Here is a 144,179-nt window from a genome sequence, read left to right on the forward strand (position 1 = left end):
ACAGACGTCACGGCGAAAGTAATCAAAATGGATTCAGGGATGGTTCAAAATGGTTATTTCCGTTAACCTGAAAAACGAAATTTTTCGCGATCACCATTCTTCCTTTATTTTGTAGAAGGAAGTAAAAACGATGAAGTTCTATCTTGAATTAATATACTGTTTAATTATTATATTTTTTTTGTACAGAGACTAACTCAGTTTCTTTTTCTATTACTTTCTACTTTCTCTGATGTTGGGCTATTGTAAACAGTCAGAAAAATTAATTAGGGGAATTATAGTTAAACCCTTGAGAATATAATTATTTTCATCTTTTTTTTGTAGGTAAGATACTTCCATTAATAAAATTATTCGCTTTGAATTTTTTAAATTATTATTTTTGCTATGCGAATGGGCGGTTAGGCCACCGTAGGCGAAGAAGGTGAGGCCTTCGTTGCAGAATTGTAAAATTTAATCTACTTCCCTGTTAATTAAATTTTATTTCTAATTAAATTTTTTAATAGAAATTTTTAAATTATTGGTTTTTAATTAAAAGTATTTTCAAGTGATTTCAAAAATATAAGAATGGACTTAATATCCATATACCCGTTTGTTTTAATGTACATCAGAATCAAATACAGTTATTTTAATGGTTTAATTTTATTTTACAGACGATTTCTGTAGCGGTTTCGTTGTAAGTTTTTCTCTTAATTACATGGAAAAAAAGATAAATATTAAAAAAACACGTAAAAAACATTGCTTTTTTTGTTCTGGTTTGGTTCCATCGTGATTTTGTATTATTATACTGGAAAATACCCCGTTTGAATTTTGAAAATCGGAAGATCGGTTGCGAACATATAATAACTTTTATAGTATAATAACTTTTATAGTAATAATTTTTGAAAGTGTATGTTTGGAGTGTCGCTTTATATGGAAGTGAAACTTGGACAATCGGAATATCTGAGAAGAAAAGATTAGAAGCTTTTGAAATGCGGTGCTATAGGAGAATGTTAAAAGTCAGATGGGTGGATAAAGTGACAAATGAAGAGGTATTGCGGCAAATAGATGAAGAAAGAAGCATTTGGATAAATATAGTTAAAAGAAGAGACAGACTTATAGGCCACATACACTAAGGCATCCTGGAATAGTCGCTTTAATATTGGAAGGACAGGTAGAAGGGAAAAATTGTGTAGGCAGGCCACGTTTGGAGTATGTAAAACAAATTGTTGGGGATGTAGGATGTAGAGGGTATATTGAAATGAAACGACTAGCACTAGATAGGGAATCTTGGAGAGCTGCATCAAACCAGTCAAATGACTGAAGACAAAAAAAAAAAAAAATAACATTTCCAAATTACCGTAATGTGTTAGATCGAGAGTGTACCTGATAAAAAAAGTTAACCTTTAACCTACCAAGAAATACCCATTTTGAAATTTGAAAATCGAACGATTTTTTGTAGAGATATTATAAGAGCATCCCATTGCACTTTCTAAAACAGCGCCCCAGGGGCACCCGTTTGTTACTAGTTGATGGTGATGACTGGTCTAGCCTCGCATCATCTCACCAGTCTAGCCTCACACGCAATAGAAGCCCCCATTATTATTAAAAAAGATATTTTTTAAATTTGTTTTATTTAATGTAAATTTAAATTATTATTTTTGTAATATTATTCGTCCGAATCATTCAGTTCAAACCCAACTCCCTCAGTGATAGAAGCTCACAGTTCATTAATTCATTTTATTAAAGTTTCAGTTCAACCGGCTAATATCCACTACTAAATATATATATATATAGAGAGAGAGAGATAGCTTATGCCTTTTGACGAGGGCAGTTTTTGAATGAGCAAGTATCACTGTCGGCGGTATGGCGACTGCACTGGCGAGGGCATGGATTCCCATGCAGCCGCGAGGTGTAGCGGCATTTCGACGATAGTAGTAAGTGAAATAAATGTCACTCGGGACTCTGCGATGGAGCTGAATGGGAGTAGGAGGTCGGTCCTCCTCTCCCTGGTAGACTAGACGGGAGTCCATAATGAAACCAAGTCAGGGGTATGAACTGAACTTCGCTAAGAGAACTAGGAATAAATTTCGTTGTTGAGAACAACATTTTGGTGGTATGTTATTTATTATTCAATTGCTTAGAATTTATGAGACCTTTACACACGAATTAGCTCTATAAAATGTAGAACTAGGCGCGGGGTCCGTGCTTCCGCGAACTCGATTAGATAGTTCAGAGGGAAACGATGTAGAACATTCAAGATGTCCGGATGAGGCCTGCAACGAAGGCAAAGTTTAAAAACAATCGATATAAATGTCTACCGAGGCATTTACATCAGTGGCATCCGTACGAGGCCTGGATTATTACTATGAGATGTAAAAAGCTAGAGGACGAAAGATGACTCCTGTTAAAGCCCATGAGGGCTACGAACGGAAGAGGGGTGGTGTGGTGACCTGAAGCGTCACAGGACGGGTGTCTTCCTCTACAGGGTTGGGATAGCCTATGCCACTCCCGGTAATCTAAGGATTCCAACGCGGGTTATACATCTAAATCGGTTCAGTGTGGTTATTTGAAACCGAAATGCCCAAGTAAACTGGTTTTCATTGTCTAGTATTCAAATTCATTTAAAATGCAAATAACGTTTACTAGGATTTGAACGCAGAACCTTCAATTAAGAAAATCAGCTGTTGAAACAGCTGACAGTTAACCGTTAGACTAGATCGGTGGGCTTACTTATTTAGATGAAAATTGTATAGTTTTTCCAAAATAACCTTTATTTCTCATAAGATAAAATGTCATATTAATTTGTAAATTTAAGAGTTGATCTTATCTAAGTCGGTAGTATCGACATTGTCATTTTAACAGCAAAGGGGAATTTTTTGTAGTATTTTTATATTTTCTACTGCATTACATTACATTATTTATCTACTTATATAGTTTCTCTTAGTCTTTTATGTTATCTTATATTTGTTACTTTCAAGAAAATTAGCCTAAAATTTATGTTAATGAAGAATCCATCTAGATTAGGCTATTGTTTTTATTTTTATTTAAGGTTCTAAAGCATAAATAATGATTTACAAAAACAAAACAAAAAAAAAGACTTAAGATTCGAAATAACTTTCTTTATGTTTGTTATTTATAATTAATTTAAATACAACATACAACATACGTAATGTAAAATATAAAGTGAAATTTATAATTTTACTAAACGTCGGCGTGATGATGTGATATTTTTTGAAATTGCGTTAAGCGTTACAAAATCCTTCTTCGCTGGCTGTTCAATATATATATATATATATGAGAGAGAGAGAAAGACAAAAAAAAAACGTGTTTCTATTTTAAGATCAATGCGTAGCTGACAGCCAACGTTTCATCATAAAATTTGAAATCTTCACACTTCTTGTCGCTTTCACTAACTTAATAGAAATCAAACAGTTATTTATGTTGCTTTTATTTATTATTATTACTGATATTTTTAAATGCATTTTATGTTTAACGTAATGTTTGAAAAATAAATTCGCTAACGTATAAATACGATTTGAACTAATTTTTTTTTTAAAGCACCAAAAAAATCGCAAATTTTATTATTAAAAATTTTGAATTTTCACGTGAAAGGTATGAAACGTTTGGACGACATTCTACAGGGTGTCCCATATAAAACGAAACCCAACCTTATATTGGTAGGTATTGAAAAATAAAAAGGCATGTGTAAATGTAAATGTAATTTTTATTATTACCATCCATTACCTTACATTTAGAGTAAATGTTGGAAGTGGCCGCCGTCTTCTTGAATACAAGCTTCAATTCTTTTTACAGCGTTTCTTGCAACTTTTTTCAAAGTTTTTGGCCGGATATTTAATACAGCTTGTTCAATATTGACTTTCAATCGTTCATGTGTTCGTGGTTTGTCGCCGTAGGCTTTTTGTTTGAGGTAACCCCGTAAAAAAAATTCGCAGCAGTCAAATCTGGAGATCTTGGTGGCCACAAGCCTCGACCGATAACACGATTACCAAAGAATTCCTCCACGAAATCAGAAGTTGAACCTGCGTAGTGCGACGCACCGTCATGTTGTAACCGGCAGTGTCTGTCTTCCTCTTCCAAGAGTTCGATGAACCGAAATAAAATCTCCTGATATCGTTCTGCATTAATGGTGTACTCGAAAAAAATAGGACCGATTATTTTCTTCCGCGATATCGCGCACCACACGCCCGACTTCTGCGGGTGTAATTGTTTTTCGTGATAAACGTGGGAATTTTCAGCGCTCCAAATTCTACTGTTTTGGCTGTTTACGTAGGCGTCCAAATGAAACCGTGCTTCATCTGTGAAAAATAACGAATCCATTACGTTAATTCCCTCACGCAGAAATCGACCGATTTTCTTTGTCCGGCTCAAGAAATCGATGAACCGTTTGAATGCGATAAGGTCGTAATTGTAATCGTTTGGTCGCCCGATGAACAGTCGATTTAGACAAATTAATTTCAGCAGAAATACGTCTGATCGATTTATTTGGCGAGGCGAGTAATCGGTCTTTGATTCCAGCGACTGTATCTGTATTCGATGCTGACGCAGATTTTTTGTGTTCCTTGTTATTAACAGAACCGGTCTCTCTAAATTTTACGACTAACCTTAATACTGATGTTTTGTTAGGAGCCGGTTTATCTGGGTACTTATGGTGAAACAAATCTTGCACTGCGACCGCCGATTTCGTACTGAAGTACGATTCAACAATGAAAACACATTCATCTAGCGAAAACACCATCTTGTCTCTAGCGATACAATGAACGTTATGATTGCATTGTTGTTACTATCGGTAGTGTTCTACTGCGTCGCCGCGATGTTCAGATGTTGGATGAGTCCATTTCAGTAACGAGTAAGGGAGTAAGCTTGACTTTTGAAATTTCATGGATGAGTGATTGATGGGTTCCGTTTTATATGGGGTACTCTGTATAAGAATTATCAATAGATGTCTTGACATAATTTAGTTAAAATTTATTATAAACGGGGGGGGGGGTGTAATATTTAACATTCTATTTGTATTATTTTTTGTTTATGAATTTAAAAAAATACTATTTCGTAATTTTTTTTGTAATTTTGTTTACAGATTCTAACCGTGATGATTATTTGCTCAATGAAAATGAATCGAACAGGCAAAGGTTAAAAAGAGATACAACAACAACTGGAGGTATGATTGATTACCTTTAAAAATAATTAGAATAAATTAATTAATAAAAAATTATTTATCCTAAAAATTGATTATAATTTTACGAAAATATTGGAGATAATTATACATTAATATATCATTCTAATTTAATCGTCGTGGGTCATTTTATTAGTTTATTAATTTCGTTTTTAATAATCCTGTATAAAATAATTTAATTAAATTTACTCCATCATTTAGTTCAAAATGAAAAGTGAAAAAGAAGAAAAAGTTATGTTTAAAATTTAACAGCGTAACTTCATTCTTTTTCATATCTGATTTCGTACTGAAAATGTTGCTTTTTCTAGTGCTAAAAATAAAATGCTAGTTTTTTGGAAAGAATTATAGATAATATTAACTTAAACAGTTCAATAGCCAGGAAAAAATCACTGTTTTCTTTTTTTTTTTATTATTTTAATTTGGTTAAAAAACTGTTTTAGATTATTAATTTAGATAAAATAAATGTATTAAATTAAAAATATTGTTGATATCTCGTATAGTTTTTGTTTTATTGTTATTTGAGTATAACTTGTTTAAGTATTGATATCGATTTTTATTAAATGCTATATTAGGGAACAACGATACAACGAAATATTTTGCGTGAAACTGGAGAAAACCTTCACAGAAACGTTTCAACTTTTGAAACTAGCTTACGGAGATGATTCTGTGGGTCGTACGCATTGTTACGAATGGTTTTCACGAATTAAAAGTAATCGTCAGTCGATCGAAGATGACCCTCGACCGGGAAGGACTTCAAATTCAGCTGATGACACCCGCGTTCAGAAACTCGACCAATCGATGAGTGCAAATCACCGATTGACTGTCAGAGAACTTGCAGAAAAGATTAGCATCTCGATTGGATCAAACTGTGACATTTTGACTGAAAAATTGAACACGCATCGAGTCGCAGCAAAGTTTGTTTTCCCGGTTTGACGACCGAGCAGCAGAAAGAACATCGAGAATTCGTTGGTCGGCAACTTCATGAACAAGCCGACGACGATGAAACAATCGTACAAAGAATCATAGCGGAAGATGAAAGCCGAGTTTATGGCTACGACGGTGAGACAAAATTTCAGTCATAAAAAAACCGTACATTACAAAAATCACTACTAATACTTAATAACGGTATACTCAAATAACAATAACACGAAAATTAAACGAGATATCAACAATCCAAGAACATGTGGTTACAGAGAAGGTTATGGGGAACACAATGTTGCCAACCGCACGTCACTAAATATCTTCGTTGGCGCGTAATTAAAAATGTTCTGTTATTTTCTAAACAGACCTCGTATGTAAACTAATTATATATTTTAATTTGCTTAAAAGTCACTAATTATACGAGGCGTGTGAGAAAAGTAATGAGACTAACTTTTCACTTACCAAAGTTTTTATTTTTTTCAAACAACAATATTATCCCCTTCAAAGTAGTTCCCATGGGCAGCTATTCACCGACAGACTCGTTGTTCTCACTTCTGGTAGCAGCGCTGGAAGGCTTCAACTAGTAGAGGATTTAACTGGTCGGTCACAGTCTTTTGAATGTTCTCCAGAGTTCCAAAATGACGTCTTTTTAAGACACGTTTCAATTTCGGGAAAAGGAAACAGTCACAAGGACTCAAATCAGGTGAATGATGGGGTTGAGGAACCGTAGGAATGCGTTTTGAGGTCAAAAGTTTCGTAATGGATATGGCCGTGTGACACGGAGCATTGTCATGATGAAGCATCCACTTCTCTGCAATGTCTGGTCTCATGGGAATCACTATTTTCCTGAGCCATTCAAGGACACCTTTATAAAACACTTGGTTGACACTTTGTCCTGGAGGAAAAAATTCTTTATGCACGATACCCCTTCTGTCTGAAAACCAAATTAGCATGGTTTTAATCTTTGATTTGCTGATTCGACATTTTTTCGGTCGAGGAGATGACGGAGTATGCCACTCTTCGCTTTGCCGCTTTGTTTCAGGATCGAACTCAAACATCCAGGATTCATAACCTGTGATCACAGGATTGAAGAATTCTTGGTCGTTGTCAATCCTCTCAAGAAGATCAAAGCACACGTTTCTTCGATTGCTCTTCTGTTCCGTTGTGAGGTTTTTCGGCACCTATTTCGCGCAAACCTTTCGCATGTCCAAATCGTCTGTCAAAATTTGATGTACGGTGAAAGCGTTTAAATTTAACCGTTCACTCATCATCCTTATTGTTAAACGACGGTCTGATCTCACAAGAACCCTCACAACCACAACGTTTTCGTCAGATTTTATTATGCTATTTTATATGCTTATCAAGAACTTGTGATCTTGATAAGCAATGTTCCCCATAGGCCTGTTTCAACTTTACAAACGTCACATTCGCGGATTCCCCAAGTTTAATACAAAACTTGATCGCACAACGTCGCTCTAAATTCCGATGCTCCATTTTCGTAACGCACAACAAAAACTCAACTTCACTGATGGCGTTGTCAAAAATAATGTGTTGGCTGAACGGAGTTGAAATTCGTACTGAGTATGTGGAAAGGATGAACAAACCGGTCTAGCACAGACCGGTAGACACAACGTTTCCACATCGCTCGCACTGTTACCAATCTCATTACTTTTCTCACACATCTCGTACAACATAATATTGTTCTTACTACATTATATTTTTTTAAAACGAGCATCGTATTGTTGTTGCTAAATAAATTTAATCGGGTAGGAATGATACCGTTTTATAACGCGGACTCCATTGCCCTCCACTACATATTTATTTTATTAAATAATATTGTCAATGTAGATTAAAAAAAAAAAATAATAATCTGTGTAGGACGCACTTCCCGTTATTGTAGTTTAAAAACCCTGCCGTTGTCAGAAAAATTTATTCAAATTTAATGACTGTGAATTGTCCGATGTAATTTTTTTAAAAAGCTTTTGCAATACTTTTAGATTCAGGTTAAAAGAAAACTCCTTTAGTAAATCCGAAACGGCATCAGATTAATTCGTTAATAATAAGCAACGATAAAAGTATAGCAGTAATTTCATATTTTAATAAAAAGGATCTCCTATATTTTCGTAAAATTTTACACTAGTATAGCAGGCGACAGAAGGCATGAGTGTGAGGACTGTGCAAGCGTAATAGCACTGCATATGTAATATCTAACCGTTGTTTATAACTAACCCTTCAGTACCAATATTCGTTCACATCATTGTTCATGTCTCGTGTTGCCTGTTGTATGCTTTTTGATTGTTAAAAAAGACACAGAAAATAGATTTTTTTTTTTACGTAATCGTAATGTATTTATTGAATTACTTTAAATAAAATTCACCTGATTATATTTTTATTGTAATTTATTTTATTGGGACTATTATCTTCTATAAACTATCTGCCATTATTTTATTTTTTCCGGGATTAAATTTGGATTTATTTATTTAACTTTTCGTACTATTTGTTTGTTGTAATTAAAATTGTAAGTGTTCTTATTCTTTTAATCTGTCATTGTTGTAAAAAAATTATAAACTCTGATTTGAAGTAAGAAAGTGATTTTATTTTTTACGTTCCGTAGTAGATACTAGTCTTATATTCATCGAAAATAACTGGAAATTTTGTTTATACAATAGTAATTTAAAATCGATTTATAACAAATGTAATACTGAAGCCCATGTATTTTCATAATTTATATAAATAAATTAATAGTAGGCCCTATCATACTTATATCTAATTGTTGTGCCAGATTTTTTTCTTTACTTTTCATTCTGGAGAGTTGAATACCCTGCAATACGCCTACGTATTGCAGGATGTTTTGCAATCGGTGGGAGACCCGAGAAACCACTTATGACTTATTACATTATCAGTTAAATTCAAATATCCATAATATTAAAATGGAAGAAATGAGAAACATTAATTAAGTACGTTGAAATTTTGTATTTCTTCGATCAGGTTTTCTTTACAGATTCATTTAAATAAAAATAAAGTAATATTAGAGTAAAAAAAAGTATTTAGAAACAAATAAAATTAATAATTATAATAAATAATACTGTTAAATTATTTTTTTTAAATTTCTACTTTTTAAAAACCGTGCAAAATTTATTGGCGATAACTCTGTGTATTAGAGCAACACATCTAACCGCCCGACCGAATTTGATGAAATTCATAAGATGATTCTACCTTGATTTACCCTGGTTGGGCTAAACCATTCAGAATTTCTAAAATTTTCCTTGGGCCTAAAAAAAAAATAGAAAATTATAAATTTTAAAACCGCTGGACCGATTGGTTTTACTTTTTATACGCACATAAAAATACAATCTAAATTGTCGATTCCTACTTTTCAAATCCATCAAACCCTCTGGCCCAACAGATTAGCGAGGGAGTCTTTTAATGTATAAAATACCTTCTTATATTTATTGTAATTAAGCAGTGAATTAGTCTTCTCATTCGAGGCTGGTAACGGTTTCAGTTCACATTTTGGTATGAATTAGACAACTGAATTCTGTTTTCAGGTCATCTATGTATATTTAATAAAAGAAATTTTGACTTTTTTACAAATCATAATTTTCAGGTAGATATATGCTATTGAACTTTTTTGCGTGCGAAGGAGAAAGAGAGATTGTTGTCGATTGTTGACGAGAGCAGTTTTGAATGAGTAAACATCACTGTCGGCGGGATAGCGACTGCACTGCCGAGGGCATGGATCCCATGCAGCCTGAGGTGTAGCGGTATTTCGACGATGGTAGTAAGTGAAAGTAAATGTCACGCGGGACTCTGCGATGGAATGGAGTGGGAATAGGAGGTTTGTCCGCCTCTTCCTTGTAGACTAGACCGGAGTTCGTAAATTAACCAGGTCAGGGGTATGAACTGAATTTGTGTTCACTAAGGGAACTAGAAATAAATTTTCGTTGTTGCGAAAAACATTTTTCGGTAGTATGTTGTTTTTCAATTTTCCTCGAAATCTATGAGACATTTACAAGAAAGTGGCTCGGTTAAAGTAGAACAAGGCGCGGGGTTCGTGCTTCCGCGAACTCGATTAGCTAGTTCAGAGGGTAACGAAGTAGGACATTCGAGATATCCGGACGAGGCCTACAGCGAAGGTAAACGCTGAGTTTGAAAATCACCGATGTAAATGTTTACCGAGGCATTTACATCGGTGACATCCCAACGAGGTCTAGCTTATTACAGTGAGATTTAAAAAGTTAGAGGGTGAAAGACGACTCCCGTTAAAGCTCGGATATTAACGAGGGGGGGGGGCGACCAGAAGCCTTACAAGACGAGTGTCTTCTTCCACGGGGTTGGGATGTTGTCAGTTGTTATTTGACTGAACGCGATAGCACATCAAATTTGCTCTTACTTTCCCGTCTAGATAGTGCTACAGCAGAATTATAACTATAAAAGGGAAAGTTGCTGTAATCGGTTCACTTTCGGCATACGCGTTTTTCACCGGATCTTAGCGTTTTGACACCTAAGAAACCCAAAAAAACCTAATGGAAAGTTTCTTAATGTTAATGTTCGTATGTCGGTGTATGTACGGTTTTGGCCTCTAAATCACCTTAAACTCCAGAACTACTGGACTGATTTTGACCAAACCCGGTCAGATTACTTCATGTATGGGGTACTGATGCCGTTAAATTTTCAACTTATAAGGTCAAAGGGGTGAATCTGTAGAACAAAATTATCCTCAGTATCTCGAGTTTTCGCCTAATTAAGGTCATATTTTTCTTAGACACATTCATTAACAATTAAATAAAAATAATATATCCAAAACGACTTTTCCGAAATCACACACCCACGCCGTCTTCTTTGTTGTGACATCACAGGTGAGCGGTAGAATTAGAGATAAATAAATAGTATTTTAAATGTAAAAAAAGTAAATCGGTGTGGCGGTGTTTCTATCGCAGGGAAATGATGAAAACGAAGATTTGATCAAATCACTAGGGTACATGATCAATTCACGGAAGATGTTGAAATTACAACTCTGCGGGGTGATTTCTCTAAAGAAAGTAAATGATTTGATCAAATCCCGCAATTGTTTTAGTGAAAAGATGAAATAATACAGTTAATTTTGTTTAAAGTTAAGTTTAGTTTTGTTTATAGTTAATTTTGATTTTTTTCTATATCTGAACCCATTTTTCTACGGTAGGTACTTAATAAAACTCGAAATATAGAAAACAATAATAAAAATGTGCGCAACCTTCCACGTGTAATGTTTTGGCGCTACTGTGTGTGTCACGTCAGAAGCGCGGCGCTGGCGGAGCGGTGACGTAAAAGGGAGTGGTAACAAGCGAAACATAGAACTGTGCGAGTCCTGACTTTTTCATTTCATCTTTTCACTAAAACAGTTAAGGGATTTAATCAAATCACCTACTTTAGGAAAATCACCCCACAGAGTTGTAATTTTAACATCTTCCGTGAATTGATCATCTATCTTAGGGATTTGATCAAATCTCCGTTTTTATCATCTCCCTGCGACATCTCCAACTCGATCGCCCGGTTGACTCTGTACCTGGTAACTTAAACCTCGCGGCTACACCAGTCTGCCGACCTTACAAGCGAAATTTGTTTTATATAAGTTGTGAAATTACATTAGTTTAGTTGGTTCCGAACGTCGCCGCTAGTACCGCCACATTAAATACGGTATGCGCGTACGCTTTAGTTAGAATCTTTGAAGTAAATAAACGAGAAAATATTTTATTTAAATAGATGATAAATATTTTAAATTTAGTTGTGTGTATCTATGTGTAAGACGTGCTCAGAAATAACCACAATTGTCAGTTTTTTTTTAATGCAATTAACTACCTTAAATGAGGTTACTATGACAGGCATAAATCTTCATCTCAGTTTAACGAGAACATGTTTATTAATTCATCGCAATATTTGGAGTACAGGGAAGGAACAACCCGGTGGAAACAGGGTACGAAGCTATTATTTTAATAAGAAACACGATTACTTTATTTATTACAAAGAATTTTTTAATGTATTTATCTTTTTTTAACATGAAATTTTAAAAATTGAATAAAATATAAAAAGTAAAGTAAAAGGAAACGTTTATTTTTTTTTGTAATCATTTAAATAAATAGTATTTTTTTCAAATTTAAATCATTGTTATTTCTTTTTTTGAGGTAAACATTCTTGTTGTTTTTTTCCTTTTTTTCAGTATAATACAATACGATTCATGGCAGTTACAAGTATCACAACTTCAAATTAGTCTTTTTTCTTTTTTTTATGAATAGATTGGAATTTACGCTGATGATGTAGATTTTAGGTATTGTAAATAACTAAAAATTATCTATTGTAATTGGTACCATGATTAAACTTTCGGAAAATTTCTACATTTCGCGTTTCACATCCCCCAGACCCCAAAACCACCGTCAGCTCAAACGTTTATATATACATTTATGTATATATATGTTTCACTTCTTTGTGGACACGATAACTGCCGTAATTATGGGCCAATCACTTTCAACTTGATACACAAAATATAACGACCCAAAATCTCGGTCGAGTTCGTTAATGGGCAAAATCGGACCATGGCGATGGAAATGCGGGGGTTTATTCGAAAAAAATATATATTGCTATAACGTTTTTATTAAGAAAAATATCGAATCGTTTAAAATTTCTACTATTCTTCGGATAAGGGCCTAAAACTTATCTTAAAGTTTTTTTTATATCACCAACTCAGGGGGTGGAAAAAATTGAATTTTAAAGACAAAAAAGATCATATCTGAAACAACACAACACCTTTCGACAGCAGTCTTCGGCGTTTGCTTCGGATTGCAGGCTTCAGCTTGGCATCTCACTGTAACACGCACTGTTTATTATCGCACCCCTTTCCTCATAATGTTCCAGTACCGGGCCTTGTGAGTCCCAAAAAACCGTAAACATCAGTTTTCCTGCGGACTGTTGGGTCTTGAACTTTTTTATGCAGGGCGAATTTGGACGTTTCCATTCCATACTCTGCCGTTTACTCTCCGGCTCGTAACGATGGACCCGTGTTTCGTCACCGGTGATGATTCTGTCTAAGAAGACGTCCCGTTTGTTACCGTAGCGATCCAAATGTTTTTAGCAGATGTCCAAGCGCGTTGTTTATGCGACTGTGTGTGTTGTTTTACGACCCGTCTTGCACAGACTTTATGAAACCCAAATCTGTTGTGGATTATTTCCTAGACAGAACCGTGACTAATTTGTAGAGGATGTGCCACATCATCGATAGTTACTCGTCCGTCTGAAAAATCCATGTCACGTGCACGCCGTATGTTTTCCTCATTTGTGGCGGTAAACGGTCGTCCTACTCCTTCGTCGTGCGTAACACTTGTGCGACCGTTTTTGAATTTTTCAATTCGTTCGTAGACACTCCGTTGCGGCAACACACTGTTCCCGTACTGTACCGAAAGTCTTCGACGAATTTCGGCCCCTGATACACCTTCCGACCACAAAAAACGGATCGCTAAACGTTGCTCTTCTTTGGTGCGAACAGAAAGCGGAGCGGCCATGGTTAACGGCAGGGCAGCGATAATGGAAGCTAACCTAGCGGCATCAAACCTGCACAGACATAACAATTAAACCACGCGTGCGTCATCTACGCAACACGACAGTACTACCAACATAAACAAAAATATAATTAAATTGCGGGTAATAATTGACTTACCCTCGTGTATATCAATATATACAAAAATCCAATATTAAACAAAGAGATAAGATAAACAAGAAGAAAAAATCAAATCAATATTTAAAAAACCCACTTTCCAACTATTCGTTTATATATTTGTTCAAGCGCTTTCAGAATAAAATTCCATCGTCAGGAACTAAAAACGTTTTTATGTTATAATCTTTTTAAAACTAAAACTTATTTGTCGTGTGAATTTGTTTATGTAAAGTAATGCAAAATAACAGTGGTCGTCATAGTGTAAAATTGTGTCGACACAATTTTAGGACGTTTCAACGACGGGACATTAAGTCGACACAATTTTAGGGCTCGTTCACATGATAGCGTTTGCTAACGCGCGGTTGCAAACGCCCGTTAGCAAACGCTATCATGTGGACGAACCCTTTAAACTATGACGACTACTGTTATTTTGTATTACTTTACATAAACAAATTCACACGACAAATAAGTATTAGTTTTAATAAGATTATATATAACATAAAAATGATTTTAGTTCCTGACGATGGAATTTTATTCTGAAAGCGCTTGAACACATATATATAAAAGAATAGTTGAAAAGTGGAGGTTTTTAATTATTAATTATATAATCATACCAACTGGTCATGCTTGATAAAATTATTAAAAATCAAATCGTCTATGTAGATAATATAATTTCCGATATCCGAAGAGGACTCTGCCCTTTCATCGATAGGCCGGTTCGAATCCCAGTAAGGCGTGGTATTTTTCACGCGCTACAAAATTCATTATCGGGTGTCAGCCTATCGTTGTATAAATATATTTTTTTTTAATCATTCTCGTAAGTTATCGGGAAAACTTATAACGGAATAAACAGGTATTAATTATAATATTAATACATTCATTTACTACGTAAATCAATATTATTATCGGATTAATTTTATTTTATAAAGATCATTTTTTATGGAAGTTTTTGATGTGGACACATATTTTAGTTAATAAAACTTTTTTTCTTATTGTATTGTAATTTTATGTTTTTCATACGGTATTAAAAACAATGTCGACTCGCTCAGTACTTGTTTATTACCAAAATATAAAGTTTAAAAAGGAATGTTTAAAATTCATGTCATCTTACCGTCTTGTTTCTCAGTACATCCTGAATACTTTCTTCTTGCTACGTCAATTTCTTGACCTTTTTATTTATCGGTAAAATTCTTTTTACTCATTTAATAATAATAATAAAAGTAATTTAGGAATTTATTTTTCTTAATCACCTGTAATTATTTTTTTTTCTTTTTACGTAAAGGTGAAGTTGCTTTTTGACGTTAATTTGATGTGTTTTGTTGTATTATTTAATTATCCTAATATGATCGACGGTGTTTTGTCTATCTTTTTACATTTGTGTCGGTAAAAGTTGTTAGTCTACGATTGCCTTTAAATGTATAAAAAGGCTGTTAAGGCGAAGATATTGCAGGCTTATCGAGCCAAGACACACCTAACTAGTAGCCTACCTAACCTTATTGTAATAACGTTTGTATGACTAAGCGAGTTTGTAGAAATATTATGTGCTTTCTAAAAAGCCACGCAATTCAACTATTAAACACGCGTTGAAAGTTTAACTTTTATCTATTGCAATAATACTGTAACTTCTATCTTTAGTTGATGTTTGTTTTTTTTTTTTTAATTATTTTATGTTTCTAGGCGTTTCTTGCTGTCAGACAAGATTTCAATCAGTAATGTATAATTGTTTTGTTTGTGCCAATATGTTTAAAATACAACTAAATATATTTCATTTTACTTTAATTTATCGCGCAAAATAGATTGTGTTTTACTTTGAAAGAAATAAAGATTTTTGAGGATCTACCCGTTCAGTGATGAAAAGATATATTTGTTTTACTTACTTATGAGAACTTTATACCCTTTTTTTTTAATTTTTAACTTTTTTACTTAAATCGTAAATACTTTTTTTTTATAATTAATATTTTGAATGGAGAGTGTACTCTTTCGCGCTGAAATTTTCTAATTTTTATAATTATGCTAAGTAGAACCAAAATAAGATTACAACTATAATATTTTTTACCGTATCTCTGTGGCACTTTTTAGGAAGATTTCATAAGAAAGCTACCTATTGTAATGAGTGCGATGATTTGACTTCCGGAAAATTTCGACATATCTTCGCGTTTCACATCACCCAGACACCAAAACCATCGTCAGTTCAAAATTTTATATACATATATATATTTCACTTTTTTGTGGACACGATAACTGTCGTAATTTTGCGCGAATCACTTTCAAATTGATACATAAAATATAACGACCCAAAATCTCGATCGATTTCGTTAATAGGCAAGACCATGAGATTGGAAATGTGGGATTTTTCGAAAAAATAAAATATCGTTTAACTTTCTTATTAATTAAAGTATCGAATTCGTTTAAAGTTTCTACTATTCTTTGGATAAGGACCTAAAAGTTATCTAACTAAAGCTTTTTGATATCACCAACCTTTGGCCCAAGGGGTGGAAAAATGAGGTTTTGAAGACAAAAAAAATCATATCTCCCTTAATAGGCGCAGTATAAAATGGGTTTAAAGTGGTCGTTAGTGCTCTAAACATTACTTAAAACGTTTGTCTTGAAACGATTTTTGATATGACCAACCCTAACGGCAAGGGATGACCAAATTGTAAGAAGATGGGACTTGTATGCTAAGCATGTGAAACTTTTTTTCACATGCAACCGTTGTCGTATCGAGTAAGTTTGAAGTTTTTCTTAACTTTAAGGTGGAAATCTTTTTTATCGCCTACTTAGCACCGATGAAATCTACCTCCGCCTTTCGTCGTGCCGAAAGAGATTTTTTTATTTATGTTTAATTCTTTACATAGGTTTAAAGCTTTGACTTTGGAGTACGGTATGGAAATTCTTTATCTTACGAGACCGGTACATTTTTTAATGTATCGTAAAGTAATGCACATTGGAACGTAACAGAAGAAAAAATGTGGCAGAAAGTGACATGTGCATCTTCTACTGGAGTTTCATTTTCCCACTGCTAGCACTCCTAAAATCGTTGACTCACACCTGTGTTTTTCTGTCCGTCGATACTGTTATGAGGTTGAATACGCCTACTATGTCAGAATTCCTAAAACAACGTACAGAGATTGAATTTAACACCGGAAATGGTGTACGTCAGTGACATTCATCGTCGTCTAAAGGCCGTTTATAGTGATGGAACTGTTAATAAAAGTAGAGTAAGCGGGCGTTAAAATCTCGTACATCAGAAGTTGATAAAGCGAATATTGAGGACAACCGGTTTCAGCGCAGCGGTCGACCGGTTTCAGTTACTAATAAGAAGCACCAAGAGATGGATGAATCGATTCAAAATTAACGTCGCATCACATAAAGCATTGCCATCCAGATAGGCCTATCGAAAGATCGGGTAGGATATATTATTGCACGACTGGACTACCGTAAAATCTATTCGTGGCTGGTGCCTCGCAGACTCGTAGAAAATAACAAACGACTACGAAAGGAATGCTGTAAGCAGCTTCTGAAAAGATATCGGGATAAGATACAATATTGTAACGGAAGACGAAACTCGGGTGTATCATTATGACCAAAAAAAACTCGGTAGACCATGGAATACCGTCACTATTTTTCACCACAATCAAAAAAATTCAAAACAACTCTCTGTAAAAATGTTTTCTTGATACACGGAATTTTTGGGATTTCAAACACGTGTTCAAGTATGTGACGTGACTACCTCGAAGCCGGATCAACTGTAAGTTCTGTACGATATACAGGTACGTTAAAAAATATTAGGAATTGTGTTTGTCGTGTTTGAAATCCACGGAGACGATAATGCTCGTCACAATCATCACGTGTAATCGCCTAGGCTCTTTTGAAGTTGAAATTTGAACCTATTCCGTAGTCTCCATACAGATTTAGCACCCTGTGATCGGCACTTCTTTAAAGAGGTATTCGTGTCACCTCGGACGATGAACTCAAAAACACAGTGAGATCGTGGGTCAAAAAAAGATCACCAGCATTCTTCGTTGACGTATTGAGAAAACCGGTTCATTGTGGGGAAAATGTGTAGTTGTAAGTTGTGATTACGTGAAAAAGTAAACGTAACAATTCGTAGTAGATAAAACGTACTTTTACGGCGTACCAGTTTCATTTGACTATCTCTTTTAATTTAAATTTACGAGCGATTTTGCGTTACATTTCACCCAACTCTCGTAAAAAGATTTCAAACGTGATCGGAATTTGAATCCGGAACCTTCCTGATTTAAAGCTAAGGTTCTACCATTCTGTTATGGATCTGCTTATGTATATTATTATTAGTTAATATATATCTAACAGATACTTATTGTACTCGATAATATGTTTAAAACACCCGAGACACAATAAGTAACATTAAAGAAATATGTTACTTTTCTCATATCGTTTATATTACTATTTGAGTAACATTAAGAATAAAAGCCATCATATTATCAATAATAACAGCCTATTTTGAAATAATATCTACAAACAAACTTAAAATATTTGACAAAAGACAATACTATTTGGTCTATAACCGTCAGAAGGTTCATTCTATTATATTTCTTAAATTTTATTACGTTCTAGATCTTGATGGAATTTTTAAACTTCATTTTATGTTATATAAAGTCATATTTGTTGGTATTTTAGGAAATTTAATTTTAAGAGAAATTATATTCAGTTATATTAACAAGCGCATATTGAACATAGATATTTAATAGACTCGGGATTCAACTTAATAATTGTGAAATTAAGCGATTATACATAGTGAACCACGGAAAAGTATCCCGCAAGAATGTGGAGTATCGAATAGAACATTAACATCATAAGTCACAGGACATTGGCGTGGAAAATTTGAACAAAGGAAGGTTACGTTCATTGCTACGTAAGAACGCCCCTACCATGAATCACGTGATCGTCCCTTTTTACCTCTTGTCCACGCTCCGACAGCTATATTCTGGCGGGGATACTTTTCCGTGGTCCACGATGTATATTTATAAAGGTATATCGTAGTAATTGTATTTAGTACTGACTAAAAGGGTTTAAAATTTTTTGTAATTAAAGTTTGATCCTTCAGTAAATTTACACTAATCATAATTTTATTAACTCTTAATATTTTTTAACTCTTTATTCATTAACTCTTTGAAAAGTAGTGAAATGTAGTAGAAATAACAAAGATGAACCACTGAATGTGAAAATAGGAGGAGAAAAGATTATGGAGGTAGAAGAATTTTGTTATTTGGGAAGTACAATTACTAAAGATGGACGAAGCAGGAGCGATATAAAATGCCGAATAGCACAAGCGAAACGAGCCTTCAGTAAGAAATATAATTTGTTTACATCAAAATTTAATTTAAATGTCAGGAAAAGATTTTTGAAAGTGTATGTTTGGAGTGTCGCTCTATATGGAAGTGAAACTTGGACGATCGGAGTATCTGAGAAGAAAAGATTAGAAGCTTTTGAAATGCGGTGCTATAGGAGAATGTTAAAAATCAGACGGGTGGATAAAGTGACAAATGAAGAGGTATTGCGGCAAATAGATGAAGAAAGAAGCATTTGGAAAAATATAGTTAAAAGAAGAGACAGACTTATAGGCCACATATTAAGGCATGCTGGAATAGTCGCTTTAATATTGGAAGGACAGGTAGAAGGAAAAAATTGTGTAGGCAGGCCACGTTTGGAATATGTAAAACAAATTGTTAGGGATGTAGGATGTAGAGGGTATACTGAAATGAAACGACTAGCACTAGATAGGGAATCTCGGAGAGCTGCATCAAACCAGTCAAATGACTGAAGACAAAAAACAAAAAAAAATATTTTTTCTTATTTTCTACTGTAATATTAATATTATTTCTAATATAATTTATTTGGTCTGGATGCTTATCGCAAAGAAACTTATTACGTTGAAGATATTACAATATTGAGTTCAGTCGATATTACTAAAGAACCGTTGGCAGTAAACAGAAAAAAAATTGATAACAGATTTAATAAATGTAGTAAAACCTTACTTTAAAAATAGGGTCGGAGAAAGTACGGATGAAAATTGCTTATTATTCCCTGTATAGCAACAAAATAAAAAAAAAATTAAATCACAATTTAACAATTTTGTGCCTTTCTTGGAAATACTAAGGTAAAATTAAAACGGTCAAAAAATCGGGCGTATTTAAGAAAATGTGTAAAGACCATAATTGTAATTTAAGATAATTAGGGAATACTAAAAAAAAGATCGAAATTAGAATAAAGGAATATTTGGCTCGTTATAAATAAAATAGAGAAAGGAATCGGTTGTAGCCAAGCATTTTCTGGAATCTGGTCACAGAATTAATTCATTAGAAACTAAGTTTTGTTAAAAAAATGTCTGTGTTAAAGAGAAATTATACAGTCGAGAAACTTATATCATTAATAATTACGCAGAAACTTTGCTATCGAATAACGATGGGAACCCATATCTAGTAGCTTTTTAAAAAAAAACCTTTCTGCGGTGTTTTTTGTCACAAAAACTTTAAACGGTTATTATCCATTTCCTTTAATTTTGTTCATATGAGGGAATATATCTGATCGGTTTAAGGTTTATAGTATATTTTCATCTTTCTAGTGATAATTTTTTTATCTTATACAGCCTTATACAAGAGGCTGAATTAGTTTGTGATGAGCAATCCGAGTTGAAGAGCTGCAACAAATCCTAGGATTTATTACTACAGAAGAGAAATTCACACATTCGATCGGAGATTACGACAGGGTTGACATTAATTGTTTTAGTATGAGTATATTTTTTTGTTATTAGAAATACACTTCTTTATAGTGTTTTGTTTCATTAATATAGTTTAGTATTCATTATTATTACTTCTTTATTCTTCTCTTATTTACTACATTTCCATTTGCACACTATTTTCCCATCGCCTACCGATAAAGATCGTTTAAAAATCGAAAATAGCATCTAGTTGTGGGTTTCTAATAAAAAAGCCTACAACACAGTTGTAGGACGGGGCTAGCCGAGTTCCGATCCGAGAAAATCCTGCTACGTAGGTGGTTTGTGATCCACGGCTTACACGCACGACTTAATTTAAAATATTTATAATTTTATTTAAATATAATATTTTTTTCGTTTATTTAATTCAATGATTCTAACTAAAACGCATACGCATACCGTATTTAATTTGCACGGGCGTGGCGGTACTAGCGGCGACGGTTAACACTTACTGAACTAATGTAATTTTACAACTTACATAGAACAAATTTTGCTTGTACGGTCGGCAGACTGGTGTAGCCGAGAGTCTTAACGTACCAGGTACCGAGTCAACCGGGCGATCGAATTCGAGACCTAACCAGAAGACCGAGCTATTTTTTTATACTTTAAATATTATTCATTTATAATTCTACCGCTAACCTGTGATTTCACAACATAGCAAAAGATTACAACAGCATTATTTTTTGGGGTAAAGGTGCGATTTTTCAAGTTTTTTTCTGCAAATATTGTTTTTCTTTTTAAATTAATTATTGCGCCTAAGAAAAAATATGACCTTAATAAGGCAAAATCTAGAGATACTGAGGGTGACCTTGCTCTACAGTCTCACCCCCTTGACCTTCTAAGTTGAAAATTTAACGGCATCAATGCCTCTTATTTTAGAAGTAATCCGACCAAGTTTGGTCAAAATCGATCCAGTATTTCTTGAGATATAAGGTGATTTAAGAGACCAACACACACACGTACATACGAACATTAACATCCGGAAAATTTTCATCTGGTTTTCTGAGTTCCTTCGGTATAAAAAGGTCAAGATCCGGTGAAAACCGCATATGTCCAAATCGGACCGATTTCAATACTTTACCTTCAAGAGCTATAGCTCTGCTACATCGCTATCTAGACGGAAAAGTAAGATTTAATTATTTATTTTATTATCGGCTTTTTGAGTACGATTTCTTTGTTTATCTTTTATTTCAGTAACCGTTTAGCATAGATCTATTTGCATATCGGTTACTTGAAATCGATTGCAAAACGGATTACGGATTATCACATTTATTCTTATAATCGAGATACATCGTCTTATAAGTAGATCTAAATTTCAATACAGGATGTACGATGTATACGGTCGCTGAATAATTTTATCCACTCGAAATAATAACCTCATTTAACGCACTTGTATGCGTGCGTATTTATTGCCGAAGGTCGTGGACGACACGAAATAGTAAATTACGTTCGTCCTAGTACATCGCAAAATTATTGCGATATTACGTTAAAAACTTTGTGATGAAAAGAGATATGTAATGAAAGAGCGCGGAGGGACGAGAGTAATGGTTAACTGATAACCGGGATAGGGGTTGTAAAGTTACTATCGCGAAGGGAGAGGTATCTGTCGGCGGGGTATCTCCTCCTATTCGTGCTCGGTATAAGAAGTATTTTCTTGCCAGTAGGTCAGGAGGACGTTGACCCTATCTCGGTGTCCCAGTGCTGTTCTGTTGCGACCGGCGTGCGAGTGTGCCGTCTGCTTATAAAATACCTTCGCGGCTCGTACAAGTAAGCCGACCGGCCGGCTGGCGAACGAGAACGACAGGTCGATTCGATCGCGTACCTCGATCGTACGTTTACAGGTCGGGAGAAAAGGTATTATTATAATTATTATTAATACCGAACGACGTCGTCTACGTAAACCTAAACGAACGAAGTTCGTTCGTGAACCGGTCTAGGCTCACAGATACCCTAGAGGAACCAAACCCTAGAGAATCATTCGTACGTTCTACATATTTCTTTTACTATTTAATACGCGGTTTCTCCGACATTCGTCCATCCTTATTTCTTCTTTTATTCCTTCTCCTTCCCTTCCTTTTCTGTCCGTATTAAACAAAATTCATTAAAACTTGTTACTGTCACCACCGGATAAAGATTAGTAACATCCATCGATCGATTTATCTTCGATCTATTAATTCAATTTACATCATGTAAATTTATGTTTGTTAATTATATGACGTCCGTTTTGAAATAAAATAAAATAAATTAAAAGAAATAAAATGACTTAAAAAAAATGTTCACTAAACCAAAACAATTTTCTAATTTTCTTTAAATTTCTATCTTTATAGGTCGGCGCCAAATTTAAGATGGTATCAAAGCGTAATAAAGTTTACTTGGCCGCATTTTACAAAAATTTTAAATTTAATAAAGAACTAAAAAATTACTATTTTTTTTTTTTTTTTATAAACAGTTTATCTTTCTTAGTTTTATTATTATTATTACAGGTTATTTTAAATATTTATACTTTAAATCTGGACAGTTTTCAAAAAAAAAAATACCTGTAGAAAAACGTCGTTTAAAGAAACAATCGTAAACCTTACCTCATGATAAAAATAATAAAAGGAATTCACAAAAACGACGCAAAGAAACTGCTATACCGAGCTTGTGAAAATTTGTAAAATAAAATGATTTTTTTTTTTATTCTAAATTTCACGTACTAATTTTTTTTTAATTTTTCGAAAATACTTTGAACAAAAACAAAATGTCATCAGGTTATATAACCGTATTATGTACGCTTAAACAGCCTAATATTGAACGATGATGTCGTTGTCAGTTCAGATTGCTCTTTCTTTTTTTTTACTAAAAAATAAATCTTTTACAAATTTTTTGCGAGTGAAAATTAAAACGGTATCGCCAGAAGAACTTCCTCTACAAAACAAATAGAATTATTGAAATTATTCCATTCGTTGTATATAATAAAACGTGAACTATACTTAAAAGGAAAAAATATATACGGGTCGAATTGAAAAGTTTTCTTTTTGTCTTTACAAATAATTTGATTCAGAAGATAAATATTATGATTCACAGATTTGATTTACAGATTATGATTCAGAAGAAAAATGTTAAAAACCTTTGTTTTTAAAGCAAATTTGATTACAATGAAAAAATGGAAAGAAGAAAAATATTAAAAAACGCATGACTTTTGGTCCGCCCGCTCCGTGAGGTTTGAGTCTCCTGATTTAGTAAAGATTAATTTATATTTTTTAAGTTATTTTTTGTCTTTTATCTTCGTTGCTTAATATAAAAATATAGTTAAATAAAATTATATATAATACCGAATTTATCTTCTTGTTTTTAATAATTCTTTCTCGTGAAAATTAAAAAAAAAATATTGCTGTGAAATATAATACTGTTCTCTGAATTCGTTTTCATTATTTTGATTCAAATGTAAATCTCTCTGTTTGTGTTAGATCTGCAAATGGTTATTTCATTCGATGGTTTTTTTATAGACATTTTCATGTTGTAAATGAAAACAGATATGTAAAAAAAAAAAAAATAATAAAATCCCCCTTAAACATGCGTACAAAATGAGGAAATAATACAATTATTACAAAATAATTGTAAGATTACAAAAATTTACAATTATTTTTTAAATTTAAATTTTTTTAACTTTGTGCAAATTAAATAATATTTACCAAAAGTTTATTCACTCTTAATTTGGGCATCGACTTTTAAAAAAACTGAAATTTAAAAAAAAATAAAAAATATAATTTTCTAGTTCTTCTTTTTTGCGTATTTTTAAGATTTTATTTTTTAAAGATTTTTTTTTTTTTTTTAGTTGAAATTTGGTTAAATAATAATTTATTTTTTCTCAATATTGCAACACTGACGTAGAAATTCTAGCTGGAATTACACAATGTTGCATTCATACTCGTACGACACATTTTATTGTATAATAACTAATAAAACTCGTTTATAAACCCACATTAGCAATGAAATATTTCAAGATGCAATACATTATATAAAATACATTTTGGGAAATTTTATTAAAAAAAAAGCTGACAACATTGTTGTAGGACTTTCTCGTTACGCGGCTATTTTTAAATAAAATATAATTAGTATATTAATGACACATTGAAAAAATCCTACATTAGAATTACAAGATAAATTGCTTTAAAGTTAAAACTGCAAATTCCAAATCTGATATTACTATAAAAAACTTCTCTTTCAACCTATCAGCGCCCTTAAAAATGTTTAAATTGATACCTCACACGACCGTGTTTTTTACTTTTGCCCAAATCCCAAAGCGGGAGTCAAAGTTCAGTTTTATAAAAAATCTTTTTTTAAAGCGGTCTTGATTACAATAAAAAAGGGAAAGTCTGGTCCACCCGCTCCGTGGGGTTTGAGACTCCCGATTTAGTAACGATTAATTTATATGCGTAATTAGACGACAATAGAAGAAACCACAATGAAAAACAACCATCGTAGCGATCACAACAAAGCTTCAAAATTTAGTGCATTTTTTTGCGATGAGGATGCGATTTTTTTGCAAATATTATTTATTAATCGTTGACAAATGCGCCTAAGATAAATATGACCTTAATTAGGCGAAATCTCGAGATACTGAGGATGACCTTGCTCTACAGCCTCACTCCTTTGACCTTTTAAGTTGAAATTTAATAGCATCAATGCCGCGTATATAGAAGTAATTTGATCATGTTTGGTCAAAATCGGTCCAGTAGTTCTGGAGATATAAGGTTATTTAGAGGTTGACATCGAACATACACACACACACACACACACACATACGTACACGTACATACGAACATATTTGACATCCGGAAAATTTCCATCCGGTTTTCTGGATTCCTTAGGTGTCAAAATGTCAAGATCCGGTGAAAACCGCATATGCCCAAAGTGGACAGATTATATAATATTTTCCCTTCTAGAGCTATAGCGCTATCTAGAGGGGAAATTAAAAATTAATAAGTACATTAAAAGGAATAAACAAAGTTATAATTAATGTCAACAGATTGGTTGGTTGCCTTTCATCCGGAGGTCCCGGGTTCGAATCCCGGTCAGGCATGGCATTTACTCACGCTATTGTCATTTATCTCATCCTCTTAAGAAATACCTAACGATGGACCCGGAGGTTAAACAAAAAAAGTAGATTGGTTGGGTGAATTATTTCGTTGATCAGCTGTTTGACTTGCTGTAGCATCATCTACATAAATAAAAGACATACGTAAATCTTCGTTTTACGTATGCCTCAGTAAGACAAAAACTACTTAACCGATTTCGCTGAAAATATCACAATTTATTATTATTTGTACCGGGAGTGTTTATATGATCACTTCTATATGTTTTTTTTTTTGTCTTCAGTCATTTGACTGGTTTGATGCAGCTCTCCAAGATTCCCTATCTAGTGCTAGTCGTTTCATTTCAGTATACCCTCTACATCCTACATCCCTAACAATTTGTTTTACATATTCCAAACGCGGCCTGCCTACATAATTTTTCCCTTCTACCTGTCCTTCCAATATTAAAGCGACTATTCCAGGATGCCTTAGTATGTGGCCTATAAGTCTGTCTCTTCTTTTAACTATATTTTTCCAAATGCTTCTTTCTTCATCTATTTGCCGCAATACCTCTTCATTTTATATGTAATAACATATAAATTAACTATCATTCTATATGTAATAACACAATATTTATCACATAATAACTGTCTGAACTTCTCGATATTGACATAGACAACGATCGACATAGACAGAGTACGTCTCGATATACGACATTAAACTTACTAGAAGTAGTTTTTACGTTATTTATTTATACCATTTTACTTTTTTGTCTGAATAGTGTTATTATGAATATATATATATATATATACGCCCCTATATTTAAATTAATGTTTATACATTTTTTTAATTACTACAATATGAGGAAAAGACCGTGTAATAAACTCGTATTTATTAAATTTATAAAAAGAAATTATTAATGTTGCTGCATATTAAAAAATGTTCTTCAATTTTTTTTAATTATTAAATAGAGTAAACGACCTTTTGTTCAAAGCCATATAAAAAATAGAAAGTATGTCAATCACTGCTTATACTGTACCATGTAGGCTTCTTGAGCAAGGGAATTTTATAGATCCAGGAAATTATAATATATATTATAGTAATATTTTATCGTACGATTATATATTTAAATATATGTATACTTATAAACAGCCCGTTATTAATAATTCAATGCTTCTTTTATGTATTAATAGACTTGTTAACATTGTATTCTAGACAGGCGTTAAAAAATATAAAAAGTAATATAGGATATAATGGATGGATTCAAAACGCACTTCACAACTTTAAAAGCATATAAAACTTTATTGAGATTACAGATTTGGTTGAGGTCTTATTTCACAGCAAAACACATCTACACTCAAAAAAGTAAAAATAAACAAAAAAATCAATAATTAATTGAAAAACAATTCGGCCACCAGTGTTGTTAAAAATGGATACATTTACTCTGCGAAATGTGTTCGCTGTGTGTTTTAGTTTTACGATTTGTAATGAGCAACTGCAATTGCTGACATAATTTTCGTAGAGTACGGTAGGGAGACTTAGTAGGCGTTCAATTTACTCTTGGCGCCGAACCTTCGTAGAGATAGGTTATTCTATTAAACAAACAAAATCATCAGGACCCCCACGCGTCCCTGAAACTGCTGTGGAACAACTCAGATAAAGCCTTGCACGTAGTCCGAAGAAATCAACTCGATGTGCGCCCACACGAGTGAACTCGATGGGCTCACGTGAGACCGGCATTCACAAACGATTGTTTGGCGCGTATTATGTAAACGATTGCAGTTGAAGCCGTACTACCTAAACACGATTCAACAAATACAGATGACGACAAGGTTGTTCTAACGTTCAATTATAGTCCATTCTCTATGCTTATGCAGAATATCCCACCCCAAAGGGAAAGAGAATCGCCTTGTGACGCTTCCGATTGCTACACCATCCCCCCCCGCCGTTCCTAGCCCTGATGGGCTTTAACGGGAACTTATGCAGAATAGTCAATTTGTTTGGAAACAACTCGAGAACGTTGTGTAATATTCTTTATACTGTACGACGAGATACTCCAATTTCTCCTGAAGCTCGCCGTGCAGACTTTCCCGTTCATTCTCTCGGAGAATAAACGAGGTAGTCGCTTCTTTTTTTATCCTGCTTTCTTCCTCAAATTTACGGTATAAACGGAGAACGGTATTTATTGCTGGAGTCCATCGAGTGTTAAAATGAGCTTGAAATTTTCGCTGACATTGTAACACTTGTTGATTCAGCTTAAAGAAACGTAACTTTACCGCGCTGTGAATTACTCAGACGTCCGTTATCGGCCATAGCCCGATTATAACTGATGTGTTGCGGAATCAGAACCGAATAAAAAGATTAGGCTACATCTACCGGTATTTCCAAGAAATAGGGATGACGTATGCACAATATGAAACCAGATAAATAACATTTATTTATAATCGATATTATAAATGTGTCGACTTATCTTGCGCCACTCTGTATAATCCTGTTGTAAGGTAACACATCTGTAGCTTTATTTTTTCAGCCGTCTTTCAAAATTAATTTGATAGTTGCGATAGACTACGAGTTACAAAAAAACTATTGTATGATTTTTTTTTCAAGACCTTGTTCTGATTGATAGACCCGTGAATTAAAAAAAAAAAAAATTAATTAAATTCAATATAATACGGAAATAAGTTATTTCTTTAACTTATTATAATCGTTATTACCGTTGTAATATTACTTTTATTTATATGAAAAGTGAAATTTTTGATATTCACGCGTATTCTAAAATGTATAAACATATTTTAGCTATTATCAATAACGATATTACAGGAGGCCCTATTATTATAATTACATTAGTACGGTAGTGAAAGTATTTTCTCTATCGATAGGATTTAAAGGTGAGAATAAACCCGACATCATTCTTTTGATTAACTAACACAAACAAGCATTCGCACATATTAGTGTTACAATCGACTTGAGACCGAGATTTCTAACAATACAAATTAAATTTAAAGTGAGAATAGACATTTCATACGTCGTATTTAAAGGTCTTCCTACTTGACAATCGATTACGTAGTAGCGTACCGGAATATAAATCAATCTTAAATAGTAAAATACTTAAAATAATTATCATTTTAACGAATCCTACTTACTAAATGGCATTTGTATGAGTGTGTTCGTCCCCCTCAGCTTAGCACCATAATGTACCGATCGCTAGCTGAAAATCCTGATTCGTTAGTACGTGTCTTGTGATGGTCGGGTGTATACTTGTTATATTTTATATCGATATACCGTATATCGAATTTTTGTAAAAATTTAGTACTCTTTAACCGGATCTGAATTTTCGGACGAAAATCGGAAATATATCAAAAACGATCGGTCCTAGCTCTGAAAGGTTTTTTCGATCCCCCCTCAACGATCCCAGTGTTACCCGACGGATGATAATATTTTCAACTGCCCCTGGGGCGATGTTCGTAAATTTGGGAGGGGGTGCGATGGGAGTGCCACAGTATCACAGTGTAGGCAACCGCTCGTCAGATTTACACGATTCAAACGGCGTATGTATCAGCAGGTCGAGCGCTAACCGGTTAACGCATCGGGTACTCTTTTAATCGACCGGATCTTGATTATCCGGAAATTAAATCGTTCATTCTGAATCCTTTGAAATAATAATTTCCCTTACGAGAATTTTTCGCTCGATGAAATTATTTTTACTCGAGAGAGATAGAGATAGAAATAGGTTTCTTTCGTGAACACCGATTCTTGGACGTTTGTTCCTTCTGTTGGTGAAACTAATATCTTTAATGATTGCCCGAGTTTTTCCCTGTTACCTTTAATAAATAATAAAGTTATTCTATATTATATATTTTATTATTTCTATAATATTTTTTGTAATATTTATTTTTTTTTTAATAGTAAATTTATGTTTGGAGCGTAGCTTTATATGGAAGTGAAACTTCGACGATCGGAATACCTGAGAAGAAAAGATTAGAAGCTTTTGAAATGCGGTGCTATAGAATACGTGTTAAAAATCTAGATGGTTTGATAAAGTGACAAATGAAGAGGTGTTGCGGCAAATTGTTGAAGACAGACAGACAGACTTATTGGCCATATATTAAAGCATCCTGGAATAGTCACTTTGATATTGTGCAGGCAGGCGACGTTTGGAATATGTAAAACAAATTTTTAGGGATGTATGATGTAGGGGTTATACCGAAATGAAACGATTAGCATTAGATAGGGAATCTTGGAGAGCTGCATCAAACCAGTCAAATGACCGAAGACAAAAAAAAGTAAATTATTGATGATATCGTTAATAATGTAGTAGATAAATTATTATTTGATATTATTGGTAAATATACAATTTTTAAACTATAAATTGATCCCGTTCATTTATTTGACATAATATAAAATAAATTAAAATATAGTAAAATTATTCCATATTATAATTTTATAAATCTAGAATTGTCGCTTAATTTAATCTGATAATTTTTTATTAGAAATAAAATTGCCTTTCACTTCATCAATAATGTTCTACCATTCTAAAAAAAATTGAACAACTGAAACGTATAAAAACTAATCCGTAAATAAAAAAAAAAACATACATTCAATAAAAAATGATTGGAAAAAGGTAAAAGTGATTGTAAAGAAATAGATTTATGTAATTTTATAAAATATTATAAGATAATAGTATTTAATAATTTATGCGTCAATATTATAGTTTTTTCCTAGTTGTACAATTATTTGAGTATATTTTATGTGATTCGATTTAATTTCATAATTTTTACCTTATCACAGATTTAAATTGATACTGTACGCTCATAGATCAAACTTAAAATAATAAAATGTATTTTTTTTAAATCGTGCTTAAAAGTAAAACAAAAAATTTGAACCGTATCCTTTAAACATTAAATACACGTTGGCCACAAAATTAAAAAACAGTACCGACAGCGTTACTAACTCTTTAATAGTGAATCGACGTCAAAGAATCGAAATTTAATGAAGAATTGAGAATAGTTTTTCTTTTCAACTCATTTTTTTTTTAAAACCAATCTTTTAATTATTATTCACGTTATTTTATATTTATAGATTTCATTTTTATATTTTTCAATTTGCTATACATTTGTTAATTTTATTTAAATATAGCTTGGTCTTTAAAAAAAAGTTATTCATAAGAAACACAAACGAAAAAATTACATCACAATAAAAGTAACGAAAAGGACGAATGAGTTTGTAAAGAAGTTTGTAAGTGAACGGACTGGTCTATTGGTTAACTCGTCATCCCAAATCGGTTTTGAGTCGAGAGTTCTAAGGTTCAAATCCTAGTAAAGGCAGTTATTTTTATACGGATATTAATACTAGATCGTGGATATCGGTGTTCTTTGGTAGTCAGGTTTTTCAATTAATCTTAAACCGCTTTTGAAATCCATAATCTAATTATTTTTTGTGCTCCATTTCCACAATTGTTTATTTGAGATTTATAAGTGTCTGCCCAACATTCGATTCCAAATTCAAGTCTAGATTTAATAAGTGTTTAATACATTGTCGCCGAATGGCTTCGACGGCACGTGGCACATACTAACCTTATGGTAGTCCTGAAAAGAGCCGCTTTTGTCGTCGATTGGCTTCAACAGTTCGTTGTAATTGCTAACCTTATGGTAGCCATGAGCAGGGCTGTTGTCAAATGGCTTCGACGCCTCGTAATTCATAACCTTTTGGTGATCCTAAAGAGGGCCATTTTTTGCGTTAGCTCTTAGAAAGCTGTTGTGTCCGTACGCTTCTCTCCGGCGAAGTCGGGGAGTTGCGGCTCGTCTATTGAAGTCAGACCGGGCTTTCCCTCAGCGGCAGTTGGGTCCCCACTGCAGCGTGGCAGTAGCCTCCAGAGCCTCGCGGTGTCGGGTCGGCGTCGGTCGTTCTTCGTCGGCGCGGTTCTCCCCGAGCGATCCCACGCTGGGCCGGCTACTGCTGCTGAGTCCGCCGGCCAGAGCGATTGAAACCCGGCAAGCTGGAGTCGATTGGGACATTTACATCGGTGGCATCCCGACCAAGGCCTGGCTGATGACTGTGAGATGTAATCAGTTAGAGAGTCTAAAGACGGCCTCCGGTCGCCGTTCCGAGCCTCTCAGGGCTCGGAACGGCGACCGGTAACGTCACAAGGTGGGTATCTTCCTTCTACGGGGTTGGGATGGAGCGGGAAGATAGCGTCCACGTCCAGCCGGGATTCGAACCCGAGACCTCCAGATTCTTACAGACGTAACAGTTTCACCGTGGAGATCGGAAAAGTTTTGTTTATAATTATTAATTTCTCTTCATTTTTTTGAAAGTTATTTTATTGAAGTTATGAAGATTGTAAAATAGGTGTACCCAAAAAAGGCGTAAAAAATATTTGTTATAAATCATAAACGTCATATTTCTTGTAATTTATATGAGTTCTTACACAAATAAAATAATGTAAAGATTATTTATTATTTTTAGTTTGCTGATTTTTATTGTTATTACTTTTTTTATAAAATTTCTACGGTCATCCCTCGATAATCCGACATTCTTTGGTGACACTTCCAGTAATCCGGCACTTTTCCTTTAACAGCGAGGCAATTTGTGTAATTCTACTATATATGTGTGTATATATATATATATATATATATAGAAGCTTTTGAAATGTGGTGCTATAGGAGAATGTTAAAAATCAGATGGGTGGATAAAGTGACAAATGAAGAGGTATTGCGGCAAATAGATGAAGAAAGAAGCATTTGGAAAAATATAACTAAAAGAAGAGACAGACTTATAGGCCACATATTAAGGCATCCTGGAATAGTCGCTTTAATATTGGAGGGGCAGGTAGAAGGGAAAAATTGTGTAGGCAGGCCACGTTTGGAGTATGTAAAACAAATTGTTGGGGATGTAGGATGTAGAGGGTATACTGAAATGAAACGACTAGCACTAGATAGGGAATCTTGGAGAGCTGCATCAAACCAGTCAAATGACTGAAGACAAAAAAAAAAAAAAAAAAAAAAATATATATAGATTTACTTCCGACTTTTATGCACGCCGTCACAACTGATAAAAGGGAAACGCCACGATCGTGTAGTGAATATAATGTTTTAAATGAGTAAGCCATGGTTACGTGGAATACTCTCGTATTCCACGACTTGTTCAGTACCGGAGTCTGCAGTCGACATTAAACTTCTTACAGTATCTTAAGAAGACGTGTAGTCTTCTTCGTGTGACTTGTTCAGTTGCCATATTTATTTTAATGTGTCTAGCTTTCCTTATCTTAAACCGTCCAGTTTTCCGTATCTCAATCAGTATCCGAAGTTCGTTTTTTTTATTTTTTTTATTTTTGAAGATGTTGAAACCACAAAAACGTAAGCACATCACGTTTAAGTTTATTTCAAAAAGCAGAAATTCATTTTTAAAAGAACTGACAAAGACGAAAAATTGGTGACGTAGCTTCGCTGTTGGAATTGGACGTACAACGATGTATAACTTGCAAAAAAAAATCTATTAAAAAATTTGTGAAAAATAATATCAGTGATCGAAGACCTCGTGTTTGATCTCGCACAATCACGGAATAAGATTCCTGCCAAAATAATAGTGTGCTCTTGAAAAATTTGTGGCCAACTCATCCTCTGTTACATTTACATTTATACGAAAAACGCAAAAACATCAGTGGGAAATCAACAAATACCGTAGGCCACGAAAGTGTTTTGAGTGCGATTAATGTGTGAATCAAGTAGGCTGAAGAAAATGAAGTGGCAACTATCGATATTTTAACGTTAAAACTTTTGCGAGAAAATAATTTTAAACTGACAATTAATGCAAAAAACAAAAGACTATTGATCGGTATTTTTCTGTTAAGTAGTTAGTTGTATTATTGTTATTTTCTTAATCAAATTGTATTAGTCATTCAAATTAATAAATGCTTATGAAAGTACGTAACATTTTCCGGTTATTCCACTGAAATTAGGGTAATTCCATTAATCCGACACCGGGTCGTTCCGATGTGTCGGATTATCGAGAACCTACTATATTCAAACTGAGGTATTTTCTTTCGTATCAAACACTTAATAACCTATTAAAATTATTCGTTGCAGGATTTTTGTTCGAGTATAATTACTGTAAAAATACATAGAAATAAAGTATGTTCAAATAAAATATTTTAAATAATCCGTTAAGTTATTATCAGGTGTAATGGAAAAAATATTCAGAAATTATACAGCTATATTAACTTATTTACGTATAAATTTACGCACAAAATCGTGTTGTATCGTAACTTGTAGCGTCCTTGTTAGATGACATCATTCATAGAGTAATCAAATACAAACATTGTAATTTTGTCATCGTATCGTTGTATGTTGGCTTATAATATGTACGAATATAAAATAATAATAATAAAAATAATAGCTTGTTTTTTTAATTTTTTTTATTGTGCCGCGATGATTATTTATGCAATAAAAAATAACGCTATTTTTGTCGTCAAATCGTAGTCGGTAATCGGTTAAATCTATTCATTTGTATATCCTCTTTGTTGACCTTGTAACATCATTATTAATTATTATTATCTTCTACATGTTGTTTTATTTATTTATTTTTTTTATAAACCTCTTCCTTTCGGTTATCAATTATCATTAACAGAACAACCGCGGTGATTTAATTGTGCAACTAACAGCTAAACTGAAAATTCGATTCCTGGCAAGGACTGAATTTTCACGGCGATATAAAACCGACTTACGTGATCTCCCTATCGATAAAAGAACGGTATTTACGCTTTCCGGGGAGGCCACTCGTATTTTTTTCCGAAGAATTCATCGCATAATTTTTTTGCATACACGTAATTTAATTATTTTCCTGAGTTATTGGTCGATTGACGGTGAAAAAAAAATTATAGTAGCAAGAAAAATTTTATAAAAAAAGGTTAGCCTAATACGGTCCAACATTGGAACCGCGTCGAGTAGAAATCCAGATGGTACGCCGCGCTTCGGTGCTTTTTTACACCATTTTGTGTTTCCCTCACAAAGATGTTTCGCCTACGTCACCGCTCTCTCGGAACACAGTCTAAACTACGATTAACTTAAGAAGTGTTTGAACCAGTTGTTTCAAATAGGTTAAGCTAATACGCTCGGGTACGAATAAATGAAAGAACCCTTGTTAATACTGATTTATGATGACATATAATTTATATGAAAGGCTTTTGTACGTCTAAAAATTCCATCTAATATCAACTTAAGTAGATATTTTATTCTAATCTACACATTATAACGCATCTCGTTGTAGCAGAAATACCCGTCCAGCACTACTTTTAGCATCATATGCGTAAATTTCATCGATTTCCATTTCGAAATCTCCGTTGCCAGTCTTTTTGAAAGGATCGTTTTTGTGATTTCATAGATTTCTCTGATATTCACGTTTTGTCTTCGCATATCTTAAGGAGCTCAAGATGTCGTCCTTAAGGACATTTCTAAAGAAGTCCGGTGAAAAAAATACGTAGAATAACTATTAGAAGGAAGCTTGTAAGAGTTAAATTAACATTTATTTATTTATCTTTCACAAACTTTAATTATATAAAATAGAATAATTTACCAAGTATTTGGCACCGCTGGTATTAATACAACTGTATAAAATAAAGTTTCACTTATCAACAATTTTAAAAGAATATATCGGAGTACTTTCGGAGCCGTTACTTCATTGTCAGAAATTTCCCAAAAGATGTTAATTCAAATTCAAACGTATAATTGTATTTAAATTAAAATTTTTTTGTTCATAATAGTTGGTCTTCAAGAAATAAAATTAAGTTGTATATCAATAAGACCGTAATGTCATATTCGTAATATGTTTGCGATATTTTCTTTTTTAAAGAACATATTAATTGTATTGTTAAAAATAATAAAGAAAAGTCTAATTTCGCAATATTTTAGAAACCGGGCATTTACATTATAACCCTAACGAATATATTAAAACATTATAATACAATAATAATTATTATAAAACCAGTATTTTAGAAAAATTTCATATATATTTGAATAATAATAATAAATTGTTGAATTAACAGGTTAGATTCGATAATGATATCCTTTATAAACAAAATATAAAAATTAATTATTAATATTTTGGTACTATTTCATTTAATATTAATTCTTATTTCATAATAGTCGCAAACATCTTACGAAGATAACGATACGGTCCTATTGACGTACAATTTAATTTTATTTCTTGACAACTCACTATTATGAACGTAACAATTTTAATTTAAATATAATTGTACGTTTGAATTTGAATTAACATCTTTTGGGAAATTCCTGATGATGTAGTAACGGCTTCAAAAGTAATCGGTTATTTACTTTTAAAATTGTTGGTAAGTGGAACTTTATATTAGTATAATAAAACAATTTAGTTCCGTTGGTCTCCGTGGCGCGAGTGGTAGCGTTTCGGCCTTTCATTCGGTGGTCCTGGTTTCAAATCCCGCTCCAGTCATGATTTTTTTTTTTACACACGCTACAAATCATTCATCTTATCCTCTGGAGCAATGCCTAATGGTGGACCCGGAAGTTAAAAAAAAGAAAAAAATAGATCAGTGGTACCAAATGTTTTTGGTATACAGGGTCCTTTTAAGAATTAATTTATATGCTGGAGCCTATCCTACTATGCCTTACAAGTTAATGGAGTTTAGAAGTAGTGGAGCAGGAATGAATAATAAGGGTATATAAAGAGATAATTTTATCTTTAAATCTTGAAAACTGAGATTTACGATAATATCTCAATTTATTGTCAACACATAATATTGTCAAAATTTTGATAATAAATTCTGTGTAATTTCTAGTGTTATTTTGGTTTTACTTTATGTTTCTTATTCTTTATATTGCTCAATTTTTATTTATTTTATTCTTTTGGAGTGGCTGCAAGGCCCTTAGCACTCTGCTTAGCACAAGTTGAGAACCACTGGACTGGATAATCCATAAAATACGACACAATGTTAAAAAAGAAGCTTTACTTTTTTATTCTAATATTACTAAAATGTATTGTGATTTTTTCAAAATTAAATTCTTCTTATAAAATTAAATTAAATTACAAAATTAAATTGCTTATAACACTCAGTTAATATATAATGTAAAGTTTTGAGCCAATTGAAATGTAGACTGACAATAGGAATCGGTGTTAAAAATGTTAATGTTAACAAACCTGTTCGTGAACAAGAGTAGTTTTGTATGTCAAGCTTATATGGTTTTAGTAAGATCATTTTAACAATTATGATACCAAAACAGCAGTCTTACCAAGAAATATTACGTTCAGTACACCCAGTTAAATTAAAAATTAACAAATACATTCAACGTAATGCAGTAAAACTAAGTCATACCTTATTTGTAAACCGTCTCTATAATACTTACTGTGTTGTGATTATTTCATAAAAATAATAGATCTTTTATGTAGATAACTACTTATCATTTCATACATGAAATGTGTATATATATATTTTTCACTTTCTTGTGGACACGATAACTGTCATAATTTTGCGCCAATTACTTTCAGATTGTTTCCTAAAAATAAATCAATTTAAAATCTCGGTCGAGTTTGTTAACGTCCAAAATTGGACCATGAGGGTGGAAATAGGGTGGCTTTTTCAAGAAAAAAAAATATTGTTATAACATTCTTATTAAGTAAAATATTGAATTCGTTTAAACTTCCTATTATTCTTCGGAGGGCCCAAAAGTTATCTAAGTAACGGTTTTTGTTATCACCAACCATTGGCCCATGGATGGGAAAAAATGGAGTTTTGAAGACAAAAAGAATTATACCTCCCTTAATATGCGTAGTAGCGAAACGGTTTAAAGTTTTCATTAGTCCTCTAAACATTACCTAAAACTTTTGTCTGAAACAATTTTTTATATGACCAACCCTTATGGCAAGGGATAACTAAAACAAAAAAAAAAAAATAAAAAGCAAAATATCCGTTTATAGTTTCTACTATTTGTTGGATAAGGACCTAATACATATGTAAGTAAAGTTTTTTTATATAACCAACCACTGGCTCAACCCTTACGGCAAGGGATGACCAAAATGTTGCTGGAATTGTAAAATGGGGCTTGTCATATGCTAAACTTGTGAAACTTTTTTCACATGCAACCATTGTCATATTGAGTAAATTTGAAGTTTTTCTTAACTTAAAATTGAAATCTTTTTTATTGCTTACTTAACACCAATGAAATCTACCTTTGGCTTTCTAGCTTGCCGAAAGGGATTTTTTTTTTTACATAATTTCGTAGCTACATCATATTTTCATAAAAAAAATTCTTATATCAACTTAATTGTTAATTGTACTTAAAAACTAGTAACATTATTAAAGTCTAATATATTTAGTTCTGCCACAATTTGTTGTTACAGTTTCTTTAAAGGTGAAAAGAAATTAGTTACTCTAAGAAAAAACCTGTATGGAGTTACCATCACATATTTTAATTGCATTAAACAAATAAAAAAAATATAACATAAAGGCACTGTGCTGCCTCTGACAAAAGTAAATGAAATAATACTTATTATTTGCAATAAGCATTATCATTCGTTCTATGCCAATAAACATTGATACTGTCAGAATTGCATAACAATAAAAGAACTTTTGAATATTTTAAGAAGTTTTGAATATTTATTTTTTTAAATGTTTCTAAATAAAAAAGAAAAATATATATCTGTATAGAGAAGACACATCATGTCAGCTTAAAGAAATAAACATTCGACATTATCTTTTCTTAAAACCCGTCGTTTAATACTAGATTTAAATTTTGTATAAGTACTTATTTCATGAAGTGTGGTGTTGTAAAATTTAAGAGCTTTGCAAAAGTAAAACCTAGAAATTATCTCTTTATTTGGTCTCAGTGGTATGAAGTTGCTGATCGATCGTAGGTTGAGTACTCACCAACACTAATTTTATTGTTTTTGTCCATTTTTTATATAAAAAGATTTTTAAGAACTTGTAGAAATATGGGTATCTTAAGATTAGTAAGTCCCACGGTCAAAATATCGCTAACATGCAAGACGAGGAGGATTCTTAAAGAACGTTGTAAGAAGAATAATATATATGATTATATTTTTTTGTCTCACGGTCAAGGGATGCATCAGTCTGGGGTAAGCACCACTCTATATCGTTGTCATATTGCAATCTGATTTCGATTAAAGCATAAGAGATAAGCATAAGAGATAAGCATAAGAGATTTCATTACTAAATCAGGGGGTCTATTCTGGAAGAAATAAGTGTTTAAATGCATATACAAAATCTTTCTTTAATTTTTGTATATGAATTGCCCTTGTAAGTCCAGGATCTACAGTTATTCCCAAATACTTTACGCGATCAGTTTCATTTATCAAATTGCAATTGAAATCACAAGCTTTACAACTATTTGTATGCATTTGTAGAGTCAATGGTTCCTCCAAATTTGACCTCAATTTAAAAGCAATTAACTCAGTCTTTTCTGTATTCAGCCATATTTTATCATCTTATTACTGTAAACACCGGTATCATTCAACAGCTTCAAATCGTCTGTGTTAATCTTTAATACAAGCGGCAGATATTTAAATACTCGACATACTTTAAACATTTCTTACATTTATAAATGATTTTTCCACATTCTTTGTTTATATGTAACAATAGTCGCTTTAATATTGGAAGGACAGGTAGAAGGAAAAAATTGTATAGGCAGGCCATGTTTGGAATATGTAAAACAAATTGTTAGGGATGTAGGATGTAGAGGATATACTGAAATGAAACGACTAGCACTAGATAGGGAATCTTGGAGAGCTACATCAAACCAGTCAAATGACTGAAGACAAAAAAAAAAACAATGAAATCTCTTTGCTAACAAAAATCAAACGCTTTGTTGTTCAACAATAGAAGACTTTTCTTAAATGTACAGAAATTAATGAAAAATAACATCAGATTATTAAGTATAAGGTATAACTGACCGGTATAGGAGAATTAACCGATTTTATTATTAAAAAAAAAATTATTTTTTACGATCAGCCGATAAAACACTTATAAACAGTGTTACCAACATATAAATTTGAATTTACTAATTTTTTTTATTAGTTAACATTCTCTCTTAATTACCGAATGGATTAATCATCAACGGTTTTTCTATTTTGTACTAAGTTTCGGCTTTCTTTCTTTCTGGAAAGCTGGAGAAAAGTTTGTAATAGTTAAATTGAAGGACACAATGTTTTATTATATATAGGTTATGAAATATTATGGGCTTTTTATTTGTTTTACTGCAGTTTCATAATTATAGTATCATGAAAATGCAGTGCAGTTTTCTTGTATTACATTTTTATCGTATTTTAATCCCATATTTATTTGTAAAAACCCTTATATTTGTGTTATGATTTTATCTTATATTTTCTGTTTGTCTTTCCAGTTTTTTTAATGTGTTTTGTTTATTTTTTGGTGTTAAATGAATCATCTTCTTCCAGTATCTGTATTTATTGTATTTGTTTTATATTTGTCTTATTATTGTTTTTATATATTAAAAATGCCTTTTGAATGTAATAAAATTTAACAGATGTATTATTATTATTATTATTAACTATTGGTTTTAATACTTATTTTTAGCCGACATTTATTTATTTATGATAGAAAGAGCTTAGTAACTGTTTTAATAATAAAACTAACTTGTTGCCTAATTCAAACAATGGATCCGGTTCAGAATTGCTAAAAAGCGAATGACTTAAGCCGACCAAACTGTAATAAATAACTTCCTCTTTGATGATAGAGAAAGCTAAATGAATTTAGGTAAGTTATCAGATGTGTTACTTCCTTGTGTATCATTACCTGTAAATTGAGTAGATGTGACTCCCTCAGTCTGATACCGCCTCTTCATGGGAAAGAAGCACCTCTGCATCAATTAAGGAGATTTACGAATAACTTTGAATAAGAGTTTTACTTTAAGGAGCTCTTTAATTATTCAATAAAATTATTCTGTAGACAAATTAAGGGAATATACAGTATAACTATAAATTTATTCTTTCTTAAAAAAGCAAATTCCTTATAAGTAAAATAAAAAAATTTAATGTTTTTGTTTTCTTAAAAACTCAGTGACATTTCTCACCTATTTTGCTGGATTAACCTGCCGGTATGTACTTAAAACATGTATAAATATCAGAACGATTGCTCGGTTGTATTCTGATTCCTATTTTACATTAAAATTAATAAATTCAAACGGCATTTTTAATTTTGTGTGTAATAACTTCACTAATTTGTAATATTTTTTTTTGTGTTTTTTCTTCTGCTTTCCTGTCTCTATTTTTTTTCTTACTTCCTGTTTCCTGGTGTAGATGTGACCATATTTCTACTGGATGAAGCTTCCAGAGGGAAAGCGACTCCAGCTCTAGGGTTGTTGACCCAGACGGCGAGAACGTTTGTCCAAGAAGGAACCACAACAGAGTTTGCGACACAGATTATCGGGACGACGTTGGGGAATACGTATGCAAAACTTTTAAGTACGGGTTCCAAAGTATTTTACGATAGTTCGAGAACCAGTAGGCCGCAGAGTTCTGACGCTTATCTCGTATTTCCGTCGTCGTATTTTTCTAGATCGAATATAAGGCCTTATAGTACTTTTGATTTTGCTTCGACAGAAACCGTTTCACCGTTCGGTGATTTACCGTCGGTACCAGAAATATCAAACGATGAAAACAATTACGAAATTAAAACCGATATACATGATATTTTAGACGAAGCGGATTCTAAAATGAATTTAAATAATATTTATTCGCATTCAGACGATAACGAAAACGTTGTATCTGTTCGAAAAGAGTTTTCTGTTAAAAGAAACAGCGAGGCCGTTAGGCCGGCAAAAGTATTTAAGCCGAAAAATGATTTGCCGACGTTTACTGTACGGCAAGAATTCGCTCCGAGCGGATTTTCTTTCGATTCCTTTGAAGACGCTAAAAGTAAAAGCGAACCGATTAAAGGATTAGCTGGAATTAACGGTAAACCGAGAGGTAGTAAAACCTTATTTAGAAACGGTGTACCCGGTAATAAAGAAAAAGAGAAAAAATTAGAAACCGTAACGTATTACGGTTTTGCAGATTTTACTACGACGGTCGGTAATACCGTTATCGTTTTTATGCCGAAAACACCGGAAGCGCTAAATCCTGCATCTATTACGTCGATAAAAGGAGCTGCAACTTTAAGACCCGAGGACGGTAATGTAGTCGTTACGTCGATGAAAACGTTCTTTTCTCATTCACCCGGTACGGCTACGCGCACCGTGTCGGGACATACGATCGATACTCAAACGTCACTACCTACATTTGTCGTCGATCCGCCTACAGTCGTCAGGCAGAGCAAAGCACACGATCAGCAACCGGTATTTACACAGTTAGAAGATGAGACGACTACGACGCAACAGGAAATCATCGAAGAGCATCAAGAGGAAGATGTTTCGGTCGAAATCGAACCGTCGACGCAAACATTTATTAATTTAGAATCGAGTATGACAGATGAAATTAAAAACATCGACACGGTCACCGCAGCGACAGAACCTTTAACTATTCCGTCTCCGACTCTATTTTCAACGGCGACTACTCAGATCTATAATTCAGAAACGGAAGCGTTAGGTCTAGTTAAATCGATCGGCGGTACCGAATCGTTAAATAGTACGACGAAAATATTCACGTCGTTCGTTTACGGTACATATATTGACGGTAATTACGCGCAGTTAATACAATCGGCATCAAGTATATTAATACACGAAACCGACGGCAATATTATAACTAAAACCGGTGTCGGTATTTTTACGATTACACCGACGCCTGTTTTACAAAAAGATATCGAACAAACTACTACAGAAAGTTACGATACGACTACTCCTACGACTGCTTTAACCGATCAAGAAATAACGACCGATGCAGAACCGATAACCACAGAAAAAAATAATTTACAAGAAAATCAAGAAACAACTACTATTAATAATAATGTACGATCTGAAAACGATCAAGTAAATGAAGTCGAACAAGGTAGGAAAATAGATTTTTCAAGTAACAGTATTATTAAAATCGATAATAAAATAATAGAAGATAAAGAATCTAATAAAGAAAAAAGTCTAACTCCGACGATAAATTATATAACAACGCTGGTACCTTCCACCGCTTTTAAAACGTTTACTTATTTAACGACATTTTTTATACCTAATGATAATGATGATTCTGTATCTACATCCGTTAAATCAAGAGAAGTTACATCTGAAGAAATTATATACACGACAAAATTAATAAATCCAAGCGATTTGGAATCGTCATCCGTTAGTATATTAAATACAATCGAACCGTCAAATGTTGTTATCGATACCACTTTAAAAACCGTCGACGTTACTTCACCGATTACAACTATAAAACAAGAAACTACGACAGAAGAAATTAAATCTGAAATTACAACAGGTATTATATTAGATAATTCTCAACAAATAATAACGACAACCGAATCGGATGATGAAGAAACTACGACACAAGGTACGACTCCGGTACCGATAACTACATTAAAATTAGAAAATCAAGAGATAAATAAAGAAGAAAAAGAGGAAGAAATCGAATTAATATTCAAAACTTTGTATACCACATATACGTATTTAACTACATTCTTTCAAGAAACGACAACCAGCGTATCGAGTCGTGAAGTAGTCGAAACTAATATCGTTACGTCGACGTTAGGGCAAGGTGTTATATTAGAAGCGTCCGATCCGGCCGTCGCCGGTTTATTTGCACGCGAAGACAGTCTTGTCACGTCGTTCTTTTCGGCACCGTCTTCATTACTCGTACCGACAAGTGTCGGAATCGGTCGGCCGACGACAAAATATTACGACGACGTTAATATCGACGGAGATAATTTATTTACATCGACTTTAGATTCGATCGATGTCGATAAAGAATTAGCGACTGCGACTCCATCTATCGATACGATAAAAGAAATAAACGATAATGAAGTTAAAACATTCTACACCACGTATACGTATTTTACTACGGTTTTTGTCGACGGTGAAACAGAAATTACGACGAGAACAGAAGTTTATACAAATATTATTACACCGAGTGCGGTTGCTAATAACAATATAAAAACGACGCATATACATAACGATAACATTAGAAGTTCACAAAATAAAAACGATGTAATTAACCAGTTAGAGACGCCGGTTTCAAATAAAAATAATAATATTTTAAATCAAAGAAAAGATAAATTCTCATTAAAATTATCACCTTCGCATTATTCGTACGACAGTACCATATCTAGACAAAAAGGTAGTACGGTAAATAACGATAACAGCGCTGTTATATCGGAAGCGTTAAGTAGTTTAATCGAAAACGGACAGATAAATACTATTCATAACGATAAATATAAAACCGTATTAAGAAATCATCCGGTCGATAATGTTACACCCGAAGATTATATTGAAGACAGTACGAACGAATCCGGGATTATAACTCGCGGTGTCGATAAACAGATTATAAATAATACAGATAATAGATTCGTAATCGGTGCTACGCCGACGATCGGTGATGAAACAGAAGTAGTCGAAACGATGGTTACCGATATAACGAGCAGTAGTTCTGGCGGTTCGAGCGTTAATCGTAAAATGTTCGACGAAAACGACAACGATAATCCGCCCGACGACGATCAAATAAGTTCTGAAAGTAATACAGAAGAAATTGAACCTTCATTTTCATCGACGTTATTGCTGCAAACAAGTTATACGACGTTTACGTATTTCACTACGGTTTATAAAGGTACATCGAGCGATATTATTAGTAGATTAGAAACAGTTACGAACGTTGTCACCGAAACGATTAAACCGTCCGAAGTCGATGCGAGTTTGAGCTTAGAAGAAGCGACGTTACCGATTACATATTTCACAACATTTACCTATTGGACTACGCTGTATAAAGACGGTAACACGATGGTAACCAGCCGTGAGGAAACCGTATCGAATATCGTTACACCTACTGTAACGATCGCACCGTCGATACCGTTAAAAACCGACGATATAGTATCGACATCTGATATCGTTAAGGATAATGCGATTGAAAGTCATTCACAAACAGATTTATTAGAACCGACGACATATTTCACTACTTTTACGTACTTCACTACCTCGTATATCGGTAACAGCACCGTATTAAATAGTCGTTTAGAAACGGTTACAAATATTGTAACCCCTACTCCTACTCCACCGATACCTTCATCGCAGATCGAAGAAACGATGTTAGATTCGTCTAAACTTGTTCCGGATGTATCTACAGAGATTATTCAACCGTTAGAAAATAGTAAATCTGCTGACAAAGACGGTATTAGTATCGTAAATTCTAAACCGACAGGTTTAATATCGACGATTCGAACGAGTGAAGTAAACGACGGTACTACAACGTTATTTAATACCGATGTATACGGTACTTTTATCGACGGTTTGTACGCGCAAGTATTAGAAAGCTCAACTGAAATAATAACACCGACAGAATCGCTAGTTAATACATTATCGACGACAGAAGTTCAACCGACCGGCATCGTATCGATTAATGAAGGTAAAATTGTTGATGCTGATGGAATATCGACTACATTTTTTACAACAAAGGCTGTCGGTACGTATATCGATTCGTTATACGCACAAGTTATTGAAAGTACGACGTCGATAAAAGTCGATGAAGAAAAGAAAACGGCTAGTCCTTCTTTGACCCCGTCCACTACTGTCATCGGGACGAAAACGTTCCGTACCGGGTTGGTTAGGTTAATAGAAGGATCGATAGTTAAGGATAAAATCACAACGTTTTACGAGTCACGCGTTATAGGAACGTTAATCGACGGTAGATACGCGCAAATAATAGAAAGTACTTCGAGTTTTAAAGTCGATATGCCATCGACTACATCTCCTGTAATCGACATTGTACCGACTTCTGTTTCGGTCAACGATGTCGCTGTAACACCGACGGCTACGGTTACAACATCTCCGTCACCGGCGGTTATTGAAAGTTCTTTGAATGAAGAAGGATCTGGTGAGGATAACGAAGAAGAAGGTGAAGACGAAGGTGAAGATGACGGTCAAGGTAATGGAAAACGTAAGACATCAAGATTGACGTTTTCGTCGAGAAAGAAAACGTTTACACCTAATATAAGACCGTTTGCTTCGCGCCCTAGACCGACATTTTTACCGCGTAAAAAGACCGGAGATGTCGGTAGTGCGACTACAATTACTAGAAATTCATTGACGCCTACAATAACTGCTACACCAGCGGCTAAAACGACCGGTGGTTTCGGCGCCTCGCGTAATCGTTTTGCCAGCAGTCGTAAATCTTCATCAGGAATATCTGATATAAGACCATCCTCGACTAATTCAAGAAGGTTTTCTGGACGTAGAGGTAGTAGCACGCCTGGAGGACTACCTTCTTCTTTTTACACACCGGCTCCTGCAAGTCGCGGTAGATCATCTACCGGAAGAATTACTCCGACATCGACTTACAGCGGCTCAAGAAGAGGCAGTTCCAGTTACAGAGCATCTGTTGGCGGGCGCGGTGGAAGTTCTTCGGTCTATCCGGGTAGAAGTTCTTCTTTACAGAATTCAAGATATAGACCGATCCGTCCGACTGCAGTAGGTGGTCCTTTTGGAAGAGGTTCTACGATCAGTCAAACGACACCGAGTACAGATGACGCTGTAAATACTAATGATATAATAGGTATAACATCAGCTACTGATGAAACGCCTTCTGGCGACATCGATGAACAAGATGTACAAGAAACATCACCGCCACTGACAACAACAGAATCGGCAAGAAGGGGAAATAATCCGTTATTACGATTTAGAAACAGACCGCCGATATTAAATAGGCCACAAACAACTACTACAACACCAAAACCATCGACATCTGCCGCTAGAAGAAGTCCTTTACTTAGAAGGCCGGACAATAGAGGATCAGGACCGACAACTCCGTCTCCGCAAAGAAGTAAAGCAAATTCACCTGTAAATAGTCGCTCAAGACCTCGTCCGTCAAATAATTTATTTCCGCCTAGAGGTTTATTAAAAAAACCGAATGAAGATATTGAAAACGAGGATGAAAATAGAAAAGACGATGAAGAGAGGATAAACGAAGGAAATGAAGAAGATATTCTTCAAGATGATGGCGGAGAAGAAATCGGTGACAATGAATATGATGGTTCTGAAAATGCTGAATCCAAACAATCAACAACAACGACTGCAACTTCACCATTAAATCGGAGAGGAAAAACGCTTGGTAATCCTGTACAGATAAGACCGTTTACAAGAAGACCGAGGACTAAAAGACAAACTCCTGAGTACGGTACCAGAAATTTTAGATCTAGATACAGACAGAAACAAAAACAAGCGACATATGATTATGTTGATGATAACGATCAAGTATCTTCATCTGAAACACCTCGTTCAACACAGTCACGGTACCAGTCAAGAGGAAGGACTCAACAGCAGGTACAACCGAGGTTGAGGCCCACATCTGCATCTGTTACGGCATCTAGATCGCAGTTTACTTTGAGAGATAAATCTGGAAATACTCAAACTTCTAGATCTAGTTTTAGGAGACCGAATTCAAATAGAAGAAAAACATCATTGGCTACAGAGACTACTACCACAACTGTTCAAAGACCAAAACCTCCCAGATTAAGAACACATTCTAGTCATTCTAGTAGTACTCGTGATCAGGAGACTTTTACTTCAAGAACAAACAGCCGTAGAGGAGGATTCCAAACCAGTCGACGCCCATCAAGTAGATCCCGATATAGGGATAGTACTACAGATTTTGATTCTTACACATTTTCACAATCAACATTTGACGGTACAATAACAGTTACACATAAAATACCAACAGAAGTTACAATACCGATAGTTAATGGTAAGGTAACAGAATATAAGAATGTTATTACTGCTAAACCAAGTCTAGAAGTTTTAGGACCGCATCAGTATAGCACAGCTATCGGTAAAGATGGAAATCCAATAATTCAATTAACGAGTGAAATTACTGAAACATTAGCAAATGGTGGTATGGAAGTAACAAAATTTATTGTATTAGAAACTCCTACGACCAGTATAACATTCACACCAACAAATATTCGTGGTAGAAAAACATCATTTTCACACATTGTACCCAGCACTGTCTATGAAGTAAGACAAGAAGTTAGTACAATTCAACCACAGCTTGCCAATGCACCGTTGGCTAATATATTATTATCCCAGTTATTATTGGGTAATATCGGTTTACCTCCAACAATAAACCCGTTATTAGGTTTACAAAATCAGCCGGCAACACCACCAACACCAGTTACAGAATTTAAAACGAAAACAACCACTTATGTAACAACTGTTACAGATCATACATCGACGGTGATACCTTTAACTTATAGAGGTAAAGAAATTTTAACGACTATTGTCGATAGTTCCACGCAAGTTATTACCGCTACAGAATATTTAACTGAAACTGTGGTAGTTACACCAACACCTGCTATAGCAAATCAGCAATTAAATTCTTTACTTTTACCTGCTTTATTACAAGCACAATTATTACAACCTCAACAGCCTACAGTTAATCCATTACAACAAGCCCTTCAAGATACATTAGTCACAATACCGGAAGAAAAGATTATTTTAGATGACCAACCAATTCAGAGATTTGCACAAATTAGACCGAATGACGATGTTGATGACATACTATTAAATACAGAACAAGAAGAACCGATTAGTGAACCGAAACAAGAACAAAAATTTAATAGGAAAAAATCAAAAATAAAAACAAATAAAAAACCACCAGATCTACCTGAAAATCCAGCAGAAACAAGTGTTGTTACCATTTATGTCTCTGGTAGAAGACCGGGAGAATTTAGTACAGTATTATCCACTGTTACTTTAGGACAAGAAGTATCTGCAACGGTCCGTAAAAGGGCAGCTGAGTTTATATTACAACCTGATTTAAATGAAAAGCTTGTATTAGAAACATCTAGAATACCAGAAATTGGCAGTTCTTTCCCGTTAACAGATGATGAAAATAATGGCGAATTAAATTATTATATCATGTCTGCTTTAAATGAAGTATCGCTTGAAAGTAGCGATATAGAGACGCAAAGCCTTGAAAGTGTTGTTGGAGATGTAAGTAGTTACGTATCGATGGAATCACCAATATCATTATCTGAGTCACAAAATATAATCCTTTCTACAACTATGAGTAAACCTTTATCATCTTCAATAAGTTCTTCAATTGATTTAAACAACAAAAACAACACTACCGGTCATTTTTTATTGAAAAGCCCCGCTGATTTAACTCCAGATCAGCGAAATGGGGTTCATTTAAAATGGAGCAAAAGACCTATTATCGATAATAATAATTATAATAAAGAAAATTTATGTTCAGTTAATAAAAATAATAATTTAAAAGATGATTGTAATGATTTATTGACAACTAAATTAAATCGAACACGACGTAATGTAAATGATGATTCTGAACCGATCGGAAATCATAAGAGAAGAAAAGTGAAGGTTCGAGTGCCTATCCAAAGAAAAAAAAATATTGATGAACATGATTTATCACTATCTGAAGCTCAAACATCACATGATATAATGGTACAGAATGTACAAATTCCAGAAAATAAACATAAAAGTGATGAAGATGTAGTGCCTTCTTCAGAATTTGGTACTCGTAAAATAAAAGTTATTAGAGCTAGAAAAAGACAACCAACACAAGATAAAAATACACTACATACCACATATAACCCGTCAATAAAACATAATTATGAGATATCAGAAAGTAAAATTCCTGTTCAAATTGTGACAGAAATTCCTAAAAAAAGAATATTGATTACTAGAAGAAGAAAACCGCCTGTAAATACAATGCAAGTACATCATAATGATGATGACGATGAAGATAACAATGACAATGATGATGATGATGATGATGATGATGATCATATTAGATCAGTCACAACTTCTTCAGTTGGTTACAAAATATACACAATGTCCACATCATATGAATATGTCGCCAGTACTAGCATACCAGAAATGTATCCTGATGAACAAAATTTTAATGAAGAAAATCACCGTGAGGTAGGTAAAAGAAAAAGAATAAGAGTTACTAGAAAACGGCCGGTATCTTCAACAATACAACCTATGACAACAGTAGAAACGTCAAAGCGTAGAATTGTTGTAACTAGAAGAAGACCAAAACCGTCTCAAACAGAAGAACTGTATCAAACTAGTAATTATTTTAATAATCATAAATACAATAATGGTGATAATAACAAAGAAAAAGAAGAAGAAATAATGAATGAAAATATTGAAAAAATAAAAGAGGTGAAAGAGAAACCAAAGTTATATTCTAGTCAGAATGAAATGGACGATATTATTGCATCTTCAACAGTTATACCAGATGATGCTACAAAAGATATGCAAATGATATATAATTTTAAATATTCAGTACCAGATAATGATAAAAAATCAGATAAAAAAGTTGAAGTTTCACAAATATTTTTAAGCGGTAACTTAAATCAAAATTATTTTGAACCAAATTTATACTTTAATAATAACGATAATGGTGATAATAAACAACAAGTTGTTAATAGTAGCGATCAAATACCACTAAGATCTACAGTTGAACCTTCTTTTGAAAATTCATCTGTAAATAATGAACAAAACAATGATTATGAAGTAACATCACCTCCATTAATAAACAAAGAAATTCTAACAACAGAAAACTATGCTTCAAATAATGAAAATAATAATAATAATAAGAATATTGATAATGATACTACAGATAAAAATAATGAAAATTTAAATATTAAATTTAGTAATCATAAGCATGAAACAACTACAGAAGAATTTGTATCGACCGAAGATTTTGATAAATATTTCAAAGATGAAGATAAAGATGAACATGTTACACCTGAAATTGTAACAACTACAACTACTACAAAAAAACCACTGAGAAGTTTTGGAAATAAGAATAATAACAGTAATTATAGAAGACGACCAGTAATACAATATAATAATCCTGTAGAAGGATCATCTGTACCAGCTTATAAAAGACGTGTAAATAATAGAAAGACAACAACATCTACCACAACGACGACGACTACAGAACCTACAGTAGAACTAGAAGAAGAAGTTGATGAAGATTATAAAGTTAAAGGCATAGAAGAACATGATAAAGGTTTAGGCGATGAAGAAGAAGTAACAGAGTCGTATAATGATTATACTTTAACGAAAGATTATAACGATAATCAAAATCATGATATTGAAAAAGACATAACAACTATAAGTTACGATTATGAGAAACCATTAACAGTAACAGAAAAATATAAAACAATATTTTTTGATGACATCGATGATTTACCCGGTGTTATTGATACTGTCACTAAATCAAATGCCGATGACCAATATAAAACTATTAATAATCTTAGTAATAATAATAATAATAATAACGAACAAGATACAACAATTTTAGAAACTATATCTCCCTCGTTCACATTTACGCCTGATGAACATATTTATGTTACTATGAGTACAACAACAGAAGTTGTTACCACAACTAGATTACGTACATACACATTCGTTGTAACTCGTGTCAACGGCGATGAAACAATAGTTACATCTTCAACATCAGTTAAACCGGCTGTGAAAACTGTTACATTAACACATACACTGGCACCTCATTTGACAATTACAGGTATGTTTTATATCTACTTTAATAATTTTATTTTTATGTAATTCTTTCATGACCTGGGTTAAAAAATTATTCAATTTCTGTACATAAGATATTTTTACATAATTTTTTTGTATTTACATATATTGACAAAAAATTGATTATAGCAATTGTTTTAGAAATAATTTTGTTTGTTTGTTTTTTTTAATAAACAGTTTTAAAATAATTCATAATTCATGATTATGTTTTGTTTCATGAAATTTAGATTTATGTAATGTTATTTATTAATTTCAGTGTAATTAAAAATTCACTTATTTTATGTGTTTTCATAAATAAATATATATTATTTTAATTTTTTCATAAATTGTACAGAGAACATCAAAGTAGTGCCATAAAATTAAAAAATACAGCTTATGGTCTGGATAAAGATAGCTAGTAATTTTACCTCTTTACAATTTTACGGGTCTCTTAAAATCTGAAACGTGTTAGGAACCAGCATCCTGGAAATTGAAGGATGTAAAATAAAGATAAAATGCCATTAGCTAACAACGTGTTTAATAGATTAATCCCATAGATTACCACAGTTAACAAATCTAGATGCAGTTTCCTGCATGATGTTGATATTTATTTGTGATTAGTGACCTAAGCAGTCAAAGCGAGCTAAAATCTAAATTAATAACATAGGTACGCATGCCGCAATTATGACAGGAACTTTTTTTCTACCATTTGATTCAAAATTTACCCTAAAGTAAGAGGATTTGAAACTAGGGAAAATGGACAACTTATTTAATGAATTCATGTTTTTTTTTTTTTTTTTTTTTTTTTTTTTTAAAGGAACTACTGGCACCCAAAATGTAAGTCTATCTCTGATTAATAATAACAATAGCATTTTAAAGCTATTTAAAAATATATTAACGTTTAACTATTTTTGGTTTATAATTAAAACTTTTTATCCATACAACATATTATATTATACTTATAAATTGTGTAATCCAGTGGCATCAGGAGTAGGGATCTGATGTTGGCTATGTATTTTTTTAAACTTTATCTCTTTTTTCAAGTTATCATATCATGTTCTTCAGAACAGAATTATTACTGATGAATATAATTGTCCACTTCTGTATTAAGATTGTTGGACATTAAATAAAAAGACATCGTCTAATCAAACATTTTTTAAATTTAGTCATTTTTATCTATTGTAACAACCATTAGTAACAATCAACAGCCAATAATTATTCACAATTTATATCTGTCTCTATGGTAAGTCCAAATTAATAGTAAATTAGAATTCATTGGTGTGAGGGAAATATTGAAAAAAACGATAACCATGTTTTATCTATCTTGTAATTATGTAACAGCTGCCTTTATTCATCAGTTTCTTCCAGGCTATCATTTAAATTAATATATAACTAGATGAATTTTAGCAAATGATGTCCTCAATCAGCTTGAAATTGTTCATTTTCCAGTAATATTAATGTGAAGTATGTATTTAATGTGACAACTTATATACATCAAGTGCAGCTACAAGGAAATTATGTTAATAACTAAACTCTTTTTTCACTATTACATTACTTTATCTGAAAAATCATTGTATGGTTCTAATTATTTTGACATATGTAACCAACTCCTGTAAGAGGTTCAGTGTTGGACTTTTAAAAAAGGATATGCCATTTGTTTCAACAATAATAATAATAATATAATAATTTTTATTAAGGTTTCTTAAATGTTTTCACTTTAACGCCGATTACACTTAGTCACAGTCATTACTATTTCTGAAGTTATAATTTGGTATTCATCATCTTATTTAATTAGACAAAAAAATACGATATAAAACCATTAGCAAATATGTTTACTTTGAACAGATCGAGATTGTAGATAATTATAGCTTGAAAAAATAGGTTTAGACAACCAAATCAAGAATTTTTTCAGTGGGTTTTACATCAAACACTTGTTCCTTGTGGAAATCATTTTAAGTATGAAGGAATATACTCGTATAGAGTAATTTAAAAGAATTAATTTTTATTATTTTGATAAATTTGTAATGGTAGAGAGGGATTTTGAATATGATTATTTTAATTTATTAAACTGTTTAAGAAATTAAAATATCATTTATCATGTAAATAATGACTATATAATATTTCTTAGAAATTAAAAATCTGTTAAAAATCATTTTCTCAGGAACTAAACAAAAAAAATTACTCAGTTTTTTTTTTAAATACCACCCACTGATTACTCAATTCTGACTACAGAGTTAGCCAAAAGTTAAACTTAAATATTCATAAGACAGTGGTTGTCATTATGATTATAATTTTGTAAATAGTTTAACACTATTCCATGGTATAAGGTACAGTTTACTTCAAAAAAAGACATTATTATTATTATCATGATCCGACGCCAGATTTATGAGAAAGCAATAAATATTGTGGTTTCTTTACCAGTTAAAAAACCTTCTTCATTGAATCAACCACGGCAGATTTGCCAAAATTCAGTTGATTTTCTGACCTATAAACAACATCTTCATTCTGCTTACCGCAAGAACTTACTGTTCTTGCCAGAGAAGAATATTGTCCAGAGAAGGAATATTTGACACATGCCTTTTAATCTTAGATGTTTATTACGTATCATTATGATAAGTAAAGATAGTGTAAATCCTTTACATTATGAAACTATGACATGTATACACTCCTATTATTTAGCTTATGTTTCTTGTATCGTATATTGTTTTCATTTATTAGCTATATACTTTAAATAGTGTTTCTCTATACAAAATTTTAATCCATTAAACTGTTTTTAATCACTGAATTAATGATGCTATTTACATTACTGAAGGCTGTTTTAAGGTGCTGTTTTTATATATTGTAGATACATTAATGAGGATATTGTTGTTAAGTTAATTTTTGGTATAATAGAAATATTATAAGAGAGGGAAAAAGTTAAATCTAAGAGGAAGAAAATTATCCCTGTTTTTACAATTCTACCTATTTTATAGTGTATTAGTGTACTTTCTCTTTAAAACTCTGTAAATAATTATAATTAATTTTTTTCTGGAGGTTTCTATCAGTCATTTCAACCAGAATTCTAAATATTATTTTCAAAATAATATTGTATCTATATGAATATTAAAAAATAATCTAGCATGTTAGTTTTGTTGCAGTTAAACCCACTAATTTCTTTCATTATCACTAAAACTCTTAACATTATAGATTTTCTGTAACCTGAGAAAAAAAGATTTTTTATGCTTTTAAATGAAATCCTTGTAGTTTCAGAAAAATTCATATGAAAATTTAGTTGACATTTTAATATTTCATAAAAAAAATTGGTTAATTATTTAAAAATAATTTTAAAATGTAGTAAACTAATTTGATTATTTAACTATTTATTGTTAGAAAAATGCTCCCAATTTCTTCTTTTGAGCCATTAGTAATTTAATTGGTTTGATCATATACTTCATTCACTTCTACTGTTAAGCACAAGTTTAGTTAATTGTATGTCCTCTTTTACCTGTTTTATAAATTCCAATTCTCCTTCCTCTATAGATTTTATTTTCTAAACATACTTTTATTATCAAATCAACTAAACCTGATTGTTTTAATTTATGACTTGCATTTAAAAAATTCTGCACAAATTTCTTTCCTCTTCTATTTATCTTTGGATGGCGTTTCATAAATCTACCTAATCTTCAAAATCTTGGTCTAACACTATATTTCCACGATTTCTATTGGTTTTCTTGTTGTCCATATTTTACATCTAGAAAGTAGCATGATTCATACAAATATTTGGATTAACTTCTTTTTAATCAATCTTTGATAAGAACAACTTTCTTTAATGTATAAAATCTAACCTTGATTGTGGCAGTCTATACGATAATTACCCTTACTTTGTCTATCCTTTGTAATTTTACTCGTTAAGAAACAAAGTTTACCAGCTTCTGGTATATCTATCCTCTACATTAATGATTAATACCTCATTATCCTGCTTTCTGTCACATTTCATTACCTATGTTTTAGTGTTACTTATTTTTAAATTGAATTTTCTGAATACCAATAAATCAATGTCTTTCAATATTACTTCTAAATTTTTTTTGTATCTACCAAATATACCATGTCATTAGCAAATGATAACATCTTTATTTTTCTTCTTTGATATTTAGTTCACTTCAAATATATTCTTCAATTTCCTTATTGGTCTACATGCAAATGGTAAACAGCTTGAATGAACACTTGTGTACTTATTTCTTTTCTCAATTATTTTTTTAATTGGCAGTGAATTGTACTTATAAATAAATCTTCTTTCGTTAAATCTAAATCTGATTTTTTATGAAATTCTTATTCATCCCATTCTTTTTTTTTCATGTTTTTTTTTCATATTTACAAATGCCACATAGATGGTTTGTTCCTAAAATTTTCCTTCTAAATTAGTATGAGTGCCATAATGATGTCGCTTGATCAAATTACTTTCTAAATGTAAAGTAATCTTTCTTTACATATGCAATTCACTTAAAAACTATCCTAATGAGTATTTTTTATCTCTCTGTAGTACTCCCTTAATTCTTTCATTTTCCACACAATCATCATAACACAAATAAATTGTAAGAAATTAAAAAAAAAACCACCAGATCTTCTTCTATAAGCAAATCAGTAAGTTTTATTATTGCCATGTATATTACAATCTAAGATAGTTATTTATTTAAAACTACTTCAACATTAAAATTAAATTTTTTAAAAATTATTCATTGTTTTTAACTTTAATTTCTTTATGTATCATAATAACGATAATTATTTCAGTTGTAAAAAATGTAAATATTTTATTTAACATTAATATATCTATTAATATGTATTTTATATTTAATATTAATATTGGATTATGTATATACATACTATATCTCATGTTATGATTTATTTATGGCATGGAAAGAATTTAGCATAAAGTGGTTGTAGATTGGTTGGCATGAGGAAGGTTACAAATTTGTTATATTTGTGACAAATTATTATTGTAAATATATATATATATATATTTATATGTGTGTGTGTGTGTGTGTGTGTATGTATTTAAGTAGTACTTATAGATTTTGTAAATTTTTTTTGTTTTTCAAATACATGTTTTATTCATTTATGGGTGTGACTGTATAGTATATATGTAAACATTTACATTTGTCACTATAATTAAGCCTAAATAAAATTTAGAGGAATTTAAAACAAACCTTCTGAACGAACAGTTACTGGTTTTGGCATGTTTGATGTATTTTTAACAGCATAATCGCAAAGAAATCTTTTGTACAACTCAGCTGAAGAATACAGCGTATGAAATAATCATAACCTAAGCCATAAACAGAATGAATAAAAAGTATTCAGTATGTACATAGAATAAACTCATTAATCCAGATTGGTTTGTCGTAAGCCTTAGATTTTATTAAACAGTCCAACAAAGAAATTAATGAAGTTAAAACATTAAACATTGTTTATAAATACTTGAACATTTTAGAGAATTTCAAGTTAATTTAAAATTTTTCTCATCCAAATTAATTGTATACCGATTATGTTTGGATTACTAGGTTTTATCTACAATTATCTACCAATAATCAAAATCAATCGGTTTTGAACAGTGCAATTAGAGACACTGTGACAAGATAACATGGATAAGCCAGCCTGTATGTTCATTTGGTTGTTTTCATATAAACTTAACTTAATTAGGCTGTATAATAGAATGAAATTTCTGTTATTTCTTTTTTATATGATGCAACTATTATTCTTACTGAAGATAACAATTTTTAATTAAGGAATGTTTGAGTGAGTAAAGGAAATCTTGAGAACCATCTCAATTTGGCCATTTCATGTTCTATTTGTTACCAAATATATAATTCAGTTTATGGCTATTAAAAGGTTTATTATTATTCTTACCAGCAGCTATCTGGTATATCTTAAATGTACCTTCTAGTTGCATAAGAGAACTTTTAATATTATTTGAAAATTTCTTCAGACATTTAAAAAAAAATATTTAAAAAAGAAATTATTGCAAATACAAATAATAAATATTAGTTTTAATCTTATTTTATATAAATTTTAATGTAATTCTCTATGGAAGTAAATTACAAAAAGAAAATAATATAAATGACAGAAAATTTCATTTTCTGACAATTTTTGATAAATTAAGAGAATGCGAATCAATGATTTCTTATCTTTTTTAAAACTATAAATTTGAAACATTGAACCGACCTAATTTATAAGTACATTTTTAATAACTTAAATGTTTTCACTTACCCTTACAGCCATCTTCAGTGTCTGGTGCTTACCTAGAGAGAGCAACAGCAATTGTCACTGAAGATAAGCACTGCCACTGAAGAGGAGCTTAAAATGTTTTGAAATTAAGTTACTAAGATTGCCTATTTTTTAGATTGGTACATCATTTCAAAAGTTGATAGTTTAAATAATTTTTATCGCCAACTGTCATGAACAAAAACAATAAAAAAATATGAGGTAAATATATATATATATATATGTTTCAAGAGAGATTTTACTAAAGACAAGAGGATTAGGTTATTGCTAATCTTTGAGGAAAGAAATGGGTATAAATAGTCAGGTTATAAATAATTATTACTTAATTATTATTATTATACGTAATACTTAGGTATTATAATTATTAGTAAAATTTATCCAGGCATTTTGACAATGTAGACCTTAAACATTCTTTTATCCGAATACTTGTATCCTTGTATATCTTAAGAAAGACTTTCTGAGAAATTTAAATATGTACAAATAACTTTACTTTGCAAGTTGTACTTGAGCCAAAATTTTAGTTTCCATTCAAAATGTTAAAAATATCCACATGCTCTTTCACTTTTTATTAGAGGTGGTTAAAATTTCTTTTTGAGTACTGTAGTAAATTAGATAGCTAATAAAATTATCATAGTGAGAATACACTCCAACTATGAAATTTACTCTTATTCAGTCTTCTTTCTGTTTTTTAAAAGTGGTTTAAAAGAAACCCTTATATGCTTTTATAAAACATTGGAGTAATTGTCTTTCCTAAATCTCAAGGCTCTATCATAATAGATTCAGAAGGTACATGTAAGTTAGGGAATACAATTTGCCCTCATTTAACCTTCTTAGAAATGGTTTTGAGGGAAATTCCTATATTTATAGTGAATATTTCTCTGGGTATTACTGGATTAAATACTTCTAGCAAATTTTTATGTTGTAACTAAAATAAAGCAAGATGTACTGGTTTAAAAAAAATTGTTTTGCACCCCTATTCTTTTCTTAGGGTTGAATGAGAAAAATTCTGTTGTTGTATTACAACATATTGGAAACAAACCTTCCAGGTTTCAAGTTTCTAACTATTCTGGCTTTGGCACCCTTTCCCAACTTCCTTATCTTAGAGCTCTTTGTGGGTTGTGAATCAAAATAAATTTTGGTTATTCTTTTTTAAAATTTATTTATAATAACTATACCAAATTTCATTTTCCCAACTATTCAGAAAGTTGAAGACTTAATCAAATAAAATATTGCGCAAAATGTAAAAACTAATGCCAATAAATACATAAGGAAAGTAACCCGTTGTAAAATAAAGTCTGAATGGTTTCAATATATAGAAAACCATAACCACTTTCCCAAAAGACTAGAATTCAAAAACAAGTAGTTATCAAGTGCTATTTACATCTACATAACTGTATTACATAAAGTTGTTATTGATATAGAGAAATAAAGCTAAATTGAACACTTACCTCATCACTCTAAGTATCATCAGCTATGAAATTATCAAGTTAGGAAAATAAAATTTTTTTCTAGTTTAAATTAAGTTGATTAATTATAATTTTATAATTTCATTAATGAAGGTTTTATTGCATTTTTACTTATTTTTAAAATATACAGATTCATTAACAACACTGCCTAAATCACTATCACCAGAATTAGTTGATGAAGGTCGTGGGATGCAATTAGCGACAAAAAAAATGAGTAATGGTGTCGAAGTGATAGTTGCTGGCGATAGGAGTACTTTACCAGGAGGTGCAGATGTATTAAGGGTATTGCCGACATCATTATCACGACCAATAACACTTGCCCCAAGTACTTTGACTGATCATATGATGATGTTACTGCCACAGGGTAGCCAGGTAAATTATGATTTTAAATATAATTATATTAAAGTAATTACTGATGAAATTATTAACTTAATGCAATAGTAATATTAAAACAGTATATCATTTTAAAATTTTATATATATATATATATATATACGTACATACTTCTACAGGTAAAATGTTTTACTTTAAAATCAGCATTCACTTATAAAAAAAATCCTGAAATTAAATGATTAACTAATTTCTCTCTCTCTCGCTCTCTCTCTCTTTCTCTGAGTGTGTGTGTGTGTGTGTGTGTGTGTGTGTGTGTTTCTTTTGGAAAAAAATTTATTTGAGGTTAGTTAAAATGTAAAATGCAGTCCAAAATTTCCCAATAAGTACCTGTACTTCAGTCCCAAATGGGCTGTTTGTAGTCCAGAAAAAGAATTCCTGGATAGATTTGATGCAGGGCTATCCTAATTAAGACGTGCAAATACTAAGGATTCAGTAACTGTTGTGGTCTCTATGATCTTAGCATGCGTTCAGCAGGCATCAGACAAAATGACAAAATATCAGATTAGTGAATAGGATATCCAGAGTAAGGGTAAAGAGTAGATAATGAAACCAAATAGATGCTGGAGAAAATTGTTTTTTTCCAGATACTGGCACCAGCTTCAATGAGGAAAATTCTTGCCATTTTCCTGAATTTTATGATGTAAGAAGTATCCAACCGGTCTATAAATTTGTTCAGCCATTATTTAGATATTTAGGTACTGTAAGTTGTTTAAGATAAAGTTGAGTTTTAGTTTGTACTTTTTTGTTTGAAAATATATTATTTACTAACTGCAATCTTCATTAATGTCTACTGATTAAAATGAAAGGCAGTGTAAAAGAAACTGAAAAGATTTTCTTAAATTAATATTGTAATTTTATAATGAGACAAATAATAAGCTAATTATGCCTAACCCAAAGCAAAATATACCACAGAAAAATTATGCTGTGAAAATATAAGTTTTCTAAGTTAAGTTATGAAGGTTGGAAAAAGACATTAGAAAGAAGCTACAATCAGCCCACAGAGTTCATTTAGTAATAAAGTTTTGTTCGTATCAGACACAGATTTAGAAAGAAAGAAATTTTTAAAAATGATTTTACTTCTTATTAATAAAACGTTTGGAGGGTTTTTTAAAGTACAGCGATAAAGAATGATAATGAGTTGATAGTTTGAAAATTTTAAAATGAATATGACAAAATTTGTCACTAGAAGAATAACAAGAATGTTGTTGATCATCTATTAAGATAGTCAGTAATTTTTTTTATTAATGTGAAGTAGATAGTTGAATACATGATGTGTATTATAAATACATAGCCTTAAAAGATTAGGATATAGTGGAAGGGAATGGAAAATTTTTTTCAATTTTAAACATTGGATTTGGATACATAAATGAGAAACAACCTTCAACTGATTTTTAGTATATTTTTCTTCTTTTAATAGTAAGTATATATATAAACTCATCATCCAGACCTCAGTCAAACTAGTCAACAATATTATTTTCTCCTAATTCAGAATAATACATCTTCGTATCAGAAAGAACCTTATATGCTTCTGTTACCATTTTTAATAAAAAGTACTGATCTGTTCAAAAGATCTTCCCATCAAATTTTTGAAATAAAATTAGAAATTTTCTTTTGGAGACACAATAATACTCATTCCATGAGTTTTTAAATAATACTAATTAAAAAAAAAACTTGGAATTTTCCACAACTTTATTTAACATATAAATATGTACTCAAATTTCCAATCACGTATCGTATAACTATTATTTTTTGTACTTATTGAGTATTTGAGATTTGTAGTTTTTATGTATCTATATTTAATCATTCTAAATGTTTTGTAATTAATTGTGAATTTTATGGTGCTGCTTTAATCAAAGTTTTATGATAGTTTTCGATGGACCAGCCCGGTAAATACTGCAGCTGTTACTCTTTGTATTCATTGAGTAGCACATCATCCTATTCCTGACATGATCTTTGTAATAAATAATTATGTATGGATCCGAATGAAATATTTATTTTTTATTTGTCAATGAGAAGCTGTTTGGGATCAAAATAATTTACTTTTATAATAGCATTTGTAAAATATATTCATTCATCTTTATTTTTTTTAAATAAGTAATTATGTTTCATTTTTTTTCTGTTTTAGCATCTTCAGTATGATTTTGTAACAAAAACATATTTGACTACATTTACCTATCTCACTACATTCTATCAAGATAGTTCAACTGTAGTGTCTAGTACTGAAAAAGTTATATCGAATGTGGCTACAGAAGAAGTGAATAAAGCGATGATATCTCCGACTAAAACTATACAGGTTACATTAACAGCTAGCCCAAATTTGGGTACAGGTGTTTTTCATACGACTTATACGTATTTAAATACACTGGTAGATGGGGAAGTCCCATTGGTTATGACATCTAAAAAGACTGTATCTAATACAGTAACAGCACCATTAAATTACAATTCATTAATTCAACCTTCTATTCCACCTTTACAGGACACCAATACTTATCTGAACACAGGTAAATTATGTCTAACTTTGTTAATTTTATTATTATTTCTCTATCACTTGATTAGTTAGGTACACTTTTCCATTCCTTTGTATTCTGAACCGATGTTTCAATTTCACCATATTTTTTACACCCAAAATCTTAAATAATTTGCTTTAAATATTATGAACTATGTATCCTAAAATTTTTACACCTTCTGTACTTTCTTCCATTACTAAAACTAACCTTGGACACCTTTAACTTTTTGCCAGGCATGTGGATACAGATTATGTATCTGAGCATGTAGAGCATTTCTGCATCCATGGGTATAGCACTGCAATATTATGTTTTAAACATATTTTGTATTAAAAATTTAAGCTTATTTTATTATGTTTAAAAATTAACTTTTTTCATGATACATTTTTAGATCTTTATTAAAACCTTTTACATATTCAATTCGTGATACTTCAAGAAATTATTTTTTTTACAACTTTACTTAGTTTTTTAGGTATAAAAATAAAGACATAATGTTATTGTACTTTGTTATTATTTTCTATTAATTTAGTGAAAGGAGTTTTAAAATATACTCCATACCCAAATGCTCACAAACATTGTAAACAGTTTTTATGTTGCTGTGCTCTTTGCAGACAAATCCTTTACACGAGTTGCAGTTCAAAGGAGTATATTTATTTTTCTTTCTACCATAAATTGTACAATGACCACGTTTCCCTCTACATTTACCTTCTAAATCTGGTGATTTCCCACTTCCTCAGTTGAACTTTTATACACTTTCAAATATACTTGTACGTCTTGTGGCAAAGTTTGAATATTTGCTCTTTTTTTGAGTGGTTGCATCAATTTCAGTGCCAAATATTTGAGGAAAAATTTTCTTCTTAATGTTTTGTTTTTCGGGTTTGAGATAAATAATACCTGGGCATTGATTCCTACAATATTGAGTAAATCCATAAAATAGTGCCATTGGCTATCGATAAGTTTTTCTGGCAGCACTGTAAAAGCTACATAATTTATCTACTGTATGAACACTCCCTTGAGGTATTATAATCTAATATAATATGTGGCTTACCAGTTTCATTGTCAATATTTCCTGCATCATGCATTGTTAATAAAAGTTATACCGCTTCATTCCTTTTTGTGACATAGACAACTAATGTCTTATTTTTCTGAAAACCAAAAATTTATGATCCAACTGGATGTCATTTGGTAGCCAATATTTCAGGAGTAATTTCCCTCTTATTGATTCTTAAAGTTCCTATCACTGTCATTTTTTCTTTTAGAAATGATTCTGCTAGTGGATAACTCGTGTACCAGTTGTCAGTTGTTAATACCTTTTATATCTTTTAAAATTCACTGCACAATGTCGTAAGGATTATTAGATAATGCATATTCCCTTGGAGATTGAATTCTACAGAACACTTCAAATTTACTAGTATAAAATCTTTTTTCATCAGAAAGGGTGAATATTTTTAAACCATATTTGGCTGGTTTACTTGGGATGAACTGTATATAACTGCATCTTTCTCTAAAAGGCTCAAATTTTTCATCTATTGTCACAAATTCACTGTGAGAATAAAGTTTCCCAAAGATATTTTCTGAAAGCATCCAAAACTGTTCTGATTGCTGCTAGTTTGTCAGTTTTATTCCTCTCAAGTCTGGAATCCTTTTCATCAAAACGCATCGACCTAAGTAAAAATAAAAACCGCTTATAATCATACAAATATATTGTAATATGAATCATTTCTGTCCCATCAGATGACCATACTTCTACCCCATCTGTATGCTTCAACCTTTTTACACATAACAAAATAAAATTCCAGTTAGGGCCAATATTTCCATTTCATCCGTCTCTTTACAGTCATGCTGTCCTTGATATCATCTCTTTTTCTTCTTATAAAGGAATTTGTTTGAAGAACAATTTCTTGCAGTATAGAATCATCCAGTATTTTTCAAAAAGCTTCCACTTCATCAGTAATTCCATGTGGTTCTAATTGAGGCCTCAGAAAAAACTTTTACTATGTTTTTGCTGAAGTTTTTGATTTAATTTTAGTAAAATCATTCGTATACCGCTTTGTATTTCCATCTTGGCCCACCATAAATTCAGAATCATTATCATTCTCATCTACTAGCAAATCTTGTTTGGAAATTAAATCGTTGTCTTCAATGTTGATCACTTCATCACCACTCCAATCTGAATCAGAAAAGATTTGATCGTTTTCTTCAACAGAGCAGTCAAATAATGCACTCTCTATATTACTATCTTTCAAATAACTGCACCTTGAAGCCATCTCCCTGACAAAATAAACAAACATTATGATCGATAGAGAACAGCATTTAACAGAAATAAACAGTATGTATGATGCAAAGTCAAGATATAAATTTAAAAATTAAATAAAACAAAACAATAAGCTTAATTATGATAAATAATACATGTTAGATAAGCTTAATTATGATAATTCATCAAAGAAATAAATAAAAATTATAAAACTAGTATTACTACTAAGAAATTATACTTACATTATCAGACGCATGGAAGCAAATCAGATACCAATTCTGCAACAATATACTTAAAAATGTCTCTCTCTCACTAAACATTCACAAACAAGGCTCTCAACACAATGGAGATATTTCTTAAAGTTTAACTGTATTTTATGTAGACAGGCAAGTCAGTGCATCCAACCAAACATTTTTTAGCAGCAAAATTTCCCAACCGGTAGAGCAGATTTGTGCCAACACACCTGGCAAAAGGTTAAACATGACCTAACAATTAAGTTCTTGTAAGATTTGGCTTCTTTTTTAAAAATATTTATATATTTTAAATATTTTATCTTGGTTTTTCTTAAATTTCACATACATCTAAGGAATGATTGAACTGAGACTGTACAAGACTACACTTTATTTACACTCATACATATCATCCTCATTCATCCTCTGAAGTAATATCTGAATGGTAATATCCAAAGGCTAAACAGAAAAAAAATTGTTTTTAAGCACAATTTTGCCTTCCTTTTTGCTTTGCAGTATTACGGCAGAGATTTAATTGGTACATATAAGAATACATTTTTGGAGATAATATGGCTGAAATTGACATTTTAAACCATTTAGACTATTGAATATAGCATATGTTATGGTAGGTTTTCCAAAATTTGAGTGACAACTTTACATTACCACCCAAAAAACTACACTCGGTTCATGTAAATATACAGTATTGTTTATTATTTTCTTATTGTTTTATAACTACTCTTTCATAAACTTATTTTTATTGTCAATGTTTTAATTTTTAAACTACAAGGAACCAATACAGAAATACTGATTAGAAATAGTCCCTTTCATGTCAATCTGGAACTGAGAATAGCACATATCTAGTTTAAACTTAATTTTTTTTTCTTCTGTAAATAGAAGACATGCTGTAAAGTGAAACTGAAGGATTTAGCCAAGATCTAAAATTGATCTAGTGTGTCACTTCCTAAAATTTCAGTATTTGTTTGTATTTATATCTGTTTATTTACTTTGTATTAATTCTTTTTTTTTTATTATTATTTACAGTTGCATTTACAAAAACACTAAATGAAGGAGATGACTTAAAAGTTGTGAGTACAGAAGACATATTAACACAAGTAGTAATTACTGAATCTGACAATCCTACATTAACTACAGTCGACATAAAACCAACATTTACAACAGATGTTGTCAAAACATATTTTGTAACATATACATATTTTAGTACTATGTTGGAAGGTGATAGTACTGTAATACATTCAAATGTTGCTACATCATCTGATATTGTCACTGAAAAATTTTTAATACCTCCCAAAAGATCATCAACTGTTTCAGCCGATTCAATTAATGAACCATCTCCAGCTACATCTAATATAGAAGAACAAAATATACAAAATACAGCTGTTATAAATGAAGAACAAAAAGTGACCAAAACAGAGTTAAAAGACATTATTGGAGACGATGAAAATGATGGTAGTCCAATAAATATATTTGCAACAAAAACATATTTAACAACTTTTACATATTTTACAACATTACTTCAAGATAATGATAGTAAAACACCATCGACTGTTGTTACTTCAAGAACAAGAGTGGTACAAAATATTGTTACAGAATCATTAGATACATCATTATTAGGTTCTGATTATTTATCATCTCTGCGTAGTTCATTAAAAAGTGATCATTTACCGATTACTGCAACAGCTACATTAAATGATGGCCAAAAAATGGAAATAACTGCAGTAGAAGATCCCTCAATAATAATTCGCCCAACAAGTACTGTTTTAAGTAATATATCTCCATCATTTGGAGACTCTGTTAGTCAAACTACTAAAGATGTTATTAAAGGTTCTACGATAATATTTTTTGATGAAAATGATCAGATTGATAGCGCTTCTACTCTGTCTAATAGTAAAACATTGGCTCTTGAAGTCGCTGGTCATACAAAAGTGCCAATATCATCTGTTACAACAACTGAGGAAACTCCGCCGATTATGCCAACAGATTTAACTAATGAAGAATCATTTGCACTGCCTTTAACAACATTGCCAGATAATGTACAAGCACCATCTTATATGACTTCAGTATTAAAATCATCGACGGTTTTAAAAAATGGTGCCACATTAGCACCCGGTTCTCAAGTAATTGTTTTAACAGATACAAAAGGTAATGTAACAGTTATACCGGTATCTGATCCTGTTAGTAAACATCCAGATGGTTCATTATCGGGTACAGGTATTGATGGAGCGATCGCAATGGGTGATCTTCTTAATTTTGGTTCATTAGGCATTAATGGTTTCAGTGCTCTTGGTCCGATGATTAATGCAGTTGCTGGTTTAATTAATAGTAATTTAAATAACGATGTCGGAGATAATGTTAATAAAAGGAATGAGACTGTTATCTTACATAGTGTTGTACCCCCACAAAGTTTTGTCGGACCACAACCTTTACAATTAAGTAAAAATCCATTGTTGACATATTCAGGACCAAAACCACCTTATCCAACACCAGCAGCATTATCTGCAAATAGTCCACTTTATATACCGGTAAACGGATTTGGTGGTATAGATTCAATCGCTGAAGAAAGTCAAAATGTTGATCAGAATCATAATTTATTCCCAGATGTTGATCAAAGAAATAAACCGAATATTGTTTTAGGTAGACCGACAATGGAAAGTCCACTTCTAGCTGGTGGTATACCGATAAGTCCTGGGCAGGTTATAACAACAAACAGTGATGTAATTATTGGTAAACCTGCGATATTAGGACCGAGACCACCTGGAGATTTAAAACATCCACAAAAACCATTTAAAAAAGATGAAGTACCAATTGGTATGAAACCACCCCCACCCCCACTATCATCACCTATACAACAAATTATACCATCAAAATCACCAAAACCAAAATGGCCACTGATAAGAGATCAAGGGCATTCACCGGTTCAAGGACTCTTCCAGTATTCTGCACCTGTAAGAGAACATTTGTCTGAACAAAGTATACTATCATCATCACATGAAAGTATAAATGTAAACGAAGATCATAAAATAATACATAATGATAATAGTTTTGACCAAACTAATAATAATGATTATTTAAATAATAATAACAAATATTATGTTAATGAAAATCATGAATTTGATGTGAATAAAAATCAATATTTTATTAATAAAAATGTACCATCTACTACTATACCAATCGCTAGTCACATACCGACTAATAACCACAATAGACCGCACATACCTTTAATAAATAAACATACAGTGCCACCAGTTAATGAATATAACAATGTATTTCCAGATACAAGATATCCTGATAAAAATCAGCAGTTTATTAATAATCAACATTATAGACCAACAGAACATCATCAAAATAATTTACCTCAAAAACAACATGGAGATATTCGACCAACAAAAATTATATCGCATGTTCAAACATTACGATTAGGAAATAATAATTATAATAATAATAATAATAATGATATTAATTATATTAAACCAGTACATGAACCAGTTATTACACCTGAAAATCATATAATAGAACAATCAACGGTTAATCCGTTATTAGTAAATATACAACCATCACAAGTTGCTAATGTTATTATACCATCTGGTGGTTCTACTGCATTAATTTATAGTGGTGAACCTGAGAAACATAATCAAAAAGGTGAAATATTTAATGATCCTTCACCGTATCCTGATAAAGAAGGTTTAGTCGGTATAGATAGTTTTAGTACATTAACTCCAACACATGAAACCAGTGGTAGTGTTGAAGGTATGACTCATGCTGCTAGGTTACCATCGAACGCAATAAGAATGGATGTACCTGTTGCACCACATGGTATAAATGTAGCATTAACATCATCAACATCATCATCAGCGAATCATGGTCATCCTCAGAGACCAATAACAAATAATCCTGGACAATTTTTACATGAACTACCATCACAAAAACGACCACCAATTAAAGATTTAACACAATTACTACCGCACAGAAGACCGGCAATACCTTCTCTTCACCAACAACAACAAAATCAGCAAATAAACAGTGGTTTAACTTTACATCAAATACAACAGCATTATAATCAAAATCAACATCAACATGAAAAACCATATAAAAGACCACCATCACAAGTTACAGAAAATAATTATTCAAAATATCCACAACCACCGTCAAGTTTAGAAATTATGCAACCACCACCTCCTCCAGCACCATCTGCAACTCTATCGAATGAAAATATATTAAATGGAATATTATCTTCAGAAAAACAGCCATCACAAGAAAATGATGATTTCATTGTGTATGGTGGAAACGATCCAGAGGAAACTGAAAGCGGTGAGATCATACAAGAATCTAATACAAGACCATTAAGACCAGGACAAGTTCATGCAGAAATAGCTAATTCAGCTTCAACAAGTTTACCTATTGATCCAACAGATGATGAAAATTCTCCATTTATAAATTATCATAATAAATATAATATTAATAACAACAATAATAATAATAATAATAACAACAACCACAATAATAATAATAATAACTTTAATAAAGTTAAACCCACACAAAAAATTCATACTGAACTGTATCATACAAATAATCCAATACCAGAAAATGAAGATATCAATATTTCAGTGGTTAATTCAAAACCAGTTCAGTTGGAAAATGTACCAATTAATGGTGATAGTAGTCAACCACCCATTATAAATGGTCGTCCAGGTATAAATAGTTTTGGTAATAGTTCACAAGCAACAGTTGCAATTGGTAAACCCACAAATTTATTGCCAGAAAAATCAATAAGTGTACATGCTAGTATGATAACTCAAGGTAATAATGATGATAAACATACCGATAAAATTTTCCCGACAAATCCAACAAACCCGGTACAGGATTATGATGATAGCAGACCGATAAGTAATTTTGACAGTCAAAAAGTTCATCAACATAATCATCATCTTCATCATCATCCACCACAACACCATTATCATCAACATCATGACAAACCGACACAAATGCCAAATTATATTCCAACAAATCCTTCGATTACTTCTGCACATTTTGATGAAACGGTACCGACAATGAATATCGATGAAAAAGTTCCACCTCCACCATCATCAAGACCATCTCCTACTGAATTCCATAGGTTACCGGATGTCCCATCAACTGTTGATTTAGATGCGCATACTAATACGCCTAGACCGATTATCAGTAATTCACATGATCAGAACGCTCAATTTGATAGAAATTCTCCATCACACGATGAATCAGTTGTGGGTCTAGCTCCTCCACCGCCAGTACCAGCAATATTTAATAAACAAGAAGAATCAACACAACGACCGGCAGGAAATGTTGGTAATCCTCATAGAAGACCGCTGCCACCTAGAGTTAAACCAAGACCACCACCGCCATATAAATTTGAAGTACCTGCACCACCACGACCAACAGCTTCAGCAGTGCCAGTAAATCATCAAGAACAAGTATTTCATCATGCAAATAACAATAATAATAAAGTTCAGAATAATGAAAGTCCAATTATGCCACCTCCACCTCCACCACCACCGATTCCAACCGAAGTATTATCACCTCCAAGACCAGTAGTTGATGGATTTTTTAATAAGTTACCTCCAATATCTCATGAAACTATTGAGAAGATCAACTATGAATGGTCATCTACAACCCACAGACCTGCTTCTGGTATCGGTACTTCAACGACTGATATCCAAATAAATCCAGTTTTAGGTGGTGTATTAACAGTTGAGGAAAATTCAAATGTTAAGCCAGAAGTTATTACAGCCGATACTAAAGTTAATATGAATAATATCATAAAAGGACATCATCCTTATCAGCATCATCAAGAAACAACAGATATTAAAATAACGGGATCGATACCAGCACTACAAACAGTTGTAATCGGTAAACCAGTACCTAATGATATTTTAATAACACCTACACCAGTTAAAAATGATATTATTACAAATAATAACTGGAAGCAATCTTCAATATCTGGTTCTGAAGTTGTTATAAATGAGGATGACCTGTTCAAACGTTCTTCAGTGAAAACATCTTCATTATCATCATCATCATCATCATCATCTTCATCATACAATGATTATGAAAATAAAAGTAGTAAGCCAACTCCAGTCTCTATAACATCTGGTGTTACAACAATTTTTGGTAATTTATTCACGAGACCGACACACACAACAAAAATAATTAAACCTACTAAAGTAACACATAGCGTTATTAGTATGGTTGTTGAACCGGATTACATAGATTTCAATTCAGAAACTAATAAAAATCAAGGTAATATTGATGATAAAGAAGATATTGAAGTTCTTGGTGCGGAAAGTTCTGATCGAGATAATGCCGTTTATAGACCGAACCAAATTATAATTGCCGCACCAAAACCGACTACATTTATTTTAACTCATACACAAACATTAACAGTTACAACTACTGAAACTACTGTTGTCCAAAGTCAAGGTAAAAAACCATCAACTCATACATTAGTTTTGACAAAAACTAAAACATCCACTCTACTCGACACAGTTACAGAATTCCATACTTTGGTATCATCAACAAGTATACTGTCAACTGTTACTAATACGATACAACAAACAACAACAGCAACAGTTTATCCACCGATTCCAACATATAAGCCAGAGGAATATCCACAAATACCACCACAAGTATCAACAACAGAAATCACAAAACATTACCAAGAAGATAATGAACAAATTAAACAACAACAAACATCTACAACAAATAATCCGCATGAAAATGAATCAATATTTGTTGTTATGACCGACAAAAAACAAGGTACAGTACCAGTCATACCAGATTTAAAATCACCACCACCAGAAATACAGATGCCTGATGAAGCAAATGAAGTAAGTCCTAATGTATTATTAGGTGGAATATTAACTCATCCAACATCAGATGCTGAATGCAGACCTGAATGTAAAGCTTCACGTAACGAATTGTGTCAGAGATTAAATGGACACATGAGATGTGTATGCAGACCTGGTTTTGCTAGGATGTTCCCAGACAGGCCTTGTAAACGTAAGTGTTTATTTATTTTGTTTTTGGTTTTTTTTAAATAATAATTTCTTATACATATGAGATTTGATCAAAAAATACACTGAATTAATTTTTCCCAAAAAATCTTTATATATTTATCAATATTGATTTTTTCACCTTCAAGATACCCTTTTCAGATATAATATGAGTATATTTATTCCAGGAATTTTTTTAACCTTCAAAGCACCTCTGGAACGCAATTTCCGTTATGGCATTTAGCTCGTTCAATGATTCTGCCATCTCTTCAATATTGGCAAAACACAATCTTACATGGTTTTTTTAGCTTGGAGAATAGGAAGAAGTCATAAGGGAGCCATGTCTAGGGAATACAGAGGCTGTGGCATTATAACGGTGTTGTTTTTGGGCAAAAATTCATGTACAAGCAGTGAAGTGTGGGCAGGTGCATTATCATGGTACAAGTGCCGTGAATTGTTTTGCCAAAAATCCGACAGTTTTCTTCAGATTGCTTCAAGCAAATTGCATATAACTTCCAGGTAGTAATACTTATTGACTCTCTGATAGTGATTCGGCGATTGTCCATAATCATTTTCTTCACTTTTTCAACATTGTCATGTGCTGCGATGTTCAGGATGTTAATCATCTTCATGGCCCTCTTTGTTCTATTCATAGAAAAACTGTCAAAAGCAACAGCATTTCCAATGCAGTGCTGCACTTTATTCCACTTTAAAGCAAAATTTATGGAAATTCTTTGTTCCATTTTTCCATAAGTTAAAAATTGCCACCATACCAAAACACATATAACCCTTTTTGACAGACAAAATAAACTAAGCATCCAATATGACTATATATATTGTTAAGGACTTAATGTACTTGTTAAGGACAAGTGTACCAACATAACAACAAAAAATTGTGACAATTGACTTCGTGTATTTTTTTATCAAACCTTATATACAATAAAACTTATAATAGCAAAGAATATTAATATTATTTTGCTAAGTAATTTTGTCATGTGTTATTCATTATATAAAAACTGCTGAGATACAAAAAATTATGACAAAAGAGTTTTTCTCTTTTTTTGAATTGTTGAAATCGAGAATCTTTCAATCCTAAGAGCTTTACTTGATAGACTTTTCAGTTTATCTTGTGATAACCATAAGATAGAAATCCCTGGGTTCATAATATACCTATGAATCCCAAAGAAAGGATAAAGAATAACAGAAAGTCGTGGATGATAATTTACTCAAAGAGGACTACAATGTAAGACAACAATTCCAATCAGAATCCAGAGGATAGCTCAAGGCCCATTCCAGGTAATGGATGGATGCGTGTTTTGTCCGCAATACTTCATAAACATTTCTAGTCATGATAACAACATAACATAAACATTTATGGTGCCATTTTGAATTATACAAGATTGAAATAGATTTTTGCATTAGATTTTTGACAAAAGATAAATAAAATTAAAAGCAGTTAGTATATTGCTTAAAACAGTAAAAATGTGTACCTACTATACTTGCATTATTCACTACTTTAGCATAAAGACAATCATTTATAAAAAGAGTATGGATGTAAAAAAATAAGTGATGTAGAAAAGCTTTTGCACTTTTATCAAAAGGAAGAAAAAGATAAAAATTAAGTTAATAAATACTTATTCAGATCATTAAAAAATAATTCCATGTAGTTCACATCATGAATGGTGGACTTGCTATTTCATAGGTAATAAAAAGCGACTATTCCAGCATTGCTTTTGAAAGGATCAAGGACTATGGAAAATCTAAATCAGATCAATCATATAAAAAATAAGAGTGATGTAATTATGTGAAGGTAATAAATAAAAAAAATTGGTACGCAATAAAATAGATAAATTAAAGGCATTAAGTTGCTAAACGTTTGAGTACATATTCAAGTACACACTAAACAACTATGCAGAAAATTGTAGTCTATCTAATTATTATTAAAATGTCATCAGTAGAGTAATATTATTACCACAAAAAGATATTTTTTTTAATTTAATGTTAAATAAATTGGCTAGAACATCTTTGGGATTTTAGATGATTTATTAATAATAGACATTGAATGAGTAATAAGGTCCCTTTTTTTGTAGGCTGAAATATTTTGCATTGCAGAACAAAAATAAGTGTGATGTCAAGTTTGATACAGGTGGTTATTGTATTTAAATAATTACTGTTATGAATAACTTTAAGAATTATTAAAAGGTTTTTATGGATTATTATAATACATTTTATTGTAAAATAAGAGTTACTTTACCTTCTTCTGAACTAAAATGAGATTTTTAAAGTTATAGATTTTAATAAACATTATTATAACTTTCAGCTTAGAATAATACTTTTGTATTGTTAATAATATACTGTAATTCATTTTTAAAAAGTTTTCAATCTTTAAGTATCAAGGATATTAAAATTCTAGTATTATTTAGTATTTGTGAATATCCTACAGTAATTTTTGGGTTTTTTGATAATGCCATTAATTTTTCTTTCTATTTTTTTCATTATAAAAGACATTTATTTAGGTTTAATTTTTATGCTTATGTTTGATGAACTTTAATATGTGGTATTTTATTGTTTTTGTGGTTTTGTGTGTCAATTTATAACATTCTACTTTTTTGTAGCTTAATTGCACTTTTTTTATTATCATCTTTCAATTAAACAAAAGTTTCATGTTTATGTTTTAGCTACTTATACATACAGTATGAAATTAGGATTGGATCGTTATGGTAAAGAAAGCATAAAATATACAAAAACGTTGGAGGATGTTAACTCATCAGTCCACCAACAGTTAACAGAAGCAACTCGTGAGGGTCTTGATAGAACAGTGATGCAATCTGATTTAAGAGATATTTATCATGGAATTGGTATAAGTGGTTTTGAAAAGTCTACAAAGAAACCTGACCAAGCTGTTGTTAAATTCTACGTACAGGTAAGAGTGTATATTATACTACAGTATTACTTTTATTTGCACTTATTTATATTGCTGTTTGTTATGTTTAATTACTTTTAATTTTTTTTGGTAGATGAAATTTTCTTTCACCTACCAAAAAATTTAGTTTAATCAGTTTTGAGATTATCACCTCTTTAGATATTTTTTAATTTTTATAAATCGCATTTCTTATAGTGTAATAATTTTGTTTCTCTCACATCATCCCTAATCGCAATTTCTATGAAGATAATCTGTTTAAACAGGGAAGTGGAATGATCAATTCTGAATACTGAAGCAAGGCTAGGAAGACAGTAAAGAATCTTCGTGTATTACATTTGACCAATTGGGAAAGGGGATTTAAAATAAAATAAATCCAAATTCTACAGAATAGGGATCAGAACAAATCATTTTCTAAAACATAAAATAAATTATCTTAAAACTTAAGAACCATGCAATCTGTAAAAACTTTATTTCTTTAAAAAAAAGAATTAATATTTACTCTTTTAGTATTTCCTACTTTTAACTTAAATTCATCCATATTGTTGCTGTCTACTTCATTGAATAATCGAGCACATCTCTTTGGGAGACACAATTCATTGTACTTTTGTGAAAAAAGATCTTGTATTCTATCGTTCACATCCAGAATTTGGATTGCAAATTCAGAAAAATTAATGCCAACCTAACCATTAATTACTTTGTAACAAAACAGCACATTGCAAACTGATCCCCTTATCTTTAGCATTGAAACACATAATTTTATGCAATCATTTTCATATCAATATTTTATGGATCCTTTCAATCAAACCTTGAAGGTACAATTTGGATAATAGTCAACTTTGGACAGCCTCAGTCTTATTGCTTGTCATCTCTCTTTGATAGTTCTAAATGACAGAATAATATTCCTACACGACCCTTACAATAATTTTCTGTAGTTTTGAGATGGTATTAGCAGTGTAAAATTTTCTGATGATCTACAGAATAATCCTGAACTACTTTCAGGCTTTAAAACAATTTTACAACATGATCAATATGTAAGTTATAATTTAAGATTGAAATCATCCTTAGATCACGAACACTGGATTCACACTGCATTCTCACACTCATGTAGCTGTAGGTATATTTTACAGTAATAATCTTTCCGATGTGTATAAGTCATGACCAGTGTCTTATCAAGATTTAAAGGCAGTTTGTTTTCAACATATCACTCATATCCTATCATCATTACTCTAGAGAACTGACATACCATGCTATATGCTGTATAACTTGATATCTCTGGCAAATAAAAGAACATTAGACCTAATATTTTCAATTATTCATTGATATACAAAATAAAAAATAAAGCTCATAGATTAGATCCTGTGCAACAACAGGTATGTCATTTTATTCACCTGAAACTTCACCAATCACTCTAACATGAAATTTCCTCCTTGTTAAAATAAAATTAACGTAAAATTTTATCCACCTCAATGTCTATCCAGATAACAAACATCTAGAAAGTTTGATTATTAGAATGCCATATGGAGCAGAATCAAAGACTTTATGAAAATATTACAGTAAGATAATCTCAAAATCAGTAATACATTGGAAAATTCATGTGTCAAAAGTTAAAAAAATAACAAATAAATAATATATATAAAGGGATTTTTGACTGGATTAATTTAATTTTTAAGTTTAGTAGGCTTATATTAACTGTATAGGTTTTTTCTCATATATTTTAGTAGGTTCTGTTATATTTTAGCAATATCATTTCCTCTTCCTACCAGTTTACTTTGCTATGTACAGAAACATGATCTCTGTTCTCTGAAGCACAGATTACTTCTTTGTTACATACTGGTTCAACTGAGTTCGGTTCAACTGAACAATTTTTTACTTTTATGATAATTTATTTTTACCTAAAAAAAGGAATACATATAAATTTATAAATAAAATGTGTGTTACATAGAAAAAAATTGGATATATGTTTTGACAGGACAAGTAATAGTCAAATCTTCTGATTAGATAAAATGATCATTTAAATATTTAATTTTTTTAAATTCAATAATGTTCAACTAATTTTTTTGATTTAAACTTTTGTAATGACAGATTTAACCCAATTTTATAATGAAATATTTGTAAAGATTTTTCTTCAGAATTTTTTCAGCATTATTTGGAGTCATTCAGAAAGCATGTTACTGAGAATAGTCGTAAAGATGACTGACTATTTTGAAGTTTTATCAATAGTAATATTATAAAATTTGGTTCAGTTTGTAATTAACCAAAGTTAAAAATTTTAATTAATATCATCACCAGCTGTCATGAACAACATATAGTAAATTAATTATTTTTACATATTAAACTATTATTCAGTTTATGCATTTTACAATTATGTTACATACAGTTCATTATTTTTATATCTGCAAACAAAAATGGAGGCCAAGATTATTGGTTAGTTACACCAAGCCAAATACCTTTGTTGCAGTAATTTTGAAAAGCCTATAATAATATCTTCTGGTGATATCTTTGCTGACCCCTTGAAATACAGAACTCACTTTCACTTACCCAAAATCAACCCCTTCTCAATTAGAACAGTTTTACCCTTTGACTTTTTCAAAAACAACATTAAAAGCGATTGCTCAGTTACAGGGGCTTAATTTGAGGTTGTAGGTTTGGCTTTATTCTAAATAAAATACATTCAGTTTCTGTTCAAGCCATTTGTATGCTTTTTACATTCTTAACAGCTAAACGTTTTTTTTTATTTTTGATGACATAATGATATCAATCCAATTTTAAATTAATATTTTCAATGATGTACACTAAAACCTTAAATAAATAAAATTAAAGTAATAATAATACATAAACGATAATTGCATGTTAATGCCACATTTACTGATGTTCCGGATTATCTCATTTCTTTTAATGTAGAGTAAAATGACAAAAACATTTTCCAATTATTTTTATTTTTTTATGTTGTATTACATAAATTCACATATGTAATTTTCAATTTCTACAAATAAAATAAGAGAAGAAAAATTAAGCTGAATATATTTACTGTAACTCAATTGATTTTATGAGATTGTTTTTCTAACAGCAGTATATAATCAAAATGAATCCTTAAAATGCTAACTGAAACATTTTATCACATTTGTTTGTATTTTTCAGAACATTTTATTGAATAATTATTCTACATTAAGGCATTAAATATTTGTATAGAATGCGTGGTAAAGTTTACATCCCATTTCTGTATTTTTTTTATAATTAACTAGCTTCTCCATCGCGGTTTTGCCTGCACTATATGGTTACTTGCGTTTCCCATCACAGTCAATTTTTTTTTAATGTTTTTTAATCAAGTAACCAAAGGCAAGTGCAGCCAGTTATATCACATACAATAACAGTGACGGTGGATGTGTTGGTAGAGCTACTGCACCATACACTGTCGCACCCCTTAAAAAATCAACACTCATAAAACCCAAAAATGGTTTTTAGATATTTATCTGAAGAGTATTTGCAAGGCCACATCTAGGGAATAACTCTTTACTATAGTCAGAAATGGGGAAATTTTGCCATCATTGTTCAAAATATTTTTACCTTTCTTCATCCCTTTAAGGGCTGAATTTCAAAAAATCTAAAATTTGTTTTTAGACATTCACATGAACATTAACAACCAGATACCAAGTTGATATGTTCACTTGTTATCAAGAATTAAAAAAATAGCTGGGTTTCGAAAAAATTCAAAAATCCATTTTAATCCTTTAAACTTCGAATTTCAGAAAATCTAGAAATTGGTTTTTAGATATTAACATGAAGATTATATTCACCAAAAATCAAGAACTCTCTTCTTTGTTGCATAAAAATTAAAAAATTTCTTTATTACTCCATTTAACTCTTTAAACTCAGAATTTCAAAAAATCCTTTCTCAGTTCGCACTTACACTGTAAAAAGAACTTGTATATAAATTTTCATCATTTTATCTACAGTAGTTTTGCTGGGCGTTGATTATGAATCACTCACGGCCCGCAACATGTTTGTTTTATATATGTAGATTTATAATTTTCAGGGCAATTTTGTCAATTTTCATAGAAAAACTAATAACTGTGTTTAATTTTTGCATTTTAAGGATTAAGAGAGGAAAAATCACCTCCCTTCAATTATGATTGATTAGAATCTATTATCTCATTTTAAAATAATACTAAATTATCATTAAATTAGTGTATGTAGTGTAAGTAGAAGTTAAAGATAACAACTTTGTTAGAAATTAATTAATAATTGAGAAAACAGTAATAATAATAAGAATGTTTGTTCGGGAAAGTCTCCTAGACATGTCATTAATAACTTGGTTTCCTCTGAAGATTTTTCCAGCAGTCATTCATTTCATCTACTGCTTGGGGATTTTATTCACAAGACACATTTATGGAAATTAACTTTATTGCATGTTTGTGGTTTTTGTTACAGTTATCAGAAAACATACCAGAACAGCGCATACAAGATGTATTAAGGAAATCCTTACGTTCAAATAACTACAGTTTAGGTGGCACTGATGTTTATGCTGCAAGAGATCATATACAGCACTTGATTGCTGAAGGTATGTTTTTATATTAAAATTAATAATAATTATTCTTAATTTGTAATAAGTTTTTCTTTAATATTTTTTTGTTTTTACTCATCTCACTTGTGCGGTCACTGGTGTTGTTCCTCTTTTTACTGAATCCATTCCAGAATTTTTCATATGTCCTTTTCTTATTAAATTCTGATACATCAGTCCATTTACTTTTTAATTTCCTCCATTCTTTAAACCTTAGTCTAAATCACCTTAACATTTCTGATATCTTTTCGGAGAGTTCTGCTGAACTTTTTTTCTTACATGATGTGTATAACCTAATCTCCTATTGTCGTTTGCTTTTCTGCTGGGATATCATTAGCCCTAAACCCTCTGTACTTTTACGTAGTTCTATTTTAGCTTTAGCTTTGTTAATTCAACATGATGTCATTACAGTTACGGAAACAGCACTCGATGAGAATTTTCTGTCAGCTGATTATTTCTTCCACCAGTGTAGAGTGTATAGAGCTGATAGAAATGCAATTAAAACTAGAAACTGAGAGGAGGAAGTCCTCTTCATGCTGTATATGTACATATAAGTAGTTTTAAAAGAGAAGACTTGGAATTAACTCTGAAGTGTGTGTAGATTGAGATTAAGATGAAAGATGGAATCATTTTTCTTGTTGAGGACCACTATTTCTGCCCAGATGCTCAACCTGAGGTACTGATGGGTTATTTGGTTGCTCTGGGTAGTAAACTGAATTCTGAGAGGTATAAGATTTTATTTTTCGACAATTTCAACATTTCTGGTATGGTATTGATTGGGGGACTTGTACTCTCAGTTCTAAAGCTCATTTTTATGCCCACGAAAAAGCTTTGGCGCTATTTAAATTAATTGATAACTATACATTGTGTCAAGCTTCCAGCGGGCAGTAAGCCCATTTTAGATTTGCTTTTATATAATATTGAAGTAATTGTTGTTGGTGCAGGATTTTCTTGTTATTCCTGAGGTACCACATGATGCTCTTTATATACACTTAGAGAGAGGAGAAGTAGTTACATCAGATTGTGATGGGGCAAGCTATGATAATGCTAAAGGTGATTGTATTGGATTGTACCATAGTGTTAGAGAGGAATGGAGTCCTGTTTATAACTCTCCTAATGTTGATGTGGCAGTTTGTATGTTCAATGAGTTGCAAATTGTATTATTGCCAAACATGTACCTGTGAAAAGATTGTACCTGATTTTTTGCTGATTTGGTTAAATGTCTAAAACAAAAGAATACTGCGCACAGGAAGATTAAGAGGATGGAAACAGTTGTTTTTCTTATGAAAAATTTGCTTTGCTTAGAAGAAGAGTGAAGAGTCCTTTGAGGAGAGGCACATTAAACAGGGCAAAGAAGGTTGAGGATGAGCTTGAGTTGAAATCTCGCAATGTTAAGGAAATCAATTCCTTTATGAAGTACTCTAGGGGAGTTTATTAAAATCCAAGAAAGTATTGTGACGGATGCATCAGAACTGATTGAGGCCTTTGAAAACTATTTTCAAGCTGTTTATCAGCCTTCAATAAACAATGGGCAGAGTATTATCGACAATGATGATAGCTGTGTCACGGATGTGGTTAACGCTCCGATTGCAAAAGTAAACGACGTTCAGAAGCCATCCTTGAAGTGAGATCTCATATGGCATTCTGTCACTCATTACTAATGATGTGGCAGGATTGATTGCTTCCATCCTTATGTGGTTGTACAATTTTAGCTTAACAACTGCTGTGTTTCCTGTAAGTTGGAAACAGGCTGCTGTATCGTCAATTTCCCAAAAGAGAAAGCAGTCAGGAAGTTGAACCTGTCTCTGTAATAAATGTGGTGGTAAAAATTTTTAAGAAGGTAATCAATCTGCATTTGTATTGTTTTTTGAGCAAGTATATTGATTCTGGGCAGCATGGGTTTATGGCCAAAAGATCTACAGTCCTGACCTTATAGGCACTTGAGATTAAAATTAAGAAGCAGGTTGACATAATCTACTTTGATTTTAGTAAAGTATTTGATTCAGGCCCTCATTATGTCCTTCTCAATCAGATTATATGCTACGTATTTATGGGTAACATGTTGATCCTATTTGACAGATAGGACTTTTCATGTTAAGTCTGGTTTTTTGTCCAGTCAATATAGGGCAACTTTTGGTATTCCACAAGGTTCCAACTTGGGTCCATAACTGATCCAAAAAAAGATTATATTGTTAACCAGTGATATTGGCAAGAGCATGAAGTCAAGATTGATAGCATTTGCTGATGACATCAAGCTGTGTGCAAAAGTGAATTGTATTGACGATTATTTGATACTTCAGCTGGACATTGATAAAGTACAAAAATGAGCGTCGGGCAGTGGAATGAAGTTAAATCTTAAAAAGACAGTTGTCCTGATATTTTCTAGAAAAACTATGACTGAAATACAACTATAAAATACATGGTAAAGAAATTCGCCATGTTGATAGTGTTGGTGATCTGGGCGCTACCTTCAATTCAAAGTTGCATTTCTCAAAACAGTGGATAACATCACTTCTAAGGCTAGAAGGAACCTAGGATTACTTCCTGAATGGCTAGAAACGTCAAAATTGTTAAGCATAAGCACTTGCATTTATATCAAGTAATGGTTAGACCAATTTTTTTTTTAGTATTGCTTGGTGGTGTGGAACAGCTAAGGACTCTTTGTATAAACAGGTAGAAGCAGTACAAAAAAGATTCCAGTTTAATCTATGTTGCCGTGGACTAGCCTTGCATCACAACTCATACGATGATGGTTGCAAGCATGTGGGAATTCTGTCTTTGAACAGGACAAAAAAAATTCAGGATATTGTGTTTAAGGCAATGTTACATGGGGGTGGATTTGACTCTGCTAGGTTACAGAGTAATGTATGTTGCCAGTAGATGACGACCTACTGAAATATATGTTGCTGTCATCAATATCAAGGTGCATAAATGGTCTTAATGTAATTAATGAGAAGCCAGAAGTGGATGGTTTTAGCCGGAAGTTACATGCTTTCAAGTCAAGAATTATATCTGTTCATTCTTAAATGAATAGACTGCATTAGGGTTCGCTGCTGCGTGCGGGAGGCAGCTACTGTTTTGGCTGGTCATTTAACCAAGTAGGTGGTCAGTGTATGGGCAGTGGACTCCCTTGTGCCAGTAGGCTTTAAGTTAAATATGTCGGTAGCATGTATTTAAAAGTATATGTTAAAGATCTATATTCACAACTGTTTATGATTTTTATTTACAACTAGCTGTTTGATTTTAAATTTACATGAAAGCTACATATTTTTAACCGTGTGTTGTATTAATGGAGCTTATGTTTTTTTCTAATTATATATACATGTTATGTTATACATGTTGAGTGTTACTTGTTAGGTACTAGATGTTAGGTTTTATATATCTATTTACATCTTCTGTGACTTTTTTATTCATATTCTCCTGATATGTATCTGTTAAGTAAGTACGACATATTAAGGTTTTTCATGACTGTTTTATTGTGCTTCTTCTTCTCATAGTTAGGTCATCCCGCTTCTCTATTTAGAGTAGGTTTCTTCGTGGAGGTTGGGATGGCTATAAGGGATTCGAGGAGGCCATCAAAAAAATAAATAAATAAATAAAATATATATGTATATATAATAATATATATTATTAATATATTACTTATTTTAACAGATTTTGATGAATGTTCTGATGCTAAATTCCATGACTGTTCTGAGAATGCTCAATGTTTCAATCTGAGAGGGACATACACATGCAGCTGTAAAGAAGGATACACTGATTTATCACAGAATGCATTATATCCTGGAAGAATTTGTTCTGGTAAATATATAATTATGTATTTTATTTAACTACATCTAATTTAATATCAAAAAATATCTTCCTCATTTTTATGGAATTAATGAATAAAATCATTTAACTTGTGATAACAAATTGAAAGGTATTTGAAATCAACTTGTGAACATATTGTACTTAACATATAGCAAAAGCTAGTTCAGAACACTGGTGAAGTATTTATAAATTTTGCCTTAAACTAAATTATATTGCAAAAAATTTTAAAAACGTTTTAAATAAAAAGATTATGTGTTATTTAAGTAAACATGAATTTATTATATGAAGAAGAATTATAACTATTTTGAATTTTATTTTCTTACAGCTGAACAAATTGGTTGTGACAAGTGTAATTACCATGGTACATGCTATTCTCGGAGTGATGATGAGGAATATTGTGAATGCTTCCAGTGGTACGCCGGGGATAACTGTCAAATAAATTTGAAAGGTAATTTATAATATTTTATGTTATTTCAAAATTATTACTACCTTTCAAAAAATTGTAATCTATTTATAATTTGGTTGTTGATGTTGCTTGTTCTTAAATTTACAATTTCTGAGATGCTATCATTAATTGAACATCAATTGGTATAATAAAATGGTAATTAAGTCTGTAATAAAATTTAAGAGTAGCTATATTTTTAAAAGAACTTGATCGTTTCGCCTGTTGTATTGAAGAATAGCTAATGTTGATCACCGATTCAACTGATGTATCGGATGACTTAAATAACCAAATTTTTTTTGTATTATGTATTTAAAAAAACAATGATGCCTAAGTATATGATATCAACCAAATTTTTATTATGTTAATAAGGGTCAGAATAGCCCAGAAATTTAGTATTTGATTTACTTTGTGTGAAGTAGGTGGTTCAAGGTCAGGTTTGACTAATAAAATTTTATGCTAACTACTCTTTGGTACTGTCTCCTAGCCTCCATTCTGTTATTCAACTTAATTAAAAATTAAAATTTTCAATGAAAAATTTACTTAAAAAATATCTTAATATATCTGTCGCACAATGAAAAATATTACGAGGCTAGTATTCAAGCAAATACTAGTCTCGAGGTGATTCTGTATTAGAATGGAAACTAAGTAGAACATTCCCTAGATAACCTAACAGCTAGGTAGAACATGAAGATATTTTAGTACTAAAAACATTTATTTGATATTTATAGAAAAAAAATTCATTATTTTTGGTATAGCAATTTTTTTAATAAAATTTTTGTAAATGGTTTCTAAGTGTAATTTTGTTTTCCAGTTCATTTCAGTAAATATTTAGCATAACATTTTAATAGTATTATATCATTATAAAAAAATTTGTAAGTTTCTTTATTATGATTCACGCAACTTGTAAATAAGTTGATAGTTGTTTCCTTGTAACAAATGTCATAATTACAAAAAAATATTCAATTCTCCATTATGGGATAAAAAATATAAAAAAACGATGTTTGAAACACATAATATATCAACACTGATTTAGATCTATCAAATTTGAAAATTGATTTTTCTGATATTAAATTAGTTTTAAAATTTTTCTTTGTAAAATGTACCATTTTTTAAAATGTTTTACTAAAAAAGGTTTAAATGTTAAATAAACTAAATAATTTTTAATGTTAAGTAAAGAGTTTTAAATAAAAGTTTTGCAAGTAGTGATGTGTTTGTTGGTAATTGAAACAGATAATAAATATTTAACAGTTGTTAAACAGTAAACATTTTTTTTACAGTATTACTTCTGGTGCTAGTGATGATTGGTGCTTGTTTGCTGGTATTATTAATTGTTTGCCTCGTATTAGCTTGCTTAAAACATCGCGATAGAACACATCATAGCGGTCCTCCTCCATTAAGACCTAGTGTAGGATTCAGGCGGTACCGCAGTGGAATATCAACTAATAGAAGTACTGGTGATAAAAGAGCTATGATTAGTATCGATACTAGCAGTGAAGGAAGTGTTGAAAACACACCACCACCATATATTAAACAGGTTTGTTTATACATCTTTAATAGTACATCTTTAATACAATAATAGTAATAATAATACAATTAGTTTGGATTAACTAATTATTATAAAACAAGATTCTTTTATTATATTTGATTTGTATAATATTTGATTTCCTGCCACCTACTGATAGAAAAGGTCAGATGAAGTATTTTTCATCTTATTTTATCTATTGTTGAAGGAAATTTCTTTGCCGAAATCAAACTTCATTTAGAGCCTCATTTTGGATTGTTTTTCAGTATTTTTCTCTTATTTGGTTTGCACTACTTGTTTTAACGTCTCTAAACAACTTAATTTTTGATGGGTGATTTTCTCATCTTAAGAGAAAATATTCATTAGTCCAACCTCATATTCTCATTCCTCAAACAGTCCAGCCTTGTATAACTCTGAAAAAAATAACCACATCTTTGGTAGTTAGGAAGGTTTGTAGTCTATTCCTCATAGATCTTTTGCCCCAGTCTCCTACATACCTTTTCTTTGTTTACAGATCATTCTTGTTAATTGATATTTATAAGTCTCTTTTCTATCATCTGACTTATGGCCTCCGCTAATCACTCTCATTATTTTCAGTACCAACATAACAAAAGTATTCCAGATTTAAGGTACATATATTCGCTCTTCATGTTTTAATATTTTCTTAACACTTCATATATAAAAGAGTGAATGAGGATTTAATCTTTATTGCTGAAAAGGTTTGAAAAGCCTAGAAATCAAATCTAAAAATTAAACTAGTAATTTGGAAGCAGCAGCTGTATTTTGAACCACTTTACAAAAAATTGATAGAGTCTTTAGAAAATTCCTTTCCCTTCAAATTATTGAATCAATCAGAATGAAAGTATCCATCAAATTACTTAATATTCATTTCCATTCAATGCAGCACATTAATGCACATTTAGAAGTAGCTATATAACGGTAATAATATACAAGCAAAATTTGTTATTGGGTAGTGGCTATACCTTCAGCACACTAAAGTTGCACTCTTTCAGCAGAAAGAAAGTTTTGAACTAAATTTCTTTTTTTAATGAATTTCATTCTTTGTTTTAACAAACAATCCAGACGTATGAATGGTAACATTTTTGAATTTCTATATTAATATGAAAAAATCATTTCAGTACAGCAATCCAGATATGGAGGTAGCAATATTTTAAAGGCCTGCCTTTGTCAACTTATTGGATAAAACATATGAAATTTGTTGAGAGTCAAGATAAGAGTGTATATTTTAACAAATGTAAACCGCAGATTCTAAAAATATTTCTTGTCTAGAGGTTCTAGAAGCCAAAAATATTTTGTACAAAAATCAAGTTTTCCAAACTTTCATTGAAAATGTAAACATTGGGTCAATTGTTATTTGAATAGTATATTATAAACTAATGTAGAAAGGAACAAAATTGGTTTGGAATATATTATTGCATTTTTTCATTTTCCAGATTACAGGTAATTCTAATAATTTACTTATTTATAAAACATAAAAACAACTGATTATTTACTGTTATTACTGCAACTGTTCATGTTTATTACATCAAATATCTGATGGGTTTTTTGAAAAATATAATTTAAATTCATTTGAATTTGAAACTAAATTTATGATTTTTCTGATTAGCTTGTCATCTAATTTTAGTTTTATATATTTATTTGTTACATTTTTTTATTTGATTATTATATGTTCATTATTTGTTATTTGTCAATTGTATAACATTTAAATTTGTTATTATTCATTATTCTAATGTTATCACATCTTCCACTTTAGAAAAAGTATATTTATAAATTTTATTATTATCCATCAAATTAGATTTTAGTGTCATACTTAAGTGCTTTTAGATCCTCATGATAAACATTTTTTAAAACTTCTATTGGCCATACCTGTGTATATATTTTTTTTAAATTGTGTTTTCTACATTTTATAAACACTGTTTAATACTTAATATTAGATTTATTTTCTATAAATGAACAGTTCATTATTGTATTCAATATGTATACAAATATGTGAACACTCTTTATCTCTGATTTTGATTTTGATTTCTGATTTGGATTAAGCATCAATAGAGGATTACAAAAATATATGAAAGGCCATCAGGTTCACCTCAAAAAGGCTGCCAAAATTAAAATTTTGTAATAATCATTACGCAATAACAGTGTAAACTAACCAATTTGTAAGCTAAGTAACATTCAAGTTGATTCAAATGCACTAATGTAAGGTTTACTAAAATGCATTAAGTATATAAATATCAATTTTGTAAATCAAGTTAAGACCCTAACATAGTGGAAAAACTAACTTTTTAATAAATGAAAAAAATAAAATATGTCACAAAACCGACAAAACATAAAATAAATAAATCATATTAACTTAGTATATGCAGCATAAGTAAAAGTTAGGAACTTTGTTCGAAATGAATTAATAATTGAAAGAACAATAATAATGTACATTTGAGAGTCTAACTAGAATTTTCATTGATAACTGGTTATTATTTAATGTTTAAGCTGCATTTAACTGGTTAAAACTTTTAAAAATTTTGGTATTTTATTTATTGTAAGTTATAGGTATGCAGATTTTATTTGTCTTTATCAATTTAATTTTATGTATTTATTTATTTATATTCATGCTTATGCTAAAGTTGTTTTTATTTTCCGATTGGACCATCTAATGATCACGTTGCACAGCTTTAGACTTCTTTCTCCTTTTCCAAAACTGTTAATTCTTTCCCTGTGTTTTTACTGATATACATTTTATTAAATTGTGATTTTTAATCAGTCATAAATGGGTGTATGTGTATATATGTATATATAGTGTATATCTTTATTCATTTTTTATTTTCAGACTGCAACTGCACAAAAGCCGAGAGTATTGCGTAAAGTTAGTAAATCAAAAACACCTTCACCAAGTCATCTTGGAACTGGCACATTAGATCACCAACGTGAAAGATCATTGACAGTTATGATACCAAGAGCTAAATATAGACCAGTACCTGTACAACCACCTACTAATGCTTTATTGACAATGTCAACATTTGGACCCGAACAAAAGTTATTAAATTATCTAACACCAGATGGAGGAAATACACCTGATAAACAAGTAGGTTTTAGTTTTCATGTGAATAAGTTTTATTCATCCATAGTTTTTTTACCAACTTTTTGAAGAAAAGTATGTAGTATTATTTAAGATCACACAGTGGGCGTTGGAGGGTGAAAATTAATTGTCTTTACATTTTGGGGTATGAAGAGTATAAAAGTACTATTCACTTAAATTGGGGTTTAATTATATATATATGCCTATGTACAAAATTTTGTAGCTTAAAAATCTTTAAAATTACTAATTTCATTGAAATTTAGATATACTATATTAGTATATCTGAAGTTGTGTGTGTAAAAATTTGATAAAGATTAGTTGAGTTGTTCTTGAGTTACACCCAATTTATTGTTGAAACAATTTGAGTGGGGCAAGTTAGAACATCTGCAGTATCTGTTGTTAGTAATATTGCTACTTTTATTTTTTATTGTAGTTCCTTTTTGTAAAGGAAATATTAAAATATCTTTTATTATTTAATATTTCTTAGGGTTCAAGAGCTAATAGCAGGAAACCTAGTAATTCAACTAATCATTCACATGCATCAGCAATGCCACCACGTAAGCCATCAAACACTTCACCCGCTCCTCGTAAACCATCAACTGGTAAGTTAACAAGTAATTATAATATGATAGTATTACTGTAGAGTGGCATACAGAGACAAACAGTTAAATCAAAAACAGACAAATAAAAAAATCATTTAAAATCAATTTTTATTTTCAATCTCAGATGCTCATAGAAAAACTAACATTCATCATGTATTTTACATAAAAGTTATTTCTTAGAAATAATATCTTGTAATAGTGTTATGATACAGTAATTGAAAAATTGAAAGTGACAAAATTCTCATCATAATGCAAATTGACTTTGTAATGAACGATTGAGAATTGTCTGGTCCGTGCATTTTTATATTTTCTCTTATTATTATAATTTATTTAATTAAGATACGAACACATGTAAACTTACTGAATAATTTACATGTTAGACTTTTTAAATAACTTAATTGTCAAACAAATTTCTCATCGATACATTAACCAAATACTTATAAAAAAACTACTCATATTTTCTATAAAGTAATAAGTTTTATAAAATTTATTTAATTTAGCTAAGTTGGTAACTTATTACATTGTTTAGTTCCAATGTTTAGCTGTCATTCCTTAATGCTGTATGCATGTTGATTGTCAAAACTTAGGGGACCTCTCTTTTTCTGTTTAGTCTCCGGAACCACCTTAAGATATTACTTCAGAGGATGAATGAGGATGATATGTATGAATGTAAATGAAGTTTAGTCTTGCACAGTCTCAGGTTGGTTGTTCCTAAGATGTGTGGTTAATTGAAACCCAACCACCAAAGAATGCCGGTATCCACAATCTAGTATTCAAATCTGTATAAAAGTAACTGCCTTTACAAGGATTTGAACCTTAGAACTCTTGACTTTGAAATCAGCTGATTTACGATGACAAGTTCACCACTAGACCAACCCGGTGAGTTTACTGTTTTGATCTGAATTACAGAAACTCACCATTCGTTTATGAAGATTTTGTATAACAAATAAATTAAATATATTAATTATATATTAGCTTTCTTTTAATATGTTATTATTAAATAAAATAAAATAATAAACTTTTTATATATTATTAAGTGTATTTCTAATAATCCATAACTTTTCTGAAAAATATTATGTAACATAATATTATTACTTCAGATGATCATAGCAGTTCTTTAGCAACAATAGGTTGTAGAAGAAACAACACTACCAGCGCTATAGATTTTTTAAAGCATTGTTTTTATGTATGTAATATTTCAATGTTAGTAATTCAAACTACCTCATAGAATTGACAGTTTTTTTAAATGATCATGTGGCTAAAACAAACTTTTTTTAATCTTACATTTCTGTTGATTTTAATTTTTAATTTGAGCTCTTTATATGCCCTCCCAGACTATTTACAATTTGTTTATATAAAATATATTTATTTTGAATATATAATATTTTTTTGTTATTTTTATATGATTTGTGCTAATTATTATTTAGTAGTCTCTTTTTTCAAATGATGGTTTGTTTTAACGATAACAGCTTTGTTAATTCTTCAGCTTTTAGAATATGTATGTAACCAGTTATTAGATTTACTATTTTAATATATATATATATATATCACTACTTTTAAAATTTATTTTAAGTGATTTTATGACTGTTGTTTATTCAGCTTTATTTTAAAATTAAGTGCTTGTTTTTAAATTTATTTACAATGCAGTATCGATTTGATGGATTTTTCACTTCTCCCTGATTCTTTACAAAAAAAAAAAATTGTGTTCAATTGGCATATTTTGTTCTATGCAGTTATCCCATGACATTGATTTTAACATGACATCAGTTAAAAAAATCGTAGTTTATAAGTGCAGTTAATATAGCTTCTGCCATCATTACACTACAGTGAGAAATCTTGTTTAATATTTGTGTTCTTTTTGATAACAATCCAAACACAGGTTTCTATGGGTGTTTTATATGATGTTATTTAATTATTGTTTATTTATGGAGTATGGAACTATGATTTAATTTTTATTTTCTCCATGCTTTTATAATGTTGTAAAATTTCTATTTTGTGTTTTGTTTCTAAATGGAATGAATATGAATCTCTGTCAAACCGTGTAGTGCTGTTTAAGGAAACATGATATTGTAGTTTATTCTGTTAATAAATAGAAAAAAATTATTATTTTTGTTCTTTATGTATTATCAGTTTTATTTATTTGTTTACAGGTGCCCTAGTATCAGCTGGTTTTGAAGTATCTGCAACAGTTGGTAGAACAAAGGAACTTGATGAAAATTTTATTGATGAACCACATACTGACCTAGGTCAACAAGGATTCAATACCATTAGAACTGAAGAAAGGTATATAATATATCAGTTATGCGACCATGTGTACATGTGTTCATGTATATGTGTGTGAGTGAGTGTGAATGAGTGTGTGTGTGTGTGTGTGTGTGTGTGTGTGTGTTTTCACAATACATTACACAAATGAAAATACTGTTTCGTATGTGTACGGCTATATATTACTGATTACCAATTCACCTTAAATAAATTGGGAAAAAACATTTTACACTGTATTTGGTAAATTAAATGTAAAAATAAAAGTAATGTTATTCATTCTACGAACATTTCATGAAGTAGTGATTACAAAGACCTAACTACTGTAAACAGTTACAAATTGAACAAAGAATTGAAAACAATTTTTCTTAAGAAAAAAAATTGAATCCTCAATTGCTGTTAAGATTTTATTGTTATAAATTAAACAATTAGAAATAGAATTTTTGAATCTGTATTCTATTCTTTGTTTCTTTCTTCCTAATCATAATTTTATTATTTTCTGGATCATTTACCTCATGTTCAACCAAATCTATTGTTATTCCTATTCATTTCTTTATTTTACTCTAACTGTTCTGAGTTTACCTTTTTAATGTTTACTTATATTTATTACTGTACATGTTGTAACCCATAGTAGGCTGTTGCCTATTATTTAAAAGAAAAAAAAATCTGTACGATACAATGATAATTATTTTGTGAAAAAACATTACTTCGTTTCTTTAATGATTATTTTTTACGTGCAATTTCTTATTTGTTTTTAAGTAATTTTTTTGTTTATTAGAGATATTAAATTTAATTATTTCTTTTATGTTGATAATTGAATTTCATACTTTAAAAAAACTTATTCATTATCTTCTTTCTTCCTGTTACTTTCATAGGTGGATTATTTATTTTCCTTACTTATTCTATACATTTACTATTTACATAAATATTACTAATATGCATATAATTTATTTTATTGTTCTTGTTTACTTTTTCATTACATCAAAAAATTGTTATGTGTTATGTAGTTTATTATTTTGTGTTGTAGTAACTCATGATTTTCTTCATCTTTGAAATCAATTCATTGAATTAAAGCTGTTTTAAACAGTTGTTTATAAAAGTTTTCAATTTGTCATATACCATTTATGAGTTTCACTCCTGCGACGATTTTAAATATATGAATATGAAAATAAACTAATGTAATGTCATTAAATAATGACATAAATATCTATTAGACACAAACATTATATAATTTATATAGATATTGCTACTAACCGGTATTTAAAAAAGAATGCAACCCTTAGATTAAGAAGGTAGAAGTCACAAATAGATAAAGTTTATTTTTAAAAGGTTATGAACTTGTAACAATTGAAATGATCCTTCTTATGCATAAGTGCAGTATAAACCAGTATAAATTCGTTCCTGTTGTGTTAACTATTTTGTTTTCCAAGGACGAATGTGTGTTTATTACTGAGAATTGTTGCACATATAAATCTTACGAACAAGTGAAAGATGAGTTTCAGATAAAATTTCCCAATTCTTCAGTTGCTAATAAGTTGACAATATCACGCTTGATTAATAGATTTTGTAAGACTGGGAGTATACATGATCGGAAAAGCATAGGTCAACCATCACTGTTAACCGTAGAAGTTCTGGAGGATGTGAAAGAACATTTGACTCACTCACCCAGAAAATCACGCAGAAAGTTATCTTCACAGTCTGAGCACTCACTGCCTACAGCTTTCAGGACTACTAAAAAATTGCAATTTCATCAGTGTAATTCAAGAACTGACAGAAGTAGACTACAGAAAACGTTTACAGTATTGTCTTCGATTTTGTTCTCTTGTTGAAAACAACGGTATTGAAAATTTTGATAGTGTTTATTTCAGCATCAAGGCATGGTTCCACTCAGATGACTACATTAACAGCCAAAACTGCAAAATATGGAGCCCTGAAATCCCTTACACATTTCATGAACAACCATTACATGCACGTGAAATTGGTGTTTGGTGTGCATCTGTCAGCATCATGTAATAGGACCTTTATTTTTTCACAGTATGGTGAAATGCTGGATATGTTAAGGGAATTTTTTGGCCATCATTTGATATCAAAAGGGTTGTGGCAAGATCCCCTATATCTTACACCAGCAGACTTTTTCCTTGGGGGTATTTGAAAAGTGTAGTTTCTAAAAACAACCCTCTTGCAATTGACAAATTGAAGGCTAACATTGAAAGTGAGATTTCAAACATTACTGAGCAAACATTACGAAAAGTGGCTGCAAATGTAATGAATCATGTACGAACCTGCATTTGGATCACAGGAAATCATTTTGAACATCTATTGTAAAGTTATTAAAGGTAATTTGAATATTGTTGGATAAGTATTTTATTAACATTAATATTTTTGTAATAAATTCATGTCAAATAAAGAGGTTGCGTCCTTTTTGAAACACTGTTATTATTTGTAAAAAAGCTATATAGTGTAATCAAACTGAATTTAAAGATTTGGTAAGATACATGTTGTAAGATGGAAAGTTGGCTTCTTTTATTCAAGGGAATCAGTAAATAAGTCACAAATGGCTGTAAAATAGCACTGCATAAGATACTTAAAAATAATTTTTATTTTCCATGTAATCTCCACCAATTTAATACATTTATCCCAAGGTGTGCCACAAAATTTGCTATATAAAAGTTTCCAGGCCAAATTTTCATTCATATTCAACAACACTGGCAAAAATTTGCTGCTCAGATGACTTTCAATAGGATGAAAGTTGCTTAGGATTAATTTGAAGCTTAAAAGCAGATATTGAAAAAGTTGCCACTCTAATCCATTTATTCTCTTGTTGGTTGATTAAGCCACATATTATGCAGAACATGATCCAAACTCACCTCGCATGCATGCATATGTATCCTTGGATATGCAGAAGATCCAGGAAATGAAATATCATGGGATATTTCAAGGATATCTTAGATATCTCAGTATAATTAAAATGTCCCAATGACATAACAAATTGTACCAGGATAAGTGAGATTTCACATGACATCCAACTAAAAATAGAAAATTCAAGCAGATTTTTTTAAATTCTGATGTATAAAATGTTAAATAACATACTGTAATGCCTGAAAAATTTTTATATCTGCAGCTTAAAGTTGAAAAATTCTTTTCTTTTATTCCTATATCCTAAGAAAATTTTTTTAAATGTTTAATTTTTCATATTTGTTATGGATGGGAACATAATTTAATAAAATGCAGGAATATAAAATTCTTGGTTCAACCCGCTATGAATTAGCCACTATCTTGGTTCAACCCAATATGAATTTTGTTGAAAAAGTTTTTGCCAGCATCCTACTTTACCCAGTCAATTAACAACTATCACCATTAACACTTCAGTGAATCTGTCATATTTTCCTTTTTTTGTGAGATTATCTTTGATGTGTAATTATTTTTGTAGTTCTAAATTAGTTTAAATATCTAAATGTGCTTATTTTTAGCAATTTATTAAAAATAGTATAAATTATTGAAATACATTAATTAGAGATTTTATTTTATAAATTCTGCATAATGCACATGACCGCTATCAACCTAGTAACCATACATACTTAGTAACCATATTATGGTATCGTATTTTTTAAAGTTTCTAAAATGATAACAAATTCTCCAATTGTTTACTCATTAAATTAAAACTGGAACTTCAGTTATATAGCATAACCTATCTTCATAGTAGTGTCCTTTTAATACCTCACTGATTTTCTTAAGAGTACAAATGTCATAGCCTGACAATGTTCAAAAAATATTGTGATTAGATCCCAGATGATGACTTTAAGAAGTACTAGCAACTATAAGTATTAGACTCTAAGAATATCCCATACACATAGGATCTATAGATATCATGTAGGTATATTCCTGGAATATTAGGTACGTTCCTGAGATATCACCTGGATCCAGACAGCGTTATATTCTGTCTTTTTTTTTTTAAAACATAAAAGGCTGATAATATTACGTTGCTTGTCAGGGAACAACCCTGGATCTCCTGTTTGGATATCTATCAGCTGTCATGAGGTTGCCTGTTTGTAGTTTGGAGTAAGGTCTGGCAATGTAATGATGAAGTACTCCTCTACAATAGACCTGGGCATTTTCTTCAAATTGTCCTCCAAAGTGTAAATAGAGTTTTACAGTGTGATACAGCATTTAAATTATCACTTTGCTTCTGTAAATAAGCCAGCAGCAATCCGAGAGAATTTTAAAACCTTACCAGTTGAGAGTGTAACCTTGGATTTATTACATAAAAGTGAAGGATGTTTCCAATGCATTAAATAAAATTTTCAAGTCGGTTCTGATGCATTCATGATTCATGCCCAATAGCAGTCCTTTTAAACATGTCTTCTACTTCATCAGCAAATTGAGAAAGATGTTTTTGTTGTGAGTGTAACGAGTTTGTTCAGTCACTTTGCTCAGTCAGTTGTCTGGACATCACTGAAAGAACACTTTTTTAAATCCAAAGGTCATGCAGTGTGTGTGTGTTCGCTAAACCTAGCAATAAAGTCACTAAGCTAGCATTATTACTCACCTGTCAATTCTAATCATCTCAGTCTGCTTTATTGTTGATTTTTTCGCTATCTGAGAGAATGATCGAACCAATCTTCATCATTTTAAATATATTGATCCAGTTTTTCATTACTTCAGTAAACAGTTTTTATCATGAATAGGAAATACTTCCTTATATATAATATTTATAGAAAGTCCTTTTGCTTACATAAAACATACATCATATTATATAACCTTCAAAATGCAGTCACCATATTTAAACTGAACTGTACTTGTGTACATCTGATACCTAGTAACTACTAAGAGAATGTTATCAACTGTGTTACCTTCTAATGGCATATTTAGGCGATTTACTACTAATTCTAGCCATCCTACATTAATTTGTGACCTATTTACAGACTTCCCTTCTTTTAAATGTGTGTATATACATTCTTCATATTTCAGGAGTATATTTCATATATTTTTATAAGAAAGTATAAATTTGGAAAACAGTTCTGTTTTTAAATAGAAATTTGGATCAAGAAACGATTAAAGAATAATTTAATAGAATTTAATAACCTCGTTTAAAACTGTTTTTCACTACAAAATAAGTGAAAACAAAAAAGTCACATTTCAAAGTTTTGTAATTGTTGCCACAAGAAATTTTTAAACCAATTAATTTTGCAGAAAGTTTGATTTTAGTAAAACTGTATTTCTTAGGCATTTTATTGTGAACAAAATTACATTTAATTCGTCCAAATACAATTTTAAACAAAAAATGTAAGGAGTTATTGTTTAGTATGTTATACTCAAATTTCAAAAACAGAAAAATAATCAATCTAAAGAAATAATTTTTTGCAAGACTGATACAGTTTATGTATTGCAATAAAGGTAAAATACTTTGTGTCAGAATGATTTTTTTAATTTAATTGTTAAACGTGATATAAAAATTTATTTTAGCTAATTTAGTTTTATATGTACATATTTTTTTATATTAATTTATTATTATTTCAGCACAATTATAGTTGACATACCACCTCCGCCTACATTGGAGGCTGAATTGGAACAAGTCATCTCAAAAATAGATCACCTGTAAGACCATAAATTGTGTAGTAACAACACTACAAAATACTCATATTTCTTATTCTTGTATTTTCCTATCTTTCTTTACCTAATGTAAACAATAATATTAAACTGCCTTCTATAATTTTGTCTTTTTTATCGCACCTTAACCATTATCTTCTGATTCTTTTCATTTATATTTATTGCACTGTGATATGTAATGAATCTTTGTTTTTAAATTTGCTTTATGGTTGTGAAAAATATGTTGTGACTTATATTATCAACTGATTTTAATAAATTAGTTTATTACGCTAACAGATTTTAATTACTATAAACAAGAATATACTTGTAAAGATATTTTTCAGCAGAGTCTAACAATGTTTATTTGGTTTTTCAATTAAAACTTGATGGTTTCAAAATAGCTATAATATCTCGGAAAAAGTATTATCCTGGAAATTGAAAGGGGTGAAGTAACATAAAATTCCACCAGTCATTCAAAGAATCATTTTGAGTAGATAGCAGAGGTTAAAAATTCTGTATGCTATGCTACTGTTATTTTCAGCTTTTCAGCGACTCTTAATCTTAGATTTCAGTGACACTTAAAATAATATTTTAAAAATTAACTTAATGAGTACAGTAGATATGTACATAAAAAAAGTATATACAGAATATTAAATTAATATACTGTAGCAAATTTGCTACAGTAAAATGTAAGGAACAGTACTTACAAAATTTAATATTTTTATATTTAATGATAAAACAAGCTGATTTTGTTATCGTAAGACATTTTTTGATGCTTAGTAAATTTGGATGCTATTGAAGATGATAATGAAAGTACAGAAATGTAAAATACAATGTGAAAATTTTGAAAAAAATTTTACAAGAAGTAAGACTTGGGTTGGTATTAGGTGGTTGATATTAGAATACTAAAGTATTCTAAAGAAAACATTTAGTATGGTCAAAATTATTTTCATCAAAAATTTGGTAACAATTTTTAATTGTATAATAATTTTTTTTAAGGGGTCAAACATTTGCCATTATCCGACTGAATGCAAACTGCACCTAATGTTTATGTAAGTCCGGCAATTAACAGGAACTGATTTATTAAATATGGCTTAAGCATTATCATTTAATAATGTTAACTTCACATTTTTATGTTTTCCAGGATTTTTCCTTTCTGAGTTGCCCCCATTTCCAGTGATTTGTAAGTGGATGTAGTTTACTATTTTGCCAGAACTCAAAGCTAAAAATATTAATTTAATCCTAGACAATATTAAAAATAATTCTATAAATTAATTTTTTATTGCATCACAGTAGGTTATTAGCATTAGTAGTGTCCCGCTACAGCACTGTTATTAATTGAAACTAAATAATCAGAGGAATTATTACTGTAGCCAATGGTTCATTAAAAAGTTAATATGAATAAAATTATTCCTGATGTCTACTATCTTTAACTATTCATTTAGTAAAAAAATAATTGTTGGCAACAACCTGGTAGAAAAAGGATTATCTATAATAAGATTTCAAAGACTTAATTTATATCTAGTTAAACTAGTGGCTCCTGGATTAAATTTTTCAGTCATATTTGTTTCTGAAAATACGAACAAAATATCTTGTTTTGTAGTTGAAATACAAAAAAAGTTATATTTTTTATGCATTCATAAATGAAACGTCACAACTTATTTTTAGAACAAATACTTGAACCAGTTTATCATTATAAATCTGCATGATTTTTGCTTTATATTAATATGTTAATTTTTCTTGATGCTTGTATGATATACTTTAAATATTTGTTCATTTTGCTGATATTAATTTATTTTTCTTGTTTTTATGTTGTCTTTTTTAATATCTTATTTGTACACTAATTTAACTGTTTTATCCCAAAATAAATTTTCTTGTGACATATTTTTCTATCCTCAATCATCTGTCCTTTATCGCTCTTCTTTTAACATATTTAATTATTATGATAATTTTGTTTTTCTGTAAAAACTAATAAAAATTAAAATAAATTGAAAGGATTGACCGAGATAATTCATTAATGATATGGTTATCTGTATATCTCTAAAATTATTTTTTTTTTCTTAAAAATATTTGTTTTCTGGTGGGTATTATTTTTATAATGTAGGTAATATCTAAAGGCAGGTCTGTGGTGTGCCGAGGCATCCCTGCCACTGCTCTTAACATCACTCAGCAACTTTTCCACACACCAGCAACCAAAGTAGTGTATTTCAAAAGTCACATCAATTAATTTGCAATGAAATGCACCGTATGACGTTACTATTATAGTAATGAAATATGTTCTGGTAATTTGTTATTACAAATAAAATTATTATTTTATCCAAGATGTATATGAAATAATTTGTTTATTTATTTCTTGAAAGTATATGTTTTTTTTTCAAGTATGTTAAACTAAGGTTTTGCTATAAATAAACAGTAACAATGATATAATACAAAATTATCTAAAATGAATTGTTTATATTTTGTAGGCTATAATGTTATGATTTTCTTTAACTTGGTGTAGGTATTTACAAAAATTATTTCGAAATAGCACATATTCACCAGTAACTAATATTCTTTTGAGCTTTGTAAGCCTAAAAAACTAAAATAAACTAAAATAAAAATATTAAAATGTACAAAAAAAAAACATAAATAAATAAAGTGTTCAAGAAATGTCAGCAAAGTAATAAAATTATAATCATTATTAAAATTATTCTAAAAAAATTATGAATACTACAGAGTTATTAAGTGCATACGACAATAACGCAAAATTAATTTAATTAATTAAAATATTAATTCATATTATATTTTTAAACGTAAAACATAAAATTATTTCATACAAAATAATTTATATAATAGCTCAAAAAAATAAAAACAGTAGAATAAATAAATAACAGATGAAATAAATAATTAAACAACAAATTTAAATAAATAAATTTTCATAGCAAAAATAAATGAATGTGGTAAAATAAACAATTATAAAATAAAATTAAAATAATAATAAACACAAGTCTGTATCATTTTGAGATCTTACTTTTGTCACAACCAGTAGCACATGTTTCAAATGCTGAGTTATAGGACTGGGATAGAGGAGGCAAGTAGAAACGCTTGTAGGGGAGAACCGCCTTTAGATTTTACATAGATTATAAAAGTATTTCTTTATGGAATAATATTTCCCTCTGACCTTACACTATGTGAAACCTATTTCCAGTTAGTATTGTTTTGTAAACAGTATAAAAAAATCTGAAGAAGGATAATTGATGGAATTAAGACTCATTGTGAAAAGATGTTTGTATCATAACAGTTTGGAAAGAACTAGACCATTAATGTATTCTAAACTATCGTGCCTAAAGAATGAGTTAATATTATTTTTTGTCTTTCTTGCTTTCTTTACAAATATGTAAGACTTAATCCTCGACTGTACCACCTTTTTTGATGAAGAAAATAATTTGAATGTATTGCGTGGTAGATGATTTTTTACAGCAGTAATGTTACTTTTAATGTAATAGAATCATGCTCAGAATGTACGCACAGTATTTATGCATACATTTATATTATAGATTGTTACCACTATTATATTATATTTATTATAGATTGTTACAACTTTATTTATAATCTTCAATTATGAGTTCCTCTTTTTTCTTAATTTTTTTTAATGAAGTACATTATATAAACTTTATTTTATATATATTTAATTAACATTAATTTATTGCAATATTTAATGTTATGTACTGATATGGCACAACATATACCTTTGAATACTAATTTTAGCACTTATTCTTAATTATAACAATTATACTCATGTAAATACCTGTTCTATATTTCATCAATAACATATTGCATGTCTGTTTTTATAAGTTAAAAGCTGGCTTAACTTATAAATCTGTTGATTTGAATATGCGAAGCCATTTGCCTATTTACTGTTCAAAATCTTCTACAGTAGTGTAAAAGATTAGAAGTTTCTTTTGATTTTTGCTTAAACCTTTTGAAATTCATTTCTTTCAGAATTCTTGATAAGTTGTAAAATCTGGTACCTCAGTAATGAAATTAATTATGAATCTATTAATAAATATTATTTGAGCAAATTTTTATTTATATATCTTAAAAAAAATTTAAGGTCTTTTTCATTTTATTTAAAAATTCATTGACAATAAAAATCGTTTCTGTAAAACAAACTAATTTTTTTTCTAAAAAAATTATTATCTTTTCTTTCTTAGCAAAAGTCATACATGTAAATCTGTAAAGAGAAAAGTTGCTATTTACTATTAATTTGTATGTCAAATGTGAAGGTCAGGATAACAGGTGATAACTGAGAAATTTCTATGGAACATATTTGTATATTTTCAGAATTAAATTTATTAATTAGTTTTACAGTTCCCTCTCATATTCTTTTGTTATATAAATAATATTACTCGTACTTTCTTAATCTACTCAAATATTTTTTTTATTGTGCCGAGTCTGTAATGTTCAATTTTTTTTACAGTTCTTTATTCTTTTTTTAACATTGACAATGTTCTGATATTTATGCTACTAATTAAGCAAGAAATTTTATATAATTTTTTTTTAAATATATGATTATACTTGTGGGCAATGATCAAACAACTTTTTACTGACTTGTCTCCATGCATACGGCACACTCTCTCTCTCTCTCTCTCTCTCACAGTTACTATTATTTATTATTATTGCATTTATCTATACTATTAATATAATATTTTTCTTTTTCTTAAAATATCTTTGCTTGGTTTCTTTTTAACTATTTTATTAGATTGTTTATTAACATACTAAAACAAAATCAATTGTAGTAAACAAATAATAGTTTTATTATTATTTTTTAGATGCATAAGATTTTTTTTCTAAACTCTTAAATAAATAATTGCACGATTTAAAAATTATTTAATGTTATGATATTTTAAACTATTTTTCTCAAACAGATATTTTTAATTAGAATTTATTTCCTTCATTTGACTTTTATTTTCATTTCTTGTTTTCTCTGTTAAAAAAAAAAGTTTTTCATTATGAAATTACATTACCTTCAAGGATTTGCTTCTACAATTATTCTTTTAAAAGGAATTCTCACCTCCAACAGAATTTTGCCCATAAACTACCTGTTAGTGAAAAGGATTACAAATATTAAAACATATTTTAACCATTTAACCTTTTAAACGTAAATTACTATTTAAATTTGATGATTATAAAATATTAAATTAGTTTGATATAAATTACAAATATTATTTTGTTTTAGTTTGTTTGTTTTAGTATAGTTTAGTTTGTATATATAGTTTTCTTTTTGATAGAAATTATATATAAATTTTTATTTTTTAATTACTTGTATAATAAGAAAAATACATTTGTTTTAAATACTCTTTGTATGATTACTTAAATTATGTAAATACAAAAGACAGCTAATAATATAAAATAATATTTTAGCTTATTTAATCATATTTAAACTAGTTTTCTATATAATGAATTAAAAGAGGTAATTCAAGAAAATTAATTTTTGTGGGAGTTATGCATTAAGGAGTTTTTGTATGAATCCCACAGAAGAGGTGAAATCATCAGAATAAGGTGGGTGTAAAATTCTATTTCTCAAAAATGTCACAAAACAAACTTAAAGAAACTTTATATTGATTATCTAAAAGACATGTTCTTCTACACTGCTTTGAACCATCATTTTATAGAACACATATAATCATAATGGATCACATGAAGCCCAGTTTATTACAATCTTTCTTGGCAGCTGCATCGTATAATTTTTACCTGAGATTTCTTTCTGATCATACAAGTACACTCATATATTGTATTGTACCTGTTGAAGCCAACAAATATATGTCCATCTAAAATTATAGAATGTATAAAAAACATACATCTGTAATTAAAACTGAAGTATACTGACGGTATCATAGTATGTTATAATATTACATCTATACATTACTTGAAATAAGGCCATGAGTTCAGCAAAACATTCAGCCATAAATATACTTTTCAATCAGTATAAACATATCTGGATCTATCCTGCATAGATAGGACGACCCTTGCAAGAATACCAGGTGGTCTATATGTTTACAAAGTTTCAGCTCTAGCTGAAACCGATGAAAGTACAGTGATGAGGAGCATACAAATCAAGCATATTGAGTTTAAACAAAGAAAATATGCCTTGAGCTCAAACACCTGTGAAAGCCAGTTAGAAAAGACATTCCGTAAAAAGGTTGTACAGACTGACAGTATGAACAAACTTCAGCTTACTTGATTTAAAGATTTATTTATTTAATTCTTAAGTTGGTTGCTAAGGCTGCAGTCTTTATTTTCATTTTTCTCGGACAGTGCTTTGAGCCAAAGATGAGGAACGGAGGAAGGGTTTCTAGCAGAAGGTGTTGGATAGCCCCAGCTGTGAGGGCCGGTATGGCCTGGTGTGCTCTGGCTCCAATGATGAGCTGGGGACTCCATGTACAATTTGTGACAACGATCATCTGGACCTGACATCTTTTAGCGGAAAGTCAACAGCAGAGTCCCAGTGGGGATCCCCTGGGGACTCCCTATTTGAGGCATGAAGTACTCAAAAGACTGAGACCCGGCCCCTGAGGTGGTGATGAAGGTTACAACAGCATTGCTGGATCTGTAGTCTTCTCTCTGGAGGTTAGAGGCAGGCGTAAAGTAAAAGATCCAACCAGGGGGCTGACCTGCCTTGCCGGATGTTCAGCTGGTGGGTGGGAAGGCCCATTAGAGTTAAAGAACACTCCCCTGGGCTGTGTTATACTTAACTGTGGGTCAGGCTTAGGGGGAAGGGGTATTCAAAAAAAGGGAGAAAATACCACTCTACAGAAACCTACTTCAGATCTTGTTGGAAAAGAACTTGCAGAAAATCAATGAAAACTGTGTTATGAATGTGATCCAACATTCTTACAACTGTTTGTCGTATGAGGAACAAATATACTCCAGTTGAGATCTTACCTAAAACCTGAAAGAATTTAAGCAAACATGTTTGATTTCCACTGTGATTGGAATTGGTAATAATACATAAATATATATAACAGTTTTTATATCAAACTTTGAGTTTTATTAAATAATTAATCTCTGTTATATGTTCATAAAAATTAAGGATTTAAAAATTTCACACTGTGTACTGAGATTTCATGTAAACATCTCCAAAATAGTTGGGGATATAATTGGTTCTTAAATACAAAATGCATTTTTTTTCAGCAATTAAAATCCAGTACTTTTCACCCAATGTTCTAATGAAAGAATTGAATTTTAAATTGTGTGCTCTATAGCAACCATCAAGTATGGAAATTACAAAAGCACCTGAAGTGAAACTTCATGGTTTGTTTAGTTTACATTGCTGCAATAAATAATGGAATTCCTTAATACACTATTTGTGATGTCCACTGTATTCTTATGTTGTTGAGTTTTGAATTATATTTGCAAAAATATTTTTTAACCATTTTGTACATTATAAATTTATGAATAATATATATATTGCATATATATTATATATAATATATATAAGGAGTGGAGCAGAGGAAACACATGTTTTACACTGCTGAATAACTTCAGTAATTTTAATTATAGAAAAAAGTTTTACATTAAATAATAATATTTTTGTTGCATTTTTAATGCAATACCTAATTAGGTATGGAGAATAATGTCAGTAAGATGAGGTCCTCTTTGTCAGATGCAATGTCGGAGTCTCTCCTCAAAGCTCTACTCCAACATTTCATTCGACACAGCTTCAATTTCTTGACGAATGGAAATTTTCACCTCTTCGATTGTGTATGACTTGTTCACGTGCATTCTTGATTTCAGGTAGCCCCACAAAAAGAAGTCACAAATTGATAGATCGGGAGTGTGTGGGGGGCCAAGAAACATCGCCGAATCGGGAAACGACTTGTCCAGGAAACATTTGTCGAACCATTTCAATCGACGATGCTCTTGCTATGTAAGCTGCAACACCATTCTGTTGGAACCACATCTCTGTCATGTTCATCTGTGCCTTTCCAGTTCTGGACGCAGGAAGTTGTTTAACATGTCGATGTAGCGCGCTACATCACTATAACTGCAGTTCCCCCTTTTTTCAAAAAGTAAGGACCAGCAATCCCTATCTTGGAGACACTGCACCACACTGTTATTTTTGACCTGTGAAGTCTTCGAAATGATCTTCGTCACTGAACATTATTAGGGTGTTTGCATCTTCTGTAAGAATGGCATTCTGTATACCACAAAATTCTTTGCACTGCACATACTCCTTTTCAGTTAGCTGGTAGACGATCATTATTTTGTATGGATGAAATCTGAGATCACTGTGTAAGATGCGATGAAGTGAACATGACATACCCAGCACTACAGCCTGTCGTCTAGCAGATCGTTCAGACTAGCAAGAATTACTCTTCTCCATCTGTCTATCTTTTCCTTTTCTTTTATGGTGTTTCGATCTGAAACTGCACCTCGACGTTCGACGTTAAAATTTAGACGGAAAAGACATTGAACTGTGGCCACAGAATCACTGTTTGTAAAAAAACTGCTCGATAGCAAACACACTTTGTTATACTCTCCAATGCTCCATAGCGACTGAAACTGGCATAGTCTGAGCTGTCCGCCAGGGGTTGCTGAAGGTAAATACCCTCACTCGCCGCTGAGTACTAGCGATTTAAAAAACATGTGTTTTCTCTGCTCCACCCTTTATATATATTTTTTTAAAGTTATTTACCAATTGGGAATATAAAACTTCTGAGAAATCCTTTAAGTTATTAAATTCATTTACTTTGCAAATGACTAAATTTTAATTTATCATTCAAAATTTTACAGTAGCAACAAGAATAATGGTAATAATCATTAAAAAATAATAATTTATTAATAATAAATAGTACCAGTACTGTAAATTACATTCCTGATACTACTTTTGAAACTGTATTTATTGTACGATATTGTTATTTTTTTCATCATCTTTATTTTTATTAAAAATTGAATAGAGTGGCACCAGAAAGTAAACCAAGACTTAGAAAAGCTAAATAAAAATTGAAAAAAAATAACAGATAGAATAGTTTTAAAAAACAATTGAGGATTTCAAACTAGATAAAATGGAAAACCAAAAACAGCTCCGGAAAATTTCAGAAGAGCAAAAAGAAATAAGTTTCTGAGAGTTTTTCTGGAAAAACTCTCAGAAAGAATGAAAAGGTACAGGAAACAATAGAAAGAAGAGGAAAAGAAGAAACAAAATATAACGAGATCTAAAAATATCTTAATCAAAAAAAGGAAGAAAATTGAACTGTATGAAACAAAACCTAGTTGGCATAAAGTAATAGAATCATTTTGACCCTGACTAAGACTTAGACTTAGTAATATTGAACAAAAGATAAAACTGTATTAAATCATCATTGTCATTATTTTTTTATTTAATGTATATTTTCCTGTGCCATTGTAATGAATTCATTTAAAGAATGTTTTACAATCAAATGAGATTGCATTTAATTTATTTGTATGGTAATGTATTAATCCTGATTAGTATTATTATTATTATTATTATTAGGACGGTGTCAGAAGCTAGATCATATGATGAAACCACGATACAAGCTCCTACAAAGAGTATTCATAGCCAACAATACGATTCAAAGCAATCATCTCCACATCATCACCATCACCACCACCACCACCATCATCATCATAATGTTAACAATAATGATGTAAGTAATTTTATTAATTATTTTCTGTTACACTAATAATAATATCTTGGAAAACAAAAAAAGTGAATTTTTTTTTTAAATAAAGATATTAGATATTTTTTCTTATAAAATTCAATTTCACAAATTAAACTGGGAAAATTAAAAAAAAAAAATCACATTGCTATGAAAAATGCTTAAAAGTTTTTCCCGTTAGAGGGGATAATAAAAAACTGAAAAAAGATTTATCAACATCTATAAACTTTATTCAAAAAATGTATGAAAGGTTTTCAACATTATTTAATTCCTTTATCTCTTTTATTTAATATTATTGAATGAACAACTTTGTCAGTACATCTAAAATGAGTTTCATAATTTACCAGCAGCTTAATAGTAGTTTTCATATTTAAATATATATATATATATATATATGATTTACATTATCATGTATATCATATATACATGATAAATTTCATGATTTAATTTCTCCAATAAAAAAGGATGGTGCATTGGTTTGTTGTACGTGCTCGCATTTTTATTCTAGCTGCTATTGGCACAGAGCCAACACTTGGTGCGCCAGGTGGCTGCGTGCAACCTACCCTCTCCCACTGCCTGTTCTCTTTATTTAGAATAAAATAATAATACATGAGCTTCATGTGTTAAAAATCACAACTCAAGAAGCAACTAAATTTGGAAGGTTAGACTCCCGTTGTCAATTAATTTACAGATTATTTTATTTAATTTCTAAGCGTAGATTATTTTTATTTATATTTTATATCTGTATTTTTATTTTATATTTATTATTACTTATTAATTTTATTTATGTATTATTTAATTTTTTTTATTTATACTGTACGAATTAGAATTTATTAGGTTATTTATTTATAATTTATTATTAAATTTAAATCAAAGTTTAACAATTCTTATTAATATTTAAAATAATTATTATTCAAACTTATTAATAAAAGAGAGGTATTATTAATTAATATTTGGTAGTAAAGAAAGGATTCTTTATCTAACGAATTATTTAAAAGTTAGTTACAACAGACTGTAGAAAAGAAACACTAATAGAGCTCAGTGAGCAGGAGGGCTGCGTGCACCGCCTGGCGCCCCATGTGGTTCACTCTGCACCAATAGCATCAGAGTAAGGAGCAGCAGCTGGCCCAACAACTAATGCAACCTCACACGAACACACAGAAGAATAAACGAAGACAGCGTCCCGGGATAAATCCTTGTTATCAATATTTCGTTGTAAAGTTTTTGATGTTAGTACACTATATTCATGAACTTTAATTAGTTTCAATTGGCAAAAACATTTTACAAAATCATGTGTAATGAAACATATTCCACACAACAGTTTCGTGGACATAACTGTCCACAAACATTTAGTGTCCAGTTTAGTGTTATTAATCTTTGCAACATTATATTCCTCTTCTTTTTTTATAAAATATAGTTTGATGCGTTTTATAGTTAAAATGCATTTCCAGTTGAATTTTTATTGTCCAAGATGACTGTTTGCCTCCGCTGACATCAAGGTTAGCATAAATTAATGTTCATCATTTATGTTTATTTTATTAATACAATTTACCGTAGTAAATTGTTGGGTAATCTAATTCACTTAGAATCTGTTATATAAGTTATATCATTCATGATAATTCATAGGTTATTTTTTCCATCTTTACAATGGATTAATTTCTTTCCAATAAGTGATTTCCAAATTTACTTCAGTGCTGCTACAAGTGTATTTTTGTATAAATACAAATGTATTTTTCTCTAAAATTTGTATGTGACATTTTCACACGATTTTTAATTATATTGATGTAGGTGTTTGTGCCATTCTTTGCTGGGTTTCGGGTCATTGTACAATATATGGAAATAAAAAAGATCAATTCTGCAGCAAGAGACTTTAATTTTTCTACCGTTTTCAAGCACTTTATTAAGTCAGATTTGCTGGAAGTAACAAAGAAGTTCACAGATGAAAACTAGGAGGCCAAGTTGTAGTAATCAGAAAAAATCTATTTTTTAGTCACATTGTTACCATGGCATTCATCAATCCAGTGGTGATATGGGGAAGTTGCTACAAGTAGGCTTAAGATTGCACACATTTTTTTGCCCAGTTGTTCTCTAATGGCCTTCACAGAAGACCATTTAATTGTCTGCTGTATTATCTTTTAACATATATTGCTTATCTATAAATGCTTCTGTAAGATAACAACTTTACTTTCCTTTAGCTTAATTTCTATTACTTGATACAAAAACACAATGAAAAGATTTATTGTTTATTTAAGGTGCGCAGGTATATATAATCTTATAAATTTATTGTTTTTATTAAACAATTTCTAATCGTTATTTATGATTCATATTAATGAAGTATTTCAAAACGCATAGCGATAGAATCATTGTAATAAGGATAAAATCAAAACCTAAACCGACAACGATTGTTAACGTCTATATGCCTACAAGCGCCCATGATGATGATGAGGTAGAGTGTGTATACGAAGATATTGATGAAGCAATTAAACACGTAAATGGAGATGAAAATTTAATAATAGTTGGAGATTGGAATGCAAGCATTGGAAAAGGCAAGGAAGGAAATTATAGTGGGTAAATACGGGCTGGGCAAAAGGAATGAAAGAGGGGACCGACTTATAGAGTTTTGCACGAAGTATAATTTAGTAATTGCCAACACCCAATTTAAAAATCATAATAGAAGAATATACACTTGGAAAAAGCCAGGCGATACTGCAAGGTATCAGATAGATTATATCATGGTTAAGCAAAGATTTAGAAATCAACTCCTTGACTGCAAAACTTACCCTGGAGCAGACATTGATAGCGACCATAATTTGGTGATAATGAAATGTAGATTGGGATTTAAAAACCTGAAGAAAAGGTGTTAAGATGAATCGGTGGAATTTAGAGAAGCTTGAGGAAGAGGAGGTAAAGAAGATTTTTGAGGAGGACATCGCAAGAGGTCTGAGTAAAAAAGATAAGGTAGAAAATGTAGAAGAAGAATGGGAGAATGTTAAAAAGGAAATTCTTAAATCAGCAGAAGCAGACTTAGGCGGAATAAAGAGAACTGGTAGAAACCTTGGGTTTCAGATGATATATTGCAGCTGATGGATGAACGTAGAAAATATAAGAATGCAAGTGATGAAGACAGTAAAAGGAACTATCGGCAATTAAGAAATGCTATAACAGGAAGTGCAAACTGGCGAAAGAAGAGTGGATTAAAGAAAAGTGTTCAGAAGTGGAAAGAGAAATGAACATCGGTAAAATAGACGAAGCATATAGGAAAGTTAAGGAAAATTTTGGGGTACATAAATTAAAATCTAATAATGTGTTAAACAAAGATGCTACACCAATATATAATACGAAAGGTAAAGTCGATAGATGGGTGGAATATATTGAAGAGTTATACGGAGGAAATGAATTAGAAAATGGAGTTATAGAAGAAGAAGAGGAAGTTGAGCAGGATGAAATGGGAGAAACAATACTGAGATCTGAATTTAAGAGAGCATTAAAAGATTTAAATGGCAGAAAGACCCCTGGAATAGACGGAATACCTGTAGAATTACTGCGCAGTGCAGGTGAGGAAGCGATTGATAGATTATACAAACTGGTGTGTAATATTTATGAAAAAGGGGAATTTCCGTCAGACTTCAAAAAAAGTGTTATAGTCATGATACCAAAGAAAGCAGGGGGCAGATAAATGTGAAGGATACAGAACAATTAGTTTAACTAGTCATGCATCAAAAATCTTAACTAGAATTCTATACAGAAGAATTGAGAGGAGAGTGGAAGAAGTGTTAGGAGAAGACCAATTTGGTTTCAGGAAAAGTATAGGGACAAGGGAAGCAATTTTAGGCCTCAGATTAATAGCAGAAGGAAGATTAAAGAAAAACAAACCAACATACTTGGCGTTTATAGACCTAGAAAAGGCATTCGATAACGTAGACAGGAATAAAATGTTCAGCATTTTAAAAAAATTAGGGTTCAAATACAAAGATAGAAGAACAATTGCTAACATGTACAGGAACCAAACAGCAACAGTAACAATTGAAGAACATAAGAAAGAAGTCGTAATAAGAAAGGGAGTCCGACAAGGATGTTTCCTATCCCCGTTACTTTTTAATCTTTACATGGAACTAGCAGTTAATGATGTTAAAGAACAATTTAGATTCGGAGTAACAGTACAAGGTGAAAAGATAAAGATGCTACGATTTGCTGATGATATAGTAATTCTAGCCGAGAGTAAAAAGGATTTAGAAGAAACAGTGAATGGCATAGATGAAGTCCTACGCAAGAACTATCGCATGAAAATAAACAAGAACAAAACAAAAGTAATGAAGTGTAGTAGAAATAACAAAGATGGACCACTGAATGTGAAAATAGGAGGAGAAAAGATTATGGAGGTAGAAGAATTTTGTTATTTGGGAAGTAAAATTACTAAAGATGGACGAAGCAGGAGCGATATAAAATGCCGAATAGCACAAGCTAAACGAGCATTCAGTAAGAAATATAATTTGTTTACATCAAAAATTAATTTAAATGTCAGGAAAAGAATTTTGAAAGTGTATGTTTGGAGTGTCGCTTTATATGGAAGTGAAACTTGGACGATCGGAGTATCTGAGAAGAAAAGATTAGAAGCTTTTGAAATGCGGTGCTATAGGAGAATGTTAAAAATCAGACGGGTGGATAAAGTGACAAATGAAGAGGTGTTGCGGCAAATAGATGAAGAAAGAAGCATTTAGAAAAATATAGTTAAAAGAAGAGACAGACTTATAGGTCACATACTAAGGCATTCTGGAATAGTCGCTTTAATATTGGAAGGACAGTTAGAAGGAAAAAATTGTGTAGGCAGGCCACGTTTGGAATATGTAAAACAAATTGTTAGGAATATAGGATGTAGAGGGTATACTGAAATGAAACGACTAGCACTAGATAGGGAATCTTGGAGAGCTGCATCAAACCAGTCAAATGATTGAAGACAAAAAAAAAAAATTAATGAAGTATCTGATAATGCCGTATTAGTAAGTCTGAAATGACAGGTTTGAAGCTGTTATTAAATTTTATTTTGAATAGTGTATACTCTCATGATCCATTGATTCCATTCTGATTTGTGTTAAGTTATTATTTTGCATACTTCTCACATGCAACATTTTTTTTGTTATGTTCTGTTTGGTATTTTTAAACTCAGCGGTTTGAGTAATCTTATGGGTATGTCATAAAGTGTTCATCATTCTGCTGTGTTTTTCTTTATTGTTTGTTATTTTGTAATCTTTTAACAATAGTTTTTGGGTTTAGGTGGGAACTCTATATTCTCATCTTTATCAATTATTTTCTGTTGTATGTACTATATTATTATAGATTACATATAGTTTTTTTATTTTTTTTTAAACAACATTAGTAGAACTCATACTCATATTTTATATATATCTTCCAACTTTTTAGCTATTTTCATGGTGGTTTTCTTGTAACTCTATTTCATTGTTATTTTTTATTATTTTTATACATATATATATATATATATATATACACTCAATCAAAACTTATTTTTATAAAAATAATTAAAAGAGATATTTAATTTTTTCTTAAGAAATACATTTTCCCTGATTTTTTTTTGTTTTCACAAAATGTTGCTTTTTTCTTTTTTCTCTATATGATTTTCAGATGATGATGGTGTTGATTTCATTTGTCATCATCTTTTGGTTAGTTATCCTTTTAAAAAAATTCAACTCAACCAATCAATGCAAACAACTCATACTTACTTATTGGTCAATGCTACAGTCTTTTCTCATTATGTTTCTCCAAACATCTATTACAACAACTATTAGTAATGCTTTTCCATCTCCTTAGTCCCATCCCCTATGACATCCAATCGTCTCACTCTCTATATACCTCTCCTTCTTTCATTTGGATTTCCAGCAAATACTTTTCTAATTGCTCTATCCTTCAGTATTCTTTGGATATGCTCAACCCAAATAATTCTCCTTTGTTGTACCTTTACCAGAATATCAGGTTCTCCAAACAGCTGCTCCAGCTCTACATTACTTCTCATCCTCCATTAATTTCCCTCTTTTACTGGGTCCCACATATGTTCCTTAAAAGTTTTCTCTCTCACCTCTGCCAGTAATCCTCATCATTTACTGCAACTGCTCATGTTTCTAAACCATACATGATTATGTTGTTTCTCATTATAGTTTTATATATTTATTTTTGTGTTTTTGCTGATCTTTTTAGCTTTCAAAAGGTTTTGGAGAGTATATTAGAATCTATCTTTTCCTTATGTCCAATTTGATCTTGTCTCTTTGAACAAAACTGTTCTGAGGCATTTAAATTTATTCATCCTTTTAAACAGCTTCTCATCCACAGCTAATCCTGATCTCGTCTTGCTCCCTTCTGTTTAATCATCTACTTTGTGTTCTCTGTGTTGATTAAGAGTCCCATTTCTTTTTTTATCATTTCCATAACTAAACCTCTCTACAGAGTCTCATCTAGTTTGGTTAACTTAAATGGGTTTGTATTGATTCTTGTATGTTACAATTATTTAATTTGAGGAACAAGAAAGAAGTTAGAAAAACTTATGAGTATATTATAATTCTACTAACGTAAAACAATATATATATATTTTTTTTCTCTGTTGTTATAGAACACTGTTAGTTTAGTTGTATGAATGGTATTTATTTCTACAAAAATAATGTTAAAAGTAATATATAAAATATTTTGTTTCAGGAGAGTCACACGATGGTAGAACGAGATGTTGGATCAACATTTGTTTTACCGCAGACGCATCTGTTTAAACCTGATAGGGTATGTATTATATCTGTATAAAACCTTTTGCATCATTCAGTCTGAGATAAAAAATATGATGAAGTTCTTATGAGTATAATCTTTTGAATTGTGTACCCTAACAGCTTTCTTTTTTTTCTCTTTTCGTAGGGGGAGGAAAACAATTTACTAACAGTATGATTGTGTTTGGCAGCAAATTAACTTTCCTTCTATCTTACATCTATCGCCTGGTGGTGATAGATGTATTTTTCATGATAAATAGAATCCTTGTTTATTTAAGGCCTATAACTCTTTTAGCCTTATATAAACTTTGTTTTATTAAACAATATTACATGTTATTTAATATTTGAATGATGATGATTCTTTACAGTATTTAATTAATTTTGTTTTGTTTAAAAAAAAAGACTCGATGTATAACCAATCTTAGTTATGTTTGTGTGTATAATTATTTATGTTATTAAAACTCTAGTATTTCACATATATATATATATGGGTGTGTGTGTGTGTGTGTATTAAAATATTAGATATTTTATATATATATTAAATTCTATTAACATAAACCACTTATGGAACATTGAGATAAGACTTATCTTACCTTAATTTTATCCTGAAGGTACTTTCACGGGATCCCACGTCATTACTCAGTCATTAATCATAACTGAGGATGCAGGATCTCACAAAAGTACTAGATAAAAATCTTATCTCAATATTCCTTATTGGATGCTTTATATTAATAGAATTCAAAATATAATTTAACAGTACAGAGGAATAATAAGACTCTTAAAATGATTCATTTCAATAAAATATGAGGGTATACGTATATCCCAACTATTTTTGGAGACCACTTGCAACTTCATTTTATTGTTCTTTTTTATAATAGATTTGTTCTTAAACAAATCTTTTTAAAATTAATAATAATTTACATTTCATTTGTTTTCTTAAGTATACATTTTCGTTTTCCCCATTTTTTTCATGGACAACGAAGGTATATATTTTTGTTTTTAGTCATTTGCCCTTAAAAAATAAATTTAAGTGCTCATTAAAGCACTTAACTGTCTTATTAGAGACAGTTTTCTGCTATATATAGAGATTAATTATACCTACAGAAAAAAGTTGTGGAACTAATACTCTTTTTTATTTCACATTTATTGAAAGCAAGACACTTGCTTTATATACTACTAAATTTGGGTTTCTAATTACTAAGTTATTTTTTAAGTCCCTTATTGATTTTGCCATCAATGCTTCTACAATAGAATACTTAAATTAAAATTTTATTGTTTATAGTAATTTCTAATAACAATTATCTTTTTCATTTATTTACGTTTTATTATTATTATTATTATTATTATTATTATTATTATTATTATTATTATTATTATTATTAATTTCGTTCATTATTAAATCAAATGGAAATTTAAAAATATATTACATTTACTTTTAAATCAATGTACTTTTGATTTATTTGTTCCAGGGAAGTGATGCCTCAAACTTTGATTCATTATAACCACAGTTACAACATAAAGACTTGAATAAAATATTTATATATAGACTATTAATTAAGTATTGTATAATAATTATATTTGTCACCACCATTTTGTGTAACAGAAATATAATGGAAGCAGCCATATCAAGGTAATGTTTACATTAAAACTTATGTGCCAATAGTGGTTATAATAATAATAATCACTGAATAAAAAACAAATAAATCTTTTATTCTGATCAATAAATAATAACACTATTAGTAAATTACATCAGAAATGGACTGATATATCACAGATCAAAAACAAATTGTCCTAGAATTTTCCTGAGAAATTGTGATAAAACATTGATCAGAGCAGCATCACAAAATACACAATTAATTACAAAATATTTTTTTTTAATGTTTTTTGAAGTTTATTTAAAATGTAAACATAAAATAATATTAATTTAAATGTATGACGATTCTAAATATAAAAAATAACTTCAAAACAAATCACAATTCATGAAAATTATTTGAACACATACGTATGTGTTCATAAGTACACATTGAAAAAAAAATGCAGAAAATTCAGGGTTTTTTTTTAATTATTATTATTTATAAATTCATCAACAGAATATTGTTTATAAAAAAATATCTTTTAATTTTATTTTTAATAAATTGGAAAGATCTTTTAAATGGTTCAATAACATATTAAAAATAGTAATGGGAGCATAATAAGGTTATTTCTTGTAAAATATTAAAATAATTATAAACATATGAAAATAATTTCATATATGAAAAGAATTCTTTTATGTGGTTGGTAGGGGTAGATATTGTCATTTTTTAACAATAAGTGACAATTCTTTTTCACAAAGATAGCACTTATTTAGAAAATTTACAGTTAAAACAACAATAATTATTCTACAATCTCAGAGAGCCTTAGTTCAGATTCAATATTTGTTTTTTTCAACATTTCTTTTTTTATGCTCATCAAGTCATACTGGCTCATGTTTGCATTTCTTGGGAGAAGGTCTTTTTGTAAATGGATGTTGGTTTTTTGTAAGCCTATCCATATTATAGATTAAAATAAAATTAAAACTCTTCAAAAGATAATAAAATTTACTCAAATAATACACTGTGCTACAAATAAAAAAAAAAAATTTAACTTCACTCTAGGTATGTTGCGGGTGTTGTTTGTTTTTAGTTCATAAAAATCGGTCACCCTGCATGGCACGAGTGGTAGCGTCTTGGACTTTCATCCAGAGGTCCCGGGTTCGAATCCCAGTCAGGCATGGCATTTTCACATGCTAATTGTCATTCATCTCATCCTCTGAAGCAATACCTAATGGTGGTCCTGGAGGTTAAAAAAAAGATCAGACAGTTTCAAAGGGTTAACATTTTTGAAAAATTTTTTAATTATTTTTTTAAAATTTGTTTATTATTTTTTGAAGTCAGTTTTTTAAATAGAATTTTTAAAATTGTATAAATGTAGATGAGATGATCAGTAATATAGAATAAAATCTAGCCTTCACTACCCTATTAATTATTTATTTAGTTTACTTTAAATGGGATTCCTGAATATTGTTCTGTATCCCACATTTCAATCTCCATACTTTCCTGTCCATCATGTTACCCTCCACCATCTCTCTCTCTTCCATCACCCTCTTCACTCCCTATCACCATGTCTTTGTGGGTCCGCCTTTCTCTCTTCTTGCTCCAGAACAATAATCTAACAACATTTTTGGACACCTCTCCTGATTCATCAACTGAACATACCGTACCAAACTAATTGTTTTTCTTCGATTCTTTTAATTACGGAAACTGTCCTTCTTACCATCTCTAATTACCTCATTCCTTCATTCAGTCCAGCTTTGAAAGTTTGCACATTGTACAGAAAAAATCCATTCCCAAAGCCTCCATACATTCCCTATTCCTTTTGCTCAGCTGTCAGCACACTGAGCTGTAAATCACACTAAGTTCAACTATCATGTTATACAACATCTTTTTAGTTCTGAGACTGTTCATCAGTTTTAGTTCTGACTGTTCTCTGGTCATCAAAAATGACAAGAGTAAGCTATTCAACTTCAGAATCGCAGTTCTTCCTTGACCAATTTTAACTCTGATAACAATCTATACTCTCCATTCTCAGAAGTGTTCCCAGATACTTAATTTTGTCACAATTATTTATTTAAAATATAAAAATAGTCATCTGAGACCCTCATAGTACAAAAGTAAAAATACAGTTTTGGGTTGGTTGGCAGTGCAACAACTATGCAGAATAGAATAAAAAATGCTTTGAGTAAACAACTTTAAAATTATCTGCTTCTATGTAATTTAATTCCAAAATTTTAAATGGATTTATTTTTTGTCATTTTATTATATTTAATTTAAAATCTATGTAGATACAATTAAAAAGATAACAAAAATATAAATTCATATATATTTTTTCTTTGTTTGTATTATTTATTAATATACTTTTATTTTGCTTCAGGTGCTTGAAACTGATCATATTTATTGGATTAATTCCTCTTAATCTAATATTTTGTCTACAACTTGAATAATTATAAATAATAATAACTGATATTATTATTATATATTTTTTTAAAAATGAAGAGACTAACTTAGATTATATTGTATATATGTAAATGTAAAATGAATGTTATTATTATTATTAGATCATTTACATAGAAAATGATTATTGGCTGTTTAAAATAAGCCTAAATATGAATAACTTAATCTGTTATACTCCTTAACATAAATAAAAATGAAGACATGAATTTTAAATTTTAATTATTACTGTTATTTAAATTTAATATTAAAAATCAAGATATGTAAAATAATAATTAAAAAAAAAAAAAAACAACATCAGTACTCTGATAAAATAACACCTTAAAAATTATGTTCAGTAATATTTTCTCTTTTAGAATACTTTTTACTCATACAATATGTATATTAGAATTTTTATATACTTTTATGAAACAAAACTCTGGAAACTGATACTTAATAAGTTTAATTTCTTTAGTTATTATTTATATATAAAAGTAAATTTATTAAGTTCAGCTTTCTATTTTGTTATTTAAAAAAGTTTGAGATATCGTAAATTGAATTAATAATATTGATGAATTCTTTTTATAGATTGTAAAAATTTGAGGTTAATTTTTCTTTACTTGTGACAACTATTGAAAATAGATTTGTGTTGCTATTATGCCCCAACACTTCTACAGTACATTACAGTATTGTCATAAATATTGAAATTTTATGATTTGTAATAGAAATATTAATAAAGTAGTTTGTCATTGGTTATTTTCATTTACATGGAATATTTTATGTGTTCTTTATTTTAAGTAAAAATAATGGGTTTTATCAGCACGATCTAAAAAATTAATTTTTAGTTTTTTTTAATAAAGTTTTCATAGCATATTAAATTTCTTTTAAATTAAAATTGCTCTGTTTCAATTTTTTTATTCTATTGTAAAGCATTGTTCCATGTATATGATATTTAATCTTATCAATTGGCACACTTACCAATTGTTTAATGTTATCAATTGAAACTCAAAGTCTGTCTATATTTGCATTTAATTAACAAATTATTTTAGCTGTACATCTTAACATAAAACTTGATGTCACCATTATTTTCTGCTCTTAGAGAAATATGAACAGTAGTTTCAACCTTTTTTAAAGACTTTCAAATTGATTGCAGCCATCTCTGTGTTTTTTTATATAGCAAGCAATAAGTAAATATTTTTTTCTTTCGCAGTTCTTTCTTCACATTTAACAGGTTTTTTAAACTCCCCCTCACAGAGGTTTAATGATTTTGTTCTTTTTTCTACTGTTATGCTTTTCTTTCTAATCCTGTTCCTCAGGCAAAAAAATGATATAGTCTGATATCATTAATAATAAAATAATTTAATATAACAGATTTAAATTATAAATTAAAAAAATTTTAAAAGTTAATAATGCATATTATTTTATTTTTATACCTGGGGGTAAAAGAAGATTTAAGGAGATTTTAATAACATATGATCACTTATTTTTTACCTAAAAAATTGTAGAATTAAATCTTACCTATATTTTTTATACACTTACCTTTGATCGATCGATCAATAACTGTTTATAAAACAAAGAACCATCTCCAGTAGAGATCATCATTTTTGAAAATTATAATCACTGGAATTTGATTCTCATTTAACTTTTTCTTTAAACGAAAATACAAAGTTTGTTTAATTTTTCAATATGAATTGTTGATTTGTATGAATGAAAATGTATTTTTTTTTCGTGTTGTTTAGATTATAGAGGTACCAGTATTTCATTAAGAAATGTAATACACATATGCACGCATGTGCACGTGCATATACACACACACACACACACACAAACACATATATACTCGTGTATATATATATAATGTATTAATAGGTTGTTAATGATGAGAAATTTAGTTATTAATAGAACAATAGAACTGAAAGCGATTTAAAATAATCTTCCATGGTTAAATGATATTTTAATCAAAAGTGAGATTTGAGTTATACACTACACATAGATATTTGTTAAATTTGAAATTTTCATGATAATCTTTTTCCACCGACAGTACTTTGCTTGACAAATGATTATTTTCTTTTTGTAATTCCTATATAAATTTGAACATTTTTTTTAGACAAGCCCCAATTTTTTTATTATAATTATTATTACATCATTCATTTCAAAATGAAATAATATATTACATATAAACATTACTGTAATTTGTATAGTGTAGGATGTAGAAGTGTAATAAAATAGTTTTTATCTGTCATGTATCTGACAGTCTTTCTTCCTTTCTTGTATTTGAATCGTTAGTAAATACACATGATTTTTTAAATTTTTTTCAGGGGTGTACATGAAAGGGATATTATTGGTTAGATTGATAATGAGGTTTATATGAAGACAATATTAAACTGTACTTGTATATTCTACTAATTTTAAGTTTTAGCAAACTTTTTTTTTATAATGGATAACTTTATTTCATTTGTAAATGAAATTTGCTCATTTATTAATATATTATTAGAGTATATTTTTTATTTTTTACTTTTTTATTGTATATATGTTTGTATTTTAAATCGTTATAATGATTAATAATTTATATTGTATAAATAATAATAATAATAAAAACAATGATAATAATAGTAATAGCTTAGTAAAAATAATAGTAATATAATTATTAATATTACATTGTACATTTTTTTTTTAATTAGAATATTTATTTCTTTTTTTCATTTCATGTTTATTCTTTTTCTTACATTAGTAATTTTTATAGTGTATATAATATTTTCTTTATATTTTTCATTATTATTACTGTTATTATTATTATTATTTTAACTATAAATAATTACAGAGTCTGATGTTGTTAAATCCAGTACTTAAAAATAAAAAATCAGTTGTGAATCTTTTCTTTATAAAAAAAAATTGTATAACATTTTATAATTACAATTATTTTCAAATTATATTAACATTTCTATTATGTATTTCTTTCTAATTTATAATGTATTCATTTTTACATATAATGATTAGTGCCAAAACAAAATAATTATTCTTAATATATAAATTATTTTTATTACTATTATTTTATGCAAATATAAATAAAATTGCCCTCTTTTGTATAGCTGATTACTTTTCTACTTCATAGTGGTGGTACTTAAATTGTTTTCTATTGTATACAGTAAAAAATATTTTTTTTCGAATATAAATAAGTTTAATCAGTACCATTTATACTACTCTATTTTTTTTAATTATAGTTTTATAACTAATTATAAATTTATATTTTTATTATTATGTATAATAAATATATAAAATAATAAATACTCTTTAGATAATAAGAATTAATTATTGCAATATTATTAGCATTATTATATATTATATAAATTTATAAAATAGTTAAAATATATATAAATAAATAAAAGAAATCTTAACTACCTAATTTTTCTTTCATTAAAAATTATGTTTTAGAATAGTTTAAATGAATGAAAATACAAAGAAAACATACTACTTTGATTATTATTGAATAAGTAATTATGTTTCTGTATGAAAACTGACAAAAGCAGAAGGATTTTAAAGATGATCATTACAACAGTTAGTTCCTTAAATGAAGCACCACTTCTTTCATCAGTTATGAATGTAATTCTGGAACTATACTAATTTTTTTTTCTTACTTAGGAAAGGGAATGTAAGAAATGAAAAAATATCTTTTCCTGTATAAACTGATCGATAAAAAATATCATTTTCAAGTTACCGCTTACATATTAAAAAAAAGCCAGCAAAAGGTTGGATAAATTTACTGGCTTTGCCCTCGACAGAATTTTATTTCAAATAACGCCACAAAATTTTAAAATACCATTGACTTAATCATTCAATATTTTGAGTACTATTCCAAAAAAAGATCAAAATTCAATAAAAAATCAATAAAAAAATTTAGATCCGATTTGATCATTTATCAAATTATTTTTTTTACCTTAAAAATTGTGTGGAATAATTGACAAAAAAATAAAAATTATTAGTAAAGTTTTTTGATCCCGGTTGACCATCTTGATCAAATGATGTTTTTATCATAAAATTTGTACTATATTTGTACTGAGTATAATTGCTAAAAAAAAAGAAGCCTTTAATAGTAAAAAAATTTGGATTGGTAATCGATCCTCTTGCTCAACAGTACCTCAAACAATATTTTTAACAGCCACAATTAAAAAAACAGATAAAGAATCAGAAATCATGAAAAGTTCAAAAATATATTTAAATTCTTAAGTCAGATACCATGGGACTCCCTTTTTTAAAAAGTTCCCATGTTATTTAAACTATTATTAGGTACAGTTAGATTTTCAGTCACGAAAATTAATATTTAAAAAAAAATGGATATTTTAAGTACAAGTCCCACTAAACCAGCTTGGTAGAATGTGGCTTAAAAATTTGTTCATTGTAGTAATTATTTATTTCAATAAGTTGGCCTGATTTGGTGCAATGTTATTCTACAAGGCACAAAAAAAAATATATGAGTACTACAATAGCCCTTCTCTGATGGGGTTGAAATAAAACCAAACCTATGATAAATACATAAATGAATAAATATATATATATATATATAGAGAGAGAGAGAGAGAGAGAGAGAGAGAGAGAGATAGATAGATTTTTTAAGCCATTTTTGAAGAATTTACTTTGACCCAGTTTAGAGATATTAATCAAAATATAGTAAACACATATACAGGTGTGTTGACTATATTTCCAACACCTGGAAATGTCTATAACTTTTTTTATCTTTTTTGGATTATGGACGTCTCAAAATGTTGTGATCAGGGTCACCTGATTATATTCAAATATTTGAATTACTGTAGTGTGTTTCAGCTATTTATGCCATTTCCTGTAAAGCAGATGGTAATTTTATTATCTTAATGGAGATATATAGTGTGATATATCTTTGAGTTTTCATTTAGATTTTAGCATATGCTACAGGATTTTTCATTTTAAGATGTATTTTTACGTTGCTGGGGTTTTTAGTTTTTAATTGTGAATTTTTAACATTTAGTTTTTACATCAAATTTCTGTCAGAATTTCACCGGTGTAAATCATATAAACTGACAAACAAAAAACAAATAACCAAAACTACTCGTACAAAATAGACTGAGTAGAACAAATCATAAATTTTGAGCTAAATGCCCCACAACAAAAGAAAATCACAATGAACAACACCACAAAATAACAAAACAAAAACAATTAACACCAAACAAAACTTCAAAAATGCCTATCATGGCAACTAAAACACCCAAGTGACCCTAGCCACCCATGTTGCATGAAGATTGATTCCTATATGCCTTCCCCAACTCACTGAATAACCAAAGATTTAAAAATAAAACTCTCTACTCTGAGCAGCTTTACAACTTCTGTCTGTCCTCATGACAAAGACAGACAATAAAAAATGTGAAAACCATCGTCCATTATACCACAACTCAGAACAGACCTGAATCAGCCATGCTGAGATGAGCCAATTTATCCCTAAAACTATCATGGCCTGAAAGAAACTGTGTAGCATAACACCCATTAGTTATTTCATTCGATTTCTCCTGCCACAATTGAAATCCACTATTCTCAAACTCGCTAATTTTTGCAGAAGTCAATTCACCCAACTTTTTTTGCAAATAACACTGTTGACAATGCTCAACCGCAAGAAAATCAATGGGCTTCACTCAAACAATCACCAGAACAGCCTCACAAGAGATAGGGCGATAACCTCCTATTACTGAACCGCAAGAGTTGCTGTCCCTCAGTAAAATATCCTTATAAGTTTTATAGTGTAGCCTACCCGCTCCATGATGAGTGACAAAGTGAGTAGGAACTACCATGAACAATAAACTTCGCCCAAAAAAACACTGTTTCACCGTGGAGCTCCTCATGCAAAAAGAGGAGGTTATTACCACCTGCCATTTGCGAATAAGGCACACTAGGCTCACTCATGGATGTCTAATGACTCAAAACAGATGCACCAATTTGTGCTTGCTGCAACTGCTGACTGACAGTGTTCTATATCCTGGTGGATTGTATCTGTTATATGGCATTGTATAGCAAGTTTAAGCTAGGAGCTAACATGCAAACAGTTGTTGGGGATAGTGAAATGGTATCTTCTGTTTTACAATTTCTTAAAGCTGTCTGTTTATATTCAAATACACAAATTACTACTGTAAATTAAATATATAAATTACTGTAGTGTTCCAAATATTCATGCCATCTGCTGTAATGCAGATTGCGATTTTAAAAAATTTAAGAAAATATATAATGTGATACATCTTTATGATGTTTTTTCGCTTGACATGCATAACAGGCTTTTTAATTTGAAAATATATTTTTGCATGTTAGGGTTTTTAGTTTTTTAATTAATTTTTAACTGTCCTTTTTTTAGAACAAATATTGCACCCAGGCAATGAAAACACAAAAGTGGTTTTGCCCCCCCCCCCCAAAAAAAAAACATACAGGTGCAACATACAACATAATTGCCTCACACACACACACCTTTATAAAGAAAGTCTTAAAATTTAGACCCTAATCCAAATTCACCACAAATCGAATACTAAAGAAGGCACTACTGTGCCTTCTTTGTAATATATTGTAAATGCTCCTTGAATCGAAAATTTTCATCAAGGAATACCCTGAGGTACTTCTGAACCTGAACATAATGAACATAGCCATTATTGCACCTTGAACTCAATTCTGAGTTTTTTTTAGGTAATCCCAAGAGATGATTTTATACTTCAGACAAGAAAATATTCATAAGCATAATAAATATTCAATAAGATGGCAAACTTAGTATTTTATTACAACAAAATTGACTTTATTTGTAAACAAAATGTTTACAAAGTTGAAATGATCGAATTGATCATTTCAAGAATTCGTCATCTAATAAAACACTTGGAAATTTTGCTTTATTGGCAACAGAAATTTTTATTACCATTTATGGAAATTCTATCAATGTGATGAAAAGCACAATGCAAACCTTATTAGATGGTTACACTATCCACGCGCTGAATAATTTTTTGAACTGCTATTGTAGAATTTTGAAGTCATTATCGTCAAATATAAATACAGTTATGTCATCTCTGAAGAGGGTAATAATGAATAATCAAAAATATTTAAGCATATCACTAATAAAAAATAAAAAAGCCAAGAGACACAATTGTTCCTATTAGACGAATCCTCCCTCAATACCTATAATAGGAACAATTGCGATTTTTTTTGTTTCTGAATTTTTTATTTTTAATGCTTTTATTTAAAGTTGTATCAACAATTACAGTCATTAGCGACTAAAATAACACTATCATATAGTGTTACATAAAACAACAAAAATAAACAATAAAAAAACAGGAACAATAGACAATTAGCAACAAATACAAACTAAAACACATAAATCAGACAAAAACTACTAAATTGTATTCTTCATTCCATTGTAGGAGAGGAACCGCAACAGACATTTTATACCTTCTTTCTGGTTTAGTAGAAATTTCATATCTGAACCCAGGTCTAAGTTTTCCCGGATGGTTCCAAAGGTTTGACAATCAAAAAACAGATGGTGCACAAACCATTTGACCTTGCAAGCCTCACAGATCTTCTGAGGAGAGCAAATAGATGAGCCTGGTGTGTCCAATCCTTAGCTGAGTTAAGATGACTTTGTATCTTCTGTTGCTTGGGGAAAGAGGTTTCTCAAGCACATTCTGCCGGATGTTATGTAATGCCATGGGAGGACTCAGCAGCCAGAACCTATTCCACTGAGCCCGCAATTTTACATGGACTGATCTCATGAAGTCTCTCTCACATGTTGATTGTACTCTGATGCCATTTATTACAACTCTCTTGGCAGCCTCTTCGGCCCGTTCGTTCCCGAGGATGCCACAATGGCCAGGGACCCATACCAGTACCACAGTCTTATATATCCATGAAAGGATATCATGAATAATCTGGATGATGGATCCAGAACGTCTGCAGCTGAAGCTCTCAAGTACACTCCTAGAGGTGGTAATTACTAAAAAGCTGTCTCACTACAGGTTTTGATAACTTTCAAGGCGTAGTAAATTGCATGGGCCTCACAGAAGAACAGGCATTAAGCTTATATAATATCTCGGTGTTAGGGAGTACAATAGAACATCCACATCTGTCAGCCGAGAAAGAGCCGTCTGTGTAGATGAGAGTGTACACATTGTACTTAGCCATGTTGTTAAATTGGTCTCTACCAGACTGGAAACCTGGGTCTCGTTTACGACTTCCAAATTTTATGTATACGATCTCCGGAGACGCGCATAGTTAAGGGGCACCGCATCCTATTCCCTTTTCAAGGATCTTTGAGGCAGGCAGATCTAGTTCTTGGAGATAGCTAAGCAGCCTGAGGCTAAAAGACTGCGGTAAGGACGTCATTCCTTCAAATAGCGAAGTGCGAGTGTGGTCATTTGCCGTAAGCAGTTGATCGCATGTTTGATAGTCGTGTATTTCCTCCTGTAACGCAATGGTAGTTCATCGGATTCCACCAGCTTGGTGTAGGGGAAGTGGCGTACGCCCCTTTTGACATGCAAATGTAGGTGTTGTGCAAGCGGTCAAGTACGCCCTTAATTATCTCTTTTGCAGAGTCAAATAGTACAGACCCGTATTCTTGCTTCGAAAGAACAATGCTCTGTACTTCTGTACATATTCAGGATGATGGATTTATCTGCACCCCATTTGCAAGATGAAAGAGTTTAAGGACATTCATTCTCCTTAGACATTCAGCCTTCGTGTACTTAATGTGGCTCAAAAAGGACAGTTTCTCATCAAAAGTCACGCCAAGAAGCCTAAGCTTGTTTGTTCCCTTTATCTCATCTTCACCTATTTGCAGTCTCACCAAGTTCTTGCATCCGACTGGTTGCCTAGAGAAAACAATAAATTTAGACTTAGTTACAGACAGTTTGAAACCACTAAATTGTGCCCATCTATGCAAAAAGTTCAACGAATTCTGCATTATTTCCCTCGTAGTTCTAATTTCCTTAGCTCTGCAGGTGATATTGATATCATCAGTGAAGATGAATTTCTTAACTGGCAGAGTGATCACATCAGCCACCTCGTTGATAGCAACCAAGAAAAGCAGTACACTTAGGACAGATACCTGTGGGATTCCGTTTTCAATTTTGAAGATCTTTGAAAGGACTCCATTAGCTCTAACACGGATCGTTCGTTTACTCAGAAAATTAGCTGTAAAGCGCAACATATTCCCGTTAACATCGTTTTGTAACAAGGTAATAATTATCCTCTCTCTCCAAACCATTTCATAAGCCTTTTCAATATCTAAGGTCACAGCAAGGAGATGTTCCTTGGAGGCGAATGCCTCACACACATCTGTCTGTATAGATATTAGGTGGTCCATGGTAGATCTCTTTTCTCTGAATCCGTATTGGTATTGGGAGAAGAATTTGATTCTCTCCAGATGCCATTTCAGTCTGTTATCTATCACCTTGCAAAGGGTGCACGTTAAAGCAATCGGATGGTAGCTTTCTGCTGAAGTGATGTCGCGATTGGGTTTAGCCACGGGATGACTACAGCCTCCCTCCAGATGTCCAGAAACACTCCTTCCTCCAAGATAATGTTGTGCAGGTGTAATAGGTGCTGAAGACCCTCATTAGAGATTTCCCATATGAAGACATAATATTCCATCAGGTCCAGGGCTAGAACAGTTTAGACATGCAAGTACATCTCGTAATTCACTCAAAGTGAGAGGGGCGTTCAGATCCTGGTTAATGCTGCAATTCCATCAAAGTATGTTCTCTAAACTGAATTCAGGGCTGTTCTTAGCCCTCAGAAAGTTGTTATCAAAGTTTGAGTCGCTCAGGTTCCGTTAAAACCTGTCACCCAGAATATTCGCAATGTCGTAAGGGTTGTGAATTACGCGATTATTCTCAACCAGATCATGTACATGATTGGTCTTCCTTTGATTTTTTTGATTGGTTTCCTTTGATTGGTTCCTTTGATTTTTTTGATCTTGTTCCACACCTCACTCATAGGAGTGTGTCTATTAAGCAAGGCTAGGAAATTGCATCACGCTATCTTACTATCCTTCTTACTACCTTTATATATGTCCTTCTATCCTTCGAGCGTCGTTTTTTATATTCGAAAAAGGTTGCCTCGTTCCGATGCCATTTGTATCTGTTTGTATTGTTCGACATCTGCATAGCTAATTTGCATTCATTGTTCCACCAGAGAATACGTTTCTTACCAATGAATCCAGACGTTTTGGATATACTGAGTTCAGCAGCACGCATCACAAGATCCGCAAAGTTCTTAACGTATTCAGTTATTTGAGTCCCCTCACCTGTCAAATTTAAATCTCCAATGTCTTCAGTAACCAGTTCCTTACATCTATCCCAGTTAGCGTGCTGCAATAGCCACCTAGGGTTCACTCTTCTTGAAATACCAGTTACACTGCAGTGTTTGATCGTTATTTCAATGGGGAAGTGGTCACAGCCTTACAGTTCCTGTAGGACTCCCCATTCGTAGAGATGGGCTAAGGAGGAATCACAAACTGTTAGATCAATGGCACTAAAAGTCCCATATGAGCTGTTGAGATGTGTATATGAGCCCAGGTTAAGGAAAACAAGATCCGGTCACTCAAGGAATCTTTCCACTAACTTGCCCCTAACGTCAAACTTATTGCAGCCCCAGTTGAAGCTGTGAACATTAAAATCACCCATCAGTAGAAGCGGTGATAATTATTTAGTTGAGGTGCCTCACCCCGAAATCACAAAAAATATCTCAAATCTTTGTAAAATCTTTTGAAATGTATTTTATGATGGAAATGAAGTGTCGGAAAAGTAGATATTTGAATATTGATACACTCGATAATGCAGATTCTCACCTCCAGATAACGTAAAACTCTTTCTTATTCACTACGCTACTTTTATTATTTTTAACTTATTCATTACATTACATTGTTGTCTGATATTCTCACAGTCTAAGGCATCTAAGTTTTCTGAGTTTTATTTATAGAATTTACAGTGTTCAGTAAGTAAAGTGAACTACAGTGGATGAAAAAAAAAATCTTCTGGACCTGAAATGTATACGTAAAAATTGTGAATTAAACATTTATTACACTTATTGAATTCTCTCGGTCCATTGATAATGTGAGACAATTTTTTTTTACACTTTGCCGAAATGCAGACAATGTCCATCGTGTAATAACGAAATGAAGATCGACACATTTCCCGTTGTAGAAAACGCCTTCGTGTACGCCATTTCTTATGCTTGTTAAGTAATATGAATGTAAACAGTGTAACATAGCTATTTCGCAATACGCCGATACATGGTTAGCCACCGGCTAGGTTAGAATTAGTTGTTATTTTACGTTTCTCCATAATGGTGTGTAATAAAGCCACCTCGGCAATACATGTTGTATAGTGAGCTAAATTTATCGTCTAGTACTGTGGTAGATTGAAGCAATTATTTTCGGGAAATTTGTTTTGGATATTTGCGTACTAATTCGAAAAAGGTTGATGGAGTAGGCAAGGTTGTAGAAATCGATGAAGCCGAAATCGGTAAACGAAAATATAATCGCGGCAGAATTATAAATGGAAATTGGATATTTGGTGGAATACAACAAGACACAAAAAAAGTTTTCATGGTTCCAGTACCAACACGTGATAAGAAATCTTTGCTCCGCATTATAAAGGACTATGTGCACCCAGGTACTACAATTATTAGTGACTGTTGAAAATCTTATGATTGTTTACAAACAGGAAACTTCCAACACTTAACTGTGAATCATACATGCAATTTTATAGATCCCGACACTGGGGCGCAAACGTAGACAATCGAACGTCAATGGAGGGAAGTAAGAAGCAATGTGCCGCGTTATGGAAATTCCAGATACCATTTCCAAGAGGCAAATTTTTATTTAAAAGGAAGTATTGTGATTATAAAACACGATTTCACCATTTACGGCGAATTATATGTGAGATACACATTGATTCGGCAAATCGCGCGTGTGATGATTCTGCAGAAGTATCATCGCAATATGATGCAGATTAACAATTTTTAATTTATTTTCATGTTTATATCTTTAAATATAATGTTTCACTATGATATAAGTATTTTTTTTCGATTTACATTGTGTTATTTGAATCACTATGTAAATTTTTACTAATTTTCTACTTTCCGACACCCAAAATAATCATTAAATGAATAAATATTAATTTTGAATGAATTTATTTATTTTTTTGTGATTTAGGGGTGAGGCAGCTCAACTAAATAATTACCGAAATGGTTTGGGTAGTTCCCTAACTACGTCTGTCAGTTCCTCTATAATAAACTCCCGACTCCTGGAGAGATAGATATTACATACTGTAAACCTTCCAGGAGCAAGCGTCAAAGTCACAGTTACAGCTTCAAGGTTAGTATGCAGATGAATTTCTTTATAAGCAAGTTGATCACTAATGAATATGGCTACACCACCACTGGCGTGGGAGACATCCAACCTGTTTTTGAAAACGACATTGTAACCTTTCAGAACTACGTAGTGGTTATCCTTAAAATTAGTCTCTTGTAGGCATATCAGAGAAGGACCTAGTCGATTGATTAGAAACTGTAAATTTTCTCTCTGGGGGTGGAGTCCATTGATATTCCGTTGTAGGATTGGATCACGGAGATGGTGATCAGACATGCTCCTAGCTTTTGAATTCTACGTAATTCAGAACTTAAGGGTTATCCTTGGCTTGCAAGATCTCTACTAGGGGTTCCAGGCCCGCGTCAAGCCTGTCGTAATCTTTTTTTGGCTTCTTGGATCTTGTTTTACTGACAGATCTCTGGCTAGAAAGATCGTTCGGCGTCCCTACTGCGTTCGTAATGTCTCCCTGACGATCGCCTGTGGTAGAGTTTGTGAACAGTGCTTTCTTCTGCGCCTTACTCGGTGCATCTGGAGGTTGGCAAAGGCTAGGAAAACAGGTTTCTGAAATTTTATGGTCTGTAATTTCTTGAGATGCTTCTAGCCTGCACGGGTTTCCCTCTTGCAGGTTGCAATTTTTCGCTACATGCCCTGGTTTTTTACAGAGGAAGCAGGATCCAGCATCGGCCGAGAGATATATCGAGTACTGTGAGTCAACATAGGTTAGGTCCATGATGCGCGGTAACTTTATAATATCTTCAGGGTGTACAAATACCTGGCGACGAAAACTAGGACATGTTCGTAGCCCGATTCTGGGACATCAACACGCAAGGAGGTAATAGCCAACCCAAGGCGGATGCCCGAACCGTTAAGTTCTTCCTCTAATACCTCATTCGGGATAACTGGGAACACATTAGAGAGAACTACTCTTTTGAATTTGGTCAACAAAGAGCGAATCTCCAGGAGGTGGTTCCCAACAATAACTTTATTGTGCTTATCGGTAATTGATTTAACAAGATCTATTCTATCTATCTACAACTATCTTTAACAAGATCGCTATTCGCCAGGTAGATACACACCCGGTTCATAGAGATCTTAGATGCATATAAGATATTCTTGGGAGTAACCAGTTTATCAATAGCCACGATATATGCCCCAATAGGAATAACTTCTATGGCATCCAGTACGATGGCTTGAATTTTGCTGAGGTAAGTCAGTTTCTGGGCTAGGGTGGCGTAACTTCTTGGTCTCCTCTTCGTCTGTCAGGTAAGACGGGTGTCATTCCCTGAGTGATAAGCTTCATTTAATTGTTCATCATGTTTACTCCAGATTGCTTGTAGTTCGTTTCTGTCAGGGGTCTTCCACACACATTTTTACAAATCTTTTCTTGATCGGTCACACTCACAACTATTCCTCTGTACTCAGAGGAAGCAAAGGAATCAGCATAGTCGAGATATTTATTTACGACGATCAGCTGGGCCGAACATCGAAACAGTTGAACTTAAGGTTATGTAGAGTTATCTGGCGGCGTTACCCCAATTATACAATATTAATGCCCCAGCCGGCTATTTTAAATATTGTCTAGTACTTACCAGCCCTAAGGACAATATAAACACAAATAAATCCCTTAAAGTCACAAATAAAATAAAAATATATAGAAAATAGGTCACTGAAATAGAACAACAAACACATCACATACACAGCTGTTTTTGAGTTTTCTGTTTCTGAATTATCTGCATAAAAATCAGAACTTTGTTACAGAAATTGATACTACTTATAATTTCTGAATTTTTATTTATAAATATGGTAGTAATTGCATTAAAAATTGTCATTATCATTTCATAAATGTATATCTAATAAATTGTTTAAGAAATTTATCTGAAATTAAATCTATTCTTTAAACTACAGTTAATTAGAAGAAAGGAATTAATTAGCTTAACAACTGTTGGATCTTTAGCAGAATGTTGGATCTTAGAAATAAAGATGCTTCTCAGCTATTTTAATTTTTTTTTAAATCAAATTTATTTTTACTATTATTAAATAACAAAAATATGCCAAAGATCTAATAACATAATAATAAAAAATAGTATTCAAATTGCAATCCAACATAATAAAAAAATTTTTAAATATTTAGTTATGATTAAAAGTAGTTTCTTCTTTATTTCAAAAAAATAAATAATATTTCTTATGTAAATAAATTACAAAAATTAAGAAACATATGATTGAAATGTAGGTGATTTCTTCTACACAACAAAATTTACAAATAGCATAAAAATTTTTTTGTAACTGTGATGATTGTTTGAAAGTAAAGTAATGTAAATTTTTTTCTATATGATAAATCTTTAAAGGTATGTTTAAAAAATAAATATTTTTTTTTTTAATTGGTATTACTGAATATTTATGTAATGATTTTATTAATAAAAATTGTTTAATTCAGTAGCATGTTTACACAGTTATAATGATTATTTGGCCATAAAATTTTAATTAATAATATTATTAAATATGATTTTAATGTTAAGTTTTATAATTTCAAGCAGTTAAATGTTAATGAATACTAGGTCAAACTGAATTGAACATTAAATAAAAAAATGATCACAATTATAAATAAGTGTACTAAACACAGCTCTTAGAAATAATCTAAAATTATAAATTAATTATTTACAATTATTACATAAATAGTTTATTGTGATTTATTAAAAGATTACAAATAATATTATAACTGGATGTAGCAATCCATAACCTAAGCGATAAATTATTTTTATTTTTAGAAATACTAAAATTAACAAGAAACAAAAGTGTATTTAAAAAATAATAATGTTCAGTACTGTTATCGTACTTAATTGGACAAAAATAGATAAAACTGAACAACGATGAGAATGGAAAATTAAATTTAGTAACAAGAGGTAGTGCTAACTGTACTTATACAGATCAAAAGTATTCTGTAGAAAAAAGTATGCATCTCAATACAAAGAAAGAATTTTTAATATCAACATATTTATAAAAAAACTGGCTGAATGATTTATCTTAATCAAATATTATGGATATAAAATCAATCTTATACGTTCAAATTATTTTTTAGAACCTAATTGATTTAAAAGTAATTTTTAAATATTTATTTATATGTACAGGCAGTTTTAAATAGTTTTAAAATTAAGCTTAAACAAAAATTTTAAATTTATGAAAGATTTTTATTTTTTTTAATTGCATCTTGAGAAAGTCAAAGAGTTTTACACTTGTAGTAAATTATTTATTTTTTTTAACAGTATAATCCAACTAACAAAAAATCAACAATAAACCGCTACACTTCTCATTTTTTCTATTCTGTGTTCTCTTTGAGATTGGTTTTGCCATTCTAAAAACAACTTGTGGCTTATATCAAGTCAGAGTAGAAAATATTGCACTTATTCCTTGGATTATCATGATAAACTTCAATGATCATTTAATATCAATTATACTTAATTATTTGGAGGAAATATATAAAATATTTCAAACTTAGCAAGTGTTCACAGTAGCCAACTTTAAACTATGATATTTATTTATGTTTATATAGAAAATAATTTCTTATTTTATTGTAGATAAATAAATAGGTGATAAATAGTAATAGATAAATAATAGTGATAAAATTACAGTTAACATAATTTCGTTTTACAGATATTCTAAAATGATAACAGAAATAAAAATTTAATTGCAATGCGACCAATAAAAGAAAAATGGATTGCATAATCACAGAAAAATTATTATAAACAAATTTAAAATGATAATGTATTGAACATATTAGATATATTTAAGATCTGAACATTTAATAATAAGTTTCTTACTAAAAATGTTAAATTACAAAAAAGAAAGTAGTTATTTTAAAATAAATAAACTAAAAAAACAAGAACATGAGAATGATTTCAGTGTAAATAATAATGATGAAAATGAAGACAAAGATGATGAAGATGATGATGATGATGATAGCAAAGACAGTGATATAATAATAGAACAATGTGATAACAGAGAAGAAGAAAAAGATGAATTAGAAAGTAGTAATAGTAGCTTTTGTACTGATGCTATGAAATCATCAATTCAAAAAATCTACGGAAATAAAATATCTTTTATTAATGATTATTTTAATTTTGCAATGCCTTTTACACATAAAGGTAATAGCATCAATTATAATAGAGTAAATAATACTGATAAAGAAATTGTCAATGAAATATCAAGAAAGAGTAAAAGTACATCGTTAAATAAGGATGATAGAAATGTTAATGACAGCGGTGATGCACACAATGTGTCAATTTGGCAAGTAGCAGCAAAAGATTTGTATCTTGATGTCAAAAATGAATTGAACAATGATAAGTTAAACTGTATGAAGAATATTAAACATAACAAAATCTTAAACAAGAAAAAAAATCAAGATATAAAGGTTACAAATAGAAAACGTGAATTGATACAAAATAAAAACAGCACTAGTAATAATAAATATTGCGACAATAAAATTCTTGATGATGTAAATAAAGATACAGTTATAAGTAAATGTTTAATAAAAGATCAGTCTAATCCATTTTTAGATAACGTTACAAATACTCATGATAAAATTTCTGAACATAAAAGAGTAGATTACAAAAATAGCGATGTAATTGAAATAAATTCATCTGAAAGTAATAATACAACAATATATACAAATAATGTATGGAAGAAAGCTGCAAAAGAGCTTTATGATAAAAAATCATTACAAAATTTAATGAATAACCCAAATTTTAACCCGAGTAAAAGTAATTCTAGCGAAAACTATTTTAGTTGTTATCAAACTACTATATCAGATTGTAATTCTGCTAGTGCTACTAGTGTGTATAAAGATAAAAATTTTGATTTTACAAATAAAATGTCAAAAGAATATTTTAAAGATAAATTATTAAATCATTATAATACTAATATTATGAATTCAAAAATTATTCAAAATCATAAAAGATTAACTAATTTAAACAGAAACTATGTTTCACCTTTGTTAAATAATAACAATAATATCATTCATAATAAACACTGTAAGACATTTACAGAGAAAGGCAATAATAATAATAATAATAATAATAATAATAATAATAATAATAATAATAATAATAATAATAATGAGAATAAGACTAGTAATAAGAATAATAATAGTAATAATAATTATTATTATAAACATAGAATAAAAATGGACCATGATTCTCCTCACATGTATAGGAAAAATAGTCAAATATATAAATTACACATTAAACATAACATAGATACAGATAGCAAAACTTCATTAAAAGAAGAAATCTCTGATTTATACTTATTAAAAAATAATTCGACTTCTAAGTCAGATTTTAAAAGGAAAATTATAACTACAAAAGATAAAAAATTAAAAATCATAAGATGTAAAGTAATAGATTCTGAAATCTTTTTTGATGTTGTAGATTTAAATGAAGAAGACTTAAGCAGTAAAACTGACCAGGCTCTAAAAGTAGAAAGTAAGAGTAGCACTCCTTCTAAGTCAAGTAATAAAAGTGATGATATAAATCATTCAAATAATAGCCTTATAAATTATCACAATGAAGATAAATGTCGAACAATAAATAGTGAAAATATTTCCTCTAGTAATGTAAGTAAAAATAATAGTAATAATAAAATTAACAACGGTAGTAATAGTAAAACATTAAAAATAATACATTCAATGTCAAATAATAAATTATCACATGATAAAACATCACTTGATCTTTATGATAAAAAGTCTATAAACGAAAAAATAATAAATAATAAAAATAATATAATAAAAAATGAAAAAAAATTACGAAGTTTGTCAGAACAGAAATTTCAGTTGCAACAAGAACATAGGAAAAATACTAACAGAAGGGTAATGAATGCAAAAGAAGAAAATAAAATAAAAATGTATAATAATCCTTCCTCATCGATAAATTCATCAAATAATGGATATAATCAAAAATATTTTTCATCTAAAAGTGATAATGTAATTAATACAATTAATGATAATATTTTTTTAAATAATTTTAAACAATTAACTGAAGAAAACAATTTAAGTGAACCCATTAAAAAATTAAATGTTAATAATAATTATTACAAAATTAATAAAAATAAAAAAATTAACAACAAAATTGTTACATTAGAAAAATATACCGATCAAGAAAAATTTCATAATTTTAAACAATTTAATAAAGGAGAAGATTTAACAGATATAGAACATTCAGATTATTCAGATTATGAAATTCTTAAATGGAATAATTATTATGACACAGATTTAATATGCAATATTAGTTTATCAAAGAACAGAAAACATCAAGAAAAAAGTGGTAAAATATTTCCTCATAAAGAAAATCAAGGCGATTTGTTTAAAGCTGTAAAAAAGAAGAAAGAAAAACGTAGTAATGCGGATAAATCAGATAAACCATCGGACGAGGAGGAGAGCCAATCCGACGATGAAACTGAGAGTCAATTGTCAAAGTCTCAAAAGAGTGACTCATTAATTACTTGTAATGAAGATTACATAAAAATTGAAAAGAAAAGTAATAAAAAAGAAAAAAAATCATATGACGATGACAAAAGAAAAAAGGAGAATAAACAGAAGCAATCATTCAGCAAAAGTTGTTGTGGGTTATCACGAGATAGTAAAAGTGCATCGTCTTTTTCTAAGAAAAAAGATAAAACCGGTACTAACAATGTAGTAATGATGAAACAGACATCATCTCATCCAAAAAAAAAAGTTCCAGAAGTAAGATTGAATGACTCTTCAAAAAAGACTGGAGAGATACCTTCAAAAAATGAATTTGTGAAAGATAAATCACCTAAAAGTAAATCAGCAGATAGAATAGATAAAAGTTCAATATCAAAATTTAATAAACATCATCATCATTCAAATATTTATCAGCAATTACTTGTTGATTCTATAAAAGATACTAAAGTAGTTGAAAGAAGAATTTCTTTTGCAGAAACAGAATCACAGAGCCAGAATCAGACAGAGGACAAAATTACAGAGAATGGAAATAAAGATTGTCATGCCTTATCTCCAGAAAAAGTAAGTATTGCGAATATTGATGTTCTTATTTAAATATTAATAATTGTAGTAATCTGTGGAGTAAATGATATAGAGTTCATTGAATCCTCAATCGCATTAGAACAAGGGAAAACGCCATAACACTAAATAATAAATGAAAGATTGTTGAAAACAGAGATTAATGATGGTGAGTAAAAAATATACCAAAATAAACCAGTTACAATATTTTTTGTTAATTTTATTATCGTGTCATAAAACCAAAACAAAAATGCTGTTTCTGTAACCTATCATTAAAGCTCCCAGATCAGTGTTTGTTGCCACAAAGAACTACAGGATATGTAGCTTTGGCAATGGGGAAAGTTTGTTTAATTTAAACAAGCAAAACACATTAAAAAGAAACTCCTGCTGAAGAAAAATCTGTCCAGTCAGTGATAGGTTGTTAGTTTATTTGTCATGCAAATATAGGGCTAGCAACCATATTAAATTAAATTTTGGGAAGTAGAAAGTCTGTCTTCATCTGAAATTGTTGATTGGTTATTAAAATTTTACTGTTCTTCCTCAAGTAGCTCATCATAATATTTGTGCCCAGGAGCAGATTTTTTGCATAGCGTCCTTTCAGTCTTGTATTTTCAGTTAAACTTTTGTATATCTGATAACTGATCCCATTTTCCCTATAAGGTGTTCAATTTTTATTATTTGCTCTCCTGGTCTTCTTTACACCTTTCGCCGATCCTGTAACATCCTTCTCCTTTCATGACATGTCCCAATTCTCATTCATTCTCCTCAACACATAATTTGTTTTTCACTCTCATCTCTTCATGTCTTACTTCTCCCTATTTCAAACACCACCTGATTTTCTCTTATCCTTATTTTTAGTATCCATGTTTTCAGAAGCACATTTCAAACATCAGAATTCAACAGACACTTCAAATCTAACTACATTACAGTTTCTTTGTTATACTTTTTTATTTCTGTTTTCTTCACATTCATTTTCCTTTTTTTTCTTAATGTCTTCTAATCTGAAATATTTCCTTATATAAATATAAGGAAAATTTATTTTCCTCTTCCCTATCCTGAGCTCTTTGTCTTTTTCTCCAGAATATTTTTGATCACATTTTCAGAATCCATAATAAAGAAGGTCGGGCAGCGCTCTTTTTAATTTTCTTCCTTGATCTCCGGGCACTCAATTTGTACATTGTTTATTGTCCTTGAATTTTTTTTTAAATTAATTTTTTAAATTTCCTTTAGTTTTTTTTCATAGTTTAATGCTATATTTAATTTTAAAGCAAACTTTCTATTTTAAAATCAAGCATTCCATTTTGTGGATGATTTTAGATTGCTAGAAACAAATAGATCAGGACTAATAATTTTTTTCTATAGAAGTTTTTATAATTGGAGAATACCCAGTGCAACCTAAGAGATAGAACTAGTCATGAGTTTAAAGAAAAAAAAAGATTAAAGCAACAAAATGTTACGTAAGCAACTTTTAATGAAAAACTAAGGAAACGCAAACATATGAATGCATCATTGCTTGATATATCATTATTGTTTAATTTTTATATGTTTCTGTAAATTATAAATGTTTCAGTGTTCACCTAAAGTTAAACCTAAAGATAAAGATTGCTTTGCAAAGTGTGTTGGGTTCTTTTGCTGCTGTCAACCAGGAGAGTGTTCAATTAAAGAAACACTAAAGAAGATGTTTTGTATTTCTCTACCAAGTCGAACATCATCTGAGGCAAGAGAATGTCCTTATAAAACTTCTGAATGCGATACATTTGAAAGACTTGCTACATTTGATTATGCAGACTCTAATAATAAATAAGTAAAACCAGATAATTAATATCTTATTTATACATAAAATAGTTTTATTTGATTTTCTTTCTAACAAAATGCCAACCGAAAAATGTTTGGTACAATGATTTAATCTTATATCATCAATATTGATTGTACACAAACTCGAGAATATAAAATTAAATCACACTACACAGTTCAGAATAAGTAACGTTAATGATTTTTTATCACACTATGCAAAATTCTAAAAAAGTAATAGAGTAAAAGAAGAAGATTATTCTTCAAGGAAATAACTATTTTATGTATTAATTTTTAAAAATAGTATTAAAATTAAATAGATATCAAAATAGTTATTTTTTATTAAAAAGTTACTCTAATATTTTTTATAATCAAAAAATTCAGTAAACTAAATACTGTACTGTTTTAAAATTTAAATAAAAAATAATTTATTTTTGGTTTAGTTGTATGTAAAATATAATTGTCTGCCATGTTATTAATAAATGAATTTATCTGATAAAAGTCTTAATAATTACTATAGAAATAGCTAAATTATAGGAATTTGTCTTTTTTTCAGTCTGATCTATAAAAATTGAGAAAGAAGATGAAGAAAAATGGGAAACAAATTAAAATGAGATCTTAGGTATAAAGTTGAAAGTTTGGATATTTGTCTCTTTTCCAACCAACCGATTGCTTTCAAATTTGCAGGATACATACATGTTATCCCAGGGAAGGTTTTATAAGCTATAGACCAAGACCCTAACCCCTTGGGGATGAAGTGGTCAATTAAAGATATTCTTTAATTGTTCTATTCTTTCCCTTGTTCTCGGTCTACTTCTTTCCTCGATTTTCTTAGCAAGTCTGGCATAGGATACTTGTTTATTAAGAACAACTATTCAATTTTAAAAGTAACTTGTAATTTTTTTATTTTCTGCCGACATCAAAAGGCCAAAATATAGTGAAAAATTAAAAATTTTACTTTTTACTATATTATTCATATCGATGAATATTGTTCGTATCGATAATTATTACGGGATCCACAGCACGCACGCCAGGAAATGGTGTCTCACCCACCCTGACGTCGACTTCTGCTTCATCCTCCGGAGCATCTGGAAACAGAGTATCCAGAAAGTCCTGGTAAGTCACCACAGATGTTAAAGTGTGGTCTCGACCACCAAACCCGCATCGAACACTGGACAGCACGTGCAATGGCTTTGGCCAGTAACAAGATTTTGCGAGCTGCCACTGCAACTCGCGCATGGAGTCTTGCCGAAACTTGAGTTTGGCTTCCTTGATGGCATGAACATACTAGTTACGGGCGCGCCGGTAGATTTGCAGACGCTCAGCGCGCACGTCGTCGACGATAATCCCCGTTAGGGGGCCGCGTAGTTTACGCCAACATCTCGCCTTCGCAGACTTAGTAGGAGTCTTTTAACTCATCTCACTTTCCCCTCGAGGGAGAACACCACTCGTCTCGCAGTGTGTCTGGTCGCTACATCATCCCCTCCGTTCCTAGCCATGAGTGGCTTAATCGGAGGACGTCTTCTTGCCCTCAAACTGATCACATTCACAGTCATCAGTCCGGCCTCGTGAGATGACACCGATGTAAATGCCTCGAGAGAGATCCACGTCGGTAGACTCTGCCCTAGTCAAGTTTGCCTTCAAAGAAGACATCAGACACCTAAGTCTACCACGTAGCCCTCAGGAACTAAGCTACAAGCATACACGCGGAAGATCATCAAAGAATCCGCGCCTACCACTACTACTAAGACCTAAATTGTAAGTGCAAACAGATTACTTCTTTTCCTTGCTTTAAATATTACTGGCTTTCCTATAAGTAGTATAAAATCCTCAGGTTCAACCCCAGTTAATACATTAAAAATTGTGATTGAACTTGACTAACCTATTCAACGAATAATGCAGTATACGAAAGCGACCGCCACTTTCCACTTAAATTTTCACCACCAAAGCGATTATTTACCACAAAAAGCACCCCAAAACATATATTAAGAAATTGTAACTGAACCTGAGTAATTGAATAAGTTTATTCAATTACATTAAAAACTGTGATTGAACCTGAGTAAGTTATTCCATACATTAAAGTAGATTGTACCAGTATACGTGGAAATTATTCATTACATTAAAAAGTTTCTGTCAAATTTAAAAAAAAAAGGCGTATCTCAAAAACGGTGCGTTCTAGCCCATTTCTACCACGATTAGGAAACACGGAACCTAAGGGTACTTTCAAATTTTTTGAATCGATAACCGCTATAATCACTCAAAGTCCACCCGTTTTCGAAATACGCCATTTTCAAAACATTTTTTGAAATTAAAGCTTTGATAAAATAAAAATATGTTTTTTGCCACTCGGTTAATAGTTTTAATCACTTTAAAATGAATTGTAAAATCGGACATCATTACTTTCAGCGAAAGCGGGAGAACCTGCATCTTCTCGTATACTGATACGAGTAAATTATTCATTACATTAAAAAAAATTCCGTCAAATTTTAAAAATAGTTCGTATCTCGAAAACGGTGCATCTTTGCTTTATTCTAACGCAATTTTATAGACGTAATCAAGAGGGTACTTTGCAATTTCTTGAATCGATTGGCACTAGTTTCATCCACCCAAGTTCACCCGTTCACGAGATACGCTCTTTTCACAACATTTTTTTTTTTTGAAATTGATGATGAAATAAAATGAAAATGTGCTCAGTTAACAGTATTAATCACTCTTAATTTTTGTTTTAAATCGGACATCATTACCTTCAGCGAAAGCTGGATCATCCCATTAAAAGGTTGAACCAGAAGTTGAGTAACTTATTCAAATATATTAAAGAAGATTGATCGAGTATATGTGTAACTTATTCAATAAATTAAAAAATATTCTTTTCATTGGTTTTTAACATTACCGGATGTCCTATGTAGCTTACATCGTTATAATTAATATATGAAGGCGTTGAAAGTTTCATGAATAGTTAGATATGGAAAGCAATTGCTTCTTTTCACTGTATAATACAGAGTGTACCATATAACGTAACCCATCAATCACTCAACCATGAAATTTCAAAAGTCAAGCTTACTCGCCTACTCGTTACTGAAATGGACTCGTCCAACATCTGAACATGCGGCGACGCAGTAGAACACTACCGATAGTAACAACAATGCAATCATAACGTTCAGTGTATCGCAAGAGACAAGATGGTCTTTTCGCTAGATGAACGTTTTTTCATTGTCGAGCGTACTACAGTACGAAATCAGTGGTCGCAGTGCAAGATTTGTTTCGCCATAAGTACCCAAATAAACCGGCTCCTAACAAAACATCAGTATTAAGGTTAGTCGCAAAATTTAGAGAGACCGGTTCTGTAAATAACAAGGAACACAAAAGATCTGCTTCAGTGTTAAATACAGATACAGTCACTGAAATCAAAGACCGATTACTCGCCTCGCCAATAAATCGATCAAACGTATTATTTATTGAATTTCAGGACAGCTAGACAGAATAGTAGAAGTAGGAAAGTCAGAAGGAGGAAGATTACCTTTTACTCCGCGTTTGTACACGGCTGACAAATGGAGTTCATTATTAACTATTGAAAATTTTTCATCATTGCAAGCTTATCATACTCGTACACTAGTATTTACATCACATTCTGGATTGGCTGAATGTGCCGGAGATAAAACTTGTGAATGGGTATATTTGTATTAATAACTTAATGAATTAATATAAATTTATTCATATTATGAAAATATTCTGAATTAAAAGAATACTTTTATTTTTCTATATAGCCAGAAAATTTTGTAGTAAAAGTAATATTATGAAGATACATTATTTTTCATGTTATTTTGTTTCAAAATTCTATTTTATACATCATATTACTCAGAAAATGTTACAGAATATTTTTCATGCAATAAAAATCGGACTCTTTAGAAATGTTATTTGTTACTTATCTATCACTCTCTAACTAAAAAAAATCAAATTACAAATTATCACTTCCTGTTCTTTAATAAAAAAAGTCACTGCAAAAATTTTTTACAAATTTTTAATGGAATAAAATTGTTTTTCATGATTTTTATGTACTATTTATTATAAACTTCCAAAGTTATTTAGAAATTCTTTTTTTTTTTTTTACTTTGTCTTTTTATTATGTTAAATTTCTATAAAATTGGTATTCAAATACATCAATTTCAATATAAAACTGGTTATTATTACATAATAAAACAACTTCTATTACACAATCGACTGTAGGAAAGTTACAAAGTAAATAAACACAAAAAGTTATTGGTTCGAAGTAAGACATTATTAACCTACATACGTATCTTCTTGAATAATCATAACCTGATGATTCCACAAAAGGTGAATTGTCTTTGGAAATATAATCCTGAAAATTAAAGTGTGTGAAGAAAGGTACACTTACCTCAGTGTTGGAAACATTTTTTAGTGAACACCATAAGCTTTTGTAATATTTTTCTTCATCTCTTCTCTTTTTTATATCTCTTTCAGTTCACAGAAGTTTAAGCTTAGGAAAGAGCCAAAAATCACAGGAAGCCATTCTGGTGAGTAAAGAATCTGCTGAAATTGTTCGATCTCATGTGAATTTTCCTTATTGTCTCTCCTGACAAAATTTAATGCAGGTTCAATGCTCAACCCATTCAGTCATTTTTAATGGCAAAAAAAACAATAAGCAATCTTCACACATTTTACTTTCATGGCTGCTAAGCAGAAACTGCCTGTAATGGTAGCAAAACAGTGAATCATACCCAACCAATAAAAATCGCATTCCTCGATGGTCCCTTCCTGCACTGCAGCTGATTACTGCAATAAAAAAATAAGGTTGTATGCTTTTTGATCACACCTCTGATTCTAAATAGTAAAGACTACTCTCTAAATAATGAAGTTTAAAGTATAACTGGGAAAACTAGACGGGATAGAGTTACAAATGAAAAAATCAAGAGACAATTCAGATTTATGTGGTTAGCTGGAAGGATTAACTATAAAAAAAATAAGTAGTATTTTAATGAATGAACAAATACCTCTGAAAATATGAGTACAAAAAAGCTAATTAGATTACAAGATGATTCACAGATGTATGGATTTAGTCGATGGTGAAGATTGTAGAATAGACTGTGAAAATAATATTAAAATTCTAATTCTACTGCTAAATTTTAATCTTCTGTTGTTTTACAGGTGGTGGATGTTTATCCTAAAGGAGTGTGGTTTAGAAAATATTTTCTTATTGTTTGGCAAGGCACCATAGAAGTACCCGAAAGTGTTTTAAGAACTGTGCGATTATCGATAACGTGTAAAGATCCACCGAGTGAATCGGAAGATTTAAGAGTTAAAGTAGGTATTCTTATTACAGGTATAAAAGATGGAGTTGAACATGTTATGAGTGTTATTCAAAGAAATCATAGATTCAGTGAAGATGATAAAGTCTTAAATTTAAATGATATATTATCCTTTGATGAACTCAATGAAATTTGTGTGTATAAATTCAAATTCATCCGAACCATCTCCGTTTTTAGTTGGACGGGACAGGGATATACTTAAAATTCATATTGTTATTGCACCTCTTTGTGAATTCTCTAGTACAGATCCTCCTGATAAAACTTTAATCATGCCATCAAGATAGACTAAGCTATTAATTGTAAAAAGTGTAATATATTTTTATACTCTTATTCATTAGTAATACAAGGTTAATTTGTCGAGAATTTAATATTTTTTGAAAAGCGATATTATTTCTTATTACATTAAGTTTATTGTTATTAATAATTTCTTATTATGTTAATTAACCGCTAAGGATTATGTTTTGTTGGTTATAATTAATTTTACTTAAGAATTGGTTATTAATGTTTAAAGAGCATTATTATTTAAAATTTACTTTTCATTTCATGGAACAAGGATTATTTTTTTGCACTGTGAGTATGAGTGTGTGTTTGTGTGTATGTAATATATATATGAAATAAGAGAAATACATTTATCTGACAAATATTCGCTCCAGTGAATTTTATACGTGTTTATTCTCTCAAAGAATCGGACTTATAAAACATATAACAGTATCAACGCATCAGGAACAAATGGTAACATAACACACACGCACACAGAAAAACACACACACACACACATATATATATATATATATATATATATATATATATATATATATATATATATATATATAATGTAAAACATCCCAATCGCATTTCGTTTGCGTTGTTTGGTTTACTTGTGTTTCCCGTCACGATCTTCAGTAGTTTTTAATGGGCGTTCATTATGAATGACTTACGTCATGTTTTTATATGTATATATATATATTATATATATATATATATATATATAACAAGTATTATTGAAATCTGATTTTTTTTTTTTATGGCGAAAAACGGTT

The 144,179-nt window shown here is 30.7% G+C and overlaps 1 protein-coding gene across 2 annotated transcripts; it reads left to right on the forward strand.

Annotated features, from left to right (window-relative positions):
- Positions 1-41,178: 41,178 nt before the first annotated feature.
- On the forward strand, positions 41,179-116,784 carry LOC142329683 (uncharacterized). Of its 2 annotated transcripts, XM_075374381.1 has the most exons (17): positions 41,179-51,278; positions 59,123-59,364; positions 61,511-61,886; positions 65,415-71,423; positions 74,095-74,339; positions 78,768-78,897; positions 82,552-82,698; positions 83,033-83,155; positions 84,430-84,686; positions 87,517-87,771; positions 88,253-88,367; positions 90,518-90,650; positions 96,144-96,221; positions 105,709-105,862; positions 112,574-112,651; positions 114,102-114,262; positions 116,581-116,784. In XM_075374381.1, exons 1-16 carry the CDS (start codon positions 41,306-41,308, stop codon positions 114,132-114,134), a joined length of 18,348 nt encoding a protein of 6,115 aa, XP_075230496.1. In that variant the 5' UTR covers positions 41,179-41,305; the 3' UTR covers positions 114,135-114,262; positions 116,581-116,784. The 2 variants fall into 2 exon arrangements, with proteins under 2 accessions (XP_075230496.1, XP_075230497.1); XM_075374382.1 differs by lacking the exon at positions 96,144-96,221.
- The last annotated feature ends 27,395 nt before the right edge of the window (positions 116,785-144,179 follow it).

This window comes from Lycorma delicatula, chromosome 9 (genome assembly GCF_047948215.1).
Source record: "Lycorma delicatula isolate Av1 chromosome 9, ASM4794821v1, whole genome shotgun sequence".
Classification (NCBI taxonomy): Eukaryota; Metazoa; Arthropoda; class Insecta; order Hemiptera; family Fulgoridae; genus Lycorma; species Lycorma delicatula.

What these genes read in the sequence shown, in the direction of transcription:
- LOC142329683 (XM_075374381.1), top strand. Translation starts at nt 41,306, where the DNA reads ATGAATTTAAATAATATTTATTCGCATTCAGACGATAACGAAAACGTT. An exon ending in CCCAGACAGGCCTTGTAAAC is followed by an intron (nt 71,424 to 74,094) that starts GTAAGTGTTTAT and finishes TTTATGTTTTAG; the next exon opens with CTACTTATACATACAGTATG. An exon ending in CTGTCAAATAAATTTGAAAG is followed by an intron (nt 83,156 to 84,429) that starts GTAATTTATAAT and finishes TTTTTTTTACAG; the next exon opens with TATTACTTCTGGTGCTAGTG.